Genomic DNA, 144,179 nt, shown 5'->3' with positions numbered 1-144,179 from the left:
AAAAAAAACTATTTGGCAAAGTTCTAGAATTTGTTTATCAAATCGTTATGGCCGGAATTTTGTCCAGGTAGGCGGTTTGTGGGTGGGGGGAGGGGGAGGGGATCGGCTGGCTTGGGGATCGGCGGGGGAGGGGGAGGGGATCGGTGGGGGGAGGGGGAAGGGAACGGCTGGCTCGGGGATCGGGGGGCGGGGAGGGGGAGGGGAACAGCTGGCTCGGGGATCGGTGGGCGGGGAGGGGGAGGGGAATAGCTGGCTCGGGGATCGGTGGGCGTGGAGGGGGAGGGGAACGGCTGGCTCGGGGATCGGTGGGCGTGGAGGGGGAGGGGAACGGCTGGCTCGGGGATTGGCGGGGGAGGGAAACGGCTGGCTCGGGGATCAGCAGGGGGAAGGTAGGGGAATGGCTGGCTCGGGGATTGGCGGGGGGAGGGGGAGGGGAACGGCTGGCTCGGGGATCGGTGGGCGTGGAGGGGGAGGGAAACGGCTGGCTCGGGGATCGGTGGGGAGGGGGAGGGGAATAGCTGGCTCGGGGATCGGTGGGCGGGGAGGGGGAGGGGAACGGCTGGCTCAGGGATCGGTGGGGAGGGGGAGGGGAATAGCTGGCTCGGGGATCGGTGGGTGGGGAGGGGGAGGGGAACGGCTGGCTCGGGGATTGGCGGGGGAGGGGGAGGGGAACGGCTGGCTCGGGGATCAGCAGGGGGAAGGTAGGGGAATGGCTGGCTCGGGGATTGGCGGGGGGAGGGGGAGGGGAACGGCTGGCTCGGGGATCAGCAGGGGGAAGGTAGGGGAATGGCTGGCTCGGGGATTGGCGGGGGGAGGGGGAGGGGAACGGCTGGCTCGGGGATCGTGGGGGGAGGGGCAGGGGAACGGCTGGCTCGGGGATTGGCGGGGGGAGGGGCAGGGGAACGGCTGGCTCGGGGATCAGCAGGGGGAAGGTAGGGGAATGGCTGGCTCGGGGATTGGCGGGGGGAGGGGGAGGGGAACGGCTGGCTCGAGGATCGTGGGGGGAGGGGGAGGGAAATGGTGGGGGGAGGGGGAGGGGAACGGCTGGCTCGGGGATCGTGGGGGGAGGGGGAGGGGAACGGCTGGCTCGGGGATCAGTGGGTGGGGAGGGGGAGGGGAACGGCTGGCTCGGGGATCAGTGGGGGGAGGGGGAGGGAAATGGTGGGGGGAGGGGGAGGGGAACGGCTGGCTCGAGGATCGTGGGGGGAGGGGCAGGGAAATGGTGGGGGGAGGGGGAGGGGAACGGCTGGCTCGGGGATCGGCAGGGGGAGGGGTAGGGGAACGGCTGGCTCGGGGATCGGCGGGGGGAGGGGGAGGGGAACGGCTGGCTCGGGGATCGGCGGGGGGAGGGGGAGGGGAACGGCTGGCTCGGGGATCGGCAGCGGGGGGCAATCAGGCTCGACTGACTCGGTTTGGGATCGGGGAATGGCAGGGGAGGATCAGGGATTGCGGGGGGGACTCGGGGATGGTGGGGGATCGGGGGGGTGCGGGGTAAGGGATCTGCAGCAGGGGAGCGAGGATTGAGGCTGGCCACCGGAGGAATGTGACCGACCTCAGCACCATTGGAGGGTGGGAAAGGGGGCCTCGTGGTGGGGTTCGGCGGCCTGGGGAGGTGATCGGACGCCTCATGAGAGGGTCTCTGATCATGGGGGTGGTGGGTTAGGTAGGGACCCTGGATCTAGGAGATAGGTATAAAGTCACTTACCGCTTGGATGCAGCAGTCCCTGCCTCGGTTTAACTGCCAGGTTTGCTGTCCACATGCAGTTAAAAACAAAATGGAGGTGCAAAAAGAGGCTTCCAGCCTCATTACAATATTTAAATTGACGTTCCAACCCCCTGGGAGCGGGTTGGTTGCCCGTCCCCTGTCCCACCTCCGTTAAAACTGGAAGTGGGCGGGTTAGAGACGGGATCAGGTCGGGAATCCCATTTTTAACAATTTAACTGCCCCCACGCTCCAAACACACCCTTTTTTCAGGGGAAAATTCCAACCTATGTTTCTATAAAATATTAAAAGTTTTATTTATACAACAAGCTACTCTAGAAGGATCAATGTTATCTCATGAAACGCAGCATCAATCAGGTATTGCGGTAGTCTCCTAATCTGTCTTCAGAGGATAGTATCTCAAGTGTTGTGATGGTGGATCCTTTTGCTGTGGGCTTTCTGATGGGGTGATTTTTTTTCCATCTGGCTCTTCCTCCCCACTTGAAGTAGATGGAAGCTGGCTCCAACTTTTGAGGAACTAAAAGTAAATTGATTTACTTGTGACTATTTCCTGTCCCTTTTGCTGAGCAGAAACCTTTGACATTGATGACATTGTAGGAATGGCTAGATTCCTAACTAAAGGACTGAGGCCGAGTCAGTCTATCAAACAACCGATGTTTAATACTATTCAACAGAGTTTAACACGAAAACACAGGAGAACTAAATTACAGGTCTGTACTCTTTGCTGGCTCCACGAGGACTGGCTAGGGCGGCTCCCCAGCCTGACGTCATGACGTCATCACGTTTTCCCACCACTGATCAACGTGATGACGTCATCGCGTTTGGTCTCATTCTTAAAGGGACCGCGCTATGTACATGCAATAATATGAAGAAAGATACAGATTCATTCTGTAGCTAATAATTTGTTAAAGATAATTATGTACATTAGATCAGAGTCCCCTGGTGGCTCTGCCACATGCGCCCCCCCAGAATTGTCTTTAACAGTAAAAGTCAATCGACTAGGAGGTCTGACAAACCTGTCAGAGCGACTCCTGTATTCTTGGAGTGGACGTTGTTGAACAGCTGGCGGGCTGGCAGATGGAAGCCTTGGGTCTGGCGTGGATGCAGTGGGAGGTCGACCACGTCGTGGTGGCTGTGTGGTTTCTACTGGCCGGTCGATGTCCAGGTGTGCCGGTTTGAGACGGTCAATGGATATGTGGTCGGGTTTACCACCGATGTCTACGGAGAAACTCTTGTCACCTGTCTCCAGTACGCGGAAAGGGCCTGTGTAAGGGGCCTTGAGCGGATCCCTATGGGCATCATGACGAATGAATACAAATTCAGCATTCTTTAGCTCCGCTGGGACGTGTGAAGATGGAAGGCCGTGATGCGAAGTTGGGATAGGCACAAAAGCCTTGGCTGTTTCCCGGTGGTTGCTGAGTTGGTTGGCTGCGGACCACGGCTCAGTTGGAAGCGGAAGGAAATCTCCCGGTACGCGGAGTGGCTGGCCGTACTCGAGCTCCGCGGCGGATGATTGCAGGTCCTCTTTGGGTGCCGTGCGAAGACCCAACATGACCCACGGAAGCTTATCCACCCTTGGAGGCTGGCCCTCAGCGATGCCTTTAACGATCTGTGGAAACGTTCACACAAACCGTTTGCCTGCGGGTGATAGGCCGTGGTGCGGTGAAGCTTGGTGCCGAGACCCTGGGCCACAGCGTTCCAGAGCTCGGAAGAGAACTGTGGACCGCGGTCTGAAGAAATGTCCGCCGGAATGCCGAAACGTGCGACCCACGAGGAGAGGAATGCTCTGGCGACATCAGTGGACGTAGTAGACGCCAAAGGAACTGCCTCTGGCCATCTAGTAGTATGATCAACCATGGTGAGGATGTGTGTGAACCCCTGTGACGGTGGAAGCGGCCCGACGAGGTCCACGTTGACATGGTCGAATCGATGTTCTGGTACTGCGAACATGGCCAATGAGGCCTTGACATGACGTTGCACCTTAGACTTTTGACAGACGACGCAGGTGTTAGCCCAGTCGCGGATATCCTTACGCATTCCTCTCCAGACGAACTTAGCCGACATTAACTTTTGAGATGCCTTCACGCCAGGCAACTGGAACAATCGGGTGGGGACCTCCCATGGAGACATCGCAGAGTAACGAGGTGCCTGCTGCGTGGAATTGCACATCGGCCGGTTGGAGGCTAGGTGTCAGTGCGATACGCCTGTGTTTCAGGGTCGGATGCCTGATCGGTGGCCATGAGGGCATAATCGATGCCCAGCTGGACCGCCCGTACGGTCGCGCGAGAAAGGCAATCAGCTACCAAGTTGTCCTTGCCAGCTATGTGTTGGATGTCTGTCGTGAATTCTGAAATGAAAGTTAGCTGTCGCTGCTGTCAAGCCGACCACGGTTCGGCGGTCTTGGCCATGGCGAAGGTCAGTGGTTTGTGATCTACAAACGCAGTGAAGGGACGTCCTTCTAACAAAAAATGGAAATGGCGGATAGCCAGGAACAGCGCCAGCAACTCCCGGTCGAAGGTGCTGTATTTGCGTTCATTGCGCCGGAGTTGGCGGCTGAAAAACACCAGTGGTTGCCACGTCCCGTTGAACCACTGTTCCTGTACGGCGTCTATGGCATAGTCGGAAGCGTCGGTGGTAAGGGCGATGGTGGCACCTGGCAGAGGGTGCGCCAACATAGTTGCATTGGCTAGAGCGGTTTTTGTGTTGTCGAAAGCGTTGTCCATTTCGACCGTCTAGGCTATTGTATCCTTGCCAGCCTTGCCTTTGAGGGCCTCGTAGAGGGGCTGCATGAGTCATGCTGCCTTGGGCACAAAGCGGTGGTAGAAATTCACCATGCCCAGGAATTCTTGAAGAGCCTTGGTGGACTGCGGCCTTGGGAATGCCGTAATTGCTTCGACCTTTGACTGCAGCGGAATTGCGCCCTCCGAAGTAATGCAGTGGCCCAAGAAGTCAATCTGCTGTAGGCCGAACTGACACTTGGCCGGGTTGATTATGAGGCCATGTTGGCTGAGGCACCGAAAGAGGGTGCGTAGATGGGAGACGTGTCCCTCTTTGGTAGAGCTGGCTATCAGGATGTCATCGAGGTAGACAAATAAAAACTTAAGATCCCGCAGGATCAAGTCCATTAGTCGCTGAAAAGCCTGTGCAGCGTTCTTGAGCCCAAATGGCATCCGTAGAAACTCGAACAGTCCAAAGGGAGTGATGACTACAGTTTTCTGGATGTCCGGCGGGTATACGGGAACTTGATGGTAGCCACGGACGAGGGCGACCTTGGAGAAGATTGAGTTTCCCGCCAAATGGGCGGAGAAATCCTGAATGTACGGGATCGGGTACCGATCGGGAGTAGTGGCGTCATTAAGGCATCGGTAGTCCCCGCATGGCCGTCATCCACCGCCGGGCTTCGGGACGATGTGGAGAGGCGAGGACCAGGGGCTATTCGACCGGCAAATAATCCCCAGCCGTTCTATCGTGGCAAACTCTGCCTTCGCAGCCGCGAGCTTGCCAGTCGTAGTAATGTAGTGTTCGACACCATGCTTAGTGGCCGAGGAGGAGAAAGTGGGCTTGGTCAGTTCCGGGAATTCACCTAATAGGCGAGTGAACTCGTCCGGCGAGGGCAACGCGCAGGAGACAATGTGCGACGTTGTGGAACTGCGGAAGCAAGGGTTGGAGTGGAAGGTGGCCGCGTTAACCAATCGACGATTTCTTACATCCACCAAGAGGCTGTTGGCGCATAAGAAATCTGTGCCGAGGATGGCTTGCGAAACCTTGGCTGTGATGAATTCCCACTGAAACCGTTGCCCGCCGAAGCACACCTGGACGTGCCGTTTGCCAAAGGAACGAATGGGCCCGCCATTAGCTGCCTCGAGGGAGAGGCCGTGCCTCCCAGACTGAATATCGAGTGCTGAGGCAGGAAGGATGCTACACTGCGCCTCGGTGTCGCATAAAAAGCACCGGCCTGAGAGGGAATCTGTAATGTAGAGGAGCTTCCCAGAATTTCCAATCGCCATCGCGGCCGCAGAACGTCCCTCAGACTCGGTCCTCCTTTTCTGGAGTTGCTGCTGGTGTTGATGTTGGGTTTTTTTAGGCGCGAAACTGCAGGGAGGGCGGCAGCCTCTGGCTTTCGCGCCAAAACGGGCATGGTAAAAGCACAAGCCGGGGGATGGAGGCGTCGGGGTGGCGTTCGCAGGGGTGGGGTGCCTCGTGGCGGCGCAGTGTTGCTGCGTGACCGCATAAATCGTATCTGCTTCTGCAGCAAGTGCTGCGCAATCTGTGGCTTCCGATCTGGCGAGGGCAGCCTGAACCTGCTCGGGTAGTTGACTCAGGAATAACTCCCGAAAGAGGAAACATTGTGGTTCGGAGCCAAGGAGCGTGAACATCTGGCTCATTAACTCAGATGGCTTGGAATCGCCAAGCCCGGGCATAGCGAGCAGTCGGCGGGCACGCTCCGCCTTCATGAGCCCGAAGACCTGTATTAACCGCGCTTTAAGAGTATCATACTTGCTGTCAACCGGGGGGTTTTCGAGCAGGCTGATGATCCGTGAGGCCGTGGAGCTGTCGAGTACGGAGACCACGTAAAGGTAACGGGTCTGATCCGCAACGATGTTTCGGAGTTCGAATTGTGCTTCTGTTTGTACGAACCAGGAGGCCGCCTGTTGTTCCCAAAACTGTGGGCGCTTCAAAGCCACGGAGTTCGCTTCCATGTTTCGTTTCGCTTCTTCCGCGAAAATTGTTCACGAAAATTCGGGGTCACCACTGTAGGAATGGCTAGATTCCTAACTAAAGGACTGAGGTCGAGTCAGTCTATCAAACAAACGATGTTTAATACTATTCAACAGAGTTTAACACGAAAACACAGGAGAACTAAATTACAGGTCTGTACTCTTTGCTGGCTCCACGAGGACTGGCTAGGGCGGCTCCCCAGCCTGACGTCATGACGTCATCACGTTTTCCCACCGCTGGAGGATCACGTGATCAATGTGATGACGTCATCGCATTTGGTCTCATTCTTAAAGAGACCGCGCTATGTACATGCAATAATATGAACAAAGATACAGATTCATTCTGTAGCTAATAATTTATTAAAGATAATGATGTACATTAGATCAGAGTCCCCTGGTGGCTCTGCCACAACATGGTATTAAATGGGATTAGATGGTACTGATAGCTGATCTGCTGGTCACTTGCAAAGCAAAACTAGGGAATCTCGTCAATTTTGAATGGTGCAGCTCAAGAACATGCGCTTTAATTGTCAGTCTGGCCTTTAGTACTACTGTAAAAGTATAAAGTTTTCGGTGCAGTCTCTATCTTTCTATACAGCCTAACACCTTCAATGTTAGATTGTTGAAAATAAACTGTAGTGGTCTGCAATCAATGGTCATTGTAAACTGTGTTCCATAGAGATATAGATGAAATATGCGCAGGCCCGTACTGTAGCTTATGCCCCACATTCTGTTTATGTATAGTGTTGTTCAGCAGGACTGCTAGTTCTCCTAATCAAAAATAAATGTGAATGCCAAACATGTCATGTTCCCATGAAATAAGACAAACATAACTTTTGAAAAGTCCTCCCAATAAAAGCCTTTAGGCCTGCCGTAATTTAAATGATGCAGAAATACATTACACTATCAGCCAATGACACGATCAATATTCCAGTCACAACCATTACTTATGTAGAAGTACCAATTCATTCTCAGACCTCCCCTGCAGTAGGAGCCTCACTGATTGATTTTGTCATTTCTTCCTTTGCTCCTTACCTGCTCCGCTAGGCCCCCTTCTGCTCTGCATTGGTGGGATCTTCCACAACTACAACTGGCTGTCTTGTAGAAATATCTTAATTGCCTCAGACATTCTTCATAATATAATGATGTTATCTCTCCCGTGTTGAGATTTAAAAGAAACAAAAATAATTTTAATTCTTGAGTACATCATTCTTTTTTCTTTTTTATAAACTAGACAAGAGGGAACAGGGGCAGTAGATTAAAGAAAAACAACTGGGCAAGAATGCAGACTACAGGAGAGCAAGAGTCATAAAAATTGAGAGGAGAGTCCATTCCAAATCCCTCGCTGGTACTGGCAGGACTCTTTGGCCTAGAAATTCAGTTGGTTGCGCCAGCAGTTAGCGCCTTAAGAGAAGTGAATTTCGGGCGCTATGCGTGTAGCGCCCGGGCGCAGCGCAGTTTGCGCCTCGCCCCAAATTAAGTGGACCCTTAGCGCCGGCGTAAAGTTTAGCGCCCGCCCGGCTGCGCGCGCAGAAAATGACGTCACATCTTCGTGCAACGCCCTTTGCGCGCCCCGATTCCAAACTTCAGTCAGACCGCCCCATTGTGCGGCTGGCGGCCAGAGCGTTTGTAAAATGGAACGCAACACAGCCGACGCGGGCCCCGGGGAGCGTAAATTAAAGGGCACGTACCCTGCAGTATAAAGGGCAGCCATTTTGCTGCAAACACTCTTGTGCAACGGATTTCTGGACACACAACAAGGAGGAGAGCTAACTGGTTTCGTGCAGCAATAGCTCAGGTATTTTTGGACTCAGGCCAAAGCGCTGCAAGTGCCCTGTTGGAAATTTGACTGTTTGCCAGCATTTGATGGGGGCTGCATGGGGTGCCAACGCGGAGTTTCAGCGCCATGTGCGTAGGGCTCGCAGACGCGGGGTCAGAGGGGCAGCCCTGGCTAGAGGCAGAGGGGGCAACAGGCGTCGGCAACATAGGCCTTACCCAGTCAGGGTATACCGCCAGCAGCGCTCCTACCTCACCATGAGTGGCGCGCGATGTGTAAGAAGGCTGAGATTCCGAAAGGAGGTGGTTGCAGAGATCTGCCATCTGCTTCGCAGAGATCTGCGTCCAAAGCTCAGGTGCAGGACGTCTCTGTCGGTGGAAGTGAAGGTGACGGTGGCATTGAACTTCTATGCCACCGGCTCCTTCCAATCCGCTGTTGGGGACATAGCGAACATATCCCAGTTCGGCGTGCATCGCTGCATCCGCCAGGTGACCGATGCCCTTTTCAGAAGGAGACGCCAATTCATCTCCTTCCCCATGGCCCTGGAGAGCCAGCATCAGCGTGCAGTGGGATTTGCTAGACTCGCGGCCTTCCCCTTGGTGCAGGGCGCCATTGACTGTACGCATGTGGCTTTGCGGGCACCTCTGGAGCATGGCGAGTGATGTGCCTCAATAAATCCGAGGCTCGATGTTAGCGAAACAAAACAAGGCTTTTATTGACTTAGAAGGTAACACACAGGAGAGAGGTATCTTCCATCCAGAGCTCTGCCGTACTGGATGTGCTGCAGGCTGGGCCAGCTTACATAGGGGCCAGGTATGGGCGGAGCCCTACACATAGTACAATACAATGGGCCAGGTATGGGCGGAGCCCTACACATAGTACAATACAATGGTGAGGAAACGGAACAGAGGTAAGGGAAATGAAACTGAAACCAACCACAGTCACAGGCAGTGATGAATGGAATATTTCATCACATTCACCCCTTCTATAGATTTAGTCTGTTCGGGGGTTTGATAGTCCTCTGCGACCGACGTGGCTGTTGTGGTGCCGCGGGTGTCGGCTGGGTGTCCCCGGTGGCCTCCTGGGTCTCTGCCGGGGGTGACGCCAGGGTTGTTGAAGGGGTAGTTGGTGGGGGTGCCGTTGGTCGATGTTCTTCCGGGGGTGATGAAAGAGTAGTGGGTGGGTAAGAGTTGCTGTGATCGTTGTTGCTGCTATTGTCGTGGTTGTTGTCGTTACCGGCTGGGGCGACGTCTTTTATGGACACGGTGTCCTCCCTTCCGTCGGCATGCCAGACATACGCGTATTGGGGGTTGGCGTGGAGTAGGTGCACTGGCTCCACGAGAGGGTCCGTCTTGTGGCCCCTCACATGCCTTCGCACGAATACCGGACCTGGGGTGGAGAGCCATGACGGCATGGATACGCCTGAGGTGGATTTCCGGGGAAAGACAAACATTCATTCATGAGGCGTGGCATTAGTGGCAGTACACAATAGCGACCGTATCGAATGGAGCACATCTGGGAGGACTTCCTGCCAGCGGGAGATAGGGAGGCCCTTGGTCCTTAGAGCTAGAGTGACTGCTTTCCATACTGTCCCATTCTCTCGCTCCACTTGACCGTTACCCCGGGGGTTGTAGCTGGTGGTACGGCTCGTGGCGATCCCCCTGGACAGCATGTACTGGCGTAGCTCTTCACTCATGAAGGACGCCCCCTATCCGTATGGATGTAGCTCGGCATACCGAACAGGCAGAACAGGCTGTTGAGGCATTTAATGACCGTGGCGCTGGTCATGTCTGGGCAGGGGAAGGCGAATGGGAACCGGGAGTATTCGTCCACAATGTTCAGGAAGTAAACATTGCGGTCGATGGACGGGAGGGGGCCCTTGAAATCTAAGCTGAGCCGCTCAAAGGGCCGTGTAGCTTTGATTAAGTGGGCTCTATCTGGGCGGTAGAACCGAGGCTTGCACTCAGCGCAAGTGCGGCAGTTCCTGGTCAGAGACCGAACTTCCTCAATCGAGTAGGGTAAGTTGCGGGACTTTATGAAGTGGAACAGCCGCGTGACCCCTGGGTGGCAGAGGTCGTTGTGGAGGGTCTGTAGCCGATCCCCGGTGGCGCTGGCACACATCCCTCGTGAGAGGGCGTCAGGGGATTCGTTAAGGGCCCCTGGCCGGTAAATTATGTCATACTCGAAGGTGGAGAGCTCGATCCGCCACCTAAGAATCTTATCATTTTTGATCTTCCCCCTCTGTTTATTATTGAACATAAACGCTACCGACCGCTGGTCGGTAAGTAGGGTGAAGCGTTTGCCGGCTAGGTAGTGGTGCCAGTGGCGCACTGCCTCCACGATGGCTTGGGCCTCCTTTTCCATGGAGGAGTGTCTGATCTCGGGCCCTTGGAGGGTCCTCGAGAAGAAAGCTACGGGCCGCCCCGCCTGGTTGAGGGTGGCCGCCAAGGCAAAGTCAGACGCATCACTTTCCACTTGAAATGGAGTGTTCTCATCCACTGCCTGTAGCGTGGCCCGCTCAATAGCCTGCTTAATGTTTTTGAAGGCGGCGTGGGCCTCAGCAGAGAGCGGAAAAGAGGATGCTTTCAAGAGGGGGCGGGCTTTGTCGGAGTAGTTGGGGACCCATTGGAAATAATAAGAAAATAACCCCAGGCACCTTTTCAGGGCTTTGGGAGTGTTGGGCAGGGGCAGCTCCCGTAGGGGGCTCAATCGGTCGGGGTCTGGTCCGATTTCCCCATTCTCCACCACGCTGCCTAGTATGCAGAGGCGCGTGGTGTTGAAAACGCACTTGTCCTCGTTGTAGGTGAGGTTGAGTTTTTGTGCGGTTTTCAGGAACCTCTCGAGGTTCGAGTCGTGATCCTGCTGGTTGTGACCGCAGATGGTGACATTGTCGAGGTAGGGGAAGGTTGCCTGCAAGTGGTGGTCATCGACCATGCAGTCCATCTCCCTCTGGAAGACCGAGACCCCATTCGTCACCCCAAAGGGGACTCTGAGTGTAGTGTATGTACCCGTCTATCTTTAAGGGAACTATTGAATGTAACCGTTCACCTTTAAGGGAACTACTTTAGGTGTGGCACTATTTGTTTGGCTTCTGTATACTGTAATACCGATAGTGACCACACCAGTATATAAGTGTTGTGCCAGGAGTTATTGGGCAGATTCGCCCGGACCTTCGAATAGTAAAGACCTGTTTGTTTGTTACTTCTGAAGTCTGTGTATTTATTAACTGCACAACCCACAGACTTTACACTGAGGAATTGGTAGAGGCGTCCGTTCGCCTCGAAGGCGGTGTACGGGCGGTCCTCTGGTCTGATAGGGAGCTGGTGGTACGCTGACTCGAGGTCGATGGTGGAAAACACCCGGTATTGGGCGATTTGGTTCACCATTTCTGATATGCGGGGTAGCGGGTAGGCGTCCAGTTGGGTGTACCTGTTGATCGTTTGGCTATAGTCGATCACCATCCGTTTCTTCTCGCTACCCCTCACCACTACCACTTGGGCGCGCCACGGGCTGTTGCTGCGTTCAATAATGCGCTCTTTCAGGAGCCTGTCTACCTCGGTCGCGATAAACCGCCTGTCCTCCCAGCTGTACCTCCTGCTTTTGGTCGCTATTGGCCGGCAGTTAGGGGTAAGGTTCGCGAATAGCGAAGGCGGCTTTACCTTCAGGGTAGCCAGACCGCACACTGTGAGGGGCGGCTGGGACCCACCGTACTTGAGCGTGATGCTTTGGTGGTTGCACTGGAAATCTAGGCCCAAGATCACGCTCGCACATAGATTCTTCATGATTAATACTTTAAAATTATCGTATACAGTTCCGTTAACAGACAATTGTACCGTGCAGTAACCCATGATGGTCGATGTCTGGGTTTTATCAGCCATAGAGATGGTACCCCGAGTAGGGACCACCTTTAGGGAGAGTTGTTGTGCCAGTTCAGGGTGGATAAAACTCTCCGTGCTTCCACTGTCAATTAAACATTTAACCCCGCACCCGTTTACCTCGATGTCCACCATTGATTTGGATAGCGGGTGCGGCCTGGACTGGACCACTGTGACCGATGCCACTGTAGGGCCCTGATCAAGACAAGATGGCGTCCACGCTGTCTGCTCACAAGATGGCGGACCCCACAAGGTCGGGCAAGATGGCGTCCAAGATGGCCGCTCCCACGGCGCACACGCGGCGGTGGCGGGTTTTCCGGCGGGGTTCCCTCTGCACACCTTCCTGAAGTGTCCCTTCTTACCGCACTTAAAGCAGGTGGTGCCTTTCGCCGGGCACAGGTTTCTGGTGTGCTTCGGCTGCCCGCAGAAGTAGCATTTGGGTCCCCGACGCGTCGCGGCTGTCGTAGGGCTTCTGGGGGGAGAGCGGGGCCCCGACGGTGTCGGGCTGCCGGGCGGGGAAGATGCCTTCCAAGATGGCGGCGCCCTTGGTATGCACGTGGTGGCGTGGACGGCGCGGGCTGAAGAGTAGGTGTCCGAGTTTCTCTGGGCCACATCCAGGGATCGCGCTGTGTCCGCAGCCTGTTTCAGGTCCAATCCCGTTTTTTCCAGCAGTCTCTGCCGGATGTAAGTGGAGCTGAGGCCTGTGATAAAGGCATCGCGAACAAGCTCGTCAGTGTACACTGCAGCTTTTACATCTTGGCACTTGCAGTCTTTGCCAAGCGTTTTCAGGGTGCCTAGGAACTCCTCCACCGATTCCCCAGGTCGCTGTGCGCGAGTAGCGAGCAGATGCCTAGCATACACCTCATTTGTAGGCTGCTGGTAATGCGCCTTTAAGATGTCGCAGGCGGCCGGGTACGTGTCGGCGTCTTGGATGAGGGGGTAAACCCGGTGGCTTACCCAATTCCGCAGAATTCAGAGTTTCATACTCGCAGCGTCCGTAGCGCCTTTGACGGCTGCGGAATTGTCCAGGAAGAATTCCATACACATAAACCAGTGTCCGAAGCGTGCCGATGTGTCCGAAGCATGCTGGTCCAAATCCAAACGTTCGGGTTTCAAGAGTTGATCCATTGTGTTGAAAATTAAGTCAATAAAATTGATGTGCCTCAATAAATCCGAGACTCGATGTTAGCGAAACAAAACAAGGCTTTTATTGACTTAGAAGGTAACACACAGGAGAGAGGTATCTTCCATCCAGAGCTCTGCCGTACTGGATGTGCTGCAGGCTGGGCCAGCTTACATAGGGGCCAGGTATGGGCGGAGCCCTACACATAGTACAATACAATGGGCCAGGTATGGGCGGAGCCCTACACATAGTACAATACAATGGTGAGGAAACGGAACAGAGGTAAGGGAAATGAAACTGAAACCAACCACAGTCACAGGCAGTGATGAATGGAATATTTCAGCACAGCGAGCAGTATCGCAACCGGAAGGGCTACCATTCTCTCAATGTGCAGCTGGTGTGTGACCACAAGCAGCGCATCCTGGCTGTCAATGCCTGCTTTCCAGGCAGCTGCCACGATGCCTTTATCCTGCGGCAGAGTACTGTGCATGACATGTTCGAGGCACAGCCTCCCCCAAGAGGATGGCTACTCGGGGACAAAGGCTATCCTTTGTGTACCTGGCTCATGACCCCGCTCCGCGCGCCCAGGACCGCTGCTGAAGAGGCATACAACGAGAGCCATCAAAGGAGCAGAAACATCATCGAGCAAACTATTGGGGTCCTCAAGCAGCGGTTCCGCTGCCTTGATCGTTCCGGCGGATCTCTGCAGTATTCGCCGCAATGGGTCTCCCAATTTGTCATAGTTTGCTGTATGCTACACAACCTGGCTCTCCGCAGGATTCAGGCACTGCCACCTGACGTTGGACCACCACCTCAGGAGGAGGAGCAGGAGGAGCAGGAGGAGGAGGAGGAGGAGGAGGAGTACGTTCCCAGGAGGGAGCGACAAGGTTCAAGGGCCGTCCGTCGCCAGCTTATTGAACGTAACTTCTAAGCCCCCTGTCAGGGAATGCCTTGTGGCCATGAAGCAAGATGAATGCAGCCGCTCCGCAAGCCCTCAGCCGGCGAAGGCAACAAAGACTAACAAGAACAACCATGGACACTGTCTGAATAAAGATAAATTTATATTTGACAAAAATGAAACCCCTTCCCACATGAATCCCAAAAACAATCAACGGCCCCCACAAAAAGTGCAACAAACGACTCACTCCCACAACCTGGGGAGGAGTAACTCCACATTTGAACAAACCAGGCCTCAACCTCGGCCTTAATGCAAAAAACATACCCATAAACAAAACAACCATGGGCAAATTAAAGATGTCCACCGCCATATAAAATGAAAGCTGGCCACACCCTCTACTTAGTGGCCCGCGAGGGCGAGACCTTGTCCAGCCTTTTGGCGCCCCTGCCCGGCCTGCTGCTCCTCCGCAAGCTCTGCCCAGTGGCTGCTGCGAGGCTGGGGGAAGGCGCCTGAGGGTCAGATGTCCTTCCGCCAGATGGCCTTGGGGGGCAGCCTACACGGGCTTTGGGCCTCGAGGGGCCGGCTGTTGATTGGCGCACATGTGCATGGCCACCATCAGCTCCAGCCGCTTGCCGTTGACGCTCCACTGGGGGAGTGGCGGCGACCGATGGCGCAATGTGGGCAAGCTGGCGTATTGGAGTCACTGGCTGGTGATGTCGCACGCTGGCACTCGCCCGGGCACGCACTGCACGATCCGCACCAATCAGCCGAAGGGCGGATCGCTGTGCTGCTGCAGCGCGGCGGGTGTCCTGGCGATGCCTGGCTGAGGCAGCGCGTGTGGCAGCAGTGAGTGCCCCTGTTGCCCTGGTCTGCGCCCGCATCACATCCGCCACTGACTTGACGGCATCAGCCAGCGACTCCATCGCCGGAGGCATCCGTCCCACTACCTCCATCATCATCCGGCCACTCTCAGCATTTGATGCCCCAAACTCCCGCACACTGGTCGCCAGCGACTCGATGGCCTCAGGCATCCGTCCCACCACCTGCATGAGCTCTGTGTGGCGGCGGTCCGAATCCTCGGCCATTTGGTCCAGCTGGCGCACCTCCTCCGAGGTGAAGGTGGCCGGACTGGAGGCGGGACTCTCCTGCTGGGGAGCAGGGGTCCGAGCTAGGCGACCCATGGCACGTTGCTGGTGCCGAATGTCCGCAGCAACTGCACTCCCCTCCGATCCTTCCCCCCTGGGGGGAAGGCCGCGGCCCACCCACAGCCCTCCTGGGTGGCTGGACGCCACTGGTCCCAGCAGCTGCACTCCCCTCCGAAAGTTGCTCCAGGCTCTCGTCCAGGGAAGACGTGTCCAACACTTCGCCCTCTGCTGCGGGACCTGAGTCCTCCCCTGATGGTCCGGGTTGCTCTTCCTCCTCCTCCTCCTCCTCCTCCTCCTCCTGTTCGGAGGGGCTGTCACTGGCAGCTTCAGGGAGCTCTTCGTCACCAGCTGAAAGCAGGAAGGCACAAGAGTAGCTTCAGAGTGAGGAGAGGGCGTCAGCGAGGGAGTCATGACTGGTGGCATTCAGCGCATTGGTGGCACAATGGCAAAGGAGGTAGCTCGGATGCACAAGTGTGACGAGAGAGGGCCAAAAGGCGAGGTCCTTACCATTGCCGGGCAGCGGAGGGTCGGCTTCCCCGCACGCTCTGGGCACAATCACGCGGCCTCCCATGAGGCCACTCGTGCGCTCCTCCAGGGGAGTGAGCTTCTGGAACTTGGTGCGGCCTCCCCCGGTGATGTCGTGGCGCTTGCGATTATTCGCAAGTTTAGCCTGCAAGAGAAAGGATGGGCTCTAAGTACGGTGTGTAGCCGTGACGTAGTGTGCACTGCCTCCCATGGTGGAATAGCTTGGCCAGAGTGTAGCCCTGATCTAGTGTGCACTGCCTCTCATGGTGGAATAGCTTGGCCAGAGTGTAGCCCTGATCTAGTGTGCACTGCCTCTCATGGTGGAATAGCTTGGCCAGAGTGTAGCCCTGATCTAGTGTGCACTGCCTCTCATGGTGGAATAGCTTGGCCAGTGTGTAAAGTGCAGAATGTGCAATTGATGCTCATGACTGTCCCAAAGCTGCTGGCTGAGGGCTGCCCATTAGGCCTTTCAGGTCCCTTTGCCCATCATGTCAGGTGTACATGCAAGAATGAGGAGGAGAGTGGAAAGGGTACTCACCCTGACAATCCTGGTCAGGTCATTGTATTTCTTCCGACATTGCACCTTGTCCCTGGGGGCATCGCCGTAGGACGACACCCTGGTGGCGATCTCCCTCCAGGCTTTGGTGTAGACGTGGTGGGTGGGATTCCTGCCATTGTCTGGGAACAAGATCCTGCGCCTCTTCTCCAATGCTGTCAGCATGATATCCAGATCATGCTCTGAGAAGTGCAGGGCATGCTCACGGGCCTTATCATGCGTTGCCATGGCTCCTTGGCCTCAGCAGCAGCGTTGAGGCCTAGTTTGAAAGCTGCAGTGTGCAGGGCGTGGCAGCAGACCAAATCGTCCCTTCCCCCTTTAAGAGCTGGCCGGCGCCACGGGGTCTGCTGTCAATCAAAAAATGACCGCACCCGCGCTGCGCCCCGCCTCGGCGCTATCCCTCTGCACCGCCGGCTTAGCGCCTAAAGATAGTCGTGTAACACCTCTTTTAGCGCTCCAGCAACCTCTTAGGGCGAAGCAACTGAATTTCGGCAAAGGGGGCGCAACTTTGGGGCGGGCGCTAAAGTCGGGCGGGCGCTAACGTTAGCGCCCCAAAAATGGCAAAACTGAATTTCTAGGCCTTCGTGACTCCAATCAACCCCTGGGATGTGACCTAACTCTGCTGTGGTGCAGGTTGGGAGCAGTATAAGGAAAAAACTCAGGGAGGAAATATGGTTGGTGCCTGGTACGTAATTAATTTTGTATCGGCTGTTGAGGCTGTCATGGTGTTAGGGACAGGAGTGCCAATATTCTGCTTAAATTTAATATGTGTTTAGTTCAAGGCCTAGAAATTGAGTGCCCTTAGCGCCGATTTTGCGGCGCTAGAGGGCCTAGCGCTGCATTTGGCGCCGGCGCCGAAATTGCCTGGGGCCCTTACGCCGCGGTAGACCGGTAGCGCTGCGCCGGCACCGATGACGTCATCGGTGTGCGCAGCGTCCCGGTTGCCATGCCGACGGGCCCCAGCGCCGAAATTCAGTTGCGGCCGCCTCGCCCGTGACAGCCGCAACTAAGACTCTGGCAACAGAGTCTTACGAGTCTTTGCGCCGGCGCATTAAAGGCCCCGCGGCGGCCGGCCGCTTTCCCGCCGGCCGCCTGGCCGCAGCTCCCTCCCCGGACTTCCCCCCGCCCCCCCCCCGGAACAGAAGCAAGCCCGGCACTTGTCCGAGGTGCCGGGCTCATTTTTTAAAAGATTTTTGCGGGCCGCGATCGGGTGCAGGCAGCTCCTCCTTAAGGGAAGGAGGAGGCCTGCACTTCCCGAGCCTGCCGCACCGCATCGGGTGCCGCAGCGCCGGAATTGCGGCGCGAAACGGCAGTTAGCGCCGATGTACCGCCGCAAAGACCCTTCAGTAGCGCCGGCAGCCGTTTGGGCGCGGCACTGCTGAATTTTTGGCGCGCGCAGGGGGACTTAGCGCCGGCACTAACTTCCGGCGCTAAAGCCCTGGCTAAGCCAAAACTCAATTTCTAGGCCCAAATGTTTAAGTGATTTGTGTGACTGTGTATAGCTGATGGCTCCAGCAGTGTGTCACGTGGAACAATGAGCAATAACATTATCATGCTTTTGCGTTTTGATTCCAAATATAAGTTAAGTTCGATGTCAATGACCATGCTCACTAGCAAACTTTGGCTGGGAATTTCCTCAGAACTGCTTCTGCTCTGCTGCTATAACTTCTCCGGAAGTGCAGAGGAAATAGACATAAACAGGGTTTCTGCTGCACTTCCAGTGAAGTTACAGCAGTAGAGCAGAAGCAGCTCTGAGGAAATTCCTGGCCCTTGTGAACCTGAGTGTGTTTTTATCTGCCCAATATCTACATAAGTATAGTAAGACCGCAGGATTGAAGGAAGAACTGTTTTCACTGTATTTTGGCTCTAACGGAATCATGTACTGCCATGTGATCTTGTCTCCAGTAGGTGGGTGAATATACACTTTAACTGGCCAAGGCACAGGCTAGAAATCAACAGACAAATTAATTAATTCTAAATAGGTAAACAAACAAAATTATGTGTAAACCTTGTATGTACAGTAGTTACAACCTTTACTATTCTCCTCAAAGTAACAAAACAAAAAGTCTCCAATGCTACATTTATGACAGACTGCCTCTAGACACTAATTTAGTAGCATAATGTGATAACAGATAGTGAACTGAGAGATAATGATTTATATCCATCTGCTTTTATTGCAATACATATTGTGTAACAGTTTGATAGAATAAACTTCCCCTTTTTGAACTGTCTTCCTGGACAGTAAAAACAATTAAAAAAATCTAGCTAATTTATATAAAAAACCTTTGCAGCAATCCTAATGAAACAGAACTGGGTGGGTAGGCATTAAAATCAGCCAGGTGACTTATCTGCCGATGACCCACCTGGGTCTCACCAAGAGGATCGGAAGCAGAAGCTGCCATTCACAGGAAGCTTTTTACTTGCATTAGGAGGAGGAGGAGTGCTTCTCCAGGCCCACAAGGAAAGTTTAGGCCACCACTGGCCCGGAATGCCTTCCCCCTCCCACCCCCTTACCTACCGCGAGACCCTCGTTCCCCCCCAGAATCCTGGTCCCAACACTTACCTGAATACCAACAGGTGCCTAAGGGCCTTCCAAATTTCTTATCCACTTCCTGCCCATTCTGGGTGGGAAGTCAGCCAGCAGCATACTAATGAGGCCCGGCAGTTAAAATCAGCATGGCCTCATTCTGTGGGGGTTAGAGGGGTGGAAATTTAAATGAAACCAGTGGGTTCCTGCTGGAAACCCATTGGCAGGTAAAATCACCCCCCATAGAAGATTTGTGATGTTTCCGCAACACTTTGCCATACACTATATTACTTGCTGTAATATATAAATATTACAGTAGTACTGGAAGCCACTTATCTCTGCATTATGTGTGCCTTTTCTCAACTGCTTTCTATGTACCTTGCAGTCTTAGCGACTTTGTCCTAATGGTAAAGTTGTAAGGGCAAAAATTGAGTGGTTTTGCTGTCAGTGCAGAACTTCTCTAGGCACGAGTATGCAGTATAGAATCGGGGCAACAATATTAGTGCCCTATTTCTAACTATGTTCACATCCAGCAAAGCAGCATGCTGCAGTGGAGCCTGGCAATTTACACCTAGTAGTATAAATCTGGAATCAGAGCTTGAGCTGACTCTGGAGGCAAACAGATTGAGATTCCCTGGAGGAAGGTAATCTCACAGCACTTCTATTAGACACTTCATGGAATAAAAATCCATTGTGATGTCAAAACAGATGTAAAAAAATCCCAGCAAAGTCCCTTGGAGTTAATTTAAATGTTTAGAGAATGTAGATGCTGCCACTCACAACGAATATACATTCCATTAAGGAATATAAAATCCAGGGGGAAAATGGTCCAACCGTGGCTAACAAGAGAAGTTAAAGATAGTATTAGATTAAAGGAAAAGGTTTATAATGTGGCCAAAAAGAGTAGTAAGCCTGAGAACTGGGAGGATTTTAGAATTTAGTGAAGGAGGACCAAGAAATTGATAAGTGAGAGAAAATAGAATATGAGAGTAAACGAGCAAGAGACGTGAAAACAGATTGTAAAAGCTTCTATGTAAAAAGAAAGAGATTAGCGAAAGTAAATGTGAGTCCCTTACAGGCAGAGACAGGAGAAATTATAATGGGGAATAAGGAAATGGCAGAGACCTTAAACAAATACTCTGGGATAGAAATTCATTATAACCAAGGACTAAAAATAGTGAATTAGTGCCAGGTGAAAATGATCTAGACTGCACGCAAAATTTGTCTTCACTCCTCATTAAAATGATTAGAGCCATAAATCTAGTCTAAAAACCCAAGCTCATTGGCGTTACACTGAAAAGATGGACCAATATTGGGAGTAGTCTAAATACAAGTAATGAGTGCCACAGGCTTTTTTCGCTGCTTAAAGGGGAGGACCATTGATGCTGCATCAACTCATTCTCAGCATTGTTGGCTGTGCAGCTGCCTCAACAACCATAAGAAGGACAAGGAGAAGGAGCACTTATTTACAAATCCTGATGGCAGATTGCCGCCCCAGGGAGAGAGTCCGCAGGTTTTCCTATGAAGCTTTGGAGGCATTGGCTATAGCGGTGGAGAGAAGGCGGCCGGTCCTGTACCTACCAACTGGCAGGGGGCCCTTGCCAGAAGTCTGCTGCATTATGTTGAGGGAGGTGGCACACCACATCACGGACAGCACTGTGGTCCCCAGGACCCACACCCAGTGCAGGAATAACTTTAACAAGCTCACACGGGTGGGCAGGGTGAGCGAAGGCTTCAACAAATGCTACATACTACCATCTGTACCACAAGATCACACACTGCTCAATGCACCATACCCCCAGCACTCACCCACCGACAATCTCTACCTACCAACACTCACACCCACATCTCAAATCTTGCACCCAATGGCAGCTATTCAACTATGGCAGGCACAACGGTCATTAGTTCTTAGAATGCTTGTGATATGTGTGATATGTTTATGCATAAATTTATTAATAGTTTGACATATTTTGTGGTCTCTCTCATTTCACCTTTGCGTCCAGGAGGACGCTGTGATATGGCATGACACAGGGATGTTATGATGGGGATGTGGTGAGCAACGGGAATCTGGGATTTCATTCATTCAAATCAGAGTCTAAAGAGCCGCTCACAGACTACTCATCCGGAAGCCCGATTGTCTGGCTGCCTCCTCCCTCCCTCCTGCTCCTCGTCTTCTTCCTCCTCGTCTTCTTCCTCCTCATCTTCTTCCTCCTCCCTCTGCGCACATGCTCCCATCTTCCTCGTTGCCTCTGCCCCATCCGCCATAGAGAGTGAGGTGGACTGCCAGTACAGCCCCTATGACTTTTAGCAAGTGTTGTAGGTTGAATTTTTCAAGAATAAATTTTGCACTTTTCTATTTGCCACAACGCTCCTGATACTAAAGGACCTTTAAATCACTAAATAAAACTTGCAGTATCAGGAACTAACACACAGGCACTGAAACTTCACTAACCTGTCAGGTGCGAGTGATTGGGGCTGATCCCTTTAAATAACGTCCCTAGATGCCAGCTTTCTGGTGCTGCATGCCAGCTGTCCCTGTCGGTGTTTACTCCAGGCGATGAGGTAAGTGGCAAGAAGCAATTTGGCAGCTTGGTCATTCAGTGAGCATTGCACACTCTCTGACACCATGATCTCCCTGGCGTTGAGGTCCCCAGCGATCACTGTTACTGGCAGCGCTACGGGGGGTGGGGGGGGTCCCGATTTAGCGTGCGGCGCTGGATTCAACAGGAGCTGTCGTTACAGCTCTCAATGCCGCATCAGTGCCATCTACTTGCATTTGTGGGTGGCACTAAGGGGATGAATTTTTCCCCCTTTGTATCTGTCTTCACAGAGGATGACACCAAAAACATTCCGGAACTAGTGGGGAACCAGGGATCTAATGAGAATGAGGAACTTAAAGAAATTAGTATTAGTAAAGAAATAGTACTGGCGAAATTAATGGGACTAAAGGCCGACAAATCCCCTGGACTTGATGGCCTACATCCTAGGGTTTTAAAGGAGGTGACTACAGAGATAGTGTAAGCTCGAGGAACAGCACCTCATCTTTCAATTAGGTACTTTACAGCCCTCTGGACTCAACATAGAGTTCAACAATTTCAGATCATAACCTCGGCCCCTATCATATATATATTTTTTATCCACACTTTTTGTTTGTGCCTTTTTTTCTTCCCTCCCACATGGCAGCTGTCTTTCATTCTGCCTGCGCAATTCACACTTTATCTAGAGCCATCCTTTGTTTCTTAACCTGTCCCATTACCATCTCCTTTGCCTTGAATATCTCTTAATGCCTCTTTACTTCTCCTGCCTTCCATCCTATCACTGACCTTCCCTTTTGTTCTTTCATCCCCTCCCCCATTTCCCAGCCCCTAAACTTGCTTTAAAATCTGTTCCATTTCCTGCTTTTTTCCAGTTCTGACGAAGGGTCTTCGATCTGAAAAGTTAACTCTGTTTCTCTCTCCCCGGATGCTGCCTGAACTGCTGAGTTTTTCCAGCTTTTTCTGATGTTATTTCAGATTTCCAGCATCCGCAGTATTTTGCTATTGAGATAGCGGATGCATTGGTTTTGATCTTCCAGAATTCCCTAGATTCTAGAACAGTCCCCGTGGATTGGAAGGTAGCAAATGTAACCCCGCTATTCAAGAAAGGAGGGAGAGAGAAAACGGGGAACTATAGACCAGTTAGCCTGACATCAGATGTTTGACAAATCTAATAAGAGTTTTTTGAGGTTGTAACTAGCAGGATAGATAAGGGGGAACCAGTAGATGTATATGTTAGCCTTTAATACAAAAGGATTGGAGTGTAATAGTAAAGAAGTCTTAATACAATTTTATAGGGCCTTAGTGAGGCCACACCTGGAGGACTGTATACAGTTCTGGTCTCTTTACCTCGGGAAGGATATACTTGCCTTAGAAGGAGTGCAACAAAGGTTCACTAGACTGATTCCTGGGATGAGGGGATTGTCCTATGAGGAGAGGTTGAGTAGACTAGGCCTATATTCCCCAGATTTTATAAGAATGAGAGGTGATCTCATTGAAACGTATAAAATTCTGCAGGGGCTTGACAGGGTAGATGCTGGGGGGATGTTTCACCTGGCTGGAGAGTCCAGGTACCAGGGGTCACAGCCTCAGAATAACGGGTCACCCATTTAGGACTGAGATGAGGAGAAATTTCTTCACTCAGAGGGTGGTGAATCTTTGGAATTCTCTATCCCAGTGGGTTGTGGCTGCTCAGTCATTGAATATAATCAAGACAGAGATAAATAGATTTTTGGACTCTAGGGGAATCAAGGGATATGGGGATAGTGCAGGAAGGTGGGGATGAGGTAGAAGATGTAAGACGTTCTGATTGTCTGACAGTTTATAGAGTTCAGATTCGTGGAACAGACAACACAAAACCCAATGAAACTTCTTTTACTTAAAAATCAACAAGAGGTTACAAGTAATTACCAGAATACAAACTGTACTCAATGCATGTACTTATCACAAGCAAGCACCTAAAATCATTGACTTTAAGCTCAGGTGATTATAAGCAAAACCACATACATACTATTCACCAGATGAGAGGTCCATTCAACGATGAACCAGATGTTGGACTAACTTTAACTGGCAACTGACCAGGTCACCATTGACTAAAGCCTCCACTGCAGCGCCGAATGTTTTGAAACAGTACCTTTTATACCCCAAAATTTGGCAACCCTCCCACTGCATATGTGTCCCTAACTATACGGCATAATGGTCTGCAGTTGTTTCCCAGACCCTCTTATCACTAGTCCATTAGGCAACTGTGGGCCTTCAAGGGTAGGTACATTGCATAGTCTGAAGATGTTTCTGTTATTGCACTGATTTCACGGTCAATAGTCTATTCCCACAGAACTTCAATAAGCTTGTTTTCCATATCCAAATCGCATTGAGTTTAAGCAGAGTTTGGTAAGTGGCAGAAAAACTCTTTTAAAGTGCATTTACTGAATTTTAGTGCGTAAAAAAGTTAATTATTTGAAGTAAGTTTAATTTTTTAGAGTAAATTAAGCTGTTGGGGAGTTTAAGCCGGAAGTAGAATCCGGGTATAAAAAGGGGCGGGCTTAGTGCGGTAGGCTGAGTGCGGTTGCATTGAGTGTAAGTAGAGTTTGGTAAGTGGGAGTTCGGGCAAGTGGGAGGTGAGGGGGTGCTTGTTGCTCTGTTTTGCTTCCCACTCTCAGGCTAATCCAACACTGCGGAAGCGGAGCAGTGAGACAATTCAACCGGACAGGTCCCCCAGACAGCATTCACGAGGGAGGTTGGTGATCAGCTGGTTGGTAGGTCCTCTTCCTTCTCTTCTGTACCTTTAAGTTGGTAAGTCCTATTAAATAGTGGTGTAATATTATCATCTATATCGGGGCAGAGGGTCTTCATAACTAATAAGAAATTTAATTCATTACATAGATATGGGTGAACAGGTGATGTGTCACTGTTGCGAAATGTGGGAGCTGGTGGACACCATTGAGGCTCACGGTGATTACATTTGCGATAAGTGTTTGCTGCTAGAGGAACTCAAGCTCCATGTTAAAGAGCTTGAGACCGAGCTTCAGACGCTGCGACACATCAGGGAGGGGGAGAAGTTCCTGGACTCTATGTTTCAGGAGGTGGTCACACCTATGAAATTAATTAATGCAGGTGTAGTCCGTGGTCAGGGACAGGACGGTGTGACTATGAGTGAGGCAGGTACAGGGATCCAGGAGGTAGTGTTGAAGGAGCCACAGCCCTTGCTCTTGTCAAGCAGGATCGAGGTTCTTACTCCCTGTGAGGGCGGGAGCAGGGACTGCAGGGAGGATGCGCAACCTGGCCACAGCACCGTGGTACAGGGGGCCATTCAAGTGGAGGGAGTAAAAAGAAATGTTGTAGTGGTAGGGGATAGTATCATTAGGGGGATAGATAGGGTTCTCTGCAGTCGAGAGCGGGAGTCCTGAAGGCTGTGTTGCCTGCCCGGTGCCAGGGTTAAGGACATCTCTTCTGGGCTGGAAAGAAACTTGGAGTGGGAGGGGGAGGATCCAGTTGTCGTGGTCCATGTTGGTACAAACAACGTAGATAGGACAAGGAAGAAGGTTCTGTTAAAGGAGTATGAGCAGCTAGGGGTCAAATTAAAAAACAGAACCTCAAGGGTAATAATCTCTGGGTTATTACCTGAGCCACGAGTGAATTTGGCTAGGATAAATAAAATTAAAGAGTTAAATGCGTGGCTCAAAGACTGGTGTGGGAGAAATGGGTTTTGCTTCTTGGGACACTGGCACCAGTACTGGGACAGGAGAGAGCTGTTCCGTTGGGACGGACTCCACTTGGCCAGTGCTGGGACTAGAGTCCTGGCGAATCATATAACTAGGGCTGTAGAGAGGGCTTTAAACTAATTAGTGGGGGGTAGGTTTCTAGAGAGCAAATAATAGAAATGACAACGGAGAAGGTCATAGAATTAGGTAGCAGTGGGGGAATTAAAAAACAGAACGTGTCAGGAAGGGACAGAAGGTATGGAGTAAAAGGTAAAGTAGTAAAAGGGGAAAAAACAGGAACTAAGTGTCACAAAACATATTTGAAAGTTCTTTATCTGAATGCACGTAGCCTTCATAACAAAATGAATGAGTTAACGGCACAAATAACTACATATGGATATGATCTTGTGGCCATTACAGAAACATGGCTGCAGGGCAGCACGGTGGCATAGTGGTTAGCACTGTTGCCTCACAGCGCCAGGGACCCGGGTTCGAATCCGGCCTCGGGTGAATGTCTGTGTGGAGTTTGCACATTCTCCCCGTGTTTGCGCGGGTTTCCTCCGGGTGCTCCGGTTTCCTCCCACAGTCCAAAGATGTGCGGGTTAGGTTGATTGGCTACGATAAAAGTTGACCCTTAGTGTTAGGGGGATTAAATACGTGGGGTTACGGGGATCGGGTGGGATAAGTGTCGGTGCAGGCTCGATGGGCACAAATGGCCTCTATCTACACTGTGGGGTTTCTGTGATTCTGTGAGGGTGACAATGACTGGGAATTAAACATACCAGGTTATTTAACGATCAGGAAGGACAGGCAGGGAGGAAGGGGAGGTGGGGTGGCTATGTTAATAAAGGAAGGAATCACTATAATACAGAGAAATGATATTGGGTCAAAGGAGCAGGATAGTGAAACAGTTTGGGTGGAGATAAGGAATAATAAGGGGAAAAAAACACTAGTGGGCGTAGTCTATAGGCCTCCGAACAGTTGCAACTCTGTTGGACGGAGTATTAATCAGGAAATAGTTGAGGCTTGTAATAAGGGAACAGCTATAATTATGGGGGATTTTAACTATCATATGAACTGGACAAATCAAATTGGGCAGAGCAGCCTTGAGGCTGAGTTAATTGAGTATATTAGGGATGGGTTTCTTGAGCAGTATGTAACTGAACCGACCAGGGGGCAAGCAACCTTAGATTTGGTCCTGTGTAACGAGACAGGATTAATTAAAAATGTCCTAGTAAAGGATCCCCTTGGAATGAGTGACCATAACATGGTTGAATTCCATATTCAATTAGAGGGTGAGAAGGTTGGATCTCAAACAAGCGTGCTAAGCTTGAATAAAGGAGACTATGAAGGTATGAGAGCGGAATTGATTAGAGTGGACTGGGAAAATAGATTAAAGGGTAAGACGGTACATGATCAGTGGTGTACATTTAAGGAGTTATTTTACAACTTCCAAAAAATATATATTCCACTGAGGAAAAAAGGGTGTAAAAGAAAAGATAGCCATCCGTGGCTAAGTAAAGTAATTAAGGATAGTATCCGACTAAAAACAAGGGCATATAAGGTAGCCAAATCTAGTGGGAGGATAGAAGATTGGGAAGTCTTTAAAAGACAGCAAAAAATAACTAAAAGATTGATTAAGAAAGGGAAGATAGATTATGAAAGTAAATTAGCAAAAAATATAAAAACAGATAGCAAAAGTTTCTATAGTTATATAAAAAGAAAAAGGGTTGCTAAAGTAAATGTTGGTCCCTTAGAGGATGAGACCGGGAAATTAATGGTGGGAAACATGGAGATGGCAAAAACGCTGAACAAATATTTTGTATCAGTCTTTACGGTAGAGAACACTAAGAATATCCCAACACTGGAAAAACAGGGGGCTCTAGGGGGGGAGGAGCTAAATACAATTAAAATCACTAAGGAAGTTGTACTTGGTAAAATAATGGGACTCAAGGCGGATAAATCCCCTGGACCTGATGGCTTACATCCTAGGGTCTTGAGGGAAGTGGCGGTAGGGATTGTGGATGCATTGGTAATAATTTTCCAAAACTCCCTGGACTCAGCAAAGGTCCCGGCAGATTGGAAAACTGCTAATGTAACACCCTTATTTAAAAAGGGTAGTAGGCAGAAGGCTGGAAACTATAGACCTGTTAGCCTAACATCTGTGGTTGGTAAAATGTTAGAGTTCATTATTAAGGAGACAGTAATGGGACATTTGGATAAACATAATTTAATAGGACAAACTCAGCATGGTTTCATGAAGGGGAAGTCATGTTTGACAAATTTGCTTGAGTTCTTTGAGGAAGTAACATACAGGGTGGATAAAGGGGAACCAGTGGACATAGTGTATTTAGACTTCCAAAAGGCATTTGACAAGGTGCCACACAAAAGATTATTGCTTAAGATAAAAAATCACGGGATTGGGGGTAATATTCTGGAGTGGGCGGAGGATTGGCTCTCTAACAGAAAGCAGAGAGTTGGGATAAATGGTTCATTCTCAGACTGGCAATCAGTAACTAGTGGTGTTCCACAGGGGTCAGTGCTGGGTCCCCAACTCTTTACAATCTATATTAACGATTTGGAGGAGGGGACCGAGTGTAACATATCAAAGTTTGCAGATGATACAAAGATGGGAGGGAAAGTAGTGAGTGAGGAGGACATAAAAAACCTGCAAAGGGACATAGACAGGCTAAGTAAGTGGGCAGAGATTTGGCAGATGGAATACAATACTGGAAAGTGTGAGGTTATACACTTTGGCAGGAAAAATCATAGAGCAAGTTATTATCTTAATGGCAAGAAACTGGAAAGTACTGTAGTACAAAGGGATCTGGGGGTCCTGGTGCACGAAACTCAAAAAGTTAGTATGCAGGTGCAGCAACTGATCAAGAAGGCCAATGGAATGTTGGCTTTTATTGCTACGGGGATAGAATATAAAAACAGGGAGGTATTGCTGCAGTTGTACAAGGTATTGGTGAGACCGCACCTGGAATACTGCATACAGTTTTGGTGTCCATACTTAAGAAAAGACATACTTGCTCTCAAGTCAGTGCAAAGAAGGTTCACTCGGTTAATCCCGGGGATGAGGGGGTGGACATATGAGGAGAGGTTGAGTAGATTGGAACTCTACTCATTGGAGTTCAGAAGAATGAGGCGATCTTATTGAAACATATAAGATTGTGAAGGGGCTTGATCGGGTGGATGCGGTGAGGATGTTCCCAATGATGGGTGAAACTAGAACTAGGGGGCATAATCTTAGAATAAGGGGCTGCTCTTTCAAAACTGAGATGAGGAGAAACTTCTTCACTCAGAGGGTGGTAGGTTTGTGGAATTTGCTGCCCCAGAAAGCTGTGGAAGCTACATCATTAAATAAATTTAAAACAGAAATAGATAGTTTCCTAGAAGTAAAGGGAATTAAGGGTTATGGGGAGCGGGCAGGAAATTGGACATGAGTCTAGGTTCGGAATGGTCATGGCCCTGTGGGTAGTGGAGCGGGCCCAGGGGCCGTGTAGCCTGGTTCTGCTCCTACTTCTTGTGTTCTAACTCTGTGTTAGATTTCAGGAGATGGTTCTATTCCTGTTCCTGGCTGGGGTGGAGATCGCCTTTACAGAAGGTAAGTACTGTAGAAAATATAGGGACAGAGTGATCTCCTGGACGAGTTTCGATCGCCTAGATGGGTCGGAGAGGAATTTCCCAGATTTTTTCTCCCAAATTGGCCATTGTTTTTTTTTAACTGGTTTTTCGCCTCTCCCGGGAGATCACATGGGTTCGGGTGGGATGGAGAGTGATAGAAGATTTGAGGTTAGGATCAGATCAGCCATGATCTTATTGAATGGTGGAGCAGGCTCGAGGGGACGATTGGCCTACTCCTGCTCCTATTTCTTATGTTCTTATGTTCTTATGTTGAAAGACAATTGGCAGCTTTTACAGCTTACAAGTCAAACAGTTTATTTTGCAAATTTCTCACAGCAACCAGTCTTTATCCTCGCGAAGCATGATGGTAAAATTTGGTCACTTTTAGATTCAATGAAGTTTACCATGACAGTGTTACATATTATCCACCCTCAAGTGTCTGAACCTGAATTTAAAGTCACAGACACTTATATGTCGTCGTTGTCCTCTTCTTTATGGATCTTCTGTAACAGCTTGACCAATGCTTGCTGCTAGTGGCGTCTGTTGACTCGACAAGTTATTATTAATAAGTATAACACAATCACCAACTGAACAACAACTAAAATGTGGGAGGTAATTCTTATCCAGGGGTGAACCTCGATATTCCTACCGATACCCCACCAAGATGAATCATCCCCAATCTTAGATATTTCTTTGCGTAGGTTCCAGTTTTTCTGGGCCAGGGTATAAAAGTGCTTTTGAGACTGACTAACGCGTTTCATTAACTCTACCAGGTGTTCTAGTAGTGGTGAAATGTCATAGCCGAATCGAGTCACATACTGGTGTAATTGCTCTTTTAATTTATCTTCTACAGCGATATCTACTTGCCTATGCGAATAAAAGCTTAATAAAACCCGCGCCCCAAGTCTTACAGGTTGGACTGGGGTAAAGCAAAAAGTTCCCGCTGCAATGGGACAAGTCAGGTTGTTACCAGACTGGTATTCCCAGTGTATGGTGGTGACACAATACTCACCTTTCCCTCGGTACATAAATTGTACAGGGAAACGCTTTCCTACAACTACTCTCATGGTGCAGTTCCATTCTATCCCATCCCAATCAAATCCACATGCAGGTGCTGCGTGTTCTACCAGGCCATAATGGCAGATGAATGTACCCCAAGTTTGAGCGCACCCGGTAACATCTGGGGCCACCCAAGTGGTCCCATCCACCCGGGTCACATACTGCGGGGGTTCGTCATACCTTATTAAGTCATCTCCCTGGCGTATTCCTATATTCTCCACGCGGAATAGAGGATTTGGGGTTGCCTTTTCGTGCAGGATGGGATAATACAATACCACCCCTAATAAGGTGATGTCATTCTGTTCCTGCAAATGGCATTCATGTTTCACCGGGTACACCTGTACCAACTCCCTGACTTGGCACATATTCATGGTAAATTGATAAGTGAACATTGCCCTCAGATGTCGATCAGTCATCCACAAGGGAAGTTTCCCTTCAGCAATGCTCTGCAGGTTTTCATGGGCTTGTTCCACTAACCAAGATCCATACATTACACACACATCATTTTGCACAACCTCACTAGAGGCATTCAGATTCTCCTTTAAAATTTGATTTATCTTTTTAGCATGGGATTCTAAATGTTTAACCATGTCCTGCAGATGAATGGTCATAATTTGGTCCTCTTTTAATTCCTCCTATTCCAAACCATTCATTTTGTTCAAAATTTCCCTTAAATGATTTCTAACTGCCTTTACAGATTGATCCAAATTAACAAAATCAAGTGTATTAATGAGGGAGGTTCCGGTATTAAAAACAGTTGCTACATCATTTATCAGACCCCGTCGCCTTCTGACACAGTCCTCTTTAATCCTGTAATTGACATTATTTTCTTCAATGGTCTCGGTACTATTTTCTCCCAAGGTATTGTTAAATCCATTGCCATCTCCTGAGCCCTTGCAATATAATGGCTCTAATTCCGATTCCGCCAGTGTTGTGCTGGCCCTTTCCCAAAATCCCCCTATTAATTCCTGCATCACCCCCCCCCCCCCCCATATAACCGTGCTGTTTCTGGTTTGCACCAGTTCGGTATTCCCACCTCAGTCAGATTTAGTATCACAGGCACCACCTCTTGATGCAGATCATGGTACAATATCATCCGAATTGGGATTACCACTAACCCATTTTTTGGTCCCAGGGTGTGTTTGGGACAGACAACCCGGGTTTCTTGTTGTTCTTCCCGCAATTATGTTTTATTCGTAGGGGGAAAGGGGGGAAGTTTAGGACGGACTTTCAATTCCACCGTGTGTATTGTTCCGTTTTCACATTCCTGCACATGATAATGTGTGCAATCCTTTGAACCCCTACATGGCCTTCCCTCCCCATCCACGAACCATTGGTAGGGACCCCTGTCATCTATTCCATGCACTTGAATACTTTTCCCGCCTATCCAATAGACAGGAACACCATAAAGCGGCTCTGTGGCCGTGTAGCCTGATCCTGCTCCTATTTCGTGTGTCTAATTCTGTTAGATGCAGGAGATGGTTCTGTGATAGCGGATTGGCAGTTAGGATCAGATCAGCCATGATCTTATTGAATGGCGGAGCAGGCTCGAGGGGCCGATTGGCCTACTCCTGCTCCTATATCTTATGTTCTTATGTTCTTATAAAACTATGGTGTGATAGCGTCCCCGAAGGGTTTATGCATCCATAGATTCCCTCATGTTCCTGCCACCGTGGCCAACATAACAGAGTGTCTCCCGCTGCTCAGGATTGGGTCAGACTTCCTACATTCCCCGAGGGTTCCCTATCTCATAATGCCTTTGAATGGTTACCTCGTTCTGCTTGTAAAATCCACACCCTTGGCCCGGTGGGGTGATCACTGCATTTTATGTATATCCTCCCTACCTTCCTGAACCTCATAAGTGGTAACCCATACTGTCCCTGAACATGCGGTTTTGCAATCACCCTTGATGTACTGGAGGGTAATTTTTCAAGTGGTGTCCCGGGGTGGTGTCTCCGGGGCAACAGCAATCGAACTATTATAGGGAAAATAGTGTTGGTCCAGTATACCAAATAGGCTGATGTGGAATCTTCGAGATAGAGCAGAATCCCAATCATTGGCCAGAATAATTCTTTCATTTTATATAGTTCAGGCTCTCAATACTGATTTTTTAATAAAACAAAGCAAAACGGGACTTCCTACTTTTCTTTTTCCTGTATAGGGCAATTTTCGACTCCTACCACTATACTTCAAAGGTGTCTTTTTATTTCTTTTACTACGTCATGGGGTAGGAGGGGTCTGTTGGACTCATTTGTGGACAGGTGGTGGTTCTGGACCTGGGGCGAGGAGGTTTCTACAGCTCCCATATCCTGTCCACCTTCATTTGAATCCTGCTGTACCTGAGGAGGCGCCACTTCAGGCAAGGGCGCCTCATTGGGTGGGGGTATCCCATTAGGCCACCCCTTCTTCAGCATCCCATTGGAGTGGATGATTCAGTCTCACCATGCTCATGATCATGGCTTGCTGTCTTCTTGGCCTGCTTGTGGGCTGAAAAAGCTTTATCTGGTTAATGTGAAACCATTTGATTTTCTTAAGTAACTGAACCATGTATACCATAGGACTGGCTTTATCAACAATGTTATATGGTCCCTTGTAGAGGGGTTCGAAAACTCCCACCCTCGCATAGTCTCGCACCATTACTTGCCTCTCTACTTCCCACTCCTGGTGTTTACTTGGAGCCAGGTGTAATTGGTTGTGTTGGTGTTCCTTCCCAATGTTGTGGGTGGCCCTCAAGTTCAGTTCCTTTAATGTTCCCCACAGGTCATTCAGGAATTTGTCCCGAGTCACCTCTTTAATTTGTTTATCAGTCAGAGTGGGGACCAACGGGTGTGTGGGGGTTCACATGGGTCTCCCCGTTACCAATTCATGAGACGAGTGACCATTCCTTTGGATTTGTTACTACGTATCCGCATAAGGATTAGGCGAAGTACCTCATCCCACTTAGTGTTGTTCATTTAATTCCTGTCACAGGGCCAACTTCAACATACAGTTCATTCTTTCTACAATTCCCAATGATTATGGGTTGTGAGTCACATTCCATTTCTCTTCAATTCCAAGCAGTTTCAGAGTGTTTTGCATTAACTGATCTGTGAAATTACTTCCGTGGTCTGACTCTACCACATCTGGAGAATACCTCTCTAACTAGGGTCTTGGTCATCTGCGCTGCCGTCCTACTAGGGCTGGATTTCCAATGCCACCTTCGAAGTGTCACTTTGGCATACGGTGGACCCCTCCCCCCACTCACAGTCTACAACCAGCAGGTTTTAAACCGCCCGCCGCGTACCACCTGCGGCCTCTCCACTCTCAAAGTCCCGCCCCCCTCCTTGTTCGCTAACCTCACCCGCGACTGTAAACCCGTCGCTACCAAGAGCAGGCGGTACAGCGCCGGGGACAGAGCTTTTATTAGCTCTGAGGTGCAGCGACTCCTGAAGGAGGGCATCATCGAGGGGAGCACCAGCCCCTGGCATGCCCAGGTTGTAGTCGTTAAGACCGGCAATAAACACCGCCTGGTCATCGACTACAGCCAAACCATAAACCGGTACACCCAGCTGGACGCATACCCCCTTCCCCGCATATCTGATGTGGTCAACCAGATTGCACAGTACCGGGTATTCTCCACCATCGACCTTAAGTCGGCCTATCACCAACTCCCTATCCGCCCTGAGGACCGCCAATATACCGCCTTCGAGGCGAATGGCCGCCTCTACCACTTCCTTAGGGTTCCCTTCAGCGTCACCAACGGGGTTTCGGTCTTCCAAAGTGAGATGGACCGGATGGTTGACCAGAACGCGCTGCAGGCCACGTTTCCTTATCTAGATAACGTCACCATCTGCGGCCACGACCAGCAGGACCATGATGTTAATCTGGAGAAATTCCTCCGTATGGCCCAACGGCTGAATCTCACGTACAATAAGGAGAAATGTATGTTTAACACCTCGCGCCTTGCCATCCTCGGCTGCGTAGTAGAGAACGGAGTCATCGGCCCCGACCCCGAAAGAATGCGCCCCCTCATGGAGCTTCCCCTTCCCCACTGTCAAAAGGCACTGAAGAGAACCCTGAGGCTCTTCGCTTACTATGCCCAATGGGTGCCCAATTATGCGGACAAAGCCAGACCCCTCATGAAGTCCACCTCCTTCCCCCTGACAGCAGAAGCATGCGCAGCCTTCTCCCTCATAAAAGGAGACATTGCGAAGGCCACAAGGCACGCAGTGGATGAGTCCATCCCTTTCCAAGTGGAGAGTGATGCATCCGACTTCGCCCTAGCTGCAACCCTTAACCAGGCGGGGAGACCTGTGGCCTTCTTCTCAAGGACCCTCCAGGGCCCTGAGATCCGACACTCTTCTGTCGAGAAGGAGGCCCAGGCGATTGTGGAAGCGGTACGACGCTGGAGGCATTACCTGGCAGGCAAACGATTTACCCTCCTCACTGACCAGCGTTCGGTTGCTTTTATGTTCAATAACAAGCTGAGGGGCAAAATCAAGAACGACAAGATCTTGAGGTGGAGAATTGAGCTCTCCACCTACGAGTACGATATCTTGTACCGGCCTGGCAAACTCAACGAGCCCCCAGATGCTCTATCACGAGGTACATGCGCCAACGCGCAAGTTGAAAGACTGCGGACCCTCCACAACGACCTCTGCCACCCCGGGGTCACTAGATTTTACCACTTCATTAAGGCCCGCAACCTGCCCTACTCCATCGAGGAGGTCAGGACCATGACCAGGAACTGCCAAGCCTGTGCCGAATGCAAACAGCATTTCTATAGGCCGGACAGAGCAAGCCTGATCAAGGCCACCCGCCCTTTTGAGCGCTTGAGCATCGATTTTAAGGGGCCCCTCCCGTCCTCTGACCGTAATGTGTACTTCCTCAACATTATTGACGAGTACTCCCATTTCCCCTTTGCCATCCCCTGCCCAGACATGACCAGTACCACGGTCATCAAATGCCTGAACGACCTCTTCGCCTTGTTCGGGTTCCCGAACTATATACATAGCGACCGGGGCTCATCCTTCATGAGCGAGGAACTTCGCCAGTTCCTGCTCGTGAGAGGTATTGCTGCGAGCAGGACCACCAGCTACAACCCCCGGGGGAACGGCCAGGTGGAAAGAGAGAACGTGACAGTTTGGAAGGCCGTCCTCTTAGCCCTAAAGTCTAAGGGCCTCCCAACCTCTCGCTGGCAGGAAGTCCTCCCGGCAGCGCGCCATTCCATCCGGTCACTACTTTGTACCGCCATTAACGCCACCCCTCATGAGCAAATGTTTGTTTTCCCCAGGAAGTCGACTACGGGAACCTCGCTACCAACATGGCTGACTTCTCCGGGGCCTGTCCTGCTGCAGAAGCACGTGAGGACCCATAAAATGGACCCCCTAGTCGAGAGGGTGAACCTCCTGCACGCCAACCCCCAGTATGCCTATGTGGCATACCAAGACGGGCGGGAGGACACAGTCTCCTTGCGAGACCTCGCACCCTCGGGCACCCCTGAGATACTACCGTTATCCCCCACCACTCCCCCAAATCCAGCTCCTGTAGGCGGCATGCCGGAACCCCAGGAGCCTTCGTCGACCACGCAGACACCAGCATTAACATCGGATACTGCACCACCGCCGCCGCTGCTGCGCCGATCAGAAAGGCTTACGAGGCCTCCTGATAGACTGACATACACGAACTGGTAGTACACTTCACCCCACCGGACTCAATTTTAAACAAGGGGTGAATGTGGTAAACCACTGTTATCGTTCACAACCGTTCACTATTGTTACACTGTTGTTATCACTGTTTACACTGTTGTTATCACTACACAAGGTTACCTCTTGCCACGCACGCTGTTATACCTAGGCATACCTCAGCTGACTCCGCCCATGGCTCCGCCTGCTTGCCCAGGTATAAAGGTGACCGCTTGGCTAGTATTCTTCCTTGTTGGGACCGATCACCCACGAGGGTGGGCTCTGTTATTTAGCCAATAAAAAGCTATAGTTACTATCTTAACTCGTCGCTTTTCATGGAATGAATTGATAGGTATATCACATGGAAAGACTTCTACCCACCTGGTAATCTTGCACCATCAACACTCATCTGGCCCCCTGCTTAAAAGAAAAAACAGACAATCCATTGTGGCTTGCCTAGCGCCCAATGGGTTAATTCGTCAATTTCTGATTCCCTTCTGTCACTGTGGGGAAATATTCACTTAAAATTAAGAAATTTAAATGTAATAATGTCCAATGTCATTATATTTAATTCAGTTGTTGTGTGGTGAATTAAAAGAAAACCAGCCTGCTCTGACTGATGGAAAGGCTTAACTCCTTTGCAGGTTTGTAAGAAGGTGGAGCAAATTGTCAGACGCACGCAATTGCGTCACTTCACGTAAATCTTAAAAAAATATTCCCGATCAAAAAAGACAGTTTGGTTTTCACAATTAAATTTTTCAAAAGAAGACAAACCCAGATACCATCAATCAATGTCAACTTGTGTCACACAGCTTCTTGCAGCTTTCAGGTAAATTTAAAACAAAATCTTTGTGCCTTTAAAATTGTGTTACTACTACAAGCATTTTGTAAAACAACTCCACACATGCAACAGCATTTCTACTTTTTTCCTGGTCACTCACACTTGAAATTGGTCAGAAATGTCAAAAATACCAATTGTTGTGATTACCTCATGTCTGGAACTAGAGGCTTTCACACATTTTACACCAACCAGAATTTCACTGTGGCCACAATAAAAGTCTAGTTTAAAGAGGTTAATTAACCTCAATAACTCCAATTCAATTCAAACCAATATTCCAAACTAACCAGTACTGCTTGAAAAGAAACAATCATACAAGTTTTTTCAGACATCACTACATTAAAAGTAGAGAAGGGGCAGAACCTTTCCTTTTCTCCTTTCATTTTTTCACCATAGGCTACTTGGCAAAAACTTAGAAAGTGGACGTCTCGGACTTGCAGTAACCAAATTAAGAAGACAGTGCTTTGTAAACGTTCAAATTGATTTAAAATAAAATCAAACAATTAAAACAAGATACTTTCAAAAATCTAAACTCATTTCTACCAGACACGATTAGGAACCAAGGCAACCGTAACTTCAGGGCTGAAGTTTATCTTTTGTAAAACAAACTGCTTCTGATTTACAGTTTGCTGTACAATCCATCCCAGTCAAAATATATCCACAGCAGTGTCTTTAACTTAAACTGCAAATCACAAAGTTTCTCCCACTTCTAGCTGCACAATCTTAAATTGAAATGAACATATTTAACATATCCACACTTTAACACACACTTTCACACAAACTGAAATTCCAGCATTCCTTAACGTTCCTTTCACTTGGCAATCTTGTGTTTTATTTTTCTCAGCACAGAAACTAGCTTCAGTGTTGCAAAAACATTTTTAAGTTTCTTTTTTCCTTCTTTTAAATTGTCTCAGCAACTTAATCCCTAATTCCCTGCTTTTTTACCTTCCTTTGCTGAGTTTTCAGGTTGGTTAGCCTGCAACTTAGATCTTTTTCCCTCTTTATCTCCCACTCCTTAATCCACTTATTACATTCAGTGTGGTCCCCACGAGCACTCCGTTCCTCTAGAGCCTGTTTCTGGGTGACCCTAACCTAACCTTCAGGTCCTCATTGATCTTTCCTGCCTGCTCTGACCGATGTCCCTATTTGGATAGTTCTTTTGACAAGGCATCGCACTGATTCTGATTATTTATACACTGGCTCTCGAGTTGTTGTTCTTTATTATTTCACCTCTCCTCCTATTCTAACTTTTCCTCGAGCCTGTTTCTACGTTCCCTTTCTGTTGTGTCCGTGTAAAGTAAGACACAGGCTGCAGGAGAATGGTACAACAGGAGTTTACTCAATGTGGCTCATAGTGGAACTGATCTGTACAGATTACTACTCAGTGCTATATACAGGTGTGGTCACCGCCGGTACTGCAGTATACATGAGCTGTAAAAGATAGTTCCCCCCTTAAAGGTATATACATTACAATTCCTCCCCTTTTAGATTAACAGTACCATAACACTCATTTAACAATTAAATATCAAACTAATTACAATTAACACTTTTAACATGCAACATTAGCTGAAAATAGTCTATTTATATATTCAGTCTTTGGGGAGGCTTCCTGATCCTTTCTGGATAGCGCCTTTCCCGAGTGTCTTGCTCTTGGTGCGGAGGCGATTCTGGCCCCCTGTCGTCGGTTGGTTCATCAGCTTCCGATGCTACTGTTTCTGGGGTAGATGCGACCTGTACGTCGGGTTCATCACCAGGTACGTATGGGCGAGGCATGGGGTTGACTTGTTCCTGTGACTGTAGGATCTGGTCAGCATGGCGTCTCACGATGCTCTCCCCAATGTCCACTGTGTACATTAGTGGGCCCTGCCGTGTGCATATCGTTCCTGGCTGCCATTTTTCTGTTCGGTAGTCGCGGGCCAAGACTGGTTGCCCTACATTGAAGCTCCTTGTTGGCTTCTCATGGATGTGCTGGAATTGCTTACTCTCAACATCTCTTTGTACGTTTGGTCTGAGCAAATACAGGCGAGATCTTAACCTTCGGTTAAAGAACATCATGGCTGGGGCCTGGTTGGTGACTGCATGTGTCGCATTCCGGTAGGCGAACAGGACATTGTCCACCTTGTGCTGCAGTGGAATGTTGTCATTGTACATAGCCTTTATTGCCTTCTTAAAGGTTTGTACGAACCTCTCAGCCAATCCATTTGTGGCTGGATGATACGGGGCGGATGTGTAATGCCTGACCCCATTCTTTTTCAAGAACCTTCGGAACTCTTCGGACACAAACTGTGGTCCGTTGTCAGAACAAATCTGTTCTGGCAAGCCATTCCTGGCAAAAATGGTCCATAGGACTGCAATAGTTTTCTCTGTGATGGTGGAGGACATTTTGATGACCTCAGGCCATTTTGAGTGCGCATCCATGGCTATTAAAAACATTGAGTCCATGAATGGACCAGCAAAATCAATATGCACCCATTGCCATGGAGATGAGGGCCACTCCCATGGGTTTAGAGGGGCCTGTGGTGGTGCATTTTGGACTTTCTGGCATCCTGAGCAGCTCTTGGTCAGGTCCTCGATTTGTTTATCGATTCCCGGCCACCACACATAAGCCCTGGCTAGGCTTTTCATTTTTACCCCTCCCAGATGACCCTCATGAAGCTCATTGAGCACTCTATCCCTTAACTTGGGTGGAATTACCACTCGGGATCCACACATCAAGGTCCCCCGGCACACTGACAGCTGTTCTCTCCTTGTCGAGAATGCTGGCAACAGTGAGTCGCCATGTGCTGGCCATCCCTTCACCGTCAAATCATATACCCGAGACAGTGTCGGGTCATTTCGGGTTTCCTTTTCGATACAAGCGTTAGTTACTGGTAGGTATTCAACTATAGTCGAATGGAATATTTCGACAGGATCCACTGCTGGTGCTTCCTCCGCAGTAGGCAGTGGCAGGTGTGATAGCCCATCAGCATTTCCATGCTGTTTCGTGCCCTTATATTCAATCTCATAGTGGTGCGCCCCAAGAAAAAGGGGCCATCTTTGTAGTCGTTGTGCAGTCATCACCGGAACGCCCTTCTTCGGATTAAAAATGGAGACAAGAGGCTGGTGATCAGTCAGCAAGGTGAATTTCTGCCCGTGCAGATAGTGATTGAACTTATTCACTCCCCACACTAGGCTGAGGGCCTCCCTGTCAATCTGGGCATAGTTACGCTTGGCTGAGGTTAGTGATAGTGACACAAAGGCTATTGGCCTCTCTGAGCCGTCCGAGAATTTGTGCGACAGCACCGCTCCAATGCCGTAGGGTGATGCATCACATGCCAACCGAATTGGTAATGCTGGGTTGTAATGGGCCAATACCTCTTTTGATGTGATTAGTGTTTTGCTCTTCTGGAAAGCTCGTCTACATTCGTCACTCCACTTCCATGGCACCCCAGTTTGCAGTAGGGTGTTCAGTGGGTGTAGTATTGTAGACAAATTTGGCAAGAACTTATGGTAGTAGTTCACCAGCCCGAGGAACGACCTCAGTTGTGACACATTTTCCGGTGCTGGAGCCTTGACTACTGCCTCAATCTTCTCTGGGGACTTATGTAACCCCTCTTTATCAATAACGTGGCCACAATACGAGATCTGTTTTCTAAAAAACTCGCATTTGGGGTGGTTAGCTCGGAGCCCATATTCCTGCAATCTAGTGAGCACCTGCTCCAGGTTGGCAAGTGTTAGATCCGTGTATCTTGATGTTGTGTCCTTCAATAATTAGACAAGAGACTACAGGGAACGATCAACAGGTGTTTACTGAATGAGGGTTACTCTAGAACTAACTATACAGATCCCTATTCAGGGTTTATATACAGGTGTGTTCACTGCCGGTACTACAGTATGCAGGAGCTGTAAAAAGTAGTTCTCCCCTTAAAGGTACATACATTACAATTCCTCCCCTTTTAGATTAACAGTACCATAACACTCATTTAACAATTAAATATCAAACTAATTACAATTAACACTTTTAACATGCAACATTAACTGAAAATAGTCTATTTATAAATTCAGTCTTTGGGGAGGCTTCCTGATCCTTTCTGGATAGTGCCTTTCCCGAGTCTCTTGCTCTTGGTGCGGAGGCGATTCTGGCCCCCTGTCGTCGGTTGGTTCATCCGCTTCTGATGCTACTGTTTCTGGGGTAGATGCTACCTGTACGTCGGGTTCATCACCAGGTACGTATGGGTGAGACATGGGGTTGACTCGTTCCTGTGACTCTAGGATCTGGTCAACATGGCATCTCACGATGTTCTCCCCAACATCCACTGTGTACATTAGTGGCCCCTGCCGTGTGCATATCGTTCCTGGTTGCCATTTCTCTGTTCGGTAGTCGCGGGTCAAGACTGGTTGCCCTACATTGAAGCTCCTTGTCGGCTTCTCATTGATGTGCTGGAATTGCTTACTCTCAAAATCTCTTCGTACATTTGGTCTGAGCAAATCCAGACGAGATCTCAACCTTAGGTTAAAGAATATCATGGCCGGGGCCTGGTTGGTGACTGCATGTGTTGCATTTCTGTAGGCTAACAGGAAATTGTCCACCTTATGCTGCAGTGGAATGTCGTCATCGCACATGGCCTTTACTGCTTTTTTAAAGGTTTGTACGAACCTCTGAGCCAATCCATTTGTGGCTGGATGATACGGGGCGGATGTGTAATGCCTTACCCCATTCCTTTTCATAAATCTTCGAAACTCTTCGGACACAAACTGTGGTCCGTTATCAGAGCAAATCTGCTCTGGCAAGCCATTCCTGGCAAAAATGGTCCGTAGGACTGCAATAGTTTTCTCCGTGGTGGTGGAGAACATTTTGATCACCTCAGGCCATTTCGAGTGCGCATCCACGGCTATTAAAAACATTGAGTCCATGAATGGACCAGCAAAATCAATATGCACCCATTGCCATGGAGATGAGGGCCACTCCCATGGGTGTAGAGGGGCATGTGGTGGTGCATTTTGGACCTTCTGGCATCCCGAGCAGCTTTTTGTCAGGTCCTCGATTTGCTGATCGATCCCCGGCCACCACACATAAGCCCTAGCAAGGCTTTTCATTTTCACCCCTCCCAGATGACCTTCGTGAAGCTCATTGAACACTCTCTCCCTTAACTTGGGTGGAATTACCACTCGGGATCCACACATCAAGGTCCCCTGGCATACTGACAGCCGTTCTCTTCTGGATGAGAATGCTGGCAACAGTGAGTCGCCATGTGCTGGCCATCCCTTCACCTTCAAATCATATACCCGAGACAGTGTCGGGTCATTTCGTGTCTCCTTCTCTATACCAACGTTAGTTACTGGCAAGCATTCAATTATAGTCGAATGAAATATTTCGACAGGATCCACTGCTGGTGCTTCCTCCGCAGTAGGCAGTGGTAGGCGTGATAGCCCATCAGCGTTTCCATGCTGTTTCGTGCCCTTATACTCGATTTCATATTGGTGCGCCCCTAGAAAAAGGGACCATCTTTGTAGCCGTTGCGCAGTCATCACCGGAACGCCCTTCTTTGGATTAAAGATGGAGGCAAGTGGTTGGTGGTCAGTCAGCAAGGTGAACTTCTGCCCATGCAGATAGTGATTGAACTTTTTCACTCCCCGCACTAGGCTGAGGGCCTCCCTGTCAATCTGGGCGTAGTTACGCTCGGCTGAGGTTAGTGACCGAGACGCAAAGGCTACTGGCCTCTCTGAGCCGTCCGGGAATTTGTGCGACAGCACCGCTCCAATGCCGTTGGGTGATGCATCACACGCCAACCGAATTGGTAGTGCTGGGTTGAAATGAGCCAACACCTCTTTTGATGTGATCAATGCTTTGCTCTTCTGGAAAGCTCGTTTACATTCGTCACTCCACTTCCATGGTATCCTCGTTTGCAGTAGGGTGTTCAGTGGGTGTAGTACGGCAGACAAATTCGGCAAGAACTTATGGTAGTAGTTCACCAGCCCGAGGAACTACCTCAGTTGTGACACATTTTCCGGTTCTGGAGCCTTGACTGCTGCCTCAAACTTTTCAGGGGACTTATGTAACCCCTCTTTATCAATAACGTGGCCACAATACGAGATCTGCTTCTGGAAAAACTCGCATTTGTGGCGATTAGCTCGGAGCCCATATTCCTTCAATCTAGTGAGCACCTGCTCCAGGTTGGCGAGGTGATCACTGTCATTTTCGCCCGTGACCAGGATGTCGTCCAAATAACACTGGGTCCCTGGAATCCCTTGCAGGACTTGATCCATTGCCCTTTGCCAAATAGCCGGAGCTGATGCTACCCCGAACACCAGCCGGTTGTATTGGTAGAGACCTTTATGAGTGTTGATCGTGAGGTACTGTTTCGAGGCTTCTTCTACCTCCATTTGCAGGTACGCCTGGGCCAGATCAATCTTAGTGAAGCGTTTCCCTCCAGATAGCAAGGCGAAAATATCTTCACTCCGCGGAAGCGGATATTGTACAGTGTGAAGGACTGGGTTCACTGTCACCTTAAAGTACCCACAGATGCGAACCTTCTTTGGTTCCCCAGGCGTATTACTCAACGACCTCTTCATTACAGGAACGATGGGTGTAGCCCACTCACTCCTGTCCACTTTGGACAGTACTCCTGAATGCTCCAAACCTTCCAGCTCTGCTTCGACGGCTGGGCAGATCGCATAAGGTATCGGTTTGGCCTTAAAAAACGTTGGGCTTGCATTTTCCTCTATTTTGATCGTCGCTGTTATGCCTTTTAGTGTTCCGAGTCCCTGCTGGAACACTTCTTGTGCATCAGTTTGCATTTTTGACAGTCGTCCAGGTGTGATGTCGTCATCCTTTTTGGCATCTACAGTCAGTGCTTGTATGGAATGCCAATCTAGCTGTATCTTCCGGATCCATTCACGTCCTAGTAGTGGTGGTCCTCCATCTGGCAATACATATAGGTCAATTTTTGGTGTTTCCTTGCCGTTATATATAACGTTCACCCTTATTTTTCCTTTGGGGTAGACTTTTTGCCCCGTGTATGTCTTCAAGACAATCTTTGTATCTCTCAAGAGTATATGTGAGAATAGCCACTTGTAGTCCCTTCGGTTTATGACTGTTAGAGCTGATCCTGTGTCCAATTCCATTTTCACTTGGACTCCTGCTATCTTGAGCGTGACCCAGATAGTTTGGTGATCCTCCGTTTTGATCACATTATGTAGTTTCAGACCACCCAGCTCCTTGCTTCCGGAGTCTGTATCACTTTTCTGTTCGTCTGAACTATTCTCCGTCACCTTATATACCTTCTTGTACTTCTCCTGTGGAGATTTCTTGCTGCTGGTTTTCTTTCCCGACCTGCAGACTCTTGCTATGTGTCCTACTTTTCCACACTGTCTGCATACTTTGTCCTTGAACCAGCAATCATTATGGTCATGTGTTGTTCTGCCGCAGCGATAGCACTTCACTGTTCCGTATGACATTTCATTTGTGCCATATTCTTGCGGTCTCCATTGTATCTCTGCCGCGCCCCGTGCTGCTGCTTCGTGTGATACTGCAATGCTGAAAGCCTTGTCCAGCGTAAGATCCTTTTCTGATAGAAGCCGTTTCTGGGTTCCTTCACTTTGAAGCCCACACACAAACTTGTCCCTTAAAGTACCTGCTAGTCCCGTTCCAAACTGGCAGTGTTTCGATAGTTTGCGCAGTTCCGTTAAATACTCAGCATTACTTTCATCTTTATGCTGGTTCCTTTTGTGAAACTTAAATCTTTCCGCTATCAGCAGCAGTGTGGGGTCTAAGTGGTCCTGTAGGATTGACACTATGGCCTAGAAATTCATTGTAGCCACTTTTGGGGCGGTAAAGTCGGGCGGCCGCTAAAGTTTGCGCCCGGCGCAAAATCGAGGCCACTTCTCCGATATTCATTAGCTTCGCCCTAAGAGTTTGCTCGAGCGCTAAAACTGGCACTGCACGCCTCTCTTTAGGCGCTAAGCCGGAGGTGCTGAGCGAGAGCGCCGAGGCCGGGCGCAGCACAGGTGCGGCCATCTCATGATTGACAGCAGACACCCTGGCGCCGGCCAGCTCTTAAGGGGGAAGGGTCGACTTGGTCTGCTGCCACGCCCTGGATAGTGGAGCCCTCCAGCTAGGCCTGAACACTGCTGCTGGACCCAAATAGCGCCTGAAGCCATGCAGAAGGCCCGTGAACGAGCGCAGCACTTCTCAGAGCTTGATCTGAGTGTGCTGGTTGGTGCTGTGGAGAAGAGGCGCCATATTTTGTACCCGGACAATGGCAGGAAGGCGCCGGTCCACGTCTACCGGAGAGCCTGGAGGCATGTCGCCAGCAAGGTGTCAGCCAACAGCGAGGTCCCCAGGAGCGGTGTCCAATGCCGCAAAAAGTTTAATGACCTCACTCGGATTGTCAGGGTGAGTACCCTTTCCAGTGTCCTCCTCATCCTTGCATGTGCACCTCACATTATGGGCAAAGGGACTGGAAAGCCCTAATGGCCAGCCCTCATGCAGCAGCTATGGGACAGGCATGAACATCAATTGCACATTCTGCACTTAACACACTGGCCAAGCTATTCCACCATGGGAGGCAGTGCACACAAGATCAGGGCTACACACTGGCCAGGCTATTCCACTATGGGAGGCAGTGCACACAAGATCAGGGCGACACACTGGCCAGGCTATTCCACCATGGGAGGCAGTGCACACAAGATCAGGGCGACACACTGGCCAGGCTATTCCACCATGGGAGGCAGTGCACACAAGATCAGGGCGACACACTGGCCAGGCTATTCCACCATGGGAGGCAGTGCACACAAGATCAGGGCTACACACTGTACTTAGAGGCCGTCCTTTCTCTTGCAGGCCAAGCTGGCCAATAATAAGAAGAGCCGGACTGCGACCGGGGGAGGCCGACCCCAGATCCAGCCGCTCACCGAGCTGCAACATCGCGTGGAGCGCATCATGGGTGGCCGGGTGATTGGCCCCGTTGCACGTGGAGAAGCCGACCCTGTTCTGGGCACCAATGGTAAGGACATCACCTTTTGGACCTCTGTCATCCCACTTGCGCATCAGATCTACATCCTTTGCCACTGTCTGACCAATGCGCTGAATGCCACCACTCATGCATCCCTCGCTGACGCCCTCTCCTCACTCTAAAGCTACTCTTGTGCCTTCCTGCTTTCAGATGGTGAGGAGGAGGTCCCTGAACGTGCCAGTGACAGCCCCTCAGAAGAGGAGGAGGAGGAGGAGCAAGAGGAAGGTGGCCCATCAGGGGAACCCTCAGCCGTGGCAACCTATGCGAATGTAGGGGACACGTCTTCCCTGGAGGGGAGCGTGGCGGAAGTGTCGGAGGGGAGGGGAGCTCATGGGACCTGCGGCCTGCAGAAACGCGGGAGGGGGGTGGAAGCTCAGCGGCCTTCTCCCCAGAGGGGGGAAGGGTCGGAGGGGAGTCCAATTGCTGGGCCCAGCGGCGTCCAGCAACGCAGGAAGGGTCGGCCAGCTCGGCGGCCTTCTCCCCAGAGGGGGGAAGGGTCGGAGGGGAGTCCAATTGCTGGGCCCAGCGGCGTCCAGCAACGCAGGAAGGGTCGGCCAGCTCGGCGGCCTTCTCCCCAGAGGGAGAGTCCGGCCTCCAGTCCGGAGATGGTCTTCGCCGAGGAGATGGGACGCCTCGAGGACTTGTCCGCGGACTCGGAGCGCCGGCACACGGAGCTCATGGGGGTAGTGGCACGGTTGCCTGAGGCCATCGAGTCCCTCTCTCGGAGTGTGACCGACGTCGGGGCCTCACAGGCCATCAGTTTGGCAGAATTCAGGACAGAGCAGGCAGCGAGTCGGGCGGCATTCGGAGCAGCTCAGGCAGCGAGTGGGCAGCTGATCAGTGGTGCCGTGCAGTCACTGGGTGCTCTGATGCGGTCACTGAACAGGGCAACACGGGCACTCACTGCTGCCACACTCGCTGTGTCAGCCAGGCATCACCAGGGCACCCGGCACGCTGCAGCAGCACAGCGGTCTGTCCCTTGGCAGATTGGTGCGCATGCTGCAGTGCTGGCCTGGGCGAGTGCCAGTGTCTCAGGCGACCAGCGAGCGCCTGCCATCCGCCAGCTTGCCCCCATTCCTCCAGCCGCCACTGCCACTCCCCCAGTGGAGCTGCCAGGAGCTGCTGCAGCGACTGATGCTGGCCAGCCACAGCTGCAGCATTCAACAGCCGCCCGCTCGACGGCCAGACCTCGACTAGGCCGACCCCCAAGGGCATCTGCCGTCACGACATGTGCCCCTCAGGAGCCTGCCCCAGCCTTGCAGCAGCCAATGGCCTTACTTTGAGGAGGAGCAGCAGGGCGGGCAGGGGCCACACAAAGATGGCCAAGGCATCGCCCTAGCGGGCCAAAAAGTCGAATGTGTGGCCAGTTGTGTTTGTTTTTTGAGGCCGAGAATTGGATGTTTGTTTTTTGAGGCCGAGAATTGGATGTTTGTTTTTTGAAGGCCGAGGATGTGATGTTTGTTTTTTACGAAGGCCGAGGATGACGGCCATTTTAGTTGCACTGTTTTGTTAATCCTCTCCAGGTTGTGGGAGTGAGTAATGTGTTTGAGTGTTTTTTGGGGGTTTCGTCTGTTTTTGGTTTTCATGTGGGAAGGGCCCTGAGTTTGTACAATAAAGCATTTTATTTATTAACATTGTCCATGTTTGTTCTTTGAAGTGTTTGTTGCCTTAACCGGCTGAGGGCTTGCGGAGCGGCTGCAATCATGTTCTTTCATTGGCACAAGCTATTCCCTGACAGGGGGCCTAGAAGTGACGTTCAATAAGCCGCTGACGGGTGGCCCTTGGACCTTCTGCCTCCCTCCTGGGCTGGTACTCCTCGTCCTCCTCCTCCTCATGCTCCTCCTGCTCCTCCTCCTGAGGTGGTGGTCCAACGTGAGGTGGCAGTGCCTGAGTCCTGCGGATAGCCAGGTTGTGCGGCATGCAACAAACGACGACGAATTGGGAGACTCGCTCCTGCGAATACTGGAGGGCTCCCCCGGAGCGATCGAGACAGCGGAACCGTTGCTTGAGGATGCCGATTGTTTGTTCTATGATGTTCCTAGTCGCTTGATGGCTCTCGTTGTATGCCTCTTCAGCAGGGGTCATGGGCGCGTGGAGCGGGGTCATGAGCCAGGTACACAAAGGATAGCCTTTGTCTCCGATAAGCCATCCTCTTGGGTGAGGCTGTGCCTGGAACATGTCAGCCACAGTTGTCTGTCGCAGGATAAAGGCATCGTGGCTGCTGCCTGGAAAGCGGGCATTGACAACTAGGATGCGCTGCCTGTGGTCACACACCAGCTGTACGTTGAGGGAATGGTAGCCCTTCCGGTTGCGGTAATCCTCGGCATGCTCCAGAGGTGCCCGCAAAGCCACATGCGTGCAGTCAATGGCGCCCTGCACCATGGGGAAGCCCGCTATTCTTGCAAATCCCACTGCACGCTGCTGCTGCTTGTCCAGGGTCATGGGGAAGGAGATGAATTGATGTCTCCTTCTGAAAAGGGCATTGGTCACCTGGCGGATGCAGCAATGCACGGCGAACTGGGAGATGTTAGCGATGTCCCCAGCAGCGGATTGGAAGGAGCCGGTGGCATAGAAGTTGAGAGCCACCGTCACCTTCACTGCCACCGACAGAGACGTCCTGCGCATCAGCTGTGGCTGCAGATCTCTGTGAAGCAGCTGGCAGATGTCTGCAACCACCTCCCTTCTGAATCGCAGCCTCCTAACACACTTCGTGGCAGACATGGTCAGATAGGAGGACTGCTGGCGGTATACCCTGGGTGGGTAAGGCCTCAGTTGGCGACGCCTGTTGCCCCCTCTGCATCTAGCCAGGGCTGCCACTCTCTCACGGCGTCTGTAAGCCCTTCTGGCATAAGGCTGAAAGTCAGCGTTGGCACCCAATGCAGCCCCCATTATATGCTGGCAAACACTGAGCTCTCAATGAAGGCAAAGATAATTGCTAAGCTCTGGCCTGAGCCAAAAATACCTGTCCTAGTGTTGGTCCAAACCAGTAAGCTCTCCTCCTTGGTCTCTGTCCAAAAAACCGTTGCACAAGAGTGAATGCTGCAAAATGGCTGGCCTTTATAGTGCAGCGTAAGTGCCCTTTAATTAGCGCTCCCCACGGCCCGCCTCGGCTGTGTACCGTTCCACTTCACAGTCGTTAGGGCCGCCCGGCGCACAATGGGCCGGCGCGAGTGAAGTTCCGGTTCGGGGCGCACAAAGGGCGTTGCACTCGGAAATGACGTCATGATCTGCGCGCGCAGCAGGGCGCGCGCTAAGACTTTGCGCCAGCGCTAAATGTGTACTGAAGTTGGGGCGAGGCGCAGATCGCGCTACGTCCGGGCGCTAAGCGCCTAGCGCTCGAGATCTACTCCTCCTAAGGCGCTAACGGCTGGCGCGCCCAACTGAATTTCTAGGCCTATGTTTTCAAAATCCTTTTCCACTGGCTTCTCTGGGGTTACTAGGTTTCGCAGTAAGCCATACGTTTTTGCACCCATTGAATTCAACAATACCAGCGCTTTCCTGTCATCTGGCACTTCATTCGCCTTGCAGTACACTTCTATGCGTTCGACATATGTCGTCCAATCTTCGACTTCATTGTTGAACGCTGTGACACTGCCACTCTTCGGCATCCCTGTGTATGGTTAGACTGGCTCAAAATGGCGTCTCCCGCACTTTCCTTTCTTCCCCGCTGGCGCTGCTCGGCCCTTGAACACCGGCTGCGCTCTGCGCATTTTCCTGTGTGCCTCTCTCCCCCGTTGACGCTGCTCAGCCCTTGAACACCAGCTGCGCTCTGCTCTCTCTCTTTGACGCCGCTCGGTCCTGAACACCGGCTGCGCCCTGTGCGCTCTACCCTCTCTCTCTCCCCCGTCGATGCTGCTCGGCCTTTTTCTGTGCCGTCGGTCGGCTCTAGCCACCGCTGTTCGGGAAGGGTCTGCGCAGTACCTGTTGCCAGCCTGTTTCGCTGGACCACCGTGACTGGAAAGCCAAGCCTGGCTGTCGACAGCCTCCCCTGCGATGCTCAAATCTCCGCTGGATGACTGGGGGGTTCCCGTGGTCGATGCCCGTGCTTCTGGACTCGGCCTTCTTCCACTGTTCTCCAGGAGCGAATCCCTGGGAGGTGATGCAGAGTTGCAGGTAGGTTTGAATCTGCTCGTCGCCAATGTTAGATCCGTGTATCTTGAGGTGTTTACTGAATGAGGGTTAATCTAGAACTAACTATACAGATCCCTACTCAGGGTTTATATACAGGTGTGGTCACTGCCGGTACTACAGTATACAGGAGCTGTAAAAAGTAGTTCTCCCCTTAAAGGTACATACATTACAGCAAGGTGATCACTGTCATTTTCGCCTGTGACCAGGATGTCGCCCAAATAACACTGGGTCCCTGGGATCCCTTGCAGGACTTGTTCCATTGCCCTCTGCCAAATAGCCGGAGCTGATGCTACCCCGAATACCAGCCGGTTGTATTGGTAGAGACCTTTATGGGTGTTGATTGTAAGGTTTTTTTTGATGCTTCTTCTACCTCCATTTGCAGATACGCCTGGGCCAGATCAATCTTCGTGAAGCGTTTCCCTCCAGATAGCGAGGTGAAAATATCTTCAATCCGCGGAAGTGGATATTGTACGGTGTGAAGGACCGGGTTGACTGTTACCTTAAAGTCCCCACAGATGCGAACCTTCCTTGGTTCCCCAGGCGTGCTGCTCAATGACTTTTTCATCACAGGGACGATGGGTGTAGCCCACTCGCTCCAGTCTACCTTGGACAGTACATCTGAACGTTCCAGACTCTCCAGCTCTGCTTCGACGGCTGGGCGGATCGCATAAGGTACCGGTCTGGCCTTAAAACATTTTGGGCTTGCATTTTCTTCAATTTTAATCATCGCTGTCATGCCTTTTAGTGCTCCGAGTCCTTGCTGGAACACTTCTTTCGCGTCAGTTAGGATCTTTGACAGTCGCCCAGGTGTGACGTCGTCATCCTTTTTGTCAGCCACAGTCAGTGCCTGTATGGAATGCCAATCCAGTTGTAGTTTCCGGATCCATTCATGTCCCAGTAATGGTGGTCCTCCATCTTGCAATACATACAGGTCTACTTTTGGTGTTTCCTTACCGTTATATATAACGGTCACCCTTATTTTTCCTTTGCGGTAGACTTTTTGTCCCGTGTACGTCTTCAAAATAATTTTTGTGTCTCTCAAGGGTATGTGTGAGAATAGCCGCTCGTAGTCCCGTCGGTTTGTGACTGTTAGGGCTGATCCTGTGTCCAATTCCATCTTTACCTGGACTCCTGCTATCTTGAGAGTGACCCAAATGGTTCGGTGATCCTCCGTTGTGATCACATTATGTAGCTTCAGACAACTCAGTTCCCACCTTTCGGAGTCGTTATCACTCTTTTGTTCGTCTGAACTATTCTCCGTCATCTTATGTACCTTCTTGTACTTTCCTTTGGTAGGTTTCTTATTGCTGGTTTTCTTTCCCGACCTGCAGACTCGTGCTATGTGTCCTACTTTTCCACACTGTCTGCACACTTTGTCTTTGAACCAGCAATCATTCTGGTCGTGTGTTGTTCTGCCGCAGCGATAGCACTTCTCTGTTCTATATGACATTTTGTTTGTGCCATATTCTTGCGGTCTCTGTTGTATCTCTGCAGCGCCCCGTGCTGCTGCTTCATATGATACTGCAATGCTGAAAGCCTTTTCCAGCGTAAGGTCCTTTTCAGATAAAAGCCGTTTCTGGGTTCCTTCACTTTGAAGCCCACACACAAACTTGTCCCTTAAGGTATCTGCCAGTCCCGCTCCAAACTGGCAGTGTTTCGATAGTTTGCGCAGTTCTGTTAAATAATCAGCATTGCTTTCATCCTTATGCTGGTTCCGTTTGTGAAACTTGAACCTTTCTGCTGTCAGCAGCGGTGTGGGGTTTAAATATTCCTGTAGTATCGTTACTATGTCTTCAAAACTCTTTTCCATTGGCTTCGTTGGGGTTACTAGATTTCGTAATAAACCATATGTCTTTGCACCCATTAAATTTAACAATACCGACGCTTTCTTGTCATCTGACACCTCATTTGCCTTGAAGTATACCTCTATTCGTTCGACATATGTAGTCCAATCTTCGACTTCATTGTCAAACGCGGTGATACTGCTACTCTTCAGCATTTTGGGTGTGGTTTAAAATGGCGTCTCCCAATGGCTTAAAATGGCATCTCCCGCGCTTTCCTTCCTTCCCCGCTGCTGCCAATGCCGCTCCCGGCGGTTCTCGTGGCAATGGCGGCGCCCTGTAGGTTTTGCGTGCTTCTCCTGCGCTGCTGCCAACACCGCTCTCGGCGGTCCTCTTGGCAATGGCGGCACCTCGCGGGTTTCTGTGCATCTCTCTCTCCCTCTCTTCGACGCTGCTCGGCCCCTGAACACCGGCTGCGCCCTGTGCGCTCTGCCCTCTCTCTCTCTCCCCCGTCGACGCTGCTCGGCCCTTTGCTGTGCCGCTCGGTCAGGCTCTAGCCCGCCACTGTCCGAGAAGGGTCTGCCAGCCCGTTTCGCTGGACCACCTCGACTGGAAAGCCAAGCCTGGCTCTCGACAGCCTCCCCCGCAATTCTCGAGTCTCTGCTGGATGACTGGGCAGTTGCCCGTGGTCGACGCCCGAGTCTCTGGCCTTGACCTCCAATCCACTGATCTCCAGGAACGAATCCCCGGGAGGTGATGCAGAGTTGCAGGTAGGTTCGAACTTGCCTTGTCGCCAATGTTGTGTCCGTGTATAATAAGACACAGACTGCAGGAGAATGGTACAACAGGTGTTTACTCAACGTGGCTCACAGTGGAACTGATCTGTACAGATTACTACTCAGTGCTATATACAGGTGTGATCACTGCCGGTACTGCAGTATACATGAGCTGTAAAAGATAGTTCCCCCCTTAAAGGTGTATACATTACACTTTCTACTTCTGTTCCTTTCCTTAACTTGATCTTTACCCTTTCATCAGATTTAACCTGCCTCTGACAGGTCAATAAACAAACGGATTTCCTTAACCTTTTCTGACACGTAGACCCACAGATCAGCCCCCGATACAGGATCATCACCATCTATAATGACCCGTACCCACCCCTCCCTGAGGGGTAACTTCCCCGTCACATATTTCGTGACTAACTCATCTATTGTCTTTGCCTTTGTTTGTTCCGAATGAGTCCCTGTTTGGGCGCCATAATATCTGTAAGACGTTCTGATTTTCTGACAGTTTAAAGAGTTCAGACTCGTGGAACAGACAACACAAAACCCAATGGGCAGGATTTTCACTGGGCCGTGGAGGCGGGATTGGAGGCGTGTGGGGGGGTTAAAATTGCATAAATGGGCGGGCCCAAGCCCGCCTCCAAGCAATTTTAAATAATTCGTGTCTTGTGGTCCCGTCTCCGTCCCGCCTCCAAGAGGCGGGATAGGCCGTTAAGGCCCTTAACAACCATTAAATTGGCTCTATAATGCCATTTTAAAAGGTTAACCCTTTTCCCACGTGAAACACGCCTGTTCTGAAACACGACGGTGAATCCTGGCAGGAGCACAATTGGATTGCTGACTGTCAGCTGCAGCTCAAACATTAAAGAGGAGATTTGATCAGCCATCATTTGCAGGTGGCAGGACTTAGTTGTCTCAGGTCTGGGGGAACTTTTAGAAGGCATAACCACAGCTGTGGAAGTTTGGAGCCTGACACCAATCTCCAGTGTGACCTCCTGGGAAACTTCTCTCGCCACCTTCACTCAGCGCTTCCTCAACTGAGGCATATACCAGAAGCATGGGAGCCATTTATTTCCTTCCCTTCTGGGCATTAGATGAGGAAGAAGACCAGCTGCGGCACCAGCAGAACCAGGAACAACAGCAGCACCAACAACAGCAGCACCAACAACAGCAGCACCAACAGGAGCGCCAAGCTGCTGCTCAACCACCTGAAGCTGCACAGGCCAGAAGGGGCCAGCGCACGGAAGCCCGTCGGCGCAGGAGAGGACCAGGTGGACAACCCTTACCAGTGGCCGTCAAAGTCATCACCGCACTCAACTTTTTTGCCTCAGGCTCATTCCAGGGATCAGCAGCAGACATCAGCGGCATCTCCCAGGCGGCCGCACACACTTGCATCATGCAGGTAACTGATGCCCTCTTTGCATCGCGCGCAATCACATCCATTTCACCAAGGATCAAGCAAGTGTCACGGCACGCGCGGTTGGATTAGCTAATCTGGTAGGCTTCCCAAGAATGCAGGGCATCGTTGACTGCACATATGTGGCCCTTAAGGCACCCCATCGCAATCCAGGTATTTTTGTCAACCGCAAGGGCTTCCACTCCCTTAACGTTCAGCTGGTGTGTGGTCACAAGAAGGAAATTTTGCATGTTTGTGCCAAGTACCCTGGCAGTTGCCATGACTCCTTCATACTCTGCTCTTCAGTCCGCCAGACCAACTTAACGGATGGCTACTTGGAGACAAGGGCTATCCCCTGAGGACGTGGCTAATGACGCTGTTGAGGAGGCCAGCCAACAAAGCTGAGGAGCGCTACAACTCCAGCCACATGTCCACCAGATCCATTATTGAACAAACCATCGGTTTGCTGAAGATGCGCTTCAGATGTCTGGATAGATCAGGTGGAGCCCTGCAGTACTCAGCAGCCAGGGTCTCCAGAATCGTCGTGGTTTGCTGTGTACTTCACAACCTGGCACAGCATCGTGGCTTGCAGATTCCTGAGGACCAAGTGGCTCCTCACTTATCCTCCTCAGATGAGGAGGAGTAGGAGAGCAAAAATGAACATCTTGCAGAGGCCCATCAACCAGCGGCAGCAGTACGCGAGAACATAGCTGCCTGGGATGCAAGGAATGCACTCATCTTTGTCAGATTTGCTTAGCCTAGCCACTCAAGGACTTTTGCCTCGCATCTTCTTAACTGAGCATCGACAATGGCCAAGAACCAGCTGACTGCTAGCAATTTGACCACCATTATGACAATTCCAAGTAATCCTAAGCCCTCAATGTGAAAGTTCTATTCGCGAAATGACACACGCCACAACTAAAGCAGTAGCCATCAGATTTTTTATTAACATTATTGATCTGATGGCTTTTTCACATAAAACATCAAATTTCACCCAAGTGACTACCCTTGTGACTATTAGAAACATAGAAGATAGGAGCAGGAGTAGGCCATTCGAGCCTGCTCCGCCATTCAACGAGATCATGGCTGATCATCCATACCCTAGCACCCGGTCCCTACACTGACAGCCATCCCACCCAAGCCCTATCCCCGTAACCCCGTAACCCCACGTATTTAATCCCCCCTAACACTAAGGGTCAATTTTTTTTTTTATTATCATGGCCAATCAACCTAACCCGCACATCTTTGGACTGTGGGAGGAAACCGGAGCACCCGGAGAAAACCCACGCAAACACGGGGAGAATGTGCAAACTCCACACAGACAGTCACCCGAGGCCGGATTTGAACCCGGGTCCCTGGCGCTGTGAGGCAACAGTGCTAACCACTATGCCACTATGCCACGTGCAGTATCTTTCAGTTACACGTGCTCCTACGTGGTACTTCCCCTGTGGCTTCAGCAGATATGGAGGCCCCTTGCTCACTTTCCTGCTGCTCCTGTCTCGACACCTTTGGCGGGCGTCCTCTGGGGTTGCGAACCTGTGAGGGCTCGTCAACAGTCTGCTGCTCCTGCGGCTGTGCAGGGGCTGAGACGCCGATCTCAGTTGGGTGTGGACTCTGGTGGAGCTCTGACCGAGGGCTCTGGAGTGGCATGGAAGTGTGAGCGCTTGGAGAGGAGCCCCCACTTCCTTGATGTCTGCCACCAACTTCCCTCTCATGGGTCAGGTCCCCCTCAGCGCTTGCAAGTGGCTTGAGAGCACCTTGCTGCACATCAGGGGGGTCATTGGGACCCATATCTGCACTGGCAGTCCTACTCAGAAGGACTTCCATGAAGGTCTGGTTTCTCTGCTCAATAGATGCCCATTGCTCCTCCAGAGATGTCATTCTATTCTGAGCACTCACCATGTTTTCTGCACTCTGGCGACTTATCACCTCCATGGAGGTTGCCATCCTTTCCATGGTGATGCGTTCATGCACCAATGACTCCACAAATTCTCTGCTCATGTTCGCTATGGACTCCTCCATTCGCTCCACACTCGCAGTGACCCTGGAGACAAAACCTGCCAGAGACTCTTGCATCTGTTCCTGGAGTTCCAGCACCGCTGATCTTATGGATGGACCCAGAGGCAGAGGGTCGACATGCAGCTGAGCCGAGCTGGTAGAGTCCTGCACCCTCTGACTAGATCTCTCCACTGCTGTTCCTGTCTCCACAATCTGCTGATGCTCACTTGTGAGCTGTGATACACCAGGTGACAACACTACTCTATGTCCCGAAAGTCCCACCGAGGTGTGAGTGTCTGCGCTGGTGCTGGGTGCAGTGAATTCTGCTGACGCTGCGCCCTCAGAGGTTGCAGCTTCCTCTGAGGAGTCTGGAAGCTCAGGCTCTTCCTCCTGGACAGTGGGAACGGGGGCTCCCGATGGTCCTGTGGGGGAGTAAAGGAAAGAGTCAGAGATGTGAGGTCAAGGTTACATGCACATTGCATATTGCAGGTGATCATAAGTCCATCTGTTAGAGCTTCAGAATCATTATCAGTGACTCATGCAATGTCAATGAGAGAGATGTAAAATTAGTCTGTCACCAGCTTGCTGTGATGCACCCATCTCTCCGTCCCCCACTTGCGCATCATCTTGCACTCCGACAATTTCCTGGATCGCCTCTTCCCAGGGGGTGAGCTGGGCTACTGAGGGTGGCCCTCCTCCTGTTCTCGCTCTTTCCCTTTTATTGTGAGTTCTCTTTTCCTGCAATGAGGGAGACAAGTGGAGGTTGAGTGAGAATGAACGAGTGAGTGTAGAGATTCCATAGCATAGATACTTAGAAGGAGACAAAGATGGAGTGAGGTGGCAAGACCAAGGGCCCTCCCTGTGTGTTGTCAGTTGTTTTCATAGCATCACAGTGATAGGGAGTGTGAGGGTTGAATAGTCAAATAGTTAGGTGAATGTGAGCATAGAGAGAAAGGGAATGGGTAAGGGTGCATGGATGTCAGTGTCAAGTGGGATGTGGAGGAACAGATTGCTAAAGCTGAGTGCTGGTGAAGAAAGGCAATGGGGATCAGATTGAGGGTGATGGGAAATGCGTACTCACTTTTCCAGTACGCACAAGGTCATGAAATCTCTTCCTGCACTGTATCCAGGTTCTGCGGGTAACCGTTAAGGAGTTGACCTCCACTGCCACGTGCAGCCACACAGCCTTGGTCTGCTGGGGAGGCTTCTTCCTCCCTGATGAAGGGAAGAGCACCTCCTTATGAGATCTAGCTCCCTCAACCAGAGCCTGCAGGGCAACGTCGTCGAACCTGGGAGCAGCCCTAGGTCTGTCGCTGGCCATTGTGACTCCAGGTTCCTCTAACAGTAAATGCCAAAAGGTTGGCAGCCTGCAGAAGAAGCAAGGCTTGTTGCAGACCTTAAATGCAGCAGTGTGGCAAAGCCACCAAAGAGACTCTCACAGTAACTTGTGCAATTGTCTTTAATCATTATTGTTACCTTTTAATGTTTGCCCTGTTTAAACAGCGCGGGATCGATAAAATCGCGATCTGATGCGATGACGTCATCATGTGTGTCACGTGACGTCCCCAACGGCGGGAAACGTGATGACGTCATGACATCAGGGTTGGAGGGTGTTTCCAGTTAGTCCTCGTGGAGTGAGCTAGTGTACAGACCTGTTTGGAGTTTCTCCTGCGTTTTTGTTTTGTAATACTTTCAGTGCATTAAACTAAGTTTGTTAACTACCAGTTTAGTTCACAGTGTTTTTGTTAGGAGTGCACAGACTCCTACATTGGTGACCCCGAATCCTCGCGATCGTTTTTCGCGGTGGACACGGAACGCAGGCCAGTGATGAATGCCAACGCTGTGGCCTTGAAGCTCCCCCAATTCTAGGAACAACAGGCGGCCTCCTGGTTTGTGCAGGCCGAGGCGCAATTTGAACTCCGCAACATCGTGCAGGACCAGACCCAATATTTGTACGTGGTCTCCACCCTCGATAGCTCGACGGCATCGAGGATCATCAGCCTTCTGGAGAACCCCCCGAATGCTGACAAGTATGTAGCCATCAAGACTCGGCTGCTGCAGGTATTTGGCCTTACCAAGGCGGAGCGCGCGTGCCGCTTACTGACACTACCAGGGTTAGGTGACTCCAAACCCTTGGAACTAATGAGCCACATGCTAACGCTCCTGGGGTCCGAACCCCCATGTTTCCTGTTCCGCGAGCTGTTCCTTACGCAGCTGCCCGAACACGTCCAGGCAGCCCTCGCCAGATCGGACACCGGGGACTGCATCGTGCTCGTCGAAGAGGCGGATAAAATTTACGCCGTCCGGCAGCAATACTGCGCCATTGCGCAATGCCCCGCCCTGAGGGGCCCGGCCCCGGCGCCTCCGACAGCCGGTTACTGTTACTACCACACTTGTTTCGGCCCAAAGGCCCGCTGCTGCCGACCACCATGTGGTTTCGTGCCCAGACCGTCGAACAGACCGCCGCGAGTCAAGAACACCGGGTCCGGTGCGTCCCCTGCGGCCACGGTGGCGATCGGCGACTCCGGGAATCTCATATATTTAACCGACTCCATCTCAGGCCGTCGTTTTTTGTGTGACACGGGGGCACAGTGCAGCATACTTCCCGCCTCGGTCCTCGACCTTCGGTCCGGCGGACGGGGTTCCCCCCTCCAAGCTGCCAACGGGGGTACGATCCGCACTTGCGGGAAACGACGGGTGCAAGTCTGTTTCAGTGGCCAGCGCTTTACCTGGGATTTCATCACCGCTCAAATTTCGCAGGCCCTTTTGGGCGCTGACTTTTTAGGCGCCAACGGCCTGTTGGTGGATGTGAAAAATCGATGCCTCGTTCACGCCGCCATGCTCGACGGTATTTCAGGTGCACGCAGCACGGCTGCGCCGCACTCGGTCTCCTGCGCGCGGCCACCTCCCGACGACTTCTCCCGCCTTCTCGGGGTCTTCCCCGAGCTGACAAAGCCCACCTTTTCGGCTTCGACCGCCAAGCATCGGGTGGAGCATCATATTTCGACAACCGGCTCTCCCGTCTACGCCAGGACACGGCGTTTGGAGCCCAGCAAGCTCGTGGCGGTGAAGGCGGAGTTCGCCGCGATGGAGAACCTGGGGATTATTCACCGGTCCAGTAGTCCCTGGTCTTCACCGCTCCACATCGTCCCAAAGCCCGGCGGGGGATGGCGGCCCTGTGGCGACTATCGTCGCCTCAATGAGATAACGACGCCCGACCGTTACCCCATCCTCCACATACAAGATTTTTCTGCACATTTGGCGGGGAAGTCAATATTCTCAAAGGTCGACCTCGTCCGTGGGTACCAGCAGGTCCCAGTGCACCCCCAGGATGTCCAAAAGATGGCTGTCATCACTCCTTTTGGACTTTTTGAATTCCTCCGCATGCCCTTTGGGCTTAAAAATGCGGCGCAGGCATTCCAGCGCCTTATGGACTCGGTTCTGCAGGACCTCGATTTTTTGTTCGTCTACTTGGATGACATTCTGATTGCTAGCACCACAAAGGATGAAAACCTCAAGCATCTCTGTGTCCTTTTTCGACGGCTTCAGCAGCACGGCCTCATTGTGAACCCGGACAAATGCCGTTTCGGCCTGGCGCAGCTCGATTTTCTCGGCCACCGCATAACTTCCGCAGGGGCAACGCCGCTTCGAGCTAAGGTGAAGGCGATCACGGCGTTCCCGAAGCCGCAATCCGTGAAAGCCTTACAGGAGTTCCTGGGGATGGTTAATTTTTACCACCGGTTCGTCCCCAGGGCCGCACAGCTCATGCGGCCGCTCTACGAGGCCCTCAGGGGCAAGACGGGAAAGGAGCCCGTGGTTTGGTCGCAAGAAATGGGTCGCGCCTTCGAGGATACGAAGACCGCGCTCGCGAACGCGACGATGTTGGCACATCCCCTGCCAGGAGCTATCATCACCCTCACGACGGACATGTCAGATTACGCTGTGGGGGCCGTCCAGGAGCAATGGGTCGACGGCGCATGACAGCCTCTGTCATTTTTTAGCCGCCAGCTGCAACGGCACGAACGTCGATACAGTACTTTCGACAGGGAGCTGTTAGCTTTGTTTTTGGCCATCCGCCACTTCCGATTCCTCCTCAAAGGGTGCCGCTTCACTGCGTTTGTTGACCACAAACCATTGACGTTCGCGATGGCCAAGACAGCTGAACCGTGGTCGGCTCGGCAACAACGGCAGCTGACTTACATCTCCGAGTTCACCACCAACGTCAGGCACGTGGCCGGCAAGGACAACATCATTGCTGATTGCCTCTCCCGCGCTGCCGTCCAGGCCATTCAATTAGGCATTGACTTCGCAAGAATGGCAGCCGACCAGGCTGCCGACCCGGAGACTCAGGCCTTTCGTTCTGTCCCCGCCAGCCTCCAGCCGAGAGATGTACCGTTCCATGCGGCAGGTACCACTCTACTCTGCGATGTTTCGTTGGGTGCACCCCGTCCGATTGTGCCGTCTACCTGGCGCCGAGGCATTTTCGACACCATACACGGGCTGTCGCATCCTGGAGTGCGGGCGTCGCAGAAGCTGCTAGTCTCCAAATTCGTATGGAGAGGAATACGCAAAGACGTCCGCGACTGGGCGAACACTTGTGTGGTTTGTCAACGGGCCAAGGTGCAACAGCACATCAGGGCCCCTCTGGCCACCTTCAAGGTACCGGAGCGGCGTTTCGACCACATTCACGTTGACCTAGTGGGCCCACTTCCACCATCCTGTGGTTTTACGCACCTTCTGACAATGGTGGATCGCACCACGAGGTGGCCGAAGGCAGTCCCCCTGATGTCCACCACCTCTGCGGATGTCGCGCGAACCTTCATTTCATCATGGGTAGCTCGGTTTGGTGTCCCTGTGGATATTTCGTCGGATCGCGGGCCGCAATTTTCGTCGGAACTATGGAATGAGGTGACCTCAGTATTGGGCACTAAACTACACCGCACTACAGCTTATCACCCGCAAGCGAACGGCTTGTGCGAGCAGTTCCACCGTTCATTGAAGGCGTCGCTCAGGGCCAGCCTTCTGGATGCAGCATGGGTCGATAAACTGCAGTGGGTGATCCTGGGACTGCACACGGCACCGAAGGAGGATCTACAGTCGTCGGCCGTGGAAATGGTTTACAGTCAGCCACTTCGAGTTCCGGGCGAGTTCCTGCCGTCCCCTACGCGGCCGTGGTCTGCAGCCAGTCAGCGAGAGGCCCATCGGGACGCGGCTCAGTGTTTCCGCCCAGTTCCGACCTCGCAGCACGGTTTGCCTTCTTCCAACATCCCTGGGGAGCTGTCAAAGGCCAAGTTCGTCTTTGTGCGCCAAGACAGCCATCGTACCCCGCTCGCACCTCCTTATGCAGGTCCGTTCCAGGTTCTACAGACCGGGGACAAGAGTTTTGTGACCGACGTTGGGGGCAAGCCTGATCACATCTCTGTTGATCGCCTCAAACCTGCGCACCTGGACCTCGAACAGCCGGTCGAACTGGCGCAGCCTCCGCGCCGGGGCCGGTCGCCACTACGCCTAACCACACCGTGCTACCTGCCAGCTCGCCACCTGCTCAGCGTTTTCCTCTCCGGGAATTTAGGAGTCGGTCAAACAGGCTTGTCCGACCTCCTCGGCGATTGACTTTCCTCATTAAAGACAATTCTGGGGGGGCGTATGTGGCAAAGCCACCAAAGAGACTCTCACAGTAACTTGTACAATTGTCTTTAATCATTATTGTTACCTTTTAATGTTTGCCCTGTTTAAACAGCGCGGGATCGATAAAATCGCGATCTGACGTGATGACGTCATCACGTGGGTCACGTGATGTTCCCAACGGCGGGAAATGTGATGACGCCATGACGTCAGGGTTGGAGGGCATTTCCAGTTAGTCCTCATGGAGTGAGCTAGTGTACAGACCTGTTTGGAGTTTCTCATGCGTTTTTGTTTTGTAATACTTTCAGTGCATTAAACTAAGTTTGTTAACTACCAGTTTAGTTCACAGTGTTTTTGTTAGGAGTGCACAGACTCCTACAGCAGCAATGATGACGTCATGAGATGTGACTTTCTGACTGGAAAAACTAATTTGCCAAGGGTTCCCACACACTGGAACTCAATTAAGTTAAAATAGCATCAATCTCCCACATCGACTTATATTTGTGTGGATAACACGAAATGCGGATTTCACGACACCAACCCGCCCCTAAATGAAAATCCAGCCCAATGAATCAGTGAAACTTCTTTTACTGAAAAATCAACAAGAGGTTACAAATAATTACCAGAATACAAACTGTACTCAATGCATGTACTTATCACAAGCAAGCACCTAAAATCATTGACTTTAAGCTCAGGTGATTATAAGCAAAACCACATACATACTATTCACCAGATGAGAGGTCCATTCAACGATGAACCAGATGTTGGACTAACTTTAACTGGCAACTGACCAGGTCACCATTGACTAAAGCCCCCACTGCAATGCCGAATGTTTTGAAACAGTGCCTTTTATACCCAAAATTTGGCAACCCTCCCACTGCGTATGTGTCCCTAACTATACGGCATAATGGTCTGCAGTTGTTTCCCAGACCCTCTTATCACTAGTCCGTTAGGCAACTGTGGGCCTTCAAGGGTAGATACATTCCATAGTCTGAAGATGTTTCTGTTATTGCACTGATTTCACGGTCAATAGTCTATTCCCACAGAACTTCAATAAGCTTGTTTTCCATATCTGTTGAAAGACAATTGGCAGCTTTTACAGCTTACAAGTCAAACAGTTTATTTTGCAAAGTTCTCACAGCAACCAGTCTTTATCCTCGCGAAGCATGATGGTAAAATTTGGTCACTTTTAGATTCAATCAAGTTTACCATGACAGTGTTACAAAGATCAGCCCTGAACTTATTAAATGGTGGAGCAGGCTCGAGGGGCCGAATGGCCTGCTTATGCTTCTATTTCTTATGACAAAGCATATTTTAGATAACCAACAATTGAATACAAGCCAGAAAAAAAACCTTTCTTGTCAGAGCCCCACAATCAATCTCCATATCAGTCTAGATCAGATTTAAAGACCACAACGCAACTCATTCGTTCTATTATGTCACCTAGAGTTGAATATGTGTTGTTCTGACAGGCACTAAGTGTCAACAATGCCCAGATAATAAGAATATAATCAGTCATCATTTGCGTGGGGACAGACATTTCTAAAGAAAGCATCACTCACAAAAGATCATTACACTTACAGTTCGAAGAAAATTCATAATTAATCTAGTTGAAATATTCCCCTTACTACCACCAAAAGAAACAAAAACAAGTATTAGACAACATATTTGGCCAGAATTTTCTGGGGTGTCAGATTTTTTTTGACAAAGAGAGGAAAGAGAGGTAGAGAGGCCGGAAAGGTTTAGGGAGGGAAGTCCAGAACTTAGGGCCTAGGCAACTGAAGGCACGGCCACCAATGGTTGAGCAATTATAATCAGGGATGCTCAAAAGGGCAGATTTAGAGGAGCGCATGTATCTCGGGGGGGGGGGGTGGTGGTTGTGGGGCTGAAGGAGATTATAGAGATAGGAAGGGGCGAGGCCATGGAGGGATTTGAAAACAAGGATGAGAATTTTGAAATTGAGGTGCTGCTTAACCGGGAGCCAATGTAGGTCAGCGAGCACATGGGGTGATGGGCGAACGGGACTTGGTGCAAGTTAGGACATGGGCAGCCGAGTTTTGGATGACCTCAAGTTTATGTAGAGTAGTCCATGTTGGTACAAACGACGTAGATAGGACTAGGAAGCCGGTTCTGTTAAAGGAGTATGAGCAGCTAGGGGTCAAATTAAAAAACAGAACCTCAAGGGTAATAATCTCTGGATTATTACCTGAGCCACGAGCGAATTTGGCTAGGATAAATAAAATTAGAGAGTTAAATGCGTGGCTCAAAGACTGGTGTGGGAGAAATGGGTTTTGCTTCCTGGGACACTGGCACCAGTACTGGGGCAGGAGGGAGCTGTTCCGTTGGGACGGGCTTCACTTGGCCAGTGCTGGGACTAGAGTCCTGGCGGATCATATAACTATGGCTGTAGAGAGGGCTTTAAACTAACTAGTGGGGGGGAGGTTCCTAGAGAGCAAATAATAAAAATGACAACAGAGAAGGTCATAGACTTAGGTAGCAGTGGGGAAATTAAAAACCAGAGCGTGTCAGGAAGGGGCAGAAGGTATGGAGTAAAAGGTAAAGTAATAAAAAGGGCAAAAGCAGGAACTAAGTGTCACAAAACATATTTGAAAGTTCTCTATCTGAATGCACGTAGCATTCGTAACAAAATAGACGAGTTAATGGCACAAATAACTACATATGGGTATGATCTTGTGGCCATTACAGAAAAATGGCTGCAGGGTGACAATGCCTGGGAATTAAACATACCAGGTTATTTAACGATCAGGAAGGACAGGCAGGAAGGAAGGGGAGGTGGGGTGGCTATGTTAATAAAGGAAGGAATCACTGTAATACAGAGAAATGATATTGGGTCAAAAGATCAGGATAATGAAACAGATTGGGTGGAGGTAAGGAATAATAAGGGGGAAAAAACACTAGTGGGCGTAGTCTATAGGCCTCCGAACAGTTGCAACTCTGTTGGACGGAGTATCAATCAGGAAATAGTTGAGGCTTGTAATAAGGGAACATCTATAATTATGGGGGATTTTAACTATCATATTAATTGGACAAATCAAATTGGGCAGGGCTGCCTTGAGGATGAGTTCATTGAGTGTATTAGGGATGGGTTTCTTGAGCAGTATGTAACTGAACCGACCAGGGGGCAAGCAACCTTAGATCTGGTCCTGTGTAACGAGACAGGATTAATTAAAAATGTCCTAGTAAAGGATCCCCTTGGAATGAGTGACCATAACATGGTTGTATTCCATATTCAATTAGAGGGTGAGAAGGTTGGATCTCAAACAAGCGTGCTAAGCTTGAATAAAGGAGACTATGAGAGTGGAATTGAGTAGAGTGGATTGGGAAAATAGATTAAAGGGTAAGACGATACATGATCAGTGGTGTACATTTAAGGAGTTATTTTACAACTTCCAAAAAATATATATTACACTGAGAAGAAAAGGGTGTAAAAGAAAAGACAGCCATCCGTGGCTAAGTAAAGAAATTAAGGATAGTATTCGACTAAAAACAAGGGCATATAAGGTAGCCAAATCTAGTGGGAGGATAGAGGATTGGGAAAACTTTAAAAGACAGCAAAAAATAACAAAAAGATTGATTAAGAAAGGGAAGATAGATTATGAAAGTAAATTAGCAAAAAATATAAAAACAGATAGTAAGAGGTTTTATAGTTATATAAAAAGAAAAAGGGTGGCTAAAGTAAATGTTGGTCCCTTAGAGGATGAGACCGGGAAATTAATGGTGGGAAATATGGAGATGGCAAAAACACTGAATGAATATTTTGTATCAGTCTTTACAGTAGAAGACACTAAGAATATCCCAACACTGGACAAACAGGGGGCTATAGGGGGGGAGGAGCTAAACACGATCAAAATCACTAAGGAAGTGGTACTCGGTAAAATAATGGGAATCAAGGCGGATAAATCACCTGGACCTGATGGCTTACATCCTAGGGTCTTGAGGGAAGTGACGGTAGGGATTGTGGATGCATTGGTAATAATTTTCCAAAACTCCCTGGACTCAGCAAAGGTCCCGGCAGACTGGAAAACTGCTAATGTAATACCCTTATTTAAAAAGGGCAGTAGACAGAAGGCTGGAAACTATAGACCGGTTAGCCTAACATCTGTGGTAGGTAAAATTTTGGAGTCCATTATTAAGGAGACAGTAACAGGACATTTGGATAATCATAATTTAATAGTACAAAGTCAGCATGGTTTTATGAAGGGGAAGTCATGTTTGACAAATTTGCTGGAGTTCCTTGAGGAAGTAACATATAGGGTGGATAAAGGGGAACCAGTGGACGTAGTGTATTTAGACTTCCAAAAGGCATTTGACAAGGTGCCACACAAAAGATTATTGCTTAAGATAAAAAATCACGGGATTGGGGGTAATATTCTGGTATGGATAGAGGATTGGCTATCTAACAGAAGGCAGAGAGTTGGGATAAATGGTTCATTCTCAGACTGGCAATCAGTAACTAGTGGTGTTCCGCAGGGGTCAGTGCTGGGTCCCCAACTCTTTACAATCTATATTAACGATTTGGAGGAGGGGACCGAGTGTAACATATCAAAGTTTGCAGATGATACTAAGATGGGAGGGAAAGTAGTGAGTGAGGAGGACATAAAAAACCTGCAAGGGGACATAGACAGGCTAAGTAAGTGGGCAGAGATTTGGCAGATGGAATACAATACTGGAAAGTGTGAGGTTATGCACTTTGGCAGGAAAAATCGTAGAGCAAGTTATTATCTTAATGGCAAGAAACTGGAAAGTACTGAAGTACAAAGGGATCTGGGGGTCCTGGTGCACAAAACTCAAAAAGTTAGTATGCAGGTGCAGCAAGTGATTAAGAAGGCCAATGGAATGTTGGCTTTCATTGCTAGGGGGATAGAATCTAAAAATAGGGAGGTATTGCTTCAGTTGTACAAGGTATTGGTGAGACCGCACCTGGAATACTGCATACAGTTTTGGTGTCCATACTTAAGAAAAGACATACTTGCTCTCGAGTCAGTACAAAGAAGGTTCACTCGGTTAATCCCGGGGATGAGGGGATGGACATATGAGGAGAGGCTGAGTAGATTGGGACTCTACTCATTGGAGTTCAGAAGAATGAGAGGCGATCTTATTGAAACATATAAGATTGTGAAGGGGTTGGATCGGGTGGATGCGGGGAGGATGTTCCCGATGATGGGTGAAACTAGAACTAGGGGGCATAGTCTTAGAATAAGGGGCTGCTCTTTCAAAACTGAGATGAGGAGGAACTACTTCACTCAGAGGGTGGTAGGTCCATGGAATATGCTGCCCCAAAAAGCTGTTGAAGCTACATCATTACATAAATTTAAAACAGAAATAGACAGTTTCCTAGAAGTAAAGGGAATTAAGGGTTACGGGGAGCGGGCAGGAATTTGGACATGAGTCTAGGTTCGGATCGGGCATGGCCCTGTGGGTAGCGGAGCGGGCCCAGGGGCCGTGTAGCCTGATCCTGCTCCTATTTCGTGTGTCTAATTCTGTTAGATTCAGGAGATGGTTCTGTGATAGTAGATTGGCGGTTAGGATCAGATCAGCCATGATATTATTGAATGGTGGAGCAGGCTCGAGGGGCCGATTGGCCTACTCCTGCTCCTATTTCTTATGTTCTTATTATTTTATAATGTGGGAGGCCAACCAGGAGTGCGTTGGAATCATCAAGTCTAGAGGTAACAAAGGCATGGATGACGGTTTTAGCAACGGATGAGCTGAGGTAAGGGTGGAGACGGGTGATGTTACGGAGGTGGAAATACACCTTGGAGGAAGACAGCCCTTCTGAGGTAACACTGTCTTGCGTTCCATTCCCTCCCTAGCACCAGCACAGAGATTGACACCCCAATAGGTTAGACAGTGAGTTATAGGGTCTGCACATGGTGACACAGCCAGCACTAGTGAGCAGGAGCAGGTAGTAGTGACAGAGACAACTCAGGGGCGATCTCGCATGAGGGCAAGGTTTTCTCCCAGCTCTGCGAAGGAGGACACAGATGTGGATTTCAGGGTCCCATCAATGAAAAGAAAACTCCTTGCTTCACAGAAGCAGTCAGAACAAATACTGGCAGGCCAGCTAAGAGAGTTTCAGCATGATGGCTGAAAGTATGGAGGAGTCTGCTTTCAGCTTGTATGCTGTCATCTCACATTACATCAGCACTCTGAAATCTACCTCTGAGAGTGTGGTGACCTCCATGGACACTGCAGCTGAGCCCTCACAACAGCCTTTGCAGCTTTGTTGGAGGCTAGTAGACTGCATCACCCTTCTGCTGCAGTCTGTTCTCCCGCAGATCAGTGGGACTGAGGAGCTTCAGCTCCATGGAAGTGGCAGTGGCACAACAGGAGCAGTACATGTTGCCCGCTGTCCAGGAGATATCAACTCCTTCCCCACCCCCTTAACCAATACATGCCATGATACCAGAAATCCAGCTGAGCCAGACTGTCCCAGCAGTAGCCAATGTGCAACAGTCAGCAGTCGGGCCCTCACAGGCTCAAGAACCCAGAATTGTTTAACAAACTTGTTTTATGATTTGGATTTGATGTTGGTGTTTATATTTGTAGTGAAGTGAGAGCAAGAGCTACAGACTACATCCTAAGGTTCTAAAAGAGGTGGCTGCAAAGATAGTGGATGCATTGGTTTTGATCTTCCAAAATTCCCTAGATTCTAGAATGGTCCCAGCGGATTGGAAGGTAGCAAATGTAACCCCGCTATTCAAGAAAGGAGAGAGAGAGAAAACGGGAAACTACAGGCCAGTTAGCCTGACATCAGTCGTCGGGAAAATGCTGAAATCCATTGTTATGGAAATGGTAACAGGGCACTTAGAAAATCATAATATGATTAGGCAGAGTCAACATGAAAGGGTTTTATGAAAGGGATATTGGGGGAAAAATTCAGTTGCTTTGCGCCCCCCAAAGAGGGCGCTAACGCAGCGCAAAGCAATTAGCACCCAGGCGCAACGCCGCCAACACCTCCCACGAAATTCAGTGGGAGGTTAGCGGCGTCGGTTACCGGTAGCGCCCCACGGCGTTGCGCCGCTGGCGATGATGTCACCGCCATGCACAGTGCCCCACTCGCACCCCGGCCACGATCTTCGGGAGCGCCTCCTGACTTACCGCTGGATGCTATGTCTGACGGGGTCAGGGGGCCCTACCTGCGGCCGGGGAGGCGCTATTTAAAGGCGAGGTGTGGGGCAGCCATTTTTGTTGCTGGCCGCCTGCCAGCACCCGCCTCCGCTCCCATCCCCGGCCTCCTTACCCGCCCCCCCATGGAGTGCCGGCAGCGCTCCAGGAGCCCGGCACTTCTCTTGAGTACCAGGCTCTTTTGCCGACACTTCCGATCCCTGTGGGCCCAGCTGGGCCCCGGGTCACGCTGCACAAGGCCCCTCCCCTTTAAGAAGGGGAGGAAGGCCTGCAATACCGCGATATTTTCTCGCAGTGCCCCAAGAGGGAGGCGGGGCACTTCCAGTAGTGCCCCGCTTCCCTCTTGGGGCGCTACCACGCAATTTCCATCACGGGTGCACTAATTTTTCCGGGGCGCTACTCAATTTTTAGCCCATTGTAGCGGTACCACCGAGTGTCCCTTACTTACTGGACATAATTCCCTTTAACGATGTAGCCGGTGCGGGGCTTTCCTCCTTTGGGAGCGCGGGCGAATGCGATGACGTGGGTTAACGCGATGACGTCACGTCGCACATCACGTGACCATCCTAAGCGCGGGCAAACGCAATGACGTCATCACGCAAGTCACGTGACTACCCAAGCGCGGGAAGAACGCAATGACGTCATCATGCAATCCACGGGACTGCCTACTCAGTTCTCATGGCGTCTCCGTTTGGTGAATACCTATTTTATGGCTCTCCTGTACCTAACTCTGCAACCTGTTAGAATTCCTCTGTTCCTGCATTAAAAACCTTTTTGATTGTTCTCCTGGAGTCGAACTCGATTATTAAGTAGGAATTCGTCCAATACCTACACAGGTGAAGAACCCGAATACCTACAATTGGTGACCCCGTCTCTGTGAATGTTTTTCACGGAAGAAGCGCACAGCCTGAACCCCGTCTCTGTGAACATTTTCACAGAAGAACGGCACGACGAACAACAACCGACGAACAACAACCGCCGCACAACAACCGACAAACACCAATTCCTACAATTGGTGCCAACACCGTGAGGACGGGAGCTCATCAATACCTACATTGGTGACCCCGTTTTTCGTGAACGTTTTTCATGAAAGCAGTGCAGCCGGACCCCGATTTTTCGTGAACGTTTTTCACGAAAGCAGCACGCAAGGAAGCTACAGCCGTTTCGCTCAGCTACCGCAACACTGGGGAGGAACAATCGCCCTCGTGCTTTATAAAGGTAGAAGCCCCGTTTGCCCTGTGCAACATCGATATGGCGCAGACCACGTACCTGGATATGGTCTCCATTTTCGACAGCTCTACTGACTTTCGGAGCGTCAGCCTCTTCAACAACCCCACGGCAGAACAGCAAGTATAACACCCTCACAGCACGGGTACAGCACGTTTACAGGCTCACAGGATCGGAGTGCGCCCCAGCAGAGAGGCCACGAGGACTCAGTCCTCGCAAACCACCCCTCGCAATCCACGAGGATTCGCCCCTCGCAACCCACGAGGACTCACCCCTCGCAACCCACGAGGACTCGCCCCTCGCAAACCACGAGGACCCATCCCCCGCCGACGCCGCACCAGCTCGTCAGCCTGCTGGTCTGTCTTTTCTACCACGCTTTTCGGCGTGACGTCGAAGCGTTGCCGCCCTCCCGGCAGTTTTTCCCCCTACCGAAATCAACAACAGCTGGAAGCGTTGCCGCCCTCCCGGCAGTTCTTCCCCCTACTGAAATCAACAACAACTAGAAGCATTGCTGCCCTCCCGGCAGTTTTTCCCCCTACCACAATCAACGACAACTAGAAGCGTTGCCCTCTCTACAGTTTTCCCCTCAACAAAAGCAAACATCTACTGACGCTGCGACCATCGAGGACGGGTCCAATGGGCATTCCGCGGCCGCGATTGGCCACGCGAAAATTGCTGTCATCACCGACCACTGATCAACGCAGCAACGGTTCACTCTCTTCTGTGTTACCGTAGTAGCACTACGGCACGCACCGTTCCGTGCGTTCCCGACCGCCGGAGAGTTCGCTCGCCTGTCGGCGAGTTCACCGACCTGCCCAGACCCACATTTTTTTCCTCCTGGATCACCCGTTTGGCGTTCCTGCAGATTTCGTCAGACTGGGGACCTTTTCCCAACAATGACAGAGCCATGGTCCGCGTCTGCCCAACCTGCCAGTCACTATGACGCGGCCAGCTGTTTCGCCCCGGTGCCCGCTTCGAACCACGGGCTACAGAGGTCACACGCTTCCACGGTCCTTCGCATGGCTGAATACGTTTTATTCGCCATGACGCCACGGTCCTTTGCAAGGCTGGATACGTTTTATTCGCCATGACGCCACGGTCCTTTGCAAGGCTGGATACGTTTTATCCGCCATGACGCACGCAAGGATCCGCTCACGACCAGCACATATTTGGACCTCGCCCGCCAAGTCGAGACAGCACGACCGCTGAGACCACCGACCACCCATCGTCGTTACGCCAACCCAAGTACGACCGCCTGCCAGACCGCCAGCCACCCAGCAGTCTCCATCTCGAGACTACAGGAGTCGTTTTGACAGTCTCGTCAGACCACCTCACCGTTCGACGTCTGTTAAAGCGAATTCTGGGGGGGTGCATGTAGCGGTACCACTGAGTGTCCCTTACTTACCGGACATAATTCCCTTTAATGATATAGCCGGTGCGGGGCTTTCCTCCTTTGGGAGCACGGGCGAACGTGATGACGCGGGTTAACGCGATGACGTCACGTCGCACATCACGTGACCGTCCCAAGCGCGGGCAAACGCGATGACGTCATCACGCAAGTCACGTGACTACCCAAGCGCGGGAAGAACGCAATGACGTCATCACGCAATCCACGGGACTGCCTACTCAGTCCTCGTGGCGTCTCCGTCTGGTGAAGACCTATTTTATGGCTCTCCTGTACCTAGCTCTGCAACCTGTTAGAATTCCTCTGTTCCTGCATTAAAAACCTTTTTGATTGTTCTCCTGGAGTCGAACTCGATTATTAAGTAGGAATTCGTCCAATACCTACATAGGTGAACCCGAATACCTACACCATCGTGTTTAACAAATTTATTCGAGTTTTTTGAGGATGTCACCAGCAGGGTAGATAAAGGGGAACCAGTGGATGTAGTATATTTAGATTTCCAAAAGGCTCATGGGGTTGGGGATAATATATTAGCATGGGTAGAGGACTGGTTAAGGGACAGAAAATAGAGAGTAGGGATGAATAGGTCATTTTCCGGTTGGCAGGTGGTAACGAATGGGGTGCCGCAAGGATCAGTGCTTGGGCCCCAGCTATTTACAATCTATGATGAAGGGATCGAGTGCAATGTATCCAAGTTTGCTGACGATACAATACTTGGTAAGAAAGTAAGCTGTAAGAAGGACACAGTTTTGGACTCTCTGGAGGGCTGGATTTTGATACTGGAGGCGTGTAGGAGGCGGGGCTACAACTTTCGGGGTTGTAGTCCCGCCTCCATCGAGTTGTGGCCAACCCACTCGATTTTCACTTGATTGATCTTGTTGAGCCTGCCCAGCGGGCTCAGCAGCCCAATTAAGGGCCACCCGGCAACAGGTGACGTCACAGATTGATATTTCATCTGTCAAGAGCTGTTGACAGATGAAATATCAGTGTTTGACAGCTGTTTAAAGCTGTCAAACACTAACAATCTGTACTTCAAGTTAATTCTTTCCTCTCAGGCTGATTTAGCGATCTCTCCAGAACAGAAAGCTGAATGCTGCAATTTTTGGCAGCTTGCGGCCATTCTGCTTTCTGTGCCGGTGAGATGAGGGACTCCCAAGACCTGAAGGAAGGAAGGCTGTAAAGGTAAGTAAAACTTCTTTGAACACTTTACACACACCAAACACACTTACCTCTTCACTCATGCAATCATCATTCACCTGAACACCGGACATCTCGAACCCTCCAAGCCCTTCAGCCCGTCGGTCCGCCTTGCTAACTTGCCGTGGTTTGGAGCCGTCGGGAATCCACACTTCAGGAATAAAAATAGGGATTAGGCTAAGGACTGCCTGTTAACTACCTGTTAATGGGCAGTTAATTGGCACTAATCCCCTTCCCGCCTCGGGGAGGCGGCTCCCAGCACAGGTCTGGTATCTGCCTCCTTTGAAACTGGCATGGAGGCGGGTTGGGGGCGGGAAGGGTTCGTGCCCCCCCAATTTTGAGATTTTAACTCCCCACACGCCTCCAATCCCACCTCCACGGCCCAATGAAAACCTGCCCCTTATCTGCGAAAGGACATAGATGCCTGCGGACCTGCGAGAGGAGAGGCGGGAGAGGCTGATTTAAACCGAGCTCCGAGAGCGGGAGAGGCGAACCTGCGAGAGGAGAGGCTGCTTTAAACCGAGCTCCGAGAGCGGGAGAGGCGAACCTGCGAGAGGAGAGGCGGGAGAGGCTGATTTAAACCGAGCTCCGAGAGCGGGAGAGGCGAACCTGCGAGAGGAGAGAAGTAAAAAGTAATCGAAGTGTGACGTCACCAGAAAGCAGGTAAGTGATTGGTTGGTGAGTATTTCTCTCTTTCTCGCTTTTTTCCAAACTTAAATTTTGTGGTTTATAGTTTCTAAGGTCTCTGTTGTGTAGCGGGGACTGCTGGTAAACAAGGGTCCTTGAGTATATCATTTAATTATAGTGTAATTGGTGGGATTGATTTTATTTAATATAATTTGAATTAATTAAAGGGTAAGTCATGGCAGGAGAGCTCGGCCCCGTGGTATCCTCCTCCTGCACTATGTGGGAAATCAGGGACACTTCCTGTGTCCCTGACGACCATGTGTGCGGGAAGTGTATCCAGCTGCAGCTACTGGCAGACCGCATTGCGGCGCTGGACCTGCAAATGGACACATACTGGAATATTCGCGATGCTGAGGACATCGTGGAAAGCACGTTTAATGAGTTGGTCACTGTTAGATCCGTGTATCTTGATGTTGTGTCCTTCAATAATTAGACAACAAGACTGCAGGGAACGATTCAACAGGTGTTCACTGAATGAGGGTTACTCTAGAACTAACTGTACAGATCCCTACTCAGCGTTTATATACAGGTGTGGTCACTGCCGGTACTACAGTATACAGGAGCTGTAAAAAGTAGTTCTCCCCTTAAAGGTACATACATTAAAATTCCTCCCCTTTTAGATTAACAGTACCAAAACACTCATTTAACAATTAAATATCAAACTAATTACAATTAACACTTTTAACATGCAACATAAACTGAAAATAGTCTATTTATAAATTCAGTCTTTGGGGAGGCTTCCTGATTCTTTCTGGATAACTCCTTTCCCGAGTGTCTCGCTCTTGGTGCGGAGGCGATTCTAACACCCTGTCGTCAGTTGATTCATCAGCTTCCAATGCTATTGTTTCTGGAGTAGGTGCGACCTGTACGTCGGGTTCCTCACCAAGTACGTATGGGCGAGGCATGGGGTTGACTTGTTCCTGTGACTCTAGGATCTGGTCAGCATGGCGTCTCACAATGTTCCCCCCAACATCCACTGTGTACATTAGTGGCCCCTGCCGTGTGCATATCGTTCCTGGTTGCCATTTCTCTGTTCGGTAGTCGCGGGCCAAGACTGGTTGCCCTACATTGAAGCTCCTTGTCGGCTTCTCATTGATGTGCTGGAATTGCTTACTCTCAACATCTCTTCGTACATTTGGTCTGAGCAAATCCAGACGAGATCTCAACCTTCGGTTAAAGAACCTCATGGACGGGGCCTGGTTGGTGACTGCATGTGTCGCATTCCGGTAGGCGAACAGGAAATTGTCCACTTTGTGCTGCAGCGGAATGTTGTCATTGTACATAGCCTTTATTGCCTTCTTAAAGGTTTGTACGAACCTCTCAGCCAATCCATTTGTGGCTGGATGATACGGGGCGGATGTGTAATGCCTTACCCCATTCCTTTTCATAAATCTTCGAAACTCTTTGGACACAAACTTGGTCCCTTATCAGAGCATATCTGCTCTGGCAAGCCGTTCCTGGCAAAAATGGTCCGTAGGACTGCAATAGTTTTCTCCGTGGTGGTGGAGGACATTTTGATCACCTCAGGCCATTTCGAGTGCGCATCCACGGCTATTAAAAACATTGGCCTAGAAATTCAGTGGCCTGCGCCACCAGTTTGCGCCCAAAGAGGGCACTCAGTGGCTTTTGCGCCACTGGCCACACCTACCGCGATATTTAGCGGGGCGCTAATGGCGGCGTTAGCCTGTAGCACTGCGCCGCCACCGATAACATCATCGGTGTGCGCAGCGCCCCGCTATCGCCCCGATGGCCATATTTGGTCACGCCCGCCTCTTCAGCGCCGGCCGCAAATAGCGACCGGTACACAGGGGCCTACCTGTGGCGGTAGTGGCGCTAGTTAAGGTGGAGGGGCGGCCGGCCGCTTTTTCGGCGCCCGCCTGCCCGCACCTCCGTCCCCGGCCTCCTACACCCCCCCCTCACGGCATTGCCGGCTGTTTCCCAAGAGCCCGGCACTTCTCCTTGGTGCTGGGCTCATTTGCCGGCACTCGCGAGCGGGGATTGCGCTGTTGCAGGCACCTCCCCCTTAACAGTGGGAGGAAGGCCTGCAGTACCGCAGCCTGCCGTGACGCAGCGTGTGGCGCTGCGGCCCTTAGCGCGCCAATATTCAGTTTCAGCGCCCCAAGCGGGGCGCGGGAAGCCTCGTTTAGCGGCCCGCTTCCATTTGGGGCGCAGAAACTGAATATCCGGATGGCGCAAGTGGCTCCGCGCGCAGCGGTAATTCCGGCGCCCAGGCGAGCTTGGCGCCCCAAACTGAATTTCTAGGCCATTGAGTCCATGAATGGACCAGCAAAATCAATATGCACCCGTTGCCATGGAGATGAGGGCCACTCCCATGGGTGTAGAGGGGCATGTGGTGGTGCATTTTGGACCTTCTGGCATCCTGAGCAGCTCTTTGTCAGGTCCTCGATTTGCTGATCGATCCCCGGCCACCACACATAAGCCCTAGCAAGGCTTTTCATTTTCACCCCTCCCAGATGACCTTCGTGAAGCTCATTGAGCACTCTCTCCCTTAACTTGGATGGAATTACCACTCGGGATCCACACATCAAGGTCCCCTGGCATACTGACAGCTGTTCTCTTCTGGATGAGAATGCTGGCAACAGTGAGTCGCCATGTGCTGGCCATCCCTTCACCATCAAATCATATACCCGAGACAGTGTCGGGTCATTTCGTGTCTCCTTCTCTATACCAGCGTTAGTTACTGGCAAGCATTCAATTATAGTCGAATGAAATATTTCGACAGGATCCACTGCTGGTGCTTCCTCCGCAATAGGCAGTGGCAGGCGCGATAGCCCATCAGCGTTTCCATGCTGTTTCGTGCCCTTATACTCGATTTCATATTGGTGCGCCCCTAGAAAAAGGGACCATCTTTGTAGCCGTTGCGCAGTCATCAGCAGAACGCCCTTCTTTGGATTAAAGATGGAGACAAGTGGTTGGTGGTCAGTCAGCAAGGTGAACTTCTGCCCGTGCAGATAGTGATTGAACTTTTTCACTCCCCACACTAGGCTGAGGGCCTCCCTGTCAATCTGGGCATAGTTACGCTCGGCTGAGGTTAGTGACTGAGACGCAAAGGCTACTGGCCTCTCCGAGCCGTCCGGGAATTTGTGCGACAGCACCGCTCCAATGCCATAGAGTGATGCATCACACGCCAACCGAATTGGTAGTGCTGGGTTGAAATGAGCCAACACCTCTTTTGATGTGATCAATGCTTTGCTCTTCTGGAAAGCTCGTTTACATTCGCCACTCCACTTCCATGGTACCCCCGTTTGCAGTAGGGTGTTCAGTGGGTGTAGTACGGTAGACAAATTCGGCAAGAACTTATGGTAGTAGTTCACCAGCCCGAGGAACGACCTCAGTTGTGACACATTTTCCGGTTCTGGAGCCTTGACTACTGCCTCAATTTTTTCAGGGGACTTATGTAACCCCTCTTTATCAATAACGTGGCCACAATACGAGATCTGCTTCTGGAAAAACTCGCATTTGTGGCGATTAGCTTGGAGCCCATATTCCTTCAATCTAGTGAGCACCTGCTCCAGGTTGGCGAGGTGATCACTGTCATTTTCGCCCGTGACCAGGATGTCGTCCAAATAACACTGGGTCCCTGAAATCCCTTGCAGGACTTGTTCCATTGCCCTTTGCCAAATAGCCGGAGCTGATGCTACCCCGAACACCAGCTGGTTGTATTGGTAGAGACCTTTATGAGTGTTGATCGTGAGGTACTGTTTCGAGGCTTCTTCTACCTCCATTTGCAGGTACGCCTGGGCCAGATCAATTTTAGTGAAGCGTTTCCCTCCAGATAGCAAGGCGAAAATATCTTCACTCCGCAGAAGCGGATATTGTACAGTGTGAAGGACTGGGTTCACTGTCACCTTAAAGTCCCCACAGATGCGAACCTTCTTTGGTTCCCCAGGCGTATTACTCAATGACCTCTTCATTACAGGAACGATGGGTGTAGCCCACTTGCTCCAGTCCACTTTGGACAGTACTCCTGAACGGTCCAAACCTTCCAGCTCTGCTTCGACGGCTGGGCGGATCGCATAAGGTATCGGTCTGGCCTTAAAAAACTTTGGGCTTGCATTTTCCTCGATTTTGATCGTCGCTGTTATGCCTTTTAGTGTTCCGAGTCCCTGCTGGAACACTTCTTGTGCGTCAGTTTGCATTTTTGACAGTCGTCCAGGTGTGACGACGTCATCCTTTTTGGCATCTACAGTCAGTGCTTGTATGGAATGCCAATCTAGCTGTATCTTCCGGATCCATTCACGTCCTAATAGTGGTGGTCCTCCATCTGGCAATACATATAGGTCCATTTTTGGTGTTTCCTTGCCGTTATATATAACGTTCACCCTTATTTTTCCTTTGGGGTAGACTTTTTGCCCCGTGTATGTCTTCAAGACAACCTTTGTATCTCTCAAGGGTATATGTGAGAATAGCCGCTTGTAGTCCCTTCGGTTTATGACTGTTAGGGCTGATCCTGTGCCCAATTCCATTTTCACTTGGAATACTGCTATCTTGAGCGTGACCCAGATAGTTTGGCAATCCTCCGTTTTGATCACATTATGTAGTTTCAGACAACCCAGCTCCTTGCTTCCGGAGTCTGTATCACTTTTCTGTTCATCTGAACTACTCTCCATCACCTTATGTACCTTCTTGTACTTCTCCTGTGGAGATTTCTTGCTGCTGGTTTTCTTTCCCGACCTGCAGACTCTTGCTATGTGTCCTACTTTTCCACACTGTCTGCACACTTTGTCCTTGAACCAGCAATCATTATGGTCGTGTGTTGTTCTGCCGCAGCGATAGCACTTCACTGTTCCGTATGGCATTTCATGTGTGCCATATTCTTGCGGCCTCCATTGTATCTCTGCCGCACCCCATGCTGCTGCTTCGTGTGATACTGCAATGCTGAAAGCCTTGTCCAGTGTAAGATCCTTTTCTGATTGAAGCCGTTTCTGGGTACCTTCACTTTGAAGCCCACACACAAACTTGTCCCTTAAAGTATCTGCTAGTCCCGTTCCAAACTGGCAGGGTTTCGATAGCTTGCGCAGTTCCGTTAAATACTCAGCATTACTTTCATCTTTATGCTGGTTCCTTTTGTAAAACTTAAATCTTTCCGCTATCAGCAGCGGTGTGGGGTCTAAGTTGTCCTGTAGGATTGACACTATGTTTTCAAAATCCTTTTCCACTGGCTTCTCTGGGATTACTAGGTTTCGCAGTAAGCCATACGTTTTTGCACCCATTGAATTCAACAATACCAGCGCTTTCCTGTCATCTGGCACTTCATTCGCCTTGCAGTATACTTCTATGCATTCAACATATGTTGTCCAAGCTTCGACTTCATTGTCGAACGCTGTGATACTGCCACTCTTCGGCATTTTTGGGTGTGGTTAGACTGGCTTAAAATGGCGTCTCCCGTGCTTTCCTTTCTTCCCCGTTGCGACTTAAAATGGTGTCTCCCGTGCTGCGGCCAACACCGCTCTCGGCGGTCCTCGTGGCAAATGGCGACGCCCTGTGGGTTTCATGCGCTGCTCCTGCGCTGCTGCCAATGCCGCTCTCTGCGGTCCTCCTGGCAATGGCAGCGCCTCGCGTTTTCCTGCGTGCCTCTCTCCCCCATTGACGCTGCTCGGCCATTGAACACCGGCTGCGCTCTGCGCATTTTCCTGCACGCCTCTCTCCCCCTTTGATGCTGCTCGGCCCTTGAACACTGGCTGCGCTCTGCTCTCTCTCACCTCTCTCCCCTGTTGACGCCGCTCGGTCCTGAACACCGGCTGTGCCCTGTGCGCTCTACCCTCTCTCTCTCCCCCGTCGACGCTGCTCGGCCTTTTTCTGTGCCGCTCGGTCGGCTCTAGCCGCCGCTGTCCGGGAAGGGTCTGCGCAGTACCTGTTGCCAGCCCGTTTCGCTGGACCACCATGACTGGAAAGCCAAGCCTGGCTCTCGACAGCCTCCCCTGCGATGCTCAAATCTCCGCTGGATGACTGGGGGTTTGCCCATGGTCGACGCCCGTGCTTCTGGACTCGGCCTTCTTCCACTGTTCTCCTGGAGTGAATCCCTGGGAGGTGATGCAGAGTTGCAGGTAGGTTCGAATCTGCTCGTCGCCAATGTTAGATCCGTGTATCTTGATGTGGTGTCCTTCAATAATTAGACAACAAGACTGCAGGGAACGATTCAACAGATGTTTACTGAATGAGGGTTACTCTAGAACTAATTGTACAGATCACTACTCAGGGTTTATATACAGGTGTGGTCACTGCCGGTACTACAGTATACAGGAGCTGTAAAAAGTAGTTCTCCCCTTAAAGGTACATACATTACAGTCACACCGCGGGTAAAGGCTGCACAGGCAGGAAGGGAATGGGTGACCGCCAGGCAGAGTAGTAGGCGCAGGCAGGTAGTGCAGGGTCCCCTGTGGCCATCCCCCTCTCAAACAGATATAGCGCTTTGGATATTGTTGGGGAGGATGGCTTATCGGGGGAAGGCAGCAGCAGCCAACTTCCTGGCACCATGGATGGTTCTGCTGCACAGGGCGGGAGGAAAAGGAAGGGTAGAGCTATAGTAATAGGGGATTCTATTGTAAGGGGAATAGATAGGCATTTCTGCGGCCGCAAACGAGACTCCAGGATGGTATGTTGCCTCCCTGGTGCAAGGGTTAAGGATGTCTCAGAGTGGCTGCAGGGCATTTTGGAAGGGGAGGGTCAACAGCCAGTTCTCGTGGTGCATATAGGTACCAACGATATAGGTAAAAAATGGGATGAGCTCCTAAAAGCTGAATATAGGGAGTTAGGAGGTAAATTAAAAAATAGGACCTCAAAGGTAGTCATCTCAGGATTGCTACCAGTGCCACATGCTAGTCAGAGTAGAAATAGAAGGATATTTCAGATGACTACGTGGCTAGAGGAATGGTGCAAGGGGGAGGGATTCAAATTCCTGGGACATTGGAACCGGTTCTGGGGAAGGTGGGACCAGTAGATACATAGATACATAGAAGATAGGAGCAGGAGTAGGCCATTCGGCCCTTCGTGCCTGCTCCGCCATTCGATGAGATCATGGCTGATCCTTTAATTCAGTATCCCGTCCCCGCCTTCTCTCCGTAACCCTTAACCCCTTTTGCCCGTAGAAATATATCTAATTCCCTCTTAAATATATTTAATGAGCTGGCGTACACTGCCCTCTGTGGCAATGAGTTCCACAGGTTCACCACTCTCTGAGTGAAGAAATTCCCCCTCATCTCTGTCCTAAATGGTTTAGCCCTTATCCTTAAATTATGTCCTCTAGTTCTGTTCTCACCCGCCAAGGGAAACATTCCTTCTGCATCCAGTCTGTCTAGACCTGTCAGAATTTTATACACTTCTATGAGGTCCCCTCTCAATCTTCTAAACTCCAGTGTGTACATCCCTAAACTACATAGTCTCTCCTCATAGGTCATTCCCGCCATTCCTGGTATCAGCCTGGTGAATCGCCGCTGCACCCCCTCCATGGCAAGAACATCCTTCCTCAGATGAGGCGACCAAAACTGTACACAGTACTCGAGGTGTGGTCTCACCAGTGCCCTGTACAGCTGCAGCAAGGTATCCCTGTTCCTGTATTCTAACCCTTTTGCTATGAAGGCCAGCATACCGTTTGCCTTCTTGACCGCCTGTTGCACCTGCATGCTCGCCTTCAGTGACTGGTGTACAAGAACACCCAGGTCTCTCTGTACTTCCCCCTCTCCCAATCTATTGCCATTTAAATAATAATTTGCCCTCCCGTTCCTGCACCCAAGGTGGATAACTTCGCACTTGTCCACATTATAGTGCATCTGCCATTTATCCGCCCAATCGCCCAGTCTGTCCAAATCGCTCTGGAGCTTCCTGGTCTCTTCCTCTGAGCCCACCCCCCCTCCTAGTTTAGTGTCGTCTGCAAATTTGGAAATGCTGCATCCGACTCCCTGATCCAGGTCATTAATGTAAATTGTGAACAGCTGGGGGCCCAGGACAGATCCCTGTGGTACCCCACTTGTTACTGCCTGCCATTCAGAAAATGAGCCGTTTATTCCAACTCTCTGTTTTCTATCTGACAGCCAGTTCCCTATCCACGCCAAAACTTTCCCCTTTATCCCATGAGCCTCAATTTTCCATGCTAATCTTTTATGTGGGACCTTATCGAAGGCCTTTTGGAAGTCCAGGTACACCACATCTACTGGCTCTCCCCCATCTATTCTACCAGTTACTCCCTCAAAAAATTCCAATAGATTAGTCAAGCACGATTTACCCTTTGTAAATCCATGTTGACTCTGTCCTATCCTGTCCCCATTTGCTAAGTGCTCCGCTATTTCATCCTTAATGATGGACTCCAGCATTTTGCCCACAACTGGACGGTTTGCACCTGGGCAGGACCGGGACTGATGTCCTAGGGGGAGTGTTTGCTAGTGCTCTGGGTGAGGGTTTAAACTAAAATGGCAGGGGGTTGGGAACCTGAGCAGGGAGACAGAGGAAAGGGAAACAAGGATAGAAGCAAAAGACAGGAAGGAGAAAAGCAAAAGTGGCAGTCAGAGAAATCAAGGGTTTAAATCAAACATGGCCACAGTAAATAATAATTCTAAAAGGTCGAAGAATGTTAAAAAAACAAGCCTGAAGGCTTTGTGTCTTAATGCGAGGAGCATTCGTAATAAGGTGGATGAATTAGCTGCGCAAGCAGAGGGAAACGGATATGATATGATTGGGATTATGGAAACATGGCTCCAGGGTGACCAAGGCTGGGAACTCAACATCCAGGGGTAGTCAATATTCAGGAAAGACAGGCAAAAAGGAAAAGGAGGTGGGGTAGCATTGCTGGTTAAAGAGGGGATTAACACAATTGTAAGGAAGGATATTAGCTCTGATGATGTGGAATCTGTATGGGTAGAACTGAGAAATACCAAGGGGCAGAAAACGTTAGTGGGAATGGTATATAGACCCCCAAACAGTAATGCCGAGGTTGGTGATGGCATTAAATGGGAAATTAGAGATGCGTGCAATAAGGGCACAGCAGTTATCATGGGTGATTTTAATCTACATATAGATCGGGCTAACCAAATTAGTAACAATACTGTGGAGGAGGAATTCCTGGAGTGTATACGGGATGGTTTCCTGGACCAATATGTTGAGGCCATCTTAGACTGAGTACTATGTAATGAGAAAGGGTTAATTAGCAATCTTGTTGTGCGCGGCCCCTTGGGGCGGAGCGATCATAATATGATAGAATTCTTCATTAAGATGGAGAGTGAAGTAGTTGACTCAGAGACTAGGGTCCTGAATTTAAATAAAGGAAACTACGATGGTATGAGGCGTGAGTTGAGTAGGATTGATTGGGGAATGTTACTCAAATGGTTGACGGTGGATAGGCAATGGCAAACATTCAAAGATCGCATGGATGAACTACAGAATTTGTTCATCCCTATTTGGCATAAAAATAAAAGAAAAAAGGTGACTCAACCGTGGCTAACAAGGGAAATTAGGGATAGCATAAGATCCAAGGAGAGGACATATAAATTGGCCAGAAAAAGCAGTAAACCTGAGGATTGGGAGCAGTTTAGGATTCAGCAAATGAGAACAAAGAGATTAATTACGAGGGGGAAAATAGAGTATGAGAGTAAGCTTGCAGGGAACATAAAAACTGACTGTAAAAGCTTTTATAGATATGTGAAGAGAAAAAGATTGGTGAAGTCAAGCGTAGATCCCTTGCAGTCAGAATCAGGGGAATTTATAATGGGGAACAAAGACATGGCAGACCAATTAAATACATACTTTGGTTCTGTCTTCACAAAGGAGGACACAAATAACCTCCCAGAGATGTCGGGGAACATAGGGTCTAATGAGAGGGAGGAACTGAATGAAATCAGTATTTGTAAGGAAGTGGTGTTAGGGAAATTGACGGGATTGAAGGCCGATAAATCCCCTGGACCTGATAATCGACATCCTAGGGTACTTAAGGAAGTGGCCCTAAAAATAGTAGATGCATTGCTGGTCATCTTCCAAAATTCGATAGACTCTGGAACAGTTTCCATGGATTGGAGGGTAGCTAATGTTACCCCACTGTTCAAAAAAGGTGGCAGAGAGAAAACAGGGAATTATAGACCGGTAAGCCTGACATCAGTAGTGGGGAAAATGCTAGAGTCCACTATAAAAGATGTAATAGCAGAGCTCTTGGAAAACATTGACAGGATCGGACAAAGTCAACATGGATTTACAAAAGGTAAATCGTGCTTGACTAATCTACTGGAATTTTTTGAGGATGTAACTGGTAGAATAGATAAGGGAGAACCAGTGGATGTGGTGTATTTGGACTTTCAGAAGGTTTTCAATAAGGTCCCGCATAAGAGATTAGCATGTAAAGTTAAGGCACATGGGATTGGGGGTAAGGTACTGACTTGGATAGAGAACTGTTTGGCAGACAGGAAGCAAAGAGTTGGAATAAACGGGTCTTTTTCCGAGTGGCAGGCAGTGTCTAGTGGGGCACCATAGGGATCGGTCCTAGGACCCCAGCTATTCACAATATATATTAGTGATCTAGACGAGGGAACTAGATGTAATATCTCCAAGTTTGCAGATGACACAAAGCTGGGTGGGCGTGTATGCTGTGAGGAGGATGCCGAGAAACTCCAGTATGATTTGGACAGGTTGGGTGATTGGGCAGATGCATGGCAGATGCAGTATAATGTGGATAAATGCAAGGTTATCCACTTTGGTGGCAAAAACAGGAAGGCAGATTATTATCTGAACGGCAATAAATTGGGAGAAGGGGAAGTGCAACGAGACCTGGGTGTCCTTGTGCACCAGTCGCTGAATGTAAGCATGCAGGTGCAGCAGGTGGTTAAGAAGGCAAATGGTATGTTGGCCTTCGTAGCGAGAGGGTTCGAATACAGGAACAAGAATGTCTTGCTGCAGTTGTACAGGGCCTTGGTGAGACCACACCTTGAGTATTGTGTGCAGTTTTGGTCGCCTTATCTGAGGAAGGATGTTCTTGCCATGGAGGGAGTGCAGCAAAGATTCACCAGACTAATACCTGGGATGGTTGGAATGACGTATGAGGAGACATTGGGTCGATTGGGCTTATATTCGCTGGAGTTTAGAAGAATGAGAGGGGATCTCATTGAAACTTATGAAGCTCTAACAGGACTAGACAGACTAGATGCAGGAAGGATGTTCCCAATGGCGGGGGAGTCCAGAACCAGGGGTCACAGTCTAAAGATAAGGGTAAGCCATTTAGGATAGAGGTGAGGAGGAATTTCTTCACCCAGAGAGTGGTGAACCTATGGAATTCTCTACCACAAAAGGCAGCTGAGGCCAATTCATTAAATATATTCAAGAAGGAGTTAGATATATTTCTTAAGGCTAAACGGATCAAGGGATATGGGGAGAAAGCAAAGACATGGTACTGAATTTGGATGGTCAGCCACGATCTCATTAAATGGCAGAGCAGGCTTGAGGGGCCGAATGGCCTACTCCTGCTCCTATCTTCTATGTTACCTACATTGCGGGCTTACAGAGGATCACCTTGCATTCCCCTCACACCCTACTGAACCGCCTCATCAAACCAGGCAATTCTTTGATCTCACCCCAACGCAGCAGTAAATGGACTTTAGAACTATTACAACGGGAGATTGATATAACCTCCAAACAGACTACTCTTTTACCACTGATGCTTGCGTACGAGGGACACCCTCACAAGTGTCCACTACCTTTAATAGACTTTGAGTCCCATCCTGGTTTGCGATCACCAATAGAAGGAGCCTCTGAAGAATACGTGGATGGCTCCTCCTACCACATACAGGGCCACCTCATACCGGATGTGCTGTGGTCCTACCTGAGAAGACTCAAGTTTAAAAGTAACAAACACTCAAGCCAATATGCAGAGATTTTGGCCCTTCTCATCTCCGGTCGAGAAACTTCTGGCTACCCGACAAACATTTGGTCTGACAGTGCCTATGCCATCAATGCCATGCTGTCCCTTCCTCTCTACCAAAAGAATTCCTATATCTCGTCAGTTGGTAAACCCCTAACCCATGGGCCATGGTTACATCTCATACGGCAGGCCCTAAAGGCATGACAAAAGCCTTGTCGCATTGGTAAGGTTAATGCCCACAAGAGAGACCAGTCCGCTCACGCCCTGGGAAATAATGCATACCGTGTTTGCAGCAGAACCCCTCCCCTTGTTCCAACCGTGCCCTTCTTCGAAGTCAGCCCGGCCCTGATGGGCCCTGGACTCACGTTCAAATTGATTTTAATGGTCCCCTCCCACCTTCGCAGGGCAATTATAAATTACGCAAATTCACTAAATGGATTGAGGCCTTCCCCTCCCGATCCAACACTGCACTTACCGCGGCCAGATTGTTATTGAGTGAGGTGTTCTGTAGGTAGGGACTGCCACTTCAAGTTGATAGTGATCAGGGCACCCACTTCACTGGTGAAGTTTTTTCCAAATTACAGGAAATTATGGGAATTAAACATAAGCTACATATAGCTCATCATCCCCAATCATCCGGGATAGTGGAAAGAGGGAATAGCACACTGAAATCCATGTTGGGAAAATTGTGTACAGAACACCCCACTCAATGGGTCAATATGTTACCCATGTGTTTAATGGCAATTCGGTCCACGCCACATAGGACCACGGGGATATCACCTTACCAGGCAATGACTGGGAGGCTGATGAGGACTCCAGGTCATCTAACTCTGACTGGCACTACCCCACTCACGCAACAACCATGTAACCACTCGTGGTTGGAGCACACAGTAGAGTATATTGATGAAGTTAACCGACATGTGGCAAAGAATTTAGCGAAATCTAAAAACAAAATCAAGAAATACTTTGACTAGAAGGTACGACCTTTTGAATATCAGATAGGTGATAAAGTCATGGTATTAAATTATGGGAAAAAGATAAATGCGTTTGACCCCAAATGGAAGGGACCCTACTCGATAGTGGATAAACTAAATCCAGCTGTGTGCCTGATTCAGTACCCTAAAGGGAGAGTGGAAAAGGCAAAAGTAACTAAATGGTACCACATCAATCAGTTAAAGACTGTGAAAGAATAAATACTGCACTCTTTTTTTTTCCTCCAGGTGGCCAAAATGGCAGGACTCAGACGCATAGTGGGACTTCTGATGCTTGTTGGTATCGACCAGACTTCAAACGTTATCATCATCCAGAATGGAATCAAGATGCCAACCAACGATACACCGTCGTTAGAATGGGGAGTGGCTTCAGGAGACGGATGCGATATGACTGTGTACTGTGATTATTGTGAACACGAAAATACGACCGATGGGACTTTGTATATCCGGGCCAGAGAGGGCGAAGGGATTAAAGTAGAGTGTCTATGTACTAAAGACAATGTTCAAGTAACCCCAAAGTTTCAATTAGGTAAAGGAAAGTTTGTAGATCTAGGGTTCGGATTCGACAAAGTGGTTGAGATTACACCAAATAGTGTGGGGATCCCATATCTGGGACAGAGTTTGAATACACTGAATTGGCCCAAAATAGGTAAAAGACATAGGGGAATGATAGGATGTTTTAATGTGGAACACAAAGAGAGACCCAGGCAAGGACAAATACTACAGATGGAAATCAGGGGAAGAACAGAGGAGATAAGGTTACAAAGGAAAAGCGACAAGCATAAAAATAAGAGATGTCCATTAATAACAAAAGGACCATCAAACGGATTGGTTGTCACCTGTACCTATAAACAATTGTATAGTGATGTTCGGTACGAAATTATCCCGGTAATCTTTAATTTTACAGGTATGCCCTTTCCCGGAAATTTATGTCCTACAGGACACCATGGATATTATGATCACTTGGTGAGGAAAATGGTGAAGGATTTTTTAGATAAGAACCAAGCCCAAGACAGGTGGGGTTCGTGGGATGTAGAACAGACTCAGGTAATGGTCAACATTTCAGGTCATAATAGTAGCCACTTGAGAACAAAGAGAGGCCTGGGAGAATGGTTAGGGATAGGAGCCACCGCAGGAACCGCTGCCTTGAACAGGGTAGATATAGAAACTATGTGGGAACATGATGAGGTAATGAGGAGACAGTTGAAAGGCCTTCTATCTAACATGAATAGGGGAGATTCAGACACCATACAGGAATTGGAGAATATGCTGATAACCACACAAGATGAAACAGAAATATACAGACAAATTCAGGATCATTTTAACAATGCGACAAGAGGGATTAGTAAAACAGAAGACATCTCAAGGGCTATGGTATGTTCAATTTATGGGAGTTACATGATGGACCAACTGATGGCAGGGTTAAGTGAAATAGAACATAACCGAGTCCCCTCATTTGTCAATGATTCCATGATTAGGAAGTGGCTCCATTATGAAAAGGACTATAATGTAAAGGAGGCAAGAAAACAGGGGTTAGTATATCTAGTGAGAGGAAATGGGGATTATGACAGTCAGCCAATCGTTCCTGTCATACTGTGGCTGCCGCAGTATTTAAGGTGGAATCGATAGGGATGCTAGAAGGAAGGTTCCATAAGTCTTTTGCATCACCCACCCTCACCCTGATTAAACAAAATAATACCTGGGAGAGTCCAAATATGAGGTGTTTCACCGAATATAGTGGGGTATACATGAGCAGGTGCGATGTCAGGACACCAAGTCGGCCCGCCTGTGGGTTCACACTAGACCCAGACTCACCCCTCTGTAGTCTGAATGTGCAGAGGTGAAGATTAGACCGGATAAATTACGTTTATCTACAAATGGGCACCTATTGCATCACCACTCGTGCTAAATCATACCAGCATGGGCAGGATGAATGTCCAATAGATTATCCTACCTTTTGCTTTAAACCCACACAAATGGTCCGAATAGGCAGCCAAACCCTCCTACCTGTAATAATTCACAATATTACCGAACTAAGAGTGAACTTTTCAATGCAAGCAGAAGCCCTGAGAGCAGTGGTTAACTTTGGACCTCCAATTCCACCCCTATCCCTAAATCTTAAAGCCATTATAGAGAGAACTTCAACTTCACAAATATACTTAGTCCAGATGCAACAAAGCAATGATAGAACCCAGAGAGAGATTATGACCCTACGGAGTAGCAGTTGGTGGGAAACCACATATAACGTGGGACAACACCCACTGTACAGAATGATTTCTATGGCAATCCTACCCATCCAAATGATGTTAACGTTTACTGTAATAATTATGATATGTTATCTGCGTAGGGTAATCCATAAAGTTTCTAGGCATGCTATAACTATGCATAACTTAGACTTACAGCAATGCTTGGTAGAAAGTAGATTGAGGTAGTCGAGGAATCAATGTTTAAAACATTTCATCCTTGAGGTGGGGATTTGTACGAAAAGCTGATATTTAAAGATATTTAGTAGATGAGAATCATATATGTATAACTTTAAGTGTAGTCATTGACCAAATAATATTACCCATAATTACTGGGTAACTAGAATGCTAATACGATAGCAAAATACTGCAGATGCTGGAAATCCGAAATAACAACAGAAAATGCTGGAAAAACTCAGCAGGCCAGGCAACATCCGTGGAGAGAAATTAGAATCGACGTTTTGGGTCTAACCCTTTTTCAAAACTGGAAAGGAAATGAAATAGATGCCTTTAGATCTATTTCATTTCCTTTCCAGTTTTGAAAAAGGGTTAGACCCAAAACGTCGATTCTAATTTCTCTCCACGGATGTTGCCTGGCCTGCTGAGTTTTTCCAGCATTTTCTGTTGTTATTTCGGATTTCCAGCATCTGCAGTATTTTGCTATTGTACTAGTGTTTGGTTCACTGCCACACCTCTTCTAGGAATGCCTACCTTGAAGAAGTTCTGCTCTTCTCTTCAACGGGATCTCCGTTTGGCTCTTCAACCTTGTTCATCTTCATTACTTTCAGTTTCCCTTCTCATGTTTGATCAGGTATCTGCCAAGACTCGGTTTCACAGCCACATCATTTTCCTCAGCAACTGTCTCCAGTTCCGACTTATTCCACGTGGATTCCAACTAAACTTCCACCCTTCGTGTTTTGGATCCACCCAGGATTACAAATATCTCCAAGATATTCATCGTTCCTCGAACTACTGCTCTCGCCGCAACCTGAGATCCACGCTCAACGTCATGCGGCGCCACATGAGCACTCTCGACCTCTCTCTTCAGCAACCGGCGCACTCTATCTCAAAGCTGTCCGGTTCCACAGTTCCATTTCATCCTTCGACTCATCCGACGCTTCAACAAAAAACTTTTTTTCTTCCTTTCCGATGTCAAGGATCGCAAGCTTCATCAACTCTTGGACACCAACGCCCCTCCGGAACCTTCTTCCCCTTCACTTTCCTCTGACCCCCCTTCTCACAATCTCACCCCCTGCCATGTTTTCACTATCCCCTCTGACCTTCCCCTCTCTGACCCCGAATGATCAGTCCTCAGCAAAGGCCTGAGCTTCATCCCCTTACGCCCCCACCTCAATGAATTTCGAGCTTGGCACGATGTTGAGCTCTTTTTCCGCCGCCTTCGTCTCCGTGCCCACTTCTCTGGCCAGGAGTCTTCCCCACACACGACTGACCCTTTCTCCCGCTTTCAGAATTCCCGTTCTACCTGGACCCCTCCCCCTGGCCTCTTACCCTCTCTAGATCTTTTCATCGCTAACTGCCGCCGTGACATCGGCCGTCTCCATTTCTCTGCTCCCCTCACTCACTCCAACCTACCTCCCTCTGAACTTGCAGCACTCCATTCTCTTAGATCCAACCCTGACATTGTCATTAAACCTGCTGACAAGGGTGGTGCTGTTGTTGTTTGGCGAACTGACCTCTACCTAGCGGAAGCTGAACGCCAACTCTCCGACACCTCCTCCTACCTCCACCTGGACCATGACCCCACTACCGAACATCAAACCACCGTTTCTAAGACTGTCACTGACCTCATCTCCTCTGGAGATCTTCCCCCTGCGGCCACCAACCTCATAGTTCTCCAACCCCGCACAGTCCGCTTCTACCTCCTTCCCAAGATCCACAAACAGGACTGCCCTGGTAGACCCATCGTTTCAGCCTGTTCCTGCCCCACGGAACTTATCTCTTCCTATCTCGACTCTATCTTTTCTCCCCTTGTCCAGTCTCTTCCCACCTACATCCGCGACTCTTCGGACGCCCTCCGCCACTTTAACAGTTTCCAGTTTCCTGGCCCCAACCGCCTCCTTTTCACCATGGACGTACAATCCCTCTACACCTCCATCCCCCACCAGGATGGCCTGAGGGTGCTCCGCTTCTTCCTTGAACAGAGGCCCGACCAGTCCCCATCCACCACTACCCTCCTCCGCCTGGCTGAACTTGTTCTCACATTGAACAACTTCTCCTTTAACTCCACTCATTTCCTCCAAATCAAAGGTGTTGCTATGGGTACCCGCATGGGTCCTAGCTATGCCTGCCTTTTTGTGGGATATTTGGAACACTCTTTGTTCCAGTCCTACTCAGGTCCCCTCCCTCACCTCTTTTTCCGATACATGGATGACTGTATCGGTGCCGTTTCCTGCTCTCGCCCCGAACTAGACAATTTCATTCACTTTGCCTCCAATTTCCACCCTTCCCTCACCTTCACATGGTCCATCTCTGACTCTTCCCTTCCCTTCCTCGACTTCTCCGTCTCCATCTCTGGGGATAGGTTATTGACCAATATTCACTACAAGCCCACTGACTCCCACAGCTACCTGGACTACACTTCCTCCCACCCCACCTCCTGTAAGGACTCTATTCCATTCTCCCAGTTTCTCCGTCTCTGCCGCATCTGCTCCGACGATGCCGCCTTCCACACCAGTGCTTCCGACATGTCTTCCTTTTTCCTCAACTGAGGATTCCCCTCTACCGTGGTTGACACGGCCCTTGACTGTGTCCGTTCTATCTCCCGCACTTCTGCCCTCACCCCTGCCCCTCCCTCCCGTAACCACGATAGGGTTCCCCTTGTCCTCACCTTTCACCCCACCAGCCTCCACATTCAACGGATCATCCTCCGCCATTTCCGCTACCTCCAAAGTGATCCCACCACCAAACGCATCTTCCCCTCCCCTCCCCTTTCAGCATTCCGTAGGGACCGCTCCCTCCGAGACACCCTAGTCCACTCCTCTATCACCCCCAGCACCCCTTCCCCTTCGCCTGGCACCTTCCCGTGCAAGCGCAGGAGATGTAACACCTGCCCCTATACCTCCCCCCTTCCCACTGTCCAGGGCCCCAAACACCCCTCCCAGGTAAAACAGCGATTTACTTGTACTTCTTGCAATCTAGTATACTGTATTCGCTGCTCATGATGCGGTCTCCTCTACATTGGGGAGACCAAACGCAGATTGGGTGACCGCTTTGCGGAACACCTCCGTTCAGTCCGTAAGGGTGACCCCGAGCTTCCGGTCGCCTGTCATTTTAATTCACCGCTCCATTCCCACTCGGACCTCACCGTCCTTGGCCTCTTGCATTGTTCCATGGAAGCTCAACGTAAATTCGAGGAACAGCACCTCATCTTCCGATTAGGCACTTTGCAGCCTTCCGGACTCAATATCGAGTTCAACAATTTCAGATCATAACCTCGGCCCCTATCACATTTTTGCTTAAAATTTTTTTTTCCACCCCTTTGTTTTGGGTTTTCCCTCCCCCCCCCTTTCCTCTTTTTTTTACATGGCAGCTGTCTCTCATTCTGCCAGTACATTTCACACCTAATCTGAGCCGTCTTTTGTCTCTTTACTAGTCCTATCACCATCTCATCTCGTTTTGAATACCTCTTAATGTCTATTCACTTCTTTTGTTCCCTCCCCAGCCATCCTTTAGATCTATTTCATTTCCTTTCCAGTTTTGAAAAAGGGTTAGACCCGAAACGTCGATTCTAATTTCTCTCCACGGATTTTGCCTGGCCTGCTGAGTTTTTCCAGCATTTTCTGTTGTTATAACTAGAATGCTAAAACTTGTTCAAAATGTAGCTGCAGACAGTTCAAAAGCAGTTTTGACTAAGTTTTGATAACAAACAGCCACAGGCTGCAAGTGAAGGTCAGAACATTAAATTGCTAAGAAAAACATATTATAATGCTGTTAGAACTTATAATTCGCTTAACAAAACTAATTGCAACAATATTTAAAGAATAATTAGTATAAATTCCAATAAATGAGAGAGATCATGGAAGTTAAGGTAGTTATCTGGTAGATTAAAGTGAGATAGTCTGGATACATCAAGACTATTGAAACAGCGCTGAAATGATCTGGGCCCTTGGTGTAGAGAAAGGCCTTGTACTGCTTGAGGCATGAAATGAAAGAGATATGGTAAATTCCAATGGGGTGAAAAGCTATAAACAAGGTAACACGACAGCAGAACAGGGTTAATGGAAATGTACTGGAAAAGGAGTGTCCCGGTTACTAGCCTTAACCTGAGTGACAATTGTATTTTGACCATTAGAACCAATTAAAAAAGGTGATTTTGTTAAAGACCATGGCCTAGAAATTCAGTGCCCTTAGCACCGATTTTGCGGCGCTAGAGGGCCTAGCGCTGCAATTGGCGCCGGTTCCTAAATTGCCTGGGGCCCTTCCGCGGCGGTAGACCGGTAGCGCTGCGCCGGCACCGATGACGTCATTGGTGTGCGCAGCGTCCCGGTTGCCGTGGTAACCCGGCCCCAAGCCGAAATTCAGTTGCGCCCGCCTCGCCCGTGGCAGGCGCAACTAAGACTCTGGCAACAGAGTCTTCCCCCAGTGTGCGCCGGCGCATAAAGGTGGAGCGGCGGCCGGCCGCGTTCCCGGCGGCCGCCTGCCCGCACCTCCCTTCCCGGACTCCTGCATTCCCCCCCCGCGGCCCTGATCAGTGTCTCATGCGAGCCCAGCACTTCCCCGAGGTGCCGGGCTCAGATGTCGGGTCAATCCGCCGGACAGTTGTCGGCTGCAGGCAGCTCCTCCTTAACAGGAGGAGGAGGCCTGCAGTTCCCCCGCCTGCCGCACCGCATCGGGTGCCGCAGCGGGGGATTAGCGCCGGGAAACCCAAGTTGACGCCCGTTTTGAGGCGCTAAAGGAGGGTTTTAGCGCCCGCCGCCGTCTGGGCCCGGCGCACCCGAATTTTCGTCGGGCGCTGCCGCATTAGCGCTGGCGCAAACTTTCTGGCGCTACAGCCCTGGCAAGACCAGAACCCAATTTCTAGGCCCATATATGGACACTGGTCAACCAAACTGTTGATAAGGAATGGGTTAAAACCTCGATATTCAAAGAACAGTTTCACACAGACGTACTGTGAGGACAAAGGAACAGACTTAAGATGACATCATCTGTGTCTGAGAGGTTCCAGAGACCTAGGGCTGCGAGCTACTCATTAAAACTATTGCCTAATATTAAATATATTACGCTGTATGCTTAATAAATCTTGATCTATTGCTCAAACATACTGGCTGCTGCCTATTGGTGTCTTGTCCAAGAACTCAGAGATCGTTAAGATCTTACAGCGCCTTTCATGACCTTAGGATATCCCAAAGCGCTTTACAGCCAATGAAGTACTTTTGAAGTGTAGTCACTGCTGTAATGATCTTTGTAATCTTCAATCCCTTTCCTAACCAGATATTTTCCAGTTCTTTTTCAAGGGGTTAATTGACTTAGTGGCAACTGTTTTTCTGGGCGTCTGTTACACATCCTGATTGATCTGAACAGGACAAAACTCTAGTTTTATATAATAGTAGTTAATTTTGAACCCATTTCCTCCAGTTCTCCTTCACAGTCCAAGTCAAAAAACCAGCATACATCTATGTCTTTGCTTTTCAGCATTTTAAAGATATCTGTCATATCCCCATTATTATAGTAATATAATTGAATAGCCTGATACAATTTGCAGTACTCTGGATTACGTCACGTTCCAGGTTTATTGAATGCAGTAAGTATTCCAGAAAAATTTGATGGTTAATAGGTCTGTGAGTTTGCATTTTGTCTATGCTGATATGAGGGATTTCTATTCTGGTGACAAGCTTCCCTCAAGGTCAGATATGTCAGTAGTACTGGCTGGGAAAAATCGATCCATGGAGCCTAGGAAATCAGGTTTTATGACTAATAATTCTTGGCAAGGGAATGGTGGTTGAGAAGAATTATGAGAATTATACATTGTTTGACCACACTAGATGTTCTGGGGATTAAATTGCCTTTTACCCTCCCAGTTTTCTATATATTAATACATCATACACCCACGTGTTCCTGATGAGTAACACTGAAGGGACTTCTGTTAGAAACTAGGGGTGCCTAAAAATGTATATGGCTACACGAATAATACTGTGTTTAAATGATAAGTTTTGTTTTCCTGGAAAGTTTGCATTAGAATTTGAGACAGTCTTTTTAATCAGTTATAACAACAGAAAACGCTGGAAAAACTCAGCAAGCCAGGGCAGCATCCGTGGAGAGAGAAACAGTGTTAACGTTTCAGGTCGATGACCTTTCGGATCAAGATCGGATTTCCAGCATCCGCAGTATTTTGCTATCTTTTTGCTATCTTAGGTGAAACATAAACATCCCACACAGGGGCCCATAGGATGGCCTTGCCAGGCTAGTTATCTGTTGTTTGTAAGTTAGGGTTTTGACTTTGTTAATAGATCTTTAATTTGGCCAGTGAAGGCCCAACCTATGTTCCATTATTACTAATAACCATATTATAATCTCTACAGATAGAATTTGGAGTTTGTTTAGCAGAACTACTTGCAAAGATAATTAAAAGTTAATTAGGAAAAGACATAGAATGAAAGGAATTCGAGGAGGCTAAGGTATCCATCTTAGAATGGGCCACTTGCTAGATGAAGATGAGATAGCGACTGGCTAACGTGCGGCAGTTCTGGCTGGGGCCATGATTAAGAGGGACAGGGCCGGGCCTTGTACTTGCTGGGTTAAGGAGGATAGAGTCAAGAGAGATAAGACAAGTTCCAATAGAGGAACCTTCAAAATGTAAAAACAAGAAAGATAAATTAGATGAAGTAATGAGACCCTCTTTTGGGGAGGGCTTTCCTCTAAGAACCAAGACCAAGACAAGAGCTGCCTTTGGTTGATGAAGTTTTGGCGGAACCTCTATAGGTTAAATGGTCTTGTCAATAACTTGGCCTCAGGCCCACCCCTAAAAAGAGAATAAAAAGTGACACCCCAAGGGCTTGCCCACAGACAGTGGAGGGGAGAGCCAAACAGAAGTTGCAAAGAGAAGTTGGGCTGGTCGAACGCTCTTTTGAGAGTGATCCCATGCTCACCATCGGAGGTTCTAGAGTGAAAGAGAGAGAGAGAGAGACCAGAAGCCAGAGAACTGTTCATGCATGCCAGCCGCCTGTCCGATCGGGTCCAGTACCAGCTGCTTGTCACGGTCGTATGTTTTTGCTGTATAACTAGTGTGTTATATTCTGTCCTAAACTCCGATTAAACACAATGGCCCAGAAATTCGGGTCGGGGGCTTCCCGCGGGTGCAAGCCCCCGACCTGCACTTACCTTGTGCGCCGGCAGTTGAGCTCTGGGCTCCCGTGGAATTCCGCTCCGGGGCCTGGCCCAGAGGCCGGCGCGCTGTGCTTGCATGTCCCAGGGGCGTAGTTAGTGCGATGCGTCCCCTGGGATCACGTGAGCCATGGGCAGCCAATCGGAGGAGGGAAAAGCCCATTCATAAGATTGGCAGGAAGACCTGTCTAAACTTATGAATACTCCAGCCCCAAAATAGTAGTAAACCTTCAAATACATTTAAAAAAATCATCACACTTTTTAAATAAACTATAAATTACATTAAATAACTATTTTAAACAATAATTTAAATTTTTGAAAAAAATAATTTTATAAAAAAAGGGGCGAAAAATAAACTTACCTTGCTTTAAAGTATTTAAAAATAATAAACCTGTGGAAAAAATGTTTTAATTTTAATTAATTGACCACTTACCTTTTAAAATGCAGGCCTTACGCCTGGTTTTTACATTTCTAAAATCTAAAGACTTACCCTCACGGAAAAACCTGTAAAAAAACGTAAGTTCAAAGCGCACGCGCAGACTCCCGCGCGCACGCGTTCGACCTCTGAACCCCTTCGTTCAGAGGAACGGAAGTGCCGATTTCCCGCGCATGCGCATTGCATCCAAGCAACCGGCACTTCCATCGGGTCCACGCGTGAGTACCCCGTGTGTACTCACGCGTTGGGACCCGAATTTCTGGGCCAATATACCCACCATATTGGTTTGCACTTGATCCTGTTTACCAGAGATACGTGAATCTCTACACTACACATCACTGTATCTGCTTTTAGGCTGTAGTTATACTGCCACTTCAAAGCAAAATGATTTTGGGTATTCATCAATATGAAAGTGGTAGTATAACTTGGCTGCCAGATCCTGATTTGATGCTTGAGCACATTAAATCCATGCAGTGCGGATCACTCGCCAGCAGATCTTATACTACTGATGTTTCTTTGCACCAGCTGCAGTATGACACTGGTCTATGAAAGGCTGGACACTTGCAAGACCTCGGATGGTAAAGGAAGGCCTCTGAGAAGACAGAAAATGCTGGAAATACTCAGCAGGTCAGGCAGCATCCGTAGAGAGAGAAACAGTTCATGTCTCAGGTCGAGATGCTGCCTGACCTGCTGAGTATTTCCAGCACTTTATGCTAGCATTTCAGATTTACAGCATCTGCTCGCAGAGGGAAGAGGAAGACGCAGAAGAGGAAGATGCAGAATAAGAAGACGCAGAAGAGGAGGAAACAGAAGGAAGGATGCAACCCAGACAGCCCCTTTGTGGCCGGGATATCCGGGATGGAATCATCCGCCTGCGGTACCAGTGACCACAACCCCAATTCCCCTTTCACCATTAGTCCCACACCTTACCTTCCCTCTGTTACTGACCATCTCAGCATCCTCTTGGCCACAGTGCTGAAATAAAAGCCACCACAAAGCAAACTTTCCAATCCAACTTTATACATCTATCCATCCAATATGACATTAAGAAATCAACTCATCACCCTTATGCATTCTCTTAGTGACTGTCTTGTGTGTGCCTTTGCCTATCCTACCGATGCCACACAGTGCTTCCCCAGTGGCTGCAGCATGGCTGGTGGAAGGCTGCTGACTTTCAGTGGGGGCACTGCAAATGGCCTTGCTGGTCGACCTTGAGGAGTTGTTGGTTGGGAATGTGAAATCAAGTGATGGTGTTTCTTCTTGTTCTTCTTCACTCTCCTCTCCCTCTTCTTGGTTACCCACTGGCTGGGCAGGCTAAATTTTTTTGTTGTGTGAAATGAGGAAGGCACGGGGTGGAGTTGTGGTGAGGGGAGGGCGGTAAACCAAGAGGTGCATGCGAGAAGGAGGCTAACGTATGAGGATACCAGCATCTTGTATCCTTTCAGCCCTGCCGCTGGTCTGTTGTTGCTGTTGTTGCTCACGTCTATTCTGTGCCTCCTTTGCCTGCAAGAGAAAGGGAAGTGTGTCAATGAGTGCAGTGGTTGAATAGCTGTCAGTGTGTGCAAGGTGTGAGATGTGAATGTGAGTGTTGCAGCAATGGTAAGTGTGTGAGGGTGAAGTGAAGCCATGATTGTGAGGTATGAGTGGTGATAGCCGGAGATTGTTGGTAGGTGAGTGATGGGGGTGTGGTGCACTGAGCCATGTGTGAGGCTTGTGGTGCAGATGGTGGGATAGGGCATTTGCTGAAGCCTTCACTCACCTTGACCAGCCATGTGAGGTCATTAAACTTTTTATGGCACTGGTTCCAGCTCCTTGGGACACCACTGGTGGCCATGACGAATTCTGCAATCTCTTCCCATAACCTTCTGCTAATGAGCTTTGATGACCTCTTGCCCCCCTGCAGGTAAAGGATAGCCTGCCTTCATTGGATCCCCAGAACCAAGGCCGCCAGTGCAGCATCGGAAAATCATCTTGCTCTTTCTCTTGGTTGTTGGACCATTGTTTCTCCAGACTGACAATGAGGTGCTTCTGCAACAAAACACCTCCCCTTTAAGTAGTGGAGAATGCCAAGGCCGTACTTCATTGGTTAGCAGACTGCACCTGATATTGGCCTCACCCGTTGAGTGCTAAGCCAATCAGCAGCGTGTTTAGCGCTGAGATCAGCGCTGCAATCATGTTAATGAGCAGGTAGCACAAATTTTGTGTACTACCTGCACCACTTAGAAGAGACACAGGCAAATAGCGCTGGCTGGTGCCCCACCCATTTTTGGACCTTGTCCAATTTCTAGGCCTATATCTCTTTGTTCTTGATTCCTCCATCAGATGAAATAATTTCTTTGTATCTAGCCTATTGAATCCTTTTAACATTTTAAACATCTCGATCAGATCACCCCTGACTCTTCTATACTCAAAATCTACTGAAAAGGAGCGTCATAGAAAGTAAGTTTATATGATGCTGTTCTTAAAGTAAAGTTGCAGTGATGGTGACCTGTTCATTTTTTCCAGGTTAGTATCAAATAATGAGAGAAATGGAAAAAAATCGAATCCCAAAAATCCCAGAAAAACGGAGAAAAATCTGTAAAAATCAGCATCTGATATCATAATTTAGTATTCAAGGTGAATCAGTTAGCACTAGAAATAGAAACATAGAAACATAGAAGATAGAAGCAGGAGTAGGCCATTCGGCCCCTCGAGCCTGCTCCGCCATTCAATGCGATCATGGCTGATCATCCAAATTCAGTACCCGGTCCCTGCTTTCTCCCCATACCCCTTAGCTAAATAAAATAATAACTGCTATACAATAAATAAATTTAGAATAGATGTCCTCCTCCCTCCTTCCCGCAGGTCCTCTCTGCCTGGGTTTCATAGGCTGCAGTGTAGTCCTCTCGACCCCGCTGCTGGTCCACGCTGCGCCACTCCTGGGCCTCGACCTCGCTGCTGGGCTCATCCTCGCTCCTGGGCCTCGACCTCGCTGTTGGGCTCGTCCACGCTCCTGGGCCTCGTCCTCACTCCTGGGTCCCGTCCTCGCTCCTGGGTCCCGTCCTCGCTCCTGAGCCCCGTCCTCGCTCCTGGGCCTCGACCTCACTTCTTGGCCCCATCCTCGCTCCTGGGTCCCGACCTCCTTATAGTGTGTCTCCTTCCAGTGAGTGTGTCCCACGGTGTCTCCTTCCAGTGAGTGTGTCCCGCGGTGTCTCCTTCCAGTGAGTGTGTCCCGCGGTTTTTCCTTCTAGTGAGTATGTCCTGCAGTGTCTCCTTCTAGTGAGTGTGTCCCATGGTGTCTCTTTCTAGTGAGTGTGTCCCGCAGTGTTTCCTTCTAGTGAGTGTGTCCCTTTGTTGACAGTAGGCTCCCGAGGTATGGAAAGTGGTCTACGATGTCCAAGGCCTCGTCATGGAGTTTGATAATCGGGGAGCAGTACTATGTGGTGGGGGCAGGTTGGTAGAGGACTTTTGTCTTACAGATGTTTAGTGTAAGACCCATGCTCTCATACGCTTCGGTGAAGGTGTTGACGATGGTTTGGAGTTCGACCTCAGAGTGTGCGCAGAAGCAAGCGTCATCTGCATACTGTAATTCAATGACAGAGGATGGGACGACCTTGGATCTGGACTGGAGGCAACAGCGGTTGAACAGTTTCCCGTTTGTTCCGTAGATTAGGTCCACTCCAGCGGGGAGCTTACTGAGGGTTAGATGGAGCATTGCAGCCAGGAAGATCGAGAAGAGCGTTGGTGCGATGACGCAGCCTTGCTTGACCCCGGTCCGTATTTGAATTGGGTCTGTGGTGGATCTGTTGGTCAGGATCACGGCTTGCATGTCGTTGTGAAGCAGGCGGAGGATGGTGACAAACTTTTGAGGGCAGCCGAATTTGAGGAGGACACTCCATAATCCCTCACAGTTGACGGTGTCGAAGGCCTTTGTGATGTCAAAGAAGGCCATGTACAGCGGTTGGTGCTGTTCCCTGCATTTCTCTTGTAGTTGACGTGCAGTGAAGATCATGTCCATTGTGCCGCTTAGTAGGCGGAATCCGCATTGCGACTCTGGGAGGAGCTCTTCAGCCACTGGGAGAAACGATTGAGGAGGATGACATGAATCTGTCATTCAGGTGGAAATGACTTATGAAGTAATACTGGGTGGCCTGCTGGTGGCGCTGTCCAGGGAGAGTATAAATACTCGGGCATGGGCCCAGCTTGTGAAGGACATTCTTTAACAGGAACTAGTGAATGACACAACTAGATCTCCATGTTGAAAAACAGCTGATTAAAGCCTTGTTTAATACTCAGACCAAGTGCCTAGTAGTTTTCTTATGTCAATTTAATCAACTGCAACCCGCTCCACGCTCTGAGTGATTTGGGAACAGACAGCTATGATTCAAACTGTAGAAGGGAACTCGAACGTAGTAATCAATCCATCATGGAGAAACTACTCAGACCCGCCCGTCTCGACCTGGACCCGAATTCATTTACAGCTTCTAAGGTATGGAAACACTGGTATCATACCTTCAGCAACTTCTTCGAGGAGTGCGGTGAGAATGTTCCTAATAAGTTACGAATGCTTGCCAATTATGTATCCTCTCATGTGTTTGACTTTATCAAAGACTGTGTAGACTATGACCCCGCTATCCAAACACTACAGCAACTATATGTTAAGGCCCCAAATGAAATTTTTGCTCGGCACCTACTAGCCACAACTCGACAACAACCCGGGGTATCACTTGATGAATTCCTTCAAGAGCTTTGCAGGCTCAGCAAAGATTGTAACCTTAAAGCTGTCTCAGCTGAGCAGTACCGGGAGGAATTAATTCGTGACTCTTTTATTAACGGAATTGCTTCTCCCCTCATACGCCAGCGTCTGTTGGAGAATAAAACCCTCGGGTTACAAGCTGCCCATAACCAGGCATATTCTCTGGACTTAGCTCAAAAAATTCAGATGCCTATTTTTTTACCATATGCACGGACTGCTGCTACTACTTTTAGTGACTCCCCCGGTAAGCCTCAGGCGGAAGCCCTCACTGATGACGACCCTACCCTAGCAGCATCTTGGCAATCTAAAAAGAAGTGTTTCTTCTGTGGAGGTGCATTCCATTATAGGAAATTTTGTCCTGCTCATAATACAACCTACAATCATTGCAGTAAGAAAGGTAACTTTTCTAAAGTATGCCAGTCAAGAGCCTCTACTAGTGTTGCAGCTGCTATCTATAAAACTGTTCCTCCCTCAAGAGCCACTACTAGTGTTACAGCTGCTATCTATAAAACTGCTCCTCCCCCAAGAGCCACAACTAGTGTCACAGCTGCTATCTATAAAACTGCTCCTCCCCCAAGAGCCACAACTAGTGTCACAGCTGCTATCTATAAAACTGCTCCTCCCCCAAGAACCACTACTAGTGTTACAGCTGCTTTTCCCTAAAGACTGTCCCATGCAGCCACGAGGGTCTCGGTAAATGGACACATTTTGAGTGCATTAATCGACTCATGTAGCTCTGACAGCTTCATCAGTGAGCGGGCTGTCAGTAAGTTAAAACTGCGTATATACCCCTCGGACAGGGAAATTGTAATGGCTCTGACGACACTGACCACCAACTCTTCCGGCTTTTGTCTTGTTGACCTTATTCTCAATGGCCGCACTTATTTTCCACCCGGCTCGCAGTGCTCAAAAACCAATGCAGTGATGTGCTCCTGGGACAGGATTTCCAGAAACAACACAAAAGACTCACTTTCAAGTTTGGAGGGTCAAAGCCGGAGCTTACTATTTCCAAAGTACTGTTTTGTGTGCTTTCGGTGGCTTCGCTCGACGAGCCTTCCTTGTTTGCCAATCTTTTCCCCCGATGTGAGCCCATAGTCACTAAATCATGACGTTTCAGCCAAGATGATCTGTCCTATATCGAGGCAGAAATCTCTCGCCTTCTAGCTGATGGTATCATTGAGCCATGTTCATCTTCCTGGCGGGCTCAAGTCGTTGTTGTTAAAAATCCTCTGAAGCAGCACAAGAAATGTCTTTGCATCGATTACTCACAAACTATTAACCAGTATACCGACCTGGATGCCTACCCACTACCACGCATCGATGACATGGTCAATAACCTTGCCAACTACAGGGTATTTTCAACTTTTGACTTAAAGAGCGCATACCATCAAGTACCGTTAAAGGACTCTGACAAGAAGTATACGGCCTTTGAGGCCAATGGTCAGCTTTACCAGTTTTGTCGCCTTCCATTTGGGGTCACCAATGGGGTGGCCGTCTTTCAACGGGCAATGGACAGTCTAGTCAAACAGGAGAACTTAACGGACACTTTTCCATATCTGGATAATATCACCATTGCTGGTCATGACCAGAAGGAGCATGATGCCAACCTCCAGAAATTTCTTGACGTTCTCCATCGCCGCAACTTAACCTTAAATGAGTCCAAATCTGTGAAATCAGTACCATCAGTCAACACCCTTGGCTACTGGGTGGGCAATGATATCATCAAACCGGATTCGGAGCGACTTCGTCCGCTTCAGGAGCTCCCTCCCCCTACGAATCTCGGCTCTCTTCGTCGGGCCCTCGGCATGTTTGCCTATTATGCGAAGTGGATACCCCACTTTTCCGACAAGATCCAGCCCCTGCTTCACGCAAAGTCATTTCCGTTGGACGCGATGGCTATTTCAGCTTTCGACCTCCTCAAGCAACAACTGGAAAAAGCCACGCTTCATTCCATCGATGAAAATCTCCCTTTTGTGGTCGAGTGCGATGCATCGGAGGTGGTGATCTCGGCTACCTTGAATCAAGGCGGTCGACCTGTTGCATTTCTGTCCAGAACTTTGCAGGGTAGCGAGCCCCATTATCTTCCTGTCGAGAAGTAGACTACGGCTATCATCGAAGCAGTACGTAAATGGAGTCATTTTCTCGCTCATCGCCATTTCACACTCATAAATGATCAGCGCTCTGTGGCCTTTATGCTGGATAACCGGAAATGCACTAAGGTCAAGACTAACAAAATACAGCTCTGGTGGATGGAATTGGCCACCTTTGGCTACACCATACATTATCGACCCAGCAAAGAGAATGTGGCCCCAGATACCCTCACGCGTGCATTCTGCTCTTCCATGTCAACTTCGACTCTTACGGATCTTCATACTGAAGTGTGCCATCCTGGCGTTACCCGTATGTTGCACGTTGTGCGATCTAAAAATCTCCCATTTTCTACAGAAGACGTGAAAAGAACATGCTCCACTTGTAGAATTTGCGCAGAATTAAAACCGCAATTCTGCTGTCCATCGGTTGGCTCGCTCATACACGTTACACAGCCTATGCAGCGACTCAGCATTGACTTTAAAGGGCTATTGCTTTCCTCAATGCGAAATACCTACTTGCTTACTATGGTGGATGAATATTCACGCTTTCCCTTTGCTTTCCCCTGTCCCAATATGTTTACTTCCACAGTGATCAAATGCCTCGATCAGGTCTTTTCCCTTTGCGGTACAGCCAATTTCATCCACTCTGATCGGGGTCCCTCCTTCATGTCAAGTGAACTCAAAAGTTATCTTTCCCAACGGGCAATCGCCACAAGTAAAACGACACCGTATCATCCTATTGGAAACAGACAGGTTGAGAGATACAACGCCAGCGTTTGGAACGCTGTTCGTCTTGCACTGAGGTCACACAACCTATCAGACCAGCAGTGGGAAACTATGCTCCCTGACGCGTTGCATTCCATCAGGTCACTTCTTTCTACATCCACCAACGCTACTCCTCACGAACGATTCTTCAGGTTGCAGCGGCGCTTCACTCATGGGACGTCCCTATCATCATGGTTGGCAGCTCCTGGCCCCGTGCTACTCCAAAGATTCGTCTGATCCTCTAAGAGTGATCCCCTCGTCGACAAAGTGGAACTGACGGATGTCAATCCCACGTATGCGCACGTGCGGTACCCTGATGGCCAGGAATCCACAGTGTCACTTCGGGATCTGGCTCCCTGCCCAACCGGTCCCACAGACCCAATCGATGGTGGGATCCGTATTAATGACGCCGATACCCTGCGCTCCTCTGAGGAGGTCGCCCTACCCGGGACGTCAAGGGATCTGCCAGCTATTCCGCTGGATCAACCCAGGGAACAGAGCGCTCCCCGTGGGATGGCCACCCGAAGCCAGGACTGACTACTGAGCAGGGTGAAGCCAGCTCTGCGCCAGTGGGGGCCCACACCCGGAGCCACGATCTCCCCAGTCCCCCTCAGGTTGATCAAGGCGACACGGACTCTGCCGGCCCGCCGGTACGAACCAAGCGACCCAGGGGTCAAAACACGGTCCGAGGAGACATGCCTTCCGGCCTGCAACGGAGATCCAAATGACTGCGTCTATTCTTAGTCCGATTAATTCGGTAGAAGGAAGCTGCCGGACTTCCAATCTTTTAGGCGGGAAGAATGACATGAATCTGCCATTCATGTGAAAATGACTTGTGAAGTAATACTGGGCGGCCTGCTGGTGGCGCTGTCCAGGGAGAGTATAAATACTCAGGCATGGGCCCAGCTTGTGCAGGACATTCATTAACAGGAACTAGTGAAGGACACAACTAGATCTCCATGTTGAAAAACATTTGATTAAAGCCTTGATTAATACTCAGACCAAGTGCCTAGTAGTTTTCTTACATCAGAGGATTCTTATGATGACTTTCGCTCTGTAATTATCGCAATCGGACTTGTCACCTTTCTTGAAGATGGTCATGATTACGGCATCTCTGAGATTCCCTGGCATGCTCTCCTGCCAATAGTGCTTCTCCGCCATGTTTTAGTGCCTCGGCAGGGATTCCGGCTGCTCCTGAGGCCTTGTTGTTCTTCAGTTGTCAGATGGCCTTTTTAACCTCATGCCGGGCTGGGGTTGTGCTGAAGTGGTGGTGGGTAGCATGCTGCGGGATGGAGTTGAGGACACTCACGTCGAAGACAGAGTCTCGGTTAAGGAGTTCTTCGAAGTGCTCCTTCCAGCAGGCACTGACTGCCTCTCTGTCCTTGATGAGTACCTCTCCGTTCTTGGCCCACAGTGGGGTAGGACCTTGGGTGCTTGGGCCGTAGGTGGTCTTGGCTGCGCTAAAGAATCCATGCACGTCGTGGTTGTCGGCAAGCTGCTGGATCTCCTGCGCTTTCTCCACCCACCATCTGTTCTTTAGGTCGCGAGTTTTTTGTTGGACCTCGGCCTTCAGGCATCTGTAGAGCTGCTTTCTTGCTCTTGTGTTCTGTTGCTGTTTCAAGATCAGGAATGTCTTGCGCTTGCGGCTTATTAGCTCTTGGATCTCCTGGTCGTTCTCGTCGAACCAGTCTTGGTGTTTCCTGGTCGAGTGACCGAGCGTCTCTTCACAGGTGCTGATTATGGAGGCCTTGAGTGCAGACCAAGTGCTGTGGACACTCTGTATCTCTGAATCATTGGGAGTCGTCAGGTTTGTTGTGAGGCGCAGGCTGAATAGGGCTTTCTTAGCAGGGTCTTTGAGTGCTCCAGCGTTGATTTTCCTGCGGCATTGCTTCTGTTGACGCCGCTGTTTTGGGGCTATGTTGATGGAGATGACAGAGCGGATTAGGCGGTGGTCTGTCCAGCATTCGTCAGCTTCTGTCATGGCGCGGGTGATGCGGACGTCCTTGTGGTCCCTCGCTCGGACGATGACGTAGCCCAGCAGATGCCAGTGCTTGGAGCGAGGGTGTTGCCATGAAGCCTTGTACTTGTCTCTCTGACGGAACAAGGTATTGGTTATAACAAGGCCATGTTCTAAGCATTTCGTCAGGAGGAGGGTACCATTGGAGTTGGCTTTCCCTACCCCCTCTCTGCCGAACACACCTCCCCAGAGGTCTGTGTCCTTTGCAACTCTGGCGTTGAAGTTGCCAAGGAGGATCAGCTTGTCGCCCGTTTGGACTCGGGACAGGGATTGTTCGAGGCTGGAGTAGAATTCCTCTTTGGTCTCCTCTGTGGCTTCTAGTGTTGGGGCATACACACTGATGACCGTAGCGCACTGGTTCCGAGCTAGGGTGAGCCGTAGATTCATGAGGTGTTCATTTATTCCACAAGGGGAGTCTCTGAGATGTTCAACCAGCTCATCTTTTATGGCAAAACCTACCCCATGGAGGCAGCGTTCTTCTTCAGGTTTGCCTTTCCAGGAGAACGTGTAACCACTGCCTTGCTCCTTGAGCTGGCTTTCCCCTGCCCGCCGGGTCTAGCTTAGGGCGGCGATGTCTATGTCAAAACGACTGAGCTTCCGGGCAACAATAGCAGTACGGCATTCCGGTCTGTCATTGTTGGGGTTGTCCATGAGGGTCCTGACGTTCCAGGTCCCGAACTTCATTTTAAAGGGTGGAAGATGCCTGTACGTGAATTCTTTTAATGTGGGGCGACCATTGCACGCCAGCTACCACACGGGCTTGACAGAGCAAGGTCTTGGTCCAATGGCAAGTGGATTCAAGATTGGAGACCAGGCTCTGCTACATCGGCCTAGCACACACACACACACACAAACATACTCCTACTGTCAACAAGGGCAGACGCGATGACAAAGTCCAACACCCCCTTCAGTGTGTCAGTGCAGCCTTCGGTCGCCTGAGGAAGAGAGTGTTTGAAGACCAGGACCTCAATCCCAGCACCAAGCTCATGGTCTACAGAGCAGTAGTGATACCCGCCCCCCTGTATGCTTCAAAGACATGGGCCATGTACCGCAGGCACCTCAAAGCACCGGAGAGGTACCACGAATGCTGCCTCCACAAGATCCTGCAAATCCATTGGCAGGACAGGCACACCAACATCAGTGTTCTCGCTCAGGCCAACATCCCCAGTATCGAAGCTTTGACCATGCTCGATCAGCTCCGATGGATGGACCACATCGTCCGCATGCCCGATACGAGACTCCCAAAACAAGCGCTCTACTCGGAGCTCTGACATGGCAAGAGAGCCCCAGGTGGGCAGAGGAAACGCTTCAAGGACACCCTCAAAACCTCCTTGAAAAAGTGCAACATACCCACCGACACCTGGGAATCCTGGCCCAAGACCGCACAAAGTGGAGGAGAAGCACCTGGGAAGGCGCTGAACACCTCGAATCGTTTCGCCGGGAGCAAGCGGAAGCCAAGCGCAAACAGCGGAAGGAGCGCACGTCAACCCAAGCACCCCACCCACCCGTCCCTTCAACCACCGTCTGCCCCACCTGTGACAGAGACTGTAGTTCCTGCATTGGACTCATCAGTCACCTGAGAACTCATTTTTAGTGTGGAAGCAAGTCATCCTCAGTTCCGAGGGACTGCCTAAGAAGAGAAAATAGAATAGATAATGGCAGCACAGGCAACGTGTCTGGACTTTAGAATGTGTGAATTTGTGAACAGTGAGACTCTCCCGGATGACCACATCTGTAGGAAATGTTTAGCTCCAATCACTGAGGCTCATATTTGTTGAGCTGCAGCGCATGTTAGACACATTCTGACACGGGTGCCGAATATCTGGACAATCACACCAGATAGAGAGACGCAGTTACAGAAAGAAGTGTGTGTCACTGACAGTCAGCAGTGTATGGGGAACCTAGTAGAGGCAAACAAGGATGAACAGCAGTAACTTTTCTTGTCCGACAGGTACAATGTAAGGAAGTAGGCTGTGGGGAGGATCGCCAGGCACAATGGAGCAAGAGGCAATCCAAAGAGGTAAGCAGCAGAATAGAAAGGTTTAGTTACAGGGGATTTTATAATTAGGGGACTAGAGGGTATCCTCTGCAGTCACAGTCAAGAATCCAGGAGGGTGTGTTGCCTACCTTGCTAGGATAATAGATATTTCAAAGCTTTGATCCATGTTGGAACCAACAACATAGGAAAGAAAAGGGAGGAGGTCCTGCTAAGGAAGAATCAGGAGCTTGGGACTAGATTAAAAAGCAGGGCATTGTGGGTGGTAATCTCTGATTAATACCATGTGCTAATTGGCATAGAGATAAATACATCAGGAAATAAATTGCATGGTGAAAGAATGGTGTGGAAAAGAGGGGTTCCATTTCATGAGACACTGGCACGAGTAATGGGACAGGAAAGTGCTGTACCTCTGATGATAAACCTAACCTGTTGAACATTTCTGAGCACTTGAATGCTACAGTGCTACTTGAATTGACTCTTCAGTATTTACTAATCTAGTTTTCGCTTTTGATGTATGTGTGGGTGCCCTTGGAGCAAACATAATTTTGAAGTCCTTTTTTTGAACAACATGGCGGTGATTTTAGCTCAGGTGCGGGCTGTTGTCGTGTTATCCGAATTTCGTGTTTCCCACATGAATCTAAATTGATGCAATTTTAACTCAATTGGCCAATTGATTTCCAACGTGTGGGAAGCCTTTGCAAGGGGGTTTTTCATGACTGAAAGTCCCCTCCGATGATGTCATCATTGCTGCTGCATTTAAGGTCCACAGCAAGCCTTGCTTCTTTTGCAGGCTTCCAAGCTTCCTCCATTTGGTGTCAGAGGGACCTGCAGGAGAGATGACAAGTGGGAGGGCAAGAGCAGCTCCTCGCTTTGACGAGGCGGCACTTCAGGCATTGGTGGATGGGGCTAGGGCCAACAGGGAGGTCCTGTTCCCTTCATCAGGGAGGAAGAGGACTTCCACTCAGACCAAGGCTGTGTGGATGCAGGTGGCTGAGGAGGTCAACTCCTTGGGAGTCACCCGCAGAACCTAGACACAGTGCAGGAAAAGATTTCATGACCTTCAGTGCACTGGAAAAGTGAGTGCATTTCCCATCACCCTCAATCTGATCCCCATTGCCCTTCCTCACCAGCACTCAGCTTCAGCAATCTCTTCCTCCACATCCCACTTGACACTGACATCCATGCACCCTTACCCATTCCCTCTCTCTCTATGCTCACATTCACATAACTATTCCACCATGCAGCCCTCACACTCACTCTCACTCTGATGCTTTGAAAACAACTGACAACACACAGGGAGGGCCCTTGGTCTTGCAACCTCACTCCATCTTTGTCTCCTTCTAAGTATCTATGCTATGCAATCTCTGCACTCACTCCTTCATTCTCACTCAACCTCCACTTGTCTCCCTCATTGCAGGAAAAGAAAGCTCACAACAAAAGAGAGCGAGCCAGGACAGGAGGAGGGCCACCCTCAATAGCCCACCTGACCCCCTGGGAGGAGGCCGTCCTGGAAATCATTGGCATTGAGGATGATTCACGCATGGGGGACGGACAGACGGGTGCAACACAGCAAGCTGGTGACTGAACAGTTTCCCATCTCTCTCTTTGACATTGCATGAGTCGCTGATAATGATTGTCAAGCTGTGACAGATGGACTTATGAGCATCTGCAAAAAGCTATGTGCATGTAGCCTTGGCATCACATCTGTAACTCTTTCCTTTACTCCCCCACAGGACCATCACAAGCATCCGTCCCCCCTAGCCAGGAAGAAGAGGTTGAGCAGCCAGACTCTTCAGAGGAAGCTGCAACCTCTGAGGGCGCAGCATCAGCAGAATTCTGCACGCCCAGCACCAGCGCAGACACTCACACCTCGGTGGGACCTTCGGGACATAGAGTAGTGTTGTCACCTGGTGTATCACAGCTCACAAGTGAGCATCAGCAGATTGTGGAGACAGGGACAGCAGTGGAGAGTCCTCGTCAGAGGGCGCAGGACTCTGCCAGCTTGGCTCAGCAGCATGTCGACCCTCTGGGTCCATCCATGAGATCAACGGTGATGGAACTCCAGGCACAGATGCAGGAGTTTCTGGCAGGTTTTGTCTCTAGGGTCGCTGCGAGTGTGGAACGAATGAAGGAGTCCATAGTGAACATGAGCAGAGCCTTTGTGGAGTCATTGGCGCATGAACGCATCAACACGGAATGGATGGCTACCTCCGTGTTAAGGCTGGCTACCGTGTGTATTGATTTCTTTGTGGGTTCAATGACGAGACATTTATGAAAGAGAATGTCTTTTAATCTAAAGTCTGTTCAACTCTTTATACAGCATTTACAGGAGACATCATGCTAGTGATGCATCTAGAACAAAACTGAAACGAAACCAAACTGCTTGTCTCTGTCACATGACCTCTGCTGGTCAGGCATAAGTAATCAATCAGGCAACTATGCTGGTAAGACATGATAATCGAACAGGCAAATAACATCACTATTTGCTGATATCATTACATCTCCTTTTCTTAAAACAAAAGTATTTTACTTTTAACTAACAACATGTTTTCTTTGTATTAATCTGCATTTTAACTGTAACACTTAATGAACTTACATTATCATTATCATGATCAAGGTTTTTTAACCTTGCTTTGTGTGTTCACATGAAATATGTCAATACACTAGAACTTGAAGAAAGAATAAGATAACATTACTTCCTTCTATAACAATAGTCCTTAAATTTGCTCAATGAGTCTCTCAGGAGGCTTCACGTGTCTTGAGGACTTTCTGATTGATTGTCCTTGAATCTGAGTTGTTGCCTCAGATGATGGTTTCTCAGCTGTGTGATCAGGTTGTTCAACAGTATCAGTCTCTTGACCTGCTGTGGCTGGTCCCATGAGAAGATCTCGACGATTTCTTCTCAGAACAGCACCCTCATCTGTCTGAATGGTGTATGATCTTGGTTGAACTTCACTCAGGACAGTTCCCTTCTGAGTCCATGTGTTTGTTTTGTCTTTCAACCTTACTTGGTCACCAGTGTGGAGTTCAGGTAGGTTTTGTGTTCCTCTGTCATAGTAGTACTTTTGCTTTTCTTTCTGTTGTTCTTTGAACTTCCTCACTTTCTCCCCCTCTTTTGTTTTCAGGAGGTTCTCCGGGATGGGTAGGTTTGACCTTAGCCGATGTCCCATCAGGAGTTGGGCTGGTGACTTACCACACTCGAGCGGCGTTGTGCGGTATACAAGCATGCTTTGGTAGAAGTCAGTTCCACTGTCTTTTGCCTTGTACATCAGTCTTTTCACTGTCTGGACCGATTTTTCCACTAGTCCATTGGACTGTGGATAGTGAGGACTTGACGTTGTGTGGACAAAGTCCCACTCTTTGGCAAAGTGTCGGAAACTTGCATTGTAAAGCTGGGGTCCGTTGTCTTTGAAGACCTCGCTTGCCACGCCATGTCTGGAGAATATGGCTTTCATACATGTTATCACAGCATCTGCAGTGGTGGTGTACAGTCTACAAACCTCTGGATACAGGGAGTAATAGTCTGTGACTACAAGATAGTCCTTCCCTTGACATACGAATAGGTCAGCGCCTACCTTCTGGTAAGGTCTGTCTGGCGCTGGGTGTGGCTTTAGTGGTTCTACCGGATTGCTTGCTCGATATTTCAGGCATATTGTGCAGTTTGACACCTCATTTGTCACATCTTGGTTGATTCGTGGCCAGTACATCACCTCTCGTGCTCTTTTCTTACACTTTTCGATTCCCAGATGTCCTCCATGGATCTTTTTTAACATCTCTTTTCTCAGACTCTTTGGGATAACTATTTTACTTCCTTTGTAGATGATGTCTTCGACCACTGATAGTTCCGCCCTGCAGTTCCAGTACTCTGCCATGTCAGGTGAGCATTCTTGCTTCATGTTGGGCCATCCATCCAAGATGCTTTTTCTCAGTTGTCTCATTGTTTCATCTTTGTTTGTCTCAGTCTTTATGAGCTCCATTTTTGCATCTGCTATGGGCAGTGCACTTGTGATCATGTCCACGTAGGCGTTCACTTTTTCATCCATTGTGGTGTTTGCGGGCTCACTTGGGTCAACAGCTCTGGACAACGTGTCTGCTGTATACATCAGCTTACCCGGTGTGTACGCAACATTCAGTGTATAGCGTTGCAGCCTGATCATCATTCTTTGTATTCTAAGCGGACAGCTATTTAGTGGCTTTTGGAACAATGCAATCAAGGGCTTATGGTCAGTCTCTACACTGATTGCTTGTCCTGCCACAAACTGGTGAAATCTTTCACAGGCGTATGTGATGCTGAGCAGCTCCTTTTCTATTTGAGCATATCGCGTCTCCGCGTCTGTCATTGAGCGCGATGCATATGCAATAGGTTGCCAGTAGTCATATTGTTGCAGAAGAACGGCACCGAGCCCACTCTGTGATGCATCTGATGATATCTTGATGGGTCTCACTGGGTCATAAAACCTCAGAACTGGTTCCTCTGTGAGCAGTTTCTTTAGATCGCTCCATGACTTCTCATGCTCATGATTCCATTCCCATTCTATGTTCTTTTCAGTTAGTCTTCTGAGTGGCGCCATCTTTTCTGAGAGGTTGGATATGAATTTCCCCATGTAGTTGATCATTCCATTAAACCTCTGCATGTCCTTTTTGCATTGTGGCTTTGGCATATTCTCAATGGCGGACACCTTTCTGGGATCTGGTCTGATGCCCTCACTGCTAAGGATATCTCCCACGAATGTCAGTTCTGTCACCCCGAGCTGGCATTTCTCTCTATTCAGCTTCAGGTTTGTTTTCCTTGTTGCTTCCAGCACTTTTTTCAGTCTCTCGTCATGCTCAGTTCTCGTGGTTCCCCATACTATGATGTCATCCACTGATGTATCAACTCCCTCCAGGTGCTCATAGATCATATGAATTGTTTTGTGATACACTTCAGGAGCTGAGGCAATGCCAAATGGTAACCTTAGGAATCTGTATCTGCCAAATGGACTGTTGAACGTGCACAGTCTTGAACTTGCTTTGTCCAGCTTCATCTGCCAAAATCCTGATGACGCATCTAACTTGCTGAAATATTTTGCATTTGCAAACTGTGCCATGATTTCCTCACGTGTAGGAAGCTTGAAGGGCTCTCTCTTTATTGCTCTGTTTAGATCTCTTGGATCCAGGCAAATTCTGAGCTTTCCATTCTTTTTGTCCACTATGACGAGGGAACTCACCCACTCAGTTGGCTCATCTATCTTCCGAATCACGTTCAGGCTTTCCATCTTGTCCAACTCTGCCTTCAGTTGCTTTTGAAGAGCAAACGGAACTTTTCTGCATGAATGTATGACCGGTGTCATACTTTTATCTACTCTGATCGTGTGTTCTCCTGGAATGCAGCCTAGACCCTTAAATAGGTCTTTGTACTCTTTCATGAGTTCATCATAGACTGTCTCTCCTTCGCTTTCCACAACGAGGACTCTCTTTACCAGGTTCAGTCTCTCACAGGCTTTTAAACCTAGTATGGCTTGCACATCCTTTGGCACCACGATTAATGCTAACGTGTACTCTCTGTCCTTGTGTGTCACTTTGACAATGCATCTTCCTTTCACTGGTGTATCAATACCTGAGTATCCTGTCACTTTCACTTTGATTCCATGTATCTTTGGTCTGGGTCTAATTTTCTTAAAATCAGTCTCTGATATCACATTAACTTGTACTCCAGTATCCAATTTAAATGGAATGTGTATGTCATTCACTTTTAGTGTCAACATCCAGTCTCTTTCTTCTTTTTTGTTTTCAGACACAACATCTACATTGAACTCCTCTATCTCGCTTTCATCTACTGCATGGACCTTGCTTTGTTGCGCTTGGTTCTTGCAGCAACGGGCATAATGGTTGTTTTTGTTGCAACTATTGCATGTTTTACCATATGCTGGACACTTTCTTGGTGTATGCTGTGTACCGCATCGACTACATGTCTTTCGATTGTCCCTTTCATTTTCGTTCGCTGGCCACGCCTCTTTTTTCACATTGGCGCTCTTTTTGTTAAATGGTTTGTATCCGTTCTTTCTCACTGCATCCACGTTGCAGCTATTGTCACTGAACAGCTCCTTTGCCTGCAACTTCACAGTCTCTGTAGCCCTACACAGTGCTATGGCTTTTCCCAGGTCTAGATCTTGCTCTCTTAGCAGTCTGTCCCTTAGACCATTATCTGGAATATCACACACCAGTCTGTCTTTTATCAGCGAGTCTGTCAGTCCCCCAAATTCACATGTTTTGCTTCGGTTTCTCAGTTCAGTCACATACTGATCAATAGTCTCACCCGTTTTCTGTACACATGTGAAAAATCTGTGCCTCTCAAATGTCATGTTACGTTTAGGTATGCAGTCGGCCTCAAACTGTTCCATTATTTTATCTAGCTTCATTTTGTCTCCATCAGCAGCGAATGTGAAGTTATTATACACCTCCAGCGCTTCATCACCCACGACATGTAAGAACACTGACGATTTCTTATTATCACTTTTCTCGTCAGCTCCGACTGCCGCTAAATACAACCCCACACGTTGTTTGAACCGCCTCCAATTTTCAGCCACATTACCTGTCAACTGAAGCGTCGCCGGTGGGTGTAAACCTTCCATTTTTTCACTTCGTTAGCTATTCTCCAATGGTAAGCAATGATGTTCTCTTTTGGCTTGCTAATTTGTGGAGAGCTGATTTAACTTCAGATTTTTTCTCTTCATTTCTTTCAATCACTTCTGACACCATGTATTGATTTCTTTGTGGGTTCAATGACGAGACATTTATGAAAGAGAATGTCTTTTAATCTAAAGTCTGTGCAACTCTTTATACAGCATTTACAGGAGACATCATGCTAGTGATGCATCTAGAACGAAACTGAAACTAAACCAAACTGCTTGTCTCTGTCACATGACCTCTGCTGGTCAGGCATAAGTAATCAATCAGGCAACTATGCTGGTAAGACATGATAATCAAACAGGCAAATAACATCACTATTTGCTGATATCATTACACCGTGCAGGAGAGGATGGCTACGGTAGAGGAGAGGAGGGCTACGGCCATGAAGGAGCTTAGTTGCCAGGGTATGGAAAACATGGTGAGTGTTCAAAATAGAATGACATCTCTTGAGGAGCGATGGGCATCTATTGAACAGAGAAACCAGACCTTCATGGAAGTCCTTCTGAGTTGGACTGCCATTGCAGATACGGGTCCCCATGGCCCCCCTGATGTGCAGCAAGGTGCTCTCAAGCCACTTGCAGGCGCTGAGGGGGACCTGAACCATGAGAGGGATGTTAGCGGCAGACCTCAAGGAAGTGGGGGCTCCTCTCCAAGCGCTCACACTTCCATGCCACTGCAGAGCCCTCGGTCAGAGCCCCACCGGAGTCCACACCCAAGTGAGATAGACATCTCAACCCCTGCCCAGCCACAGGAGCAGCAGACTGTTGACGAGCCCTCACAGGCTCACAACCCCAGAGGACGCCCGCCAATGGTGTCGAGACAGGAGCAACAGGAAAGTGAGCAAGGAGCCTCCACATCTGCTGAAGCCACAGGGAAAGAACTACATAGGAGCAAGTGTAAGAGGAAAATTCTGCACAAGTAGTCACAAGGGTAGTCACTTGGGTGAAATGTTGTGTTTATTGTAAAAATGCCATCAGTTGGTTCTTGTACATAAAAATTCTGATGGCAACTGTTGCAGTTGTGGCATCTGTCATTTCGCGAATGGGACTTTCACATTGAGGGCTTAGGATTACTTGCAGTTGTCAGTATGCTGGTCAAATAGCTAGGAATCCGCGGGGTCGTGGCCATTGTTGATGCTCAGGTAAGAAGCTGCAAAGCAAAAGTGTTTGATTGACTAGGCTAAGCAAATCTGGCCAGGACGAGTGCGTTCCTTGCATCCCGGGCAGCAATGTTCTCGCGTAATGCTGCCGCTGGTTGATGGGCCTCTGCAGGATCTTCATTTTCACTCTCCTCCTCCTCGGAGGACGAAGGTATGTGAGGAGCCACTTGGTCCTCAGGAATCTGCAAGCCACGACGCTGTGCCATGTTGTGAAGTACACAGCAAACCACGATGATTCTGGAGACCCTGGCTGCTGAGTACTGTAGGGCTCCACCTGAACTATCGAGGCATCTGAAGCGCATCTTCAGCAAACCGATGGTTTGCTCGATAATGGATCTGGTGGAAATGTGGCTGGAGTTGTAGCGCTCCTCAACAGCATCATGAGCCACGTCCTCAGGGGATAGCCCTTGTCTCCAAGTAGCCATCCGTTAAGTCGGTCTGGTGGACTGAATAGCGGAGGCACACTAGACTGGCGCAGTATGAAGGAGTCATGGCAGCTGCCAGGGTACATGGCACAAACATGCAATTTTTTTTTCTTGTGGTCACACACCAGCTGAACGTTGAGGGAGTGGAAGCCCTTGCAGTTGGCAAAACACCTGGATTGTGATGGGGTGCCCTACGAGCAACATGTGTGCAGTCAACGACGCCCTGCACCCTTGGAAAGCCTGCCAGATGAGCTAATCCAACCGCTCGCGCCGTGACACTTGCTCGATCCTTGGTGAAATGGATGTGATTGTGCACGAGGGCAAAGAGGGCATTGGTTACCTGCGTGATGCAAGTGTGTGTGGCCACCTGGGAGATGCCGCTAATGTCTGCTGCTGATCCCTGGAATGAGCCTGAGGCAAAAAAGTTGAGTGCGGTGGTGACTTTGATGGCCACTGTTAATGGTTCTCCACCTGGTCCTCTGGGCAGCAGGTCTTGCTGTAGCATTGCGCAGATGTCAGTCACTACCTCTCGCGAAAGTCGGAGCCGCCTTTGGCACTGCTGCTCAGACATGTTGAAGTAGCTGACCCTGTGTCTGTAGACCCTGTTTGGGGGGTATCTACTGCACCGGCGGGCTTCCAGGCGCTGGCCCCTTCGGGCCTGTGCAGCTTCAGGTGAGTGAGCAGCAGACTGGCGCTCCTGCTGCTGCTGCTGTTGCTGGTGCTGCTGTTGTTCCTGGTTCTGCTGGTGCCGCGGCTGGTGCTCGAGCTCCTCTAATGCCCAGATGGGAAGGAAATAAATAGCTCCCATGCTTCTGGTATATGCCTCCATTGAGGAAGCGCTGAGCGAAGGTGGCGAGAGGGGTTTCCCAGGAGGTCACAATGGAGATGGGTGTGAGGCACCAACCTTCCACAGGTGTGGTTAAGCCTTGTAAAAGTTGCCCCAGACCTGAGACCACAAAGTCCTGCCACCTGCAAATCATGGCTGATCAAATCTCAACTTTAATGGTTGTCCTGCAGTTGAAAGTCACCAATGCAATAGTGCTCCCGCCAGGTTTCACATTCGTGATTCCCACCAGGCGTGCTTTATGTGGGAAAAGGGTTAAAGTTGCAAGGGCCTGTTAAAATAGGATTATAGAGGCCATTTAGTGGTAATTAAGGGCCTTAAAGACCAGTCCCGCCTGTTGGATGCGGGACAGAGTTGGGACCATCAGACACGCCTGAGTTAAAATTGCTTGGAGTCGGGAACCAGGCAGGGGGGACCCGCCCGCCATTTTTTGCAATTTTAATCCCCCGCCTGCCTAAAAGCCCGCCTCATGGCCCAATGAAAATCGAGGCCCATGTATATTTGTATAAATACACAGAATTCCGAAACATATGTATTCAAAGCTGACTCATTTTAGAGACTGTAAGGTCCCCTTTCATTCCTCCACGAAAGGAAAATATTCTGTCAACCCATAAATATGCCTTCCTTAAAGGCAACAAATAAATCTTGATCTGCATATACGGCTTCAGATTACTCAAACATACAAAGAATGTGAAAGTAAACGAAAGTCACCAATATGATAAAGAGATTTTATCTCAAGCTTATTTTTGCTCCTCTCCCCGCCCACCCTTGTTGGTGGGTGGAACTATAAAAGTGACTCGTCATGTACTTGCTTGGTGCTCTGAGAATGGAAGTGTTGCAATAGTGAATTAGAGTACCTGTCATCTTTTTCTAGTTCAGGGGAGAAAGCTAGTCTCGATGATGTCATACTTACAGTGAAAAAGCATTAGTCAGTCATTTTTAGAATGTCTTAAACTACATAGATTATTGGCATTTAACAATGCACTCTCAAAAACACATTCAATTCTTATGAGTAAGCTGGAATTTTCCAATGAAAACATTCTCCTGAGATTAACATTTACACTGATCTTAGACATTGAATATGAAGTTAGTGCTTTACTCTAAAACCCTTTGCTTTTCAGAAGAGAAACCTATCAGTCCAATATTATCACTTTTTGTATCTGTGAAGTGATTTGGGTGTCAAGTCAGCAGCCTTATTCCCAAGGGCACTAAAGCAAGAGATGTGAGATCATCTCCAGAAGTTAGTCTCAAACACTGATTTGAGTTCACACTAAGTACTGTATAATTAGATCCTGGTATTTGAAAGGGGTCCACTTGACATCCTGGGAACTTAAGATTTTATTTTTCAGTGTTTTTAATGTTAATACAGCATGGGTTCTGCTACATTTTTAATGTTAAAAATTGGCAGCCTGGGAAGCAGGGCTTTGTACACACATCCAAGCATGCACACGCAGTGATCTTATCTTACTCAATACAACCTGTATCAGGGTGTCCATGGCATTAAAACATTGGTCAGGCTTACTGAAATTCACACTCAATACAATACAATACAAATCGCTTTATTGGCATGATAAGGTACATCTTATGTTGCCAAAGCATCAAAATACATTTATGGTTGAACACATAAACGCGGTTCCATTCATACAGTGTATAAACAGGTATATCCCTGAGTTTATAAATATACATTCGCCTTGTTTATATATACTCTTGTCTTAGTTTACTGGTTGTCCCTCTGTTCATGGCAAGCTGTAACATAGTGTGCCGCCAGTGTTACACAGCTTCTCTCCTCCCCCAGTAGGAATGGGAGTTTTTGGTTGTCAGTCAGATTTCTGAATTCAGGGCATATTTGTGAGAATTTTTGGTAGAAATTCTCTCTGATGCCCTGATATTTTCCACAGGCTGTGAGGAAGTGCATCTCTGTCTCAACTACTCCCTGACTGCAGTGAGAGCATATCCTGTCTTCTCTTGGCAGCCTGGTCTGCCTGTGTCTGCCTTTTTCGATCGCTAGGCTATGTTCGCTAAGTCTGTACCTTGTCAAGGTTCTTCTCAGTTTGTTATCCTTTACCATGGTCAGGTAATCAGCTATGTTGTATTGTCTGTTTAGGGCCAAGTAGCAATTGAGTTTGCTTTGGGTTTTTGTTGTTTCTGCCCAATATGACAGATATTTTTCCTTTTGCTTAGCGACGATTGTGTTGGGTCGAATTCTTTGTGTTACCCTGTCACTGTCCTGGGACTGGTTATTGTTAGTATTGTTATTAGTTACTTTATTGAGTCCCAGGACTAGTTGACTGAGGGTATTCTTCTTTATGGTCAGCTCTTGGCATTTCAGGGCGTCGTAGTGATAGCATTGGGGGTTGCTCATTTGTAGGTGATTCCAAAATTTGGTGGCTCTTTTTTGGATAGTGATTATTAATGGGTATTGGCCTAGTTCCGCCCTGCATGCGTTGTTTACTGTTTTCCTTTGAGTCCGGAGGATACTTTTACAGAATTCCGCATGTAGGATCTCAATTGGGTGTTTGTCCCATTTTGCAAAATCTTGCTGTGTTAGTGGTCCCCAGATCTCACTGCCATAGCGTGCAATTGGTTCAATTACTGATTTGAAAATTTTGAGCCAAATGCTAATTGGGATTTCTATTTGGATTGATTTTTTGATGGCATAGAAAGCCCTTCTTGCTTTCTCTTTCAGTTCATTCACAGCCAGTTTGAAGTTTCCCGTAGAACTGATTTTTAAGCCCAAGTATGTGTAGTGAGTGGTTTGTTCAATTTTGGTTGTTCCTACTGTGAAATTTATTGTGGGTCCATGTTGTTTGGATCTTTGCTGGAACACAAGGACTTTGGTTTTTTGGGGATTTATTGTCAGGGCCCAAGTCTGGCAGTACGACTCCAGCAGGTCCAGGTTCTGCTGTAGACCCTCCTTAGTTGGTGACAGCAGAACCAGGTCGTCGGCATAGAGGAGGAATTTAACCTTGGATTCATATAGGGTGAGGCCGGGTGCTGTAGATTGTTCAAGTAGTTTTGCCAATCCATTAATGTAAATATTAAAGAGTGTCGGTGAGATTGGCGAGCCCTGCATCACCCCCCGCCCCTGTGGGAAGTATTTTGTTTGTTTGTCTCCAATTTTAACTGCACATTTATTGTTTGTATACATTGATTTAATTACATCATATGTTTTCCCTCCTACCCCGCTTTCGATAAGTTTCAGGAATAAACCGTCATGCCAGATGGAGTCGAAAGCCTTCTGGAAATCTACAAAGCATGCGTAGATTTTGCTTTTGTTATGGTGAACGTGTTTGTCAATTAGGGTCTGTAGGGTGAAGATATGATCGGATGTTCTATAGTTTGGCAGGAATCCAATTTGGCTTTTACTCAAGACATTGTGCTCTTCAAGGAAGTTTATAAGTCTTTTGTTTATGATGCTACAGAATACCTTCCCCAGGTTACTGTTTACACAGATGCCTCGATAGTTGTTTGGGTCGATTTTGTCCCCACTTTTGTATATGGGTGTTATGAGTCCTTTGTTCCAGATGTCAGGGAAATAACCGATACTCAGAACCAAGTTGAAGAGTTTTAGGATAGCCAGTTTCAGTTTGTCGTCTGCGTGTTTAATCATCTCGTTTAGTATGCCGTCTGTCCCGCAAGCTTTTCCTGGTCGCAGGTCCTTGAGTTTTTCAAGAAGTTCTTTTTCTGTTATTATGGCGTCTACCGGGTTTTGGTTATCTTTTATGGCCATTTCAAGCTTTTCCAGTTTTTTGCGTATTTGGTGTTGCTCTGGTCTTAGTGTGTTTTTCTGGTATAATTTTTCAAAGTGGTTTACCCATGTGTCCCCATTTTGAATGGACAAATCGTCGTGTTGTTTTTTGTGTAGTGTTTTCAAGTTGTCCCAGAAACAATTTGACTCAATGGATTCCTCCATGGAGCTGAGTGTATTCTTAATAAATTGCTCTTTTTTGGTCCTGAGTGTGTTTCTGTATTGTGTTAGCGTCTGACAATAAGTAAGGCGTAATTCCTCGTTTTCTGGATGTCTGTGTTTTTGGTTTGATAGTTTTCTAAGTTTTTTCCTCATGTTATGGCAATCATGGTCAAACCATTTTTCATAGTTTTTTGTTTTGGGTTTGTTCTTGCGAGCTTTCAAGTTTGCATTTGTTGCCAAATTATCAAAAATATTGTTTAGTTTACTAACTGCCCGGTTTACGCCTTCTTTATTGTGAGTGTATATGTTATCCAGAAAGGTGTCTAAGAGAGCTTGAGTTGATGCATTGCTAATTGTTTTCTGGTATTTTTCCGTGTCATTTTTGGCCCATCTGTACGATTTTTTGGTGTTGTACAGTTTACTGGGTTGTGTTTCTATGTTGTTTGTTTCTGTCTTTTTGAGAAACATAGTAATTTGGCTGTGATCTGACAGTGTTGTTTGTGGTTTGACTGTGAATGCTCTGAAAGAGGATGGGTCCAAGTCTGTAATCACATAGTCTACTGTGCTGCAGCCAAGAGGTGAGCAGTAGGTCGATCTTCCTAGGAGGTCTCCTATGAACCTACCATTGACAATGTACAGACCCAGGTTTCGACAGAGCTGTAGTAGCTGTTTACCGTTGGTATTTGACTGCTTGTCGCAGTTATGCCTGTATGGAAGGGAAGGGATGTCAAAGTGGTTATTCCCGAATACGTAATTGTTTCCCTGATTATTGGTGAAGTCTGGTTCTTCGCCCGTTCTTGAATTGAGGTCCCCACAGATCAACACGTTCCCCTGGGCCTGGTATTGGATAATTTCCCCCTCCATGTTGGAGAAGGTGTCCTCTTTGTAGTACGGGGAATCGATTGGAGGGATATAAAGTGCGCAAATGTAAACATCTTGGGTGTTTGAGATAATCTCCCTCTCAAGTTTGAGCCACATATGGTTTTCGCCCTTTTTTATAAATTTGATGTAATTCTTAAGTTCTGTTTTAAACCAGATCAGTATGCCTCCGGAGTCTCTGCCTTGGGTTACACTTGGTAATTTATTGGAGGGGACCACTAGCTCAGTGTACCCTTGGGGACAGCTGGTGTGTCCTTTTCCTTTATACCAAGTTTCCTGTAAAATGATAATATCTAGATCTTTAGTTTCCTCTATGAACTTTGGGGTCCTACTCTTCACTTCTCGCACTGAAGAGCGTAGACCTTGGATATTCCAGGTCGAAATATATAAGGATTTCATGTTAAGTTTTATCTTTTTCTATGATAGGTTAAAGAGTGGTACGTGTTTGTCGTGTCTAAGTGTGGGGAAAAAAAAGATCACCCCAGTTGTCTACAAAAGTTAATACAATTTGGTTACAGTTCTTTCTATTAATTAGTCCTTGATCCATAAGGCGGAAGTAGATGCTGCTGCACATCTGCTTATTGTCTCTTAATGGATTGTTTCTGTCTGAGGTATTGCGTACGTCCTGTGCATCTCTCCCTCTGTCTGGCTGGTAGCGGTCCTATTCCCCTGTGGGACAGGAGTGGTGCAGGTCTGATAATGTTGTTTTGCATGGGGATCCTCTCCGGTCTCGGTTGGTGTGGTGGTGGTCTTTGTAGTGATCCTGATATGTACCCCGCTGATCTCTGGTGGTCGGGGGGGGTCCTCTTGGAGTCTGGGTATGGACCCGGTTAAAAGCGACGTCCTTCAGGGCTTTAGCAAAGATCGATATTTTTTGCCTTTGGATGTGGACGTGGTCGTAAAGACATTCTTCATCGAGGGTGGGGTGTTGGGCCAGGTGTACGTTGTGGTTTGATTCGCATTCTCTTGCTATGCTGGCATTTATCTCATGAATTGTGTTGTTTTTGAAGTCTGTTCTCGGCAATATTGTGGAAACAGTGATTCTAGTGTTTGGAAATGTACTGCTTGCCTTCCTAATCATTGCTCTGAGTGATGTTGCTACCTCTTTCTGTTTGGCCTTTAGGTCATTTGTGCCCGTGTGTATTATTATGTGTTGGGGGGAGCCTAATCTGGCTTTGGTCAGCCATCCCATGGCTCTGTCTGTTGTTGGGCACCAAATCTTTTCTACTTTACTTCTAGGGAAGAGCTTTTTCTCCCATAGAAATTTCCCATTTGAGTCTATGAGTATTACGACGTCAGCCTTGTTTGTGTTTACTGTCTGGTGGCTTTCGCCTGGACTCATAGTGTGTGTGCTGGGCTGGGGTGTCTGGTGTGTGCGTACCTCTTGTGAGCGGCTCGCTTGTGGTTCCATGGTGGTGGGGGAAGATTGCGAGTCAGTATGCTGGTCGGTCTGTGTGGCACCCCTTGTATTGTGTGTCTGTTGCTTTTGTTCCGTGTGGGAGTGCAGCCGTTCCGTCCGGCTCTGTCTTGTCTTATCTCTAGTCTCTGGTTGCTGGTCTAATGGTGTTTTCTCTCCTCTATGGCTCTCTTCTTTTTCCTGCAGCTCTTTCACCTGATTCTTAAGTAGATTCACCTGGTTATCAAGTCTATTCAGCTCTCTCTTGTGTCTCTCCCTCTCCTGCTTTTGTTTGTCATTCAATTTGAGGACCTCCTCTCTAAGTTTAACCATCTCTATCTCTAATTGATTAAATTTATCTTTTGGTTGTATCTGGCTGTGTGATCCCGGGGTATGTGTCTGGTCGGCCCTGGAAGGCTCACTCACTTCCTGGCTAGGCTGGTCGGCCCTGGAAGGCTCACTCACTTCCTGGCTATGCTGCTCTTCTCTTGGTGGGCTGGGAATGGTAGGGGAACTATGTGTGGCTTCCTCCGTGGTAGTTATGCTGGGGTTTGTCAGTTGTATCGTGTGGCTGTGGTTCCCCGGGGTTAGTGTCTGGTTTGAACTGTGTGGCTCGTTCATCCCTTGACCATGCAGATTTTCTCCTGGTAAGTTGTCAATGTTGGGGGGAGTGCGGGCCACTCTGGGGCTGTTCATTCCCCTCGTAGTTGATCTTTTCAGTGTCCTGAAGGCCGTTGCAAATTTGTCGAGGTTGCCTTGCACTAATGTTGTTCTGGTATTGTACGCGTTGACAGTCATGATTGAACTGTCTCCTGGTGTGTTAATTTTCATTATGGACCCATTTGCGGTATTTTTTAGCTTAACACTGGTATAGTGTGATTTTATTGCTCTGATCCAAGCCGCTGGCTGATCTGAGTAGAATATGAGGTTACTTTTTGTCCCATTGTTGTAACAGTCAGTAAAGAGAGTTTCTGGTTTTTCTCTCATCTGAGCATGCTTGATCGTTTTTATAGCTTTTTTTGTGTGTTGGGGGGAATCTGGAAGCGGGGCTGTTGTGGATCTTCTGATTCGCTCATTTTTGGTAAAGTATTGTTGATCTTAGAATAAGCTTTTCTGGGGCCCCGGGTTTGGTGTTACCCTCTCCCTGTTCGCGAACTTTCCCGGTCCCCCTCTCCGACCCCGTGGTCCCTGGGCCTCGGCTCCTGGGTTCACCCTTCTCAGGTCTGAGTCTGTGAGCCGCTGTTTCCCGGTGCCTTCGGGCTGTTCCCCTCCCCCTCAGAGGTCTCTGGGCCTCTGTTTCGGCCTGGCTCCTCGGGCCTTTCCCTGGGCCTCCCTCCCTGGGCCCTGTACTCACGGTCTTGGTTGCGAGCCTTCTGGTTGCTTTCCTTCTCCTCAGAGGTCTCTGTGCCTGCTGGCCTGGCTCCTCAGGCCTTTCCCGTGCTGGATTGTTGGGCTGCGGCCCGAGTCCCCTCGGCTGTGCCGATTGCTGGATTTCTGGGCTGCGTTCCGAATCTCCTCGGCTGTGCCGATTTCTGGGATGCGGCCCGAGTCCTCTCCGCTGTGCCGATTGCCGGGCTGCGTTCCGGATCTCCTCGGCTGTGCTGATTTCTGGGATGCGGCCCGAGTCCTCTCCGCTGTGCCCGTTGCCGGGCTGCGTTCCAATTTCTGGGATGCGGCCCGAGTCCCCTCGGCTGTGCCGGTTGCTGGACCGCTGGGCTGCGGCCCGAGTCACCTCGCCTCCTCGAACTCGGTCCCGATGCCGCCGACTCAACCACCGCTGCTGAAGCCCCGTGTGGCTGCCGTTCACTGGTTTGTGTAGTTCTTCTCTTGTTTCTTTTTTTTTTGCTTTGGCTTTTTTTTTCCTCTATTTTCCTCTGGGTTTTTTTTTCTTTGGTAGTCTTTCTGGTGGTCTTTTCCTTCTCTACTTTGTCTAGACTAATCTAAACTTAAACTAAACTAAACTAAACTAACTTAACTAGAACTAAATTTAATTTTAAAACCTTTTAAAAATTGAAATGAAATGAAACTTTTTTCCCCCACTTTAGACACTAAAAACACTAAAATCTCAGCAGCCCATCTTCAGAGTGTGTATTCACTCCGTCTGCTCCACACACTCACTCTACTGATATTAGTCTGAGAACCCATCTATGGTACACCTGTAACTTAATTGTATAACAATACTGCAGAAACCACCATACAACTATAGTTTACCAGCATCTGTTTGGCATTTTACATTGGGTGTGAGGCCATCTGGAGGGGGCGGTCTAACGACAATTTGTTTGCAGTGCAAAGCACAAAGACAACTTTTTAAACATTGAAAATAAAATTTTAAGAGTCCAAACTCATCGGCGACAGTTGCAGCGAGAGCGGCCCTGGGTGGAGACTGAGCGCAGAGACCGAGGATTTAAAGTGCGGGGAGAGAGAGAGTAGCCTGGACTCACCGGCAGCAGCTGCAGCGAGAGCGGCCCTCCATGGAGACCGAGCGCAGAGACTGAGTTTAAACAGGGTGCTGCGAGTTGGGTGAGTCAGGGAGTTAGGTGAGGAGTGGAAGGAGGAGCTCCCTTGCTTCACCTTTGTTTTTCCTAACTTTTCATCCTGCAGGAATTGGTTCTTACTTTACACCAAGGAAAGAGTCCGAGAGCGGGAGCAGTCAAACAACAACAACTGCAAAACCGCTAAAGTGACATCACAACCAGGGAAGGAACTGATTGGAAAGTAGGACCTGGTGAGGATTTCTACAGTCCAGTCGTTAAAGTCAAATTAAAGTCTCTAGTTTAGAGCAAGTAGTGTTTAAAGGGAAGCAAGGTCCCTAGTGTATTTAATATTCTTTAATTTAAATGAAGTAAAGGGAGTAGATTAAGGGTAGGATATGGCAGGGCAGCTCAGCTGCGTGGAGTGCTCCTCCTGTGCTATGTGGTAAGCCAGGGACACTTTAAAGTCCAGGGTGAACACATGTGCAGGAAATGTCTCCAGCTGCAGCTACTCGAAATCTGTGTTTTGGAGCTGGAGCTGCGGCTGGAGTCACTGTGGAGCGAGGTAGTCACACCGCAGGTAAAGCGTGCACAGGCAGACAGGAAATGGGTGACCACCAGACAGGGTAAAAGAACTAGGAAGGTAGTGCAGGAGTCCCCTGGGTCCATCTCCCTCTCCAACAGATTTTCTGTTTTAGATACTGATGGGGGAGATGGTTTCTCAGAGGAATGCAGCAAGAGCCAAGTCCGTGGCACTACGAGTGGCTCAGCTGCACAGGAGGGGAGGAAAAAGGGTGGGAGAGCAATAGTGATAGGGGATTCTATCGTAAAGGGAACAGATAGACGTTTCTGTGGCCGCAGACGTGACTCCAGGATGGTATGTTGCCTCCCTGGTGCCAGGGTCAAGGATGTCAATGAACGGCTGCAGGGCATTCTGAAGAGGGAGGGTGAACAGTCAGAGGTCGTGGTTCACACTGGTACCAACGACATGGGTAGAAAGAGGGATGAGGTCCTGCAATAAGAATTTAGGGAGCTAGGTAGCAGATTAAAAAGCAGAACCTCAAAGGTTGTAATCTCTGGATTACTCCTGGTGCCACGTGCTAGTGAGTATAGGAATAGGAGGATAGAGTAGATGAATGCGTGGCTAAAGAGTTGGTGCAGGAGGGAGGGCTTTAGTTTTCTGGATCACTGGGTTTGCTTCTGGGGAAGGTGGGACCTGTACAAGTCAGACGGGTTGCACCTGAACTGGAACGGGACCAACATCCTTGCGGGGAGGTTTGCTAGTACTGTTGGGGGGAGTTTAAGCTAACTTGGCAGGGGGATGGGATACAGAGTGGAGCTATAGTAGGGAGTGATGCACAGCCAAGTATAGAGGAAAAAACAAGTCGGCCTGGAAGGCAGAGCAAATATGTAATGGCACAAGGGAGTATGGCAAGGCTGGATGGCATTTATTTTAATGCAAGGAGTCTTGCGAATAAGGCAGATGAATTGAAGGTGTTGATGAATACATGGGAGTATGATATTGTTGCTATCGCAGAGACATGGTTGAGGGAGGGGCAGGACCGGCAGCTCAATATTCTGGGGTATAGAATCTTCAGGCGAGACAGAGGGGGGTGTAAAAGAGGAGCAATATTAATCAAGGAGTCAATAACTGCTGTAAGGAGGGATGATATCTTAGCAGGTTCCTCTAATGAGGCCATATGGGTAGAACTTAAAAACCAAAAGGGGGCAAGCACTTTGCTGGGAGTGTACTATAGGCCCCCAAACAGTCAGGGGGAGATAGAGGAACAGATATGTAAGCAAATCTCAGAGAAGTGCAGAAATAATAGGGTAATAATAGTCGGGGATTTCAACTTCCCCAATATTAACTGGGATAGTCAGAGTGTGAAAGGCTTAGAGGGTGTGGAATTCTTAAAGTGCATCCAGGAGAGCTTTTTGAGCCAGCATGTAGAAAGCCCTACAAGAGAGGGGGCGGTACTGGACCTAATTCTAGGGGATGCAACCGGGCAAGTGATAAATGTGTCAGTCGGAGAGCTTTTTGGTGACAGTGACCATAATTCGGTGAGACTTAAGGTAGTCATGGAAAAGGACAAAGATGGACTGGAAATAAAGGTTCTAAACTGAGGGAAGGCCGATTTTAATATGATAAGGCAGGATCTGGCCAAAATGGACTGGGATCAGCTACTTGTAGGAAAATCCACATCAGAGCAATGGGAGTCTTTCAGAAAGGAAATAGAGAGAGTACAACGGCAACATGTTCCCATAAAGGTCAAGGGTGGGACCAACAAGCCCAGGTAACCCTGGATGTCAAGGGATATACAAGAATGGATTAGGAAAAAAAGGAGGCTTATGGCAGATACAAAGGATTAAAAACAGTGGAAGCCCTAAAGGAGTATAGAAAGTGCAGGGGGGTACTTAAAAAAAAAACACTGGCAGGCAAAATAAAGGAAAATCCCAAGGTGTTTTATAAGTATATTAAGGGCAAGAGGATAACCAGGGAAAGAGTAGGGCCCATTAAGGAACTAAGTGGCAATCTGTGTGTAGAGCTGGAAGATGTAGGTGAGGTTTTAAATGAATATTTTGCATCTGTGTTCACTATGGAGAAGGGTGATGTAGGCATAGAAATCAGGCAGGGGGATTGTGATATACTTGAACAAATTAGTATTGAGAGGGAGGAGGTACTAGCGATTTTAGCGGGCTTAAAAGTGGATAAATCCCCAGGTCCTGACGGGATGTATCCCAGGCTACTGTGTGAGGCAAGGGAGGAGATGGCAGGGGCTCTGACACAAATTTTCAGAACCTCTCTGGCCACAGGGGAAGTGCCAGAGGACTGGAGAACAGCTAACGTAGTACCATTGTTCAAGAAGGGTAGTAGGGATAAACCAGGGAATTACAGGCCAGTGAGCCTAACATCAGTGGTGGGGAAATTATTGGAAAAAATTCTGAGGGACAGAATTAGTCTCCACTTGGAGAGGCAGGGATTAATCAGGGATAGTCAGCATGGCTTTGTCAGGGGGAGATCATGTCTGACCAATTTGATTGAATTTTTCGAGGGGGTGACTAGGTGTGTGGATGAGGGTAGTGCAGTTGATGTAGTCTATATGGACTTCAGTAAGACTTTTGACAAAGTCCCACATGGGAGACTGGTCAAGAAGGTAAGCGCCCATGGGATCCAGGGCAATTTGGCACATTGGATCCAAAATTGGCTTAGTGGCAGGAGGCAGAGGGTGATGGTCAAAGGTTGTTTTTGTGACTGGAAGCCTGTGTCCAGTGGTGTACCGCAGGGATCGGTGCTGGGTCCTTTGCTGTTTGTAGTGTACATTAATGATTTAGATATGAATGTAGGAGGTATGATCAGTAAGTTCGCAGATGAAACAAAAATTGTTGGAGTGGTAAATAGCGAGGAGGGAAGCCTCAGGCTACAGGACGATATAGACGGGATGGTTAGATGGGCAGAACAGTGGCAAATGGAATTTAACCCTGAAAAGTGTGAGGTGATGCATTTTGGGAGGACTAACAAGGCAAGGGAATACACAATGAATGGTAGGATCCTAGGAATGTCAGCGGATCAGAGGGACCTTGGTGTGCATGTACATAGATCCCTGAAGGCAGCAGGACAGGTAGATAAGGTGGTTAAAAAGGCATATGGGATACTTGCCTTCATGTGCCGAGGCATGGAATATAAGAGCAGGGAGGTTATAATGGAGCTGTACAAAACGCTAGTTAGGCCACAGCTGGAATACTGTGTGCAGTTCTGGTCGCCACACTATAGGAAGGATGTGATTGCATTGGAGAGGGTGCAGAGGAGATTCACCAGGATGTTACCTGGGCTGGAGCGTTTCAGCTATGAAGAGAGACTGGACAGGCTGGAGTTGTTTTCCTTGGAGCAGAGGGGGTACCTGATTGAGGTGTACAAGTTTATGAGGGGCATAGATAGGGTAGATAGAAAGGAACTTTTCCCCTTAGTAGAGGGGTCAATAACCAGGGGGCATAGTTTCAAGGTAAGGGGCAGGAGGTTTAGAGGGGATTTGAGGAAAAACTTTTTCACCCAGAGGGTGGTTGGAATCTGGAACTCACTGCCTGAAAGGGTGGTAGAGGCAGGAACCCTCACAACATTCAAGAAGCATTTAGATAAGCACTTGAAACGCCATAGCATACAAGGCTACGGACCAAGTGCTGGAAAATGGGATTAGAATAGACAGGGCTTGACGGCCGGCGCAGACACGATGGGCCGAAGGGCCCCTTTCTGTGCTGTATAACGCTATGTCTCTATGACTCTATGAGGTGATCTGCTGGATTGAAATGAAGGGGGCAATTTCAACTTAACCCACCTGCTGGAAAACTGACGGGATCGGGTGCAACACTGGTTTTATACCCTGCCTGATTTTACTTTCCATTGAAGTCAATGGAGTTCCACCATAGTGTTCCCGCCCAGCAAATTTGGTTAAAATTACCCCTAAGTATCTAATTCACCTGCAATAGAAGTCTGCTGAGTAGAGCACTATGCATGTGTTCAACCGCACTTGAATTGCTATAAGAGCAGGGAGTGGTCTGAAAAGATACCTGTAATATAACTGCAGCATCCAAAGAATCAATCTTCATTACATAGCTATCACTCACTTAGGACAAAATGTGCAATACCACAATAGCTCAACAGACCGCTTTGGTACAGAATGGAATTATAAAAGGAAACTAAATGTTCTTAATATTAAACTTTACAAATAGAAGAAGAAATATAAAGGGACATTCATCAATTCCATGCTCCAGGAGTTATGTTTTATTAGAGAGAAAGGGTCAGAGGTAAAGCTAAATTATAATGCCCATTCTCCAACCCACAATCCCGTCAAGTGCAGCCCCCGACATGGGCTGGAAATTGCGGTCGGAGGCTTCCCGGAAGCATATGCCTCTGAACCACAAGTAAACTCCGCACCTACCTGGTGCCTCCATAGCTTTGAAGACTCGCGCTCCTGGGCCTGCAGGCATACGCCTGCGTAAAGGCCCACGTATCCCAGGGGCGCATGCAGTTTGCAAATGTCCCTGGGACCACGGGGGCCATCTAAACCATCACATAAGAACATAAGAACATAAGAAATAGGAGCAGGAGTAGGCTATTTGGCTCTTCGAGCCTGCTCCACCATTCAATAAGATCATTGCTGATCTTTTACCTCATCTCCACTTTCCTGCACTATCCCCATATCCCTTGATTCCCTTCATATTCAAAAATCTATCGATCTGTGTCTTGAATATACTCAACGACTGAGCCTCCACAACCTTCTCAGGTACAGAATTCCAAAGATTCACCACCCTTTGAGTGCAGAAATTTCTCCTCATCTCAGTCCTATTCTGAGACTGTGACCCCTGGTTCTAGACTCCCCAGCCAGGGGAAACATCCTCCTTGCATCTACCCTGTCAAGCCCTGTAAGAATTTTGTATGTTTCAATGAGATCACCTCTCATTCTTCTAAACTCTAGAGAATATAGGCCTAGTCGACTCAATCTGTCCTCATAGGACAATCCCCTCATCCCAGGAATCAGTCTGGTGAACCTTCGTTGCACTCGCTCTATGGTAAGTATATCCTTCCTTGGGCAAGGAGACCAAAACTGTAGACAATACTCAAGGTGTGGTCTCACCAGGACCCTATATAATTGCAGTAAGACGTCTTTACTCTTATACTCAAATCCTCTTGTAATAAAGGCCAACATACCATTTGCTTTCCTAATTGCTTGCTGTACCTGTATGTTTACTTTCAGTGATTCATGTACAAGGACACCCAGGCCGCTCTGAACACCAATATTTCCCAATCTCTCACCATTTAAAAAATACTCTGCTTCACATTTGTCCACATTATATGCCATTTGCCATGTTCTTGACCACTCGCTTAGCCTGTCTATATCCCCTTGAAGCCTCTTTGCATCCTCCTCACAACTTACATTCCCACTCAGCTTTGTATCATCAGCAAACTTGGATATATTACATTTGGTCCCCTCATCCAAATCATTGATATAGATTGTGAATAGCTGAGGCCCAAGCACTGATCCTTGCGGTACCCCACTAGTTACAGCCTGCTAACTCGAAAATGACCCGTTTATTCCTACTCTCTGTTTTCTATCCGTTAACCAATCCTCAATCCATGCTAGTATATTTCCCCCAATCCTATGAGCCCTAATTTTGTTTAATAACCTCTTGTGTGGCATCTTATCAAATGCCTTCTGAAAATCCAAATACACATCCACTGGTTGCCCCTTATTTTCTGCTAGTTACAACCTCAACAAACGCTAACAGATTTGTCAAACACGATTGCCCTTTCTTAAATCCATGTTGACTCTGCCCAATCCTATTATTATTTTCTAAGTGCCCTGTTACCATGTCCTTAATAATAGATTCTAGCATTTTCCCTGCTACTAATGTCAGGCTAACTGATCTGTAGCTCCCTATTTTCTCTCTCCCTCCTTTCTTAAATAGTGGGGTTACATTTGCTACCTTCCAATCTGTGGGAACCGTTCCAGAATCTATGGAATTTTGGAAAATGACAACCAATGCATCCACTATCTCTATAGTGGGGGAAGCTTCTGTTGAGGGGGAATTTCCATTATGATTCAGTGGACTCCATTTACTTCCAGAATTCCCAGAAGCATAATAGGAATCCCCTAAAAAACACACTTTAACAACACTGAAATAAAAAGAAATCATCACATGGCCAAAATTAATTAAAATACAATTTAATTAAGCATTTAAAACAAAAGTTTAAATTTAAAAAAAAAATTTAAACATTTTTCAAGTGGCTAAAAATAACCTAAACTAATTCTAATGGTTTTTGTATGGTTGAATCATTAAAAAAAATTATTTTAATATTTATTTAAACTCTTATGCTGGTAAAAGAAGGCCTTATGCCTACTTTTACCAGGCGTATGGGTTTCGTTGGCATTCACTGGGCAGTAGTTGTGTAAATAGCTCAACCCTGTGCCAGTGAATGTCCATTTCCTGAGGATTCGTACGATCTGTCAAGCAGAAACTTGACAGATCGCAAGTTCCGGGTTTTCACGCATGCGTATGTAGTCATAGGCCCTGGAAAATCGGGGCCGTGATGTTTACGTATTTCTCCGAGGTTTCTGTGGATCTTCCACCGAAATGACAACAGACAATTGGGAGAACCCCCATGGAAATTCAACACTGTTGTTTCAATAATATATACTGATTTCTTGCTGGGAAGAGCTATCATGTTCTCTTTGAGTGCAATATACATGAGAGGGGATGTGTTGAATATGCATCAAAATTCAGTAATCTGCTATCTGATCCAGACTGGTACCCAGTACTCCAGAGTACTATTGATGATTGGCCAGCCATCCTAGCTCATTAATGGGACTTAGAGGGGTAGACGCATCACCACTCGCTGGGATTCTACCCACATGGCTCTAAATTACCATGTGGGTTAGTGAGAACATGTGTGATGGGAAGTCTGATCCTAGCTAGAAAAGGAACAGAAGATTACCAGTGCGCTGTGTTGGTAAGCTGCAAGATTTTAGCTGGTTAAACTCCAGTGGTACCTGTGCACACACGTGGGGCACCTTAACTTTTGCTCTCGCCAATCTACACCTAAGATCTCTAAACTTAGGGAAGTAAGGTGTGTCCCTATGGGTAGAAAGTATTCACTCCATATTAAGCAAACAACAATTCTACATCTGTGAATTTCTAAGTAGTTTGTTTTAGAGGCTCAAGCACAAAGATGACTTTCAACACAGGTGTCAGGCATCAAGTTGAATATTTATTTAGTTTCCTACCATCGTGTCATGATAGCTTCCTTCAGTCTTACTTGGGACAAGTTAAGAAACAAAAGATGGCTTTTGATTAGGCACTTCATAGCCTTCTGGACTCAACATAGAGTTCAACAATTTCAGACCATAACTTCTGCTGCGATTCTTTTTTTCCCATTCATTTTTTTTCTCTCTCTCTCCCACATGGCAGCTGTCGATCATTCTGCCGGTGCCATTTACACCTCATCTAGAGCCAGCTTTTGTTTCTTAACTTGTCCCATTATCATCTCCTTTTGCCTTGCACCATCTCTTGATCTCTCTTAATGTCTCTTAATCTCTCCTGCCTTCCATCCTATCACAGACTTTCCCTTTTGTTCTTTCCTCCCCTCCCCCCTTTCCCTGCCCCTGCACTTGCTTAAAAACCTGTTCCATCGCCAGCTTTTTCCAATTCTGATGAAGGGTCATCGATCTGAAACATTAACTCTGTTTCTCTCTCCACACCTGCTAAGTATTTCCAGCATTTTCTGTTAACCCTAATGATGATCCTGGCTGGCCAAATAGTGAGAAGCTACAAGCTACAAGTCCTCTGTTGACAGGCTGCAGGCTGTAGCTGGCTAAACTCAAGCTGTACTCTTATGTACACTCACGAGTCGCCAAGCTTTTGTCAGCCTGTGTCTTAGCTCTCTGGATTTAGGTAAGAGAAATTTTACCTGAGTGGGTTTCTCATACATATGGTGATGGGTTCTCATTTGGACACCCATTTGACTGTAATAAACTATAGTTTTGAGTTGATTTTTGGTGCCTCTTCACATACAACCTTATAAGGGACCTCATTTATATCTGTAATTTATACCCTGTATAGAGTAAGTGCCAGCAAGGGAGTTACCCAGGAGGGTAAGGAAATTGCTGATCCAGGCAAGCATTGCCTCTCTCGTACACCTTGTAGCAGCCAATTCAGTTTAAGGCCCAGAAGGAGACAATAAATAAGTAAAAATGAGAGCTGAGGACTTCAAAACAACAAACAAGTGAAAACAATCTTATTATTTCAAAAAGAAAATACTGCAGATGCTGGAAATCTGAAATAAAAACAGAAAATACTGGAAATACTCAGCAGGTCAGGCAGCATCTGTGAAGAGAGAAACAGAGTTAACGTTTCAGGTCGATGACCTTTTGTCAGAACTGGAAAAAAGCAGGAAATGGAACAGATTTTTCAGCAAGTGCAGTGGCTGGGAAATGGGGGAGGGGATGAAAGAACAAAAGGGAAGGCCTGTGATAGGATAGAAGGCAGGAGAGATTAAGAGACATTGAGAGACATTAAGAGATATTCAAGGCAAAAGGGGATGGTAATGGGACAGGATAAGAAACAAAGAATGGCTCTAGATGAAGTGTAAATTGCGCTGGCAGAATGGCAAATATTATTTCACTTGTGTTTGACTTAAAAATCCCCAGAACAGCAAAGATGAATCCAATAAAAAATTGCAATGACAGTTTGAAAGAATGTTACTGTAGTTTTGTGGCAAATTCCAGATTAATGGCCCAGAAATTCGGGTCGGGGGCTTCCCGCGGGTGCAAGCCCCCGACCTACACTTACATGGCGCGCCGACATTTGAGGCCTGGGCCTGCGTGGATTTCCGGTCTGTGGCCCACTCCAGCTCCCAGCATGCTGTGCTTGCGTGATCCAGCGACGTAGTTAGTTCGATGAGCCGGCTGGGATCACGTGAGCACTGGGCAACCAATTGGAGGTTGCAAAAGTTCATTCATGAGTTTGATAGTAAGAACTGTCAAACTCATGAAAACTCCGGGCGCCCAAAACAGTACTTAAACTTCAAATAAAAGTTTTTAAAAATCCCACTAATTAAATGAACTAATAATAACTTTAAAAAACTATTTTAAACAATTATTCAAATTTCTGAAAAAAATTTTTTTCAAGAAATCGGGTCTAAAAATACACTTACCTTACTGTAAATTCTTTAAAAATAATAAACCTGTGGAAAAAAATTTCTAACTTTAATTATTAGACCACTTACCTTTTAAAATGCAGTCCTTACGCGTGGTTTTTACATTTCTAAAATCTAAAGACTTACCCTCACGGAAAAACCTGTAAAAAAAACGTAAGTTCAAAGCGCACACGCAGACTCCCGCGCGCACGCGTTCGACCTCTGAACCCCTTCGTTCAGAGGTCCGGAAATGCCGGTTTCCCGCTCATGCGCTGTGCATGCAAGAAACCGGCACTTCCATCGGGTCCACGCGTGGGTACTCCGTCCGTACTCACGCGTTGGGACCCGAATTACTGGGCCATTAATTTAAAGTGAGCTCAAATCCTGTCATGAGAAAAACTGAAAGATTGTATGTGTCCAATAAAGGTCACTATAAATACAGTCGGCAGTAATAAGCCTTGAATATTCACTCCCTCCACCACCGGCGTACCGTGGCTGCAGTGTGTATCATCTACAAGATGCACTGCAGCAACTCACCAAGGCTTCTTCGGCAGCACCTCCCAAACCTGCGACCTCTTCCACCTAGAAGGACAAGGGCAGCAGGTGCATGGGAACACCACCACCTCCAAGTTCCCCTCCAAGTCACACACCATCATGACATGGAAGTATATCGCTGTTCCTTCATCATCGCTGGGTCAGAATCCTGGAACTCCCTCCCTAACAGCACTGTGGGAGTACCATCACCACATGGACTGCAGCGTTTCAAGAAGGCGGCTCAACACCACTTTCTCAAGGGCAATTAGGGATGGACAATAAATGCTGGCCTTGCCAGCGATGCCTACATCCCATGAACGAATAAAAAAAAAGGTGAAGACAGAAAAGTGGCAATAGGTAGGAGTCAATCAGAAAAGTTATATTATCAATTTTTTTTTATAGAGTGGATTGCTCATGGATTGAAAATAATTTGAAGTTCTAGAAAAATGTCAAGTCAAAATTAAAAATAAGTATAGACAATAAATGGGGTCCAACTCATTCCAAAAAGCAGTTTCAATAAATTCTGTAAAGACAATGAATTATATGGCTTGCAGAAAACGAAAATATGTGAAAGGCTCCTTGCTTGTGAAAGTTTTCATCACTTTTGTTACTTCTGTATTGAGGTAAATTATTATAAATCCTAAGGTTTCAATTTATTTAAACAATGGCCTAGAAATTGAGTTGGGCCCGCGCCAGGGCTTTAGCGCCGGAAATTTTGCGCCGGCGCTAAGTCCCGCTGCGCGCGCCAAAAATTCAGTAGCACCGCGCCCAGACGGCTGCGGGCGCTACTGGAGGGTGTCAGCGCCTCCCAATGGGCGCTGACTGCAGGATTGCGGCGCTAATCCCCCGCTGCGGCACCCGATGCGGTGCGGCAGGCTGGGGTACTGCAGGCCTCCTCCTTCTGTTAAGGAGGAGCTGCCTGCAGCCGCCCGCTGGCCGTTGGATTCGGGGAAAAAATGAGCCCGGCACCTCGGAGAAGTGCCGGGCTCTCGGCCCACACACATCTGTGCCGCGGGGGGGTGGTGGAGGAGTCCGGGGAGGGAGGTGCGGGCAGGCAGCCGCCGCGCCACCTTAATGCGCCGGCACTAGGACCATGAAGGCACTTCTGAAAAATCGTTGGTTGCGGCTGCCACGGGCGAGGCGGTCGCAACTGAATTTCGGCGTTCGGGCGCGTTACCATGGCAACCGGGACGCTGCGCACACCGATGACGTCATCGGTGCCGGCGCAGCGCAACCGGTGTAACGCCGATGGTAGGGCCCTAGTCAATTTCAGAAGCGGCTATAATTGCGGCGCTAGGCCCTCTAGCGCCTCTAAATGGGCGCTGACCCCACTCAATTTCTAGGCCAATATGTATTATACTGTCCATAAACATATTGGGGTAGATTTTCATCTTTATCACCTGGGCATTCAGCATTAACTGGACTGAATGCAGAAATGAAGATCTGGTGTGGAGGATCACACACCTCTTACAGAATACAGTGGATTTTCCTTCCATTATTTTAACTGGAAGGAAAATCAAGCGGGTTCTGTTCCGATCCAGCCTACACAATTAACTTTGCTGTGCTCAATTTAGATGATACTTAATGCTTACATGGTAAAGACAGCAACCTACTAATTGCTTAAGTTGTGTTTTTTATTCGCATTGACAATTTGCTGCATTTAGCATTTGAACTAAATTTATTTGTATCCATTCTCGGAATGTGGGCATCACCGACAAGCCCGGCATTTATTGCCCATCCCTAGTTTCCCTTGAGAAGCTGGTGGTGTGTCTTCTTCTTGAACCGCTGCAGTCTATGTAGTGAAGGAACTCACACAGTGCTGTTAGGGAGGGAGTTCCAGGATTTTGAGCCAGCAACAATGAAGCAACAGTGATATACTTCCAAATCAGGGCGTATGATTTGGAGGGGAACTTGGAGATAATGATATTCCCAAGCAGCTGCTGCCCTTGTCCTGTTGGGTGGTGTAGTTTCCTCGTTTGGGAGGTGTGACCTGTGTTTAATTATATCCTTATTGCTTAAATATATTTGTGACCTGGTCCCCTTTATATGGCAAACTCAGGAAGCAATAAAGCTTCATTACTCAGGGTTGCAGCCCTCAGTGTATGAGAAAGGAGAGCAATTTGCTCATAAAATAGATAGACCCTCCCCGACCCTCATGCACTTGACAGAATAAATCAAAATGAGCCACATTTAACTGTAATGGTGGCTTTAATATTATACAAACGGAACAGTAAATGGAATCATATTCTTCAGATTCGTACAGGCAACAGAGTTACAAGTGTATTAATATTTCAGCTCATTGACCAATGCCCACTCCCGACACGTTAACTCCTCTGTTCTCTCCACAGATGCTGACTGACCTGCTGATTATTTCCAGAATTTTCTGTTTTTACTTCAAATTCCTAGCATCTTAGTTTTTTCTTTTTCTTTAGAGTTACAGGGATATGCATCCATCAGGAGAATTAATTTGGAGATCTGTGACATCTGACACATTAATACAAATAAACTTTGTAGAAAGATGCACTGTAGGGTTCTCAAAATTCCCACATTCCCCAAAAGTTATGGATAAAGGGACCCTGTATGGACAAGTTGGTAAAAAGGGTACCCAAAATGGCTTCTGCAACCTCGTGACCAAAAGTACAGGATTTTAAAAGCAAGGCCCTGCAAAAAGGCAGGCACTTTTCAAAACCTGAAACGAAACCTAAAATGCATGAATCTGTGAAGAGACTTTGTGGAGCCAGACAGCTAAGCAAACACAGAATATGCATTCATTCACCTTGGAACAGATCAGGTTAGAATGGGTCTAATCGAGGCCATTAGGTTTCTGCATACTTAATCGGCTCACAGTAGCCAGCAAGGATGAGGACAATTAAATTTCATAAATGACAAACAGCCAGGACATCGAAGCCATTAAGCACGGAGACAACCACTCCAGAAGTCATTAAAGTAAATGGCTGTAATCATTTTAAACGAGCCCACCAAAAGTTAGACAAAGGACTGACCTGATTTGGTGCGCAGATAAGGGATGAAGAACCGGGTATAATTGTAGGCCCATCGGTAGTGATCGCTCTCTTGCTCTTGCCTCTTATCGCTTGGCCTTTGGCCTCCTGCCTCTCATTCTCATGCCCTGGCCTCGTGGCGGGCTCTCTTCTCGCTCCCCGCACCGCTCAACACCAAGGACGCCCATTACTACACCAGGGCCGAATGCAGGAGGAGAACGAGACCCGAATCCAAAAACACACAGGACACACAGGCCACAAACGGGCAGACGAGACGAGACGAGACAAAGAATACGGTAAGCTGATAAAGGCAGAGAAGGGCAGCAAAAAGACGCGTTGGGGGACAAATGCCTAGTTATAAGCTGGCGTTTGATGAATAAACTGGTGTTTCAAGCATGGATAGCAGTGTCCATGACGAATAAACTGGCATTCGAAGAATGGGTAGAAAAATCAGTTTGACAGTATAAACCGGCAACCAAGCCCCAACCGTTTTAAAAACTCGTCAGCGACTAAACCACCTGAGGAAGAAGAAGACCCATCGCGACTCGACGATGACGTTAGCTGATGAAAAGGAGGGTGATTCGCATAAACAACTCCACCGCCGCGCCCTGTGACCACGTGGCGACGAGATACCCCAAAGGACAGCAAGAACGGACCTCAAAACTCACAACCGTTAAAAGTCAACAGGTTTCGAATTGGTGAGCATAAATCCCTGGCCACTCATAGCTTAATCTAGTTAGGTATCGGGGGTGGGATAAGGATAAGGGGATTTTTTATGTGTTTGTTCCCTTGATGTGCCGTGTGTGCCCCATTCCCAAATAAGTGTATTATTTTTTATATGCCTGTAATTATCTTAGTAATTCTTAGCATTGTGATCTTGTTTTACCTTTAATAAAAATTACGGTTTTCTTGCACCGAACCACTTGTCTACTCGTTTTTCTGTATCACCGCCTGTACCTAAGTCCGGTGTCTAGAACCCAGGGGGTGTGGAGTGATTTGAACTGCTCAGGGACAGTCAGGGGCAGAGCTGACTGGGCACACGCCACAAACCCCCTACAGAAATGTCGACCGTGGCAGGACACTGGCAACAGGGGTGCGATACAGTAGACAATGGTTCGGAGGAGCAAACCGTGATGGAGGAAAGGATTTCTAATTATGTGTTTAGTAAGGTGAATATCACAAAGAAGTGGATCACCACTCTGTTAAAGGCTGGGCGTCCGATAGATGTTGCAGCTAAGTGGACAGAAGGGAAAGAGCACCAGAAATCCCTAGAGAAGGCAGTCTGGCTGATGTGCTTCAAAAAGGTTCAGCTTTTGGACAGGCTCGTTGCAGCATAGGCAGCCAAGATAAAGGAGACAGCCCTGGAAATCCAGGACAAGGCTCTAGCAGGGGAGAAGTTACTGGTAGCATTGCAGGCCCTGAATCAGGAAAGGGTTCAGTTAATGGGAGAACATAAGGCCAGGTTGGAATACCTACAGTGCCAAGTTGAGGTTACGGGAAAAGAACGCCCGCCTAGCGAGACAAGTAAGGGAGCAGGAGGAGAAAGTAAAGGAAGTAAAAGCAGATTATAAGTTAGCGCGCGAACAGGGGTTTGAGGACGCAGATCATGGCCCCTGCAGGGGACAGATAGAAAGTCTGAGCCTGGCCCTAAGGAAGGCAAAGGGCATGGTGTGCATTATAAGCCCGAAGGCAGGCCAGGCGGATTTCACAGGGAACAAAGGGAGAACGGTTCAAACACCGCAGGTAGTGCCAAGGGGCGACCCGGTTGAGGAACAGGAGGTCCTGCGACCACCACCCATAGCGCCAGGTTTTAGCGAGGTCTGGCAGCAAGGGGGGACACAGTCAGGGGTCAAAGCGGAGGTGGAACAACGCCCGCGGGAGAGGTTAGAACCAGGACCGATGTGCCCAGCCCGGCATCGGAGGTTCGGCCCACCTGCAGATGGCGAGGAAGAGGGACCCCTCCAAAACCAGTTCGTATTACCCTATAGCACCCAACAGCTTAGGGCTATGGTGAGCCATATCCCAAGGCTCACCGAGAAAGGATACCCTTCGGTCCACTTCAGGGAAGTGGAACAGGCAGCCAGCATCAATGATTGCGATGATGCTGAGCAGGCTAAAATGCTGCTGTTCTCTTTGGAGAGCAGAACTCCAATCCCTCTCTGATGAGTGTAAGAGGGGGCAAGGCGGGTATGAGGCGCTCAGGGATGAAGTTCTGGAGGCCATGAGGATGAATGAGGGAAGTCCTTTCTCCCATGTGCAGAAGACGGTACAGCTCGCAGAGGAAACCCTGCAAGCTTTCGCGGACAGGTTATGGCCGGTGTACCGGAGTACCTGTCCAGGGGCACCTAACCGGGCGTTCCTGAACGGGGATCCATTGGCCCACTGGCTCCGTTGCCTGGTGGCGAACAGCTTGCCACAGGTCCGGGCCAAGGCGGAAGCCTGGTTCGACCCCAAGAATCCCCTGACCACCGAACTTACGGTGATCAGACAGTTGACCCTTGCCTATAAGAACGGTAGGGGATCCGATGCACACCCACCTAAGGGGAAGGTGCATGAGGTAAAACCCGGACAGGGTAGGAAGGAGTGGCATCAGGAAGGTAATAACCCCCCCAATACAAAGCTCAATTGTTTCGGGTGCGGGAAGGATGGCCATTGGAGGAAGGAGTGTAAAAACCCTTGGAAAGACAGCAAGGGAAAGAACTCCGCAGCCCCAGCCCAAAAGGTGGAGGCAGGGATCCCTCCCGCCGCGGTCGAGTCATTTTTGGACACCATGAGGTCCTTCTTGACTGGGCAGGGGAGAGTAGCCGCTGCTACCGGTGCTTTGACCCCGTCAGCCCCATCCAACCCACAGCCCTGACTAGAGCCAGCACAGCCTGTTTACCTGTGTTCCCTGTGGTACGATGTATGCAAAGGACCCCTCGTGGAGATGGAGGTAGAAAACGTGAAGGGGACCTATCTGTTGGATACGGGGGCATCATGCACCGTGGTCCACTCAGCTAACCCCACCACCTCGCCTCTCTCTAGCGGGGTCCCATACAGCCTGTCGGGATTCACAGGCAGAGAACAGGCCGGCTCGTTTTCCATCCCGCTCTCCATTCGTTTGTGTAAACTCCGCTCTAAGTGGACCTGTATCCTAATGAAGTGGGAACAGGAGGGTGGAAAGGGGATCCTGGGAGCCGACTTTATTGTGGGCCACGGGATCCTGGTGGATTTAAGAAACCATTGCCTATGGGGGGCAAGTACAGGAAAGGACGGCGAGGTAGTAGTCATCCCAGGAAAAGAAGGGAAGGGGACCCTGTGCACCATGAAGCCCAAAGAGGGTTATAACCTCGAGCTCATGGTCAGCAATACCCCAAAAGAGTTCCAGGCATTTGTGCGCGCCCACCTAGCCACATTTGCCACGCACAAACACGACTGCGGCAGGGTCAACGGGTTTGAGGTCAGCGTAGACGGGGACCCCGTGGCCCGACCACAAAAACAGTATAACTTCCCCAGGGAAGCGGAGCCAGACATGGAAGTAGCCATGTCCTCCTTAGTACAGCAGGGCGTCCTGAGACCGATAGCCACCCACGTAAACTCTCCACTGTGGCCGGTTAGAAAGCCGGACAATTCCTGGAGGGCCACGGTGGACTATCGGGTGCTCAACAGCAACATCACCGCCTGTGCACCCACGGTAGCAGCAGTTGCCGACCTGATAGGAAGTATCCCAGCATCCGCAACCACGTTCACGGTGCTGGATATTTCCAACGGGTTTTGGTCCATCCCTTTAAGGAGGGAGGATCAGTACAAGTTTGCCTTTACGTTTAAAGGGCAACAGTACACCTGGAACTGTTTGCCTCAGGGCTTCCACAACAGCCCCAGCATTTTCCACCAGTGCATGGCAAACAGTTTAAAGGGCTTCAGCCAGCCCAGACAGTTGGTGCAGTACGTGGATGATCTGCTCCTCTTCACCGATTCAACAGAGAAGCATAGCCCACTACTGGCCGAACTGCTGGAGCTGCTCAGGCAGGAGGGTTTTAAATTAAACCCGAAGAAAGCGCAGATTGGCCAGCAGGAGGTGAAATTCCTGGGCCTGACCGTACGCGCTGGGGAAAGGGCCATAGATAAGGCTAGGAGGGAGGCGGTACAGGAGTTACCCATCCCCAACACAGTCACGGGTGTGAGGTCATTTTTAGGGCTAACCAGGTACTGCAGAGACTTCATTGAAGACTATGCAGCCACAGCAGCCCCTCTGCTCCGACTCCTACACAAGGGAGTGGAGTGGGCTTGGGATGAGGTTTGCCAGGCAGCATTTGTCAGGCTCAAGGAGGATCTGCAGACCGCACCAGCTCTAGAGGCCATAGATGGAGGGAAAGAGTTCTTCCTGGAGGTAGCAGCCAGCGGGGATAGCCTGAGTGCTGTGCTGCTCCAAGAGCGGCACGGCAGGCTAAGGCCAGTGGTCTACTCCTCCAGGATACTCACGGATGTGGAGAGGAGCTACTCCAACTGTGAGCGGCACCTCTTGGCCACACATTGGGCTGTGAAAAGATCGCTGATCTTCACAGGCACATCCATCACCCTCCTCATCCATCACACACCCACCCAGATGCTCCTGGATGGGAGGATCAAGGATGGAACGGTGAGCAGTGCCTGCATTGCTCGCTGGACCCTGCTCCTCTCACAGATGGACCTTAAGGTGAAGGGTCTCTGCGAGCCAAAGCTCGCAGCCAACCTGGTATATCCTGGGACAGCCCACCGGTGTTCCATAGAAGGGGTTTGGGAAGTGAACATAGGTTTACGGGCTGGGATACATCCCACGGGCCGCGAGATCTATGTAGATGGCTCAAGCACAGTATCTGCTGGCGAGCGACACACGGGGTGCGGAGTTTATGACCCAGCGGCAAACATTGCCCTGGCGATTAAGCTCCCCAGTACCATGAGCGCCCAGCAGGCTGAACTGTCCGCGGTAGTGTACGTCGTTACACACCCCGAAATCTTCCCCACCCCATACACGATTTGCCCGGACAGTATGTTTACGTGCAATTCGTGTACGGAGTACCTGGCCATCTGGTCCCGCCACGGATACACCTCCGCCGACGGGAGACCCCTCACAGTAAAATCCCTGCTGGAGAAAATCCTAGCAGCAGTGGGGGAGGATGGGGAGGTTTTCATTCACAAGGTGAAGGCCCATTCCTCCACAGAACCCTGTAGTCAGGTTAACCAGCAGGCTGACATGCTGGCTAAGGAGGGTGCCCACACAGGCACTTTCTGGGACCCATATGGGTCCAGACCCATAGCAGCTGTCAGGGGTAGGGATAAGACACAAGGGAGTGCAAGGGTAGCTTTAGCCCCGGACCTCAAGACGGTCCAAACCCAAGACCCCATCCTTAAGGCCGTCCTCAGCGCAGTAGCTGAGGGAAAAAGGGTAGAGGGCCCTTACGGCGCTGCAGCACTCCCTCGGTAAAAGAAGGCATGCTGTTCAGGGGAGAACAGTGGGTTGTGCCGCAACAGCACTGGAGGGAATTCCTTCAACTGGCCCATGAGGGTCCAGGAGCGGAGCATCCCGGGCCTGAGACCACCTGGCAGTGGGTGGAACAGGCGGGATGGTGGCCAGGACTTAGGGAAGATGTCCGCGAGTTCCGCGCCGGCTGTCTAATGTGCGCTGCCAACAACCCTGACCCCCACAAAAGGAAGGTACCTATGGGACACATCAGGAGGGTAGAGGGACCATGGCAGTCGATACAGGTCGACTACATCGGGCCCCTACCCACCGCCCAGGGAGGCTATAAGTACTGCCTAGTCCTGGTGGATGTGTTCACGAAATGGGTAGAAGCCTTCCCCTGCAGAACAGCCACAGCTCTGGGTACCACCAGGATCCTGGTCCGGGAAGTGTTCTTGCGATGGGGGCTACTGCAGTATGTGGAGTCCGACCAAGGGAGTCGCTTTACCGGGCAGGTAATGCAGAATACCTTTATGCTGCTAGGCATCGAGGGGAAGTGGCACGTTGCCCACAACCCACAATCACCAGGGATTGTGGAGAGGATGAATAGGACCTTAAAGGAGAGGTTAAGGAAGGAGACGGTGGACTCGC

The sequence above is a fragment of the Somniosus microcephalus genome, chromosome 1 (assembly GCF_052327205.1).
Source record: "Somniosus microcephalus isolate GS21.2 chromosome 1, FLI_Smic_1.0, whole genome shotgun sequence".
In the NCBI taxonomy this organism is placed as follows: domain Eukaryota; kingdom Metazoa; phylum Chordata; class Chondrichthyes; order Squaliformes; family Somniosidae; genus Somniosus; species Somniosus microcephalus.
Note: the sequence above shows the minus strand (reverse complement) of the source record.